This window comes from Phoxinus phoxinus, assembly GCF_949152265.1.
Source record: "Phoxinus phoxinus genome assembly, chromosome: 13".
Lineage (NCBI taxonomy): Eukaryota > Metazoa > Chordata > Actinopteri > Cypriniformes > Leuciscidae > Phoxinus > Phoxinus phoxinus.
The window spans coordinates 6,415,395-6,559,573 of record NC_136888.1 but is presented as its reverse complement, the minus strand read 5'-3'; the positions used below and the strand labels follow the sequence as shown (position 1 = coordinate 6,559,573).

Here is a 144,179-nt window from a genome sequence, read left to right as displayed (position 1 = left end):
GAAGTGAAAGTGCCCGTAGCCAGGCGCTAAAAGAACAATCTGATTTCCCTCCAGTGACATCATTAGCCAAACAGGTTTTCACGGCTATCAGCCAGCAGAACAGTTGGGTGTTTGAACTGCGGACTTGAAAGAGTCTAAACAGCACGTTCTCATTTCAGGTAACTTAACCTAGACCATCGGTTAGGACTCTGCTACAGGCCTCGCTTATACCTGTTGTAAGAGCTCTGTTACGGTCTGTTTGTCGTTAAGTAGTCTATGAATGCCCTATGGGTAAATGCATGTACTTCCTTCACACTTTTGTCATAGTTCATAATCTGCCATAGATTATGCGCTAAATAGATTTTGAAAGCTTTTCCAAATCACCCCCTACAAGGTTAGCTGGAGTTCCAACAATAAGACTCGGTTTGTGACCGATTCCTTTAAAGGACACGTGACTGGGTATCCATTGTCCGTTGCAATTTTTTATACATTCGTGTATTTATGTGATATTTATCATTAGCTTCGAAGCTTTTTATTGTTGTGTAAATGACCATTGTAATTCCAGTGGTTTAAGTATAAACAAACAGCAGCTTTAAATAACTCAATTACACAATTAAGTGCATAGCAATATTAAAACAATGTGTCCCACATGTTTGTACTAAAGTAAACTATACAAGTAACTGGCCAGTTCATGTAAACACAGTAAAAATACATCTGAAGGTCTCTGTAATGGCAAATCCCAAAGTTGGAGCCTGTGATCTTCAACCTTTGGAAATATAAACTGTCCACTTCATTGTCAAATCAGATGGAATATCCTGTTGTGCCAGGGGCTGCGCTGACCAAATCATACTTGGTTGGGTTGTTAGTGCGTGGATGAGGAGGAGGGAGGGTCTAGCTAGCCTCCGTTTTGTTTGGCAATAGTTTGAACGTCAACAAGAAGTGACGTCACCCAGGATCGCTTAGAGAACCTTTAATTCAATTAGGCTACATCCTTGATTTTCACCTAATGTTAATGTCTATGACGAGTCACGCAGGTATGGGCTTCTCCGCAGTGGTACGACCCATACCAGTCTAAAATAGTCAGAATATAAACACTCATTGGTGTACTGTAGTGATTCAGAATAAGACAAAAATACGGTTCGGAAAATGAATTCATAATGTACTCGCTTTTTATATAAATTTTGTAAATATTGAACACAAAAAAGTTACGGCAGCTTTAAATAAAAGTAATCTTACCGCACTACTTTATCTCTATGTCTGATTCAAAGCGGGCAGAATGCTAGATCTAAGGAGCCGTAACTGACGAAAATAACCGTAAATTGTTCCCTTTCGGTCAAATGTTGCTCTGCAAACATCAATAGCAGCTTTAAGTTGTCAATGCTGGCAAGTTACCATGGTATAAGCGGGATGATCCATTTCTAGCTATGCATTAAACCATTTTAATGCACTTCGTGTCGGGTGGTTCTTTGCCACCACGTCGTGCATTAAAATCGTTTAATGCACAGCTAGCAGAGGATTATCGCTAAACATCATGTCAACATCCCAATAGTGCTTTTTTTATTGCCCTTTGTCCATATCACATATTTTAGTCATCATCATTTGAAAGTTTGAAATTAAAACCACAACATTTCCAAATAATTTTGTAAAATATATATTTCGCTTTTTTTTTTTTTTTTAAGTCAAGTACATTTGCTTTACGGTAAACTTAAACTTCTATAAAAAAAAAAATTACACTTTCTTTTTTTTGAAGCTGCTTTCACTTCTGCAATAATAAAATAACAGCTACCCAAAAATGTAATTTATGTAATTTATTCACTCTTTTGCCATTGTAAACCAATATTATTTTCATATTACTTACTTTTCCTTAGGATCACAGTGGCAATGAACACTTTCAGACATTTATAGATCAGTTTTGCAGTATTACTGTCACGACACACACCATGGAGAGACAGCAGATCCAAGTGCAGTAAGATGTGTTTATTTGGGGTAATCCGTAAAGCGTAATCCAGTCCAGGCAAGGGTCATAATCCATAAAGGCAATCCGAAGAAACAAGACAAGAACAAGGTACAGGCAACAACAGGAACGGAAGTGTGGGGACATTAACAAGGACTCCGTGACAAACACTGAAACTGACAGGGTATATAAACACAAGGGCTAATTAAGGTGACAAGAAACAGCTGAACATAATGAACACTAAGTGACAGACAGGATCATGGGAAATGTAGTGAGAATGTGGATGACACCGTGGGGAAGAGGACATCTAGTGGACACCAGGAATACACAAACCAGACACTGTGACATAACCCCCCCTCTACGGAGCGGCTACCAGACGCTCCAAGACCCACAAAAAACAAACAAAACAAGAGTCCAGGCGGGAGGTAGAATGGTGGAGGATCAGGGGGAGGGATGGAGGGCCAGGACCATGAAGGGGAACAGGAACAGGGGATGACAATCTAACCGGCGGCCGTGGCGAAGCAGACAGTCCATCAGGCGGCCAGGGCGGAGACGACAGTCCATCTGGCGGCCAGGGCGGAGACGACAGTCCATCTGGCGGCCAGGGCGGAGACGACAGTCCATCAGGCGGCCAGGGCGGAGATGACAGTCCATCTGGCGGCCAGGGCGGAGATGACAGTCCATCTGGCGGCCAGGGCGGAGACGACAGTCCATCTGGCGGCCAGGGCGGAGAAGACCCCTCGGGCGGCCAGGGCGGTGAAGACCCCTCGGGTGGCCACGGCGGAGACGACCACTCGGGCGGCCATGGCGGTGAAGACCAAGGCGGAACAGAGACAGACCCTGGCTCAGGAACTGGAACAGACACCACCGGCTCAGGAACTGCAACAGACGCCACCGGCTCAGGAACTGCAACAGACACCACCGGCTCAGGAACTGCAACAGCAACAGACACCACCGGCTCAGGAACTGCAACAGCAACAGACACCACCGGCTCAGGAACTGCAACAGCAACAGACACCACCGGCTCAGGAACTGCAACAGACACCACCGGCTCAGGAACTGCAACAGACACCACCGGCTCAGGAACTGCAACAGACACCACCGGCTCAGGAACTGCAACAGACACCACCGGCTCAGGAACAACAACAGCAACCGGCTCAGGAACAGCAAAAGACACCGGCTCCACCGGCTCAGGAACCAGGGCGAGCAGCTCGGGCGGGGCCGGCAGGGCGAGCAGCTCGGGCGGGGCCGGCAGGGCGAGCAGCTCGGGCGGGGCCGGCAGGGCGAGCAGCTCGGGCGGGGCCGGCAGGGCGAGCAGCTCGGGCGGGACCGGCAGGGCGAGCAGCTCGGGCGGGACCGGCAGGGCGAGCAGCCCGGGCGGCGCGGCAGGGATGGCAGTTACCTCCGGGCTGGTCTCTGGGTTAGAACCCACCAGACGACCCGATGAAGAGGCTCCTCTCCTTCTCCTCCTCCGTCTCCGGACCACCGAAATCGGAACAGCAGACACTGGCTCCGACTCAGGAACAGCAGACACTGGCTCCGACTCAGGAACAGCAGACACTGGCTCCGACTCAGGAACAGCAGACACTGGCTCCGACTCAGGAACAGCAGACACTGGCTCCGACTCAGGAACAGCAGACACTGGCTCCGACTCAGGAACAGCAGACACTGGCTCCGACTCAGGAACAGCAGACACTGGCTCCGACTCAGGAACAGCAGACACTGGCTCCGACTCAGGAACAGCAGACACTGGCTCCGACTCAGGAACAGCAGACACTGGCTCCGGCTCTGGGACAGCAGACACTGGCTCCGGCTCTGGGACAGCAGACACTGGCTCCGGCTCTGGGACAGCAGACACTGGCTCCGGCTCTGGGACAGCAGACACTGGCTCCGGCTCTGGGACAGCAGACACTGGCTCCGGCTCTGGGACAGCAGACACTGGCATGTCCAGGATCCGAGCCAGACGCTCCAAATAGTCCAACATTGCCTTGGCGGCCCCACAAATGGGCATCTCTAGACCAGTCTCAAACTGGGCAGACGGGACGTGAACAGTCTCCGACTGGGCAGTCGTGACGTGAACAGTCTCTGACTGGGCAGACGTGACGTGAACAAACTCTGGCTGGGCAGACGTGCGTTTTCCCCTTCTCCGCCCGCGATGGCGAGATGGTGGCTCTAATCCGTCCCTCACCAGTCCAGGGACGAAGGGGGGCCAAGGTGGAGGGTGGTGTTGGCCTTGTTCTCGACCACCTCCTCCTCTGTGACCTCCCCGGGTCCCACGAAAAATGGCTAGGCGGGTCCCCTCAAAACAATCCCTCCTCTCCCGCTCGATGGCTGGGGAAGAGAAGTTGGAACACATACCGCTGGATCCTTGCATTGTGACGGAGTCCTTCTGTCACGACACACACCATGGAGAGACAGCAGATCCAAGTGCAGTAAGATGTGTTTATTTGGGGTAATCCGTAAAGCGTAATCCAGTCCAGGCAAGGGTCATAATCCATAAAGGCAATCCGAAGACACAAGACAAGAACAAGGTACAGGCAACAACAGGAACGGAAGTGTGGGGACATTAACAAGGACTCCGTGACAAACACTGAAACTGACAGGGTATATAAACACAAGGGCTAATTAAGGTGACAAGAAACAGCTGAACATAATGAACACTAAGTGACAGACAGGATCATGGGAAATGTAGTGAGAATGTGGATGACACCGTGGGGAAGAGGACATCTAGTGGACACCAGGAATACACAAACCAGACACTGTGACAATTACAGTGTAATACAGAAGTCTGAATGTGAATGTGATTTTGTATCTGAAGTAGCCGTGGTTTGACCTGAATATCTCCATCAGTCTGACTCCAGTCTCATTTCCTGCAGCTGCCCACCATCCAAGTCATAATTAGAGACTTAATAAATGGAGAGATAGGTTGTACTCTGCGTGCTGTAAGGAAATTGTTGTATTGTTTATTTGCTTCTGTAATTTCTCCCAACTGAAGAAATATCTATAGCCTTAGCAACAAAGCAGTTGAGGTTTACATCTCCGGGTACATCACACTGCTGGAAACAGATGTGGGACTAGGCTGATAGAGGCTAAGCATGTGTATAAAATAATTGTGTTTTCACAGCAGGACAATCTGCATGGACATTGTTTTTGTACTCATAAGAAAAAGTCGATTTGTACACTAAAGTGTAAAACTTGACAATGACACGCAAAAGGGCTACGCTAAGGATAAAAGTGGCAAAAAGAGCACAATGGTTGTGTGTTTGATGTGCCAAGTGTATTTCGGTGGTATGTGGATGGAGCCCCCGGCCGGTGTGGCGCCTACTGGGGCGACCCAAAACACCCTTACTGGCCGAGATGTATTCCCGAGATTTTGAGCAACAGCGACATCAAAAACGAGCCTTGATCGTTTCTAATTGTAGGATTATTTAATGCTTTAGTCTGCTTTTATTTGGGGAAAAAGATATTATCATTCAACCACACTTATTTAACTGCAGCAATTGAGGGCATTCTGAGAGCAGGCTCAGCTTTCATCTGCAGTGGTAATGATCATTAGATAGGGACTGGCCTGCCAGACTGATCAGGAGCAGTTCAAGAATGAAGATTTCTGCCTTCCTTTCCCTGTCCTCTGTGTTCTCTTGCTCTCTCTGAAATGTTACTGTGACTCATTGTGTGGAATATTAGGAATATAACAGTGGATTGAAAATAGGACTTGGACGTATTCGTATTGTGTATTTGTATAGTGGTTGATCCTAATTATCATTTGCCAATGGGACAACTTTATTATGATCTTACACTCTAAAAATGCTGGGTTGTTTTAACCCAAATTTGGGTCAAATATGGACAAACCCAACCGTCGGGTTAACATTTTTAATTAAACAATTTAACCCAACGGCTGGGTTTGTCCATATTTTACCCAAATTTGGGTTGAAACAACCCAGCATTTTTTAGAGTGTAACTCCTTCAGCATCGATAAATATTAAATGATTACATTTAGATTTAATCATTTAGCAGACACTTTTATCTAACTGTTATCACAAAGACTCTAAATACAATGATTGTAAGAAATGCTGGGTTGTTTCAACCCAATTCTGGGTAAAATATGGACAAACCCAGCCGTTAGGTTGAATTTTTACATTACATTTTTAACCCAACGTTTGAGTTTGTCCATATTTTACCCAAAATTGGGTTGAAACAACCCAGCATTTTTTAGAGTGAAACTATTAATAAATCCAAAGAGTACTAAAACTGACCTTTATAAGGGTGTGCTGTATGAAAAACCAACCCGATCTCACGGCAATTCGTACAAATTTTACGAGGTGGCTAATTCGTACCAATTCATACGACCTCACTCGTACGAATTTGTAAGTTTTTTGCTAAATCGTACATATTTTACGATTTGCCAAAATCGTATGAATTCATACGAATGACCTACCCCTGACCCCGCCCCTAAACCTACCCATCACGTGGGTTTAGACAAATCGTACAAATTCGTACGAGTGAGGTCGTACAAATTCGTACGAATTAGCCACCTTTTAATCACTCGTACAAATTCGTACGAATTGGTAGTGAGATAGCGTTGGAAAAACATCAGCTCTTGTTAAACCTGTGTAGATTTTCTGTCCACCTGCACACACAATTAGCTTCTCTTCTTTATAGAAACGTGTGAAAATAGATATTTATGCTATTTATAGACAAGGAAGATGTTACACTGATGGTCAAAATATAACTGTGGAGCAGTGGAGGTGACTTTGAGAAAATAACTAATCATTATTTAAAGGTCTTTTTATTGCAGTCTATTGATGAAGTTCCTTGTGCTTTGCACCAGAATTTTGGTGCTTCATAAAATGATTTATAATCCTTACACAGATCACTCTGTACAGTTGTCACAATGCTTCTAAAGATGTGTCACCACCATATTACTCTGTGAATTGAATGAATGCCAAACAGAACGTGTGTACTCACGTCTTAGCACAGGAAATTCCCAGAGTTAATGATGAGTTTGTGATAATTATAAATTCATCAGTTCTCATCGACATGTGTTTGACTAGATCTGTCTACATTGTTTCAGAACAATTTGGATATATATGAAAAATACCCTCAAAGCGTGACAGCATGTTTGTCCAACCGCCACAGTGCTTTAAAAAGCATTTTATCACGCTGATTTATGCAATTAAACATGAAGCTGCTCTCTGCGAACTCTGACTGACTGTATCTTCTTATCCTCAAAGGTTTTCTATGGACTGATAAAGTATTCTTATCACAGTCATTATGTGGTTAACTGTCTGGGCATGGAAAGAAAAAGCTCTATGTTTACATTGGGAGAACTATTTGACATGTACAAGCACTTGTGTTTATTTGTATGCACCTCGTTTTAGGGAGTCTAGCTTTAAACAGCAAAAGTTCAAAAAGAAAAGTTAGGATTTGTCTCCAAAATTATGAATATTTACATTCAGATTATTTGTGTGTCTCAGGACTAAAGGAGGTGTTCAATTAGTGTTATTTGGATATGTGTGTAAACATTAATATTAATCATCACTTACCCCAAAAAAGCTCTGCTGAGACGAAGTCTGTAATTCCATTTAGGGAAGCATTGGTAACTCAGTGGTTGTTTGTGCTACAGTATATCTCTCAAAATTTGATACTTTGTAGCCACATTTTTCTGCTACATATATAACTCACTTGGACATGATTATGTCACAGATTATGTGAGTTATTTTCTAACATAAAGAGTTCCGTTGTCACAAACTAACCGAGTACACAAAAAAATCTTATAAATTGAGGTGGATATTTTTTTTTTTTTTTTATCCGATAAGAACTTGTGCATAATATGGAAACATATGTACCACATTAATCCCCTAATGCACAACAAAAAGCTCACGTGATTTTGTCTTAACGGGGAATGTGATTGATAACTGGAATCATCATTCACGAGTTCACACTTACAAACAATTGGAGGGAGTAAAGTTTAATGCGTATTTGGCGTGCTGTCCGGGGGAGGGCTCCGAGCTCAGAGTTCGGCCCGAACCCAGAGTACTCCCCCCGTACTGTACACTGTAAAAAATGTCTAACCTCCCCAACTCAATATTATTATATCGGAGTTCGGCCCGAACCCAGAGTACTCCCCCCGTATGTAAGTGGTTAGGACTAGCTGAATCTATATATGCACCTCTTATCATTGATTGCTGAGTGCTCTCCACTCGTGTTACTTATCTGAATGTGCTCCTCCCGAACTTTGTTAATAAAACATCATTAAGGCCACATCCACACAAAGCCAGAGCTTTCCCTATCCAATGTTTTTTTGCCTCGTTCTAAAAAAGAATTCCGTAAACACGGCGTCGTCTCAAGAAATATCTGCGTACACACAAAACCACTGAACGATGTAGTATACATCCCAGACCAGTATGTGGCACTGTAATTCTGCCATAGATATACATTAAAAACAGAGAAGAAGACTTTGAGCATGCGCATAAACCTTGTGTGCTGTATACAATAATATTAGGCACAGTAGCTTCTTCTTTTCTTTTTTACCAAGAACTTTATTAAACAATATGAACAACCATAAATGGCCTGGTGCAAAATAGGGATGAGTCACGATATTCGATTAGTTAGCGGACTCATAAAACTTGCCACAAAGAACCAGCAAAAGTAATGAATGTGTCAAATATAGCAAGGAGACATTTTAATTGTTTAAGCATTCTATAGATATATTTCTGAGTTTCGGTTTATTTATGAGATGAATTCCAGTTCACGAGCAATGCATGTTATAATGCGCCGGCGCGTCCATGTCCTGATTATATTTTCTGCTATATTTGCTTCTTATTTATTAAATCCAGGCAATTGGTTGATGAAACATTGATAAAAATTAAGATATAATTTATACAAAACGAAATTCACTTTAAAGAAAGGCTTTATACAAATCAGCTTTATATAAAACAAAACTTAATGTGGTCACACTTCTGCATATGTTTAAAAAAATAGCGGTTTCAGTCTCTCAAAACGCCGGATTCATCTGGACGAAACGCCAATACGACACAAAATTTGTACGTGTACAGCTAAACGCGTCTCCATGTGGACAAGGTTGGTAGTAAAATGTTTAATGAACTGTTACAACTATCCCCACCCCTAACAGCCATACCTTAGCTAACTGTGTTAGCATGTGGGGTTGAAGTTAGCATGAATGCAAAGCATCAAATTAAACTAGAGAAATGGCTACTTTAGATTATACAATTCAAAAAAAGTATCTACACTACAATGATTGCTAGGCAAGATAATTATCTTGATAAATTTGGGGGTTTTTTGGCTATAAAATGTACAATGTTGATCACAGTAACATGCCACTTCTCATGTGAGCACAAAAAGGTGAGGCGAGTGTATGATATTGATGACATCACCACAGCTCTTTTCTTACAACACTCCCCGGTCTCCCATACACCACGTTTACATTTGACCAGTTCCTGTGGGCGGTGCTTCTTAACAAACTAATCAGGCAAATATTCAATATTTGTAAATAAATTCTCTGTCAGGTGAACCACATTCGGATTGTGATCTAATCGAAAGAGATCCCATAGAAAGCCAGGTAACTATCTTTTCTTGCCCTCAGTCAGCAAAGGGGTGTTTTGACACGGTTTATCTTCTTCATCGGCAGGTAATTTATATCAGCCCTTAGCTTCTCTATCCCGCTATCTCTCTCAAGAACTCAGCTTACAAGAAGGAGGCGAATGCTGGTGGCAGGTTCTCACACTTCTCTGTGGAGAAGGAGGAGGAGGGGGAAAGTGAGTAGACTATCAGAGAGCCCTCATTGCGGGTAGTCTCTTGATGGCTTCAGATGCCCTTTGAATGCTTGCATCATAGTTCAAGGTTTCCTTCAGTTCTCTCCTCTCGAGCACACAGAGATGAACTTTAAAACCGTATTATGGAGCTGGCAGTTTTCGATACTGGTGGACAATCTTTTCTATACTATCTGTCAAACAATATGGGACAATGCCATCTTGACTGTTTATGAATAACCTGAAATGGTTGGTGCCACTTTACCTGAATTCACCCTGTTGCTTAACTTTGTTAGTCATCTTTGTTACCTAAGCAGTGTGGTGCCAAATGAATTAAAGTGTTTTCAGGGAAAGGTGTTATCTAAACTGCATCTAATGGAGAGACTGTACTTCTGGTTCCTTAGAGTACTATTAGACAGCAATTGGAGTTTGGCGCCAAAACACTTATTTGCTGTAAACTTTTCTGTTTCAAGAAAGTATACCAAGTCCAATAGCATTCATGATGATTCAGAAACATGATTTGATATCTACAAAAGTTGAAAACGGCACGGAAAGTCAGCCAATTATGTTCTTTTCTTTTTAAATAGAATGGCCTTATTTTGGTTACAGCATTCAAGACTTGCTGTGCGCATAAGCCAAGTGATCCTGCATGTGTTTATGATAAACACAGTGGAAAAAATACTGAGAAAGAATTTGCAAAAAAAAATTGAGATCTGCACTTTAAAAATGAAAAGAAATCCAAAATGTAGCCGCATGAGGTTTTGTTCAAAGCTTTTTTGTGTTTGAGATGAGATGATGTTCCAAAAAGCCACCCACATTTTATCCATTTGTGAGCAGCCAAACAGCTACCAGCACCTATTTATGGATTATGCATCTGCCAACTCAGAATTCTTCTCCTGAAAAAGCCTCGAAAATGAGAGAAACATCTATCATACCACATTAGCTGGTTAATCATAAAAACAGGAGCATTATTTGACTGAGTGATGCTCTGGATTTATGTGACCGCTTATGCTCCACTGAATACAAGATGCTCTTATTTTTCCTCAATTTACATTGGTGATAGCGCACGTTTCCTGATTGATGCTGTTTTAATGTCAGTAATAGCTTTTTCCCACAAAGAAGAAGAAGAACGAAACAAAGAAATTGTGTCCATTTCAATTCTTTAAAATAATTATCATGGCCTTCCAATTTATTTGTAATGCAATTGTAATTATATGTATTAATAAAGTATGCAAGGTTAAATCATGTTAATGCTTGTGAGTTGTCTTTTTCATGTACCAGTATTGATGTATTGTCCAACTGGCGTTCAATACTTTTGTGCTGATGGCCTTGTGAAAGAAAACATGATTTTAGGGATTCACATGTTGTTAAAAGTTGTGGAAAACTTGTTAAATATGCATTGTGCCCGATGACCGTGAACTAGCAAGAAAACAACAACAACAACAACAACAAAAATGAAAACTGTGTTTGTGTGTTTGTTTTGGGTGGGCAAGTGTTTTTTGAATGGACTGTTGTACATTTTGAATGCTGTCATGGCGTGCACTGTGAAAGTTTTTTGTGAGTCTCGGCAGGAAGGGGATAAGAAAACACTGAATCGAAGTGTGGAATATTAGCATACTATAAAGAATGTGACGACAACCCAATTAAACTACATAGCAATGTGAAGAAATGGTTTCATTTTATTTTTCAGAAATACTGACATTAGTCCTTTTCATTGAATTCTGAGCTAAAACTTTTAAATATATATATATATATATGGATATTGGATAAGAATTCAACATAGCCTACACTTTTTTTGTATTTACTTAGAAATTAATCAGTAATTCCACAAATAATTACAAAGTAACTGCATGTAATACACTGATTTAACCATGAGATTTTAAAGTAGAAAACTGAAATAGCATTTTCTTGAATATCAATAATCTTTGTTTCGTTTATAACTTAAAAAATACATTTTGACCATGTATACGGTTGCTTGATCTCCCAGTAGTTCATTGTTAATTGCACACTGCACAGATTTCAACACTTTTTTCAACGTTTTTCAAGAAAATACTATTTTGTTTTTTCTACTTTGACATTTCACATTTAATTCCACGTGTTACTTGCTGTTTCTTTGTAATTGTTTGTGAAATTCACAAGAAGTTTCTAAGTGAATATTGTTTCAGAGTAAGTTCTGCTGTACTTCATTCTGGAATTACAAGAATTCCTTTCCAGGTAACCAAAGATCTAGATCCAGCATTCCTCTCACTTTCAGATCATCATTAAAACTTCCATGGAGGCTTGCTTCTCAAAGAGACAAACTTTGCTCACTGTTGCCATGCATGTAAAGCTTTTCCATAAGACATTTTGGAATATTTTTACATGCCATTTCCTTCCAGTGAGGCCATTTCCCTGAGCTGCCATAAGTCACCATGCTGTTCTACAGGCAGTAGATTTATGAGGCTTGTAGCTGACCACTAGATCGACTCGGCCCAGTCAAGCCAGCACCACACACCAGCATCAGCTCGCCCATAGACCCACTAACTCAAACAGGCAACCAGCCAACACAGAATACATGCTTAGAGCTGCTCTTGTGGAAATACTGTAGCATCTCAGAGTCAAAACACTCTAGGTAATGTATTCTGTTCTCATTCTGATTCTGCCTGCTTCCGTGAGGATGAGAACAATAACGTTACTCAGACAGCACGATGGTGTTTCGGGTAAAGGGGTGTGTGCGATTTTGGATGTGGTTTGGGTTCTACAGAACGTTGTCAAACCATGATGTCACACTTGCCCATATTACTAAGGAAATGCTTTATGCTCAACAGCCAACAATCACACACACACACACACACACACACACACACACACACACACACACACACACACACACACACACACACACACACTGAAAGACCAACCATAGCACACAGCTCTGGACGATCACAACACTGACGAGATGAGAGAATGATGAAGGAAGTGCTTTTGAGTCTTTGTGGGCTAGCCAAACAGAAAAAGAAATATTATCAATCAGGGCAAGACAGAGACATGCCTCTCTCTCTCTCTCTCTCTCTCTCTCTCTCTCTCTCTCTCTCAGCTTTAACAACGGTGATTTGAGTGACCTGGGGAAACAATTTAATGGCCGCCGCTAGACTCAATGGTAAAGGACTGGGTGGTCTGGTTGGCTCGTGGGGAACAGATTATCATGTACAGTGTGTGTAATGTGTGCCGCACATTGGCGTTATAACTGAACAACAAACAGTCCTCCCTCACCCTTCCAGTGAACTGACTGATGAGGTCGAGAGTGTATTTACATACGTCTGTATTACAGACCTCCTGGAGTATTTCCCAGGCTTACTGCTTTGTGTTTCCAGATCAGGAGCAACATCATTTAATGTAATTACCAATCAGGAGTACAATTAGATAATGGGGAAATGAGATTTAATTTTTAATACACAAGAAGAAAGATCAAATAACAAATTAAAGCATATTACATAAATAATGTGTTTCAAGCAACATTTTCACATATGGAAATTATAGTACGTTTTAATTTCATACAAATGAGTATACTGTACTATTATTAAATTGTTTGTGGTCAGTAAGACTTTTTAAGATCCGTTTGAAAGAAGTATCGTATGCTCACCATGGCTGCATTCAAAAATACACAGACAAGGCATAAATAGTCATATTTTGAAATACTATTAACATTTTAATTATTTCATTGTATTCTTATATATATATATATATATATATATAAGAATACAATGAAATCATAAAAATGTTAATATTATTTCAAAATATGACTATTTATACTATTTAGCCATAGATAGTGTAATTAGTAATAATTTAGTAATTAATAATAATTAGTAATTAATAATAATTAATAACTGCTAATCGCAATTAATCGCTTATCGTGGAATTAAGCATACACCATTTATCTTGTTTAACACATTCATTGTTACATAATTTGCAATATCCAACAAAGTAAACCTTCCGATTGAAGGGTGATCCTCATAAATTTTCTGTAAAAAAATTTCAAGGTACTCTTGAAGACTCCAAACGCCAAATAGTATAAATTCATGCACACAAATCACCCATGAAATATATTCAGAAGTGTATAGTATGTGTACAGTGCAGCAAATGCTTGTTTACATTTTAGCGATTAAGAGCTTATTTACATTTTAGACAAATATGTACATTGCAACAGCAAAAATCTTGTATACATTTAACACAGTCTCACCCCAAAACGTCATATACTGACGGGTCTTGACCATACGGCAACATACGACGAAAAGGGTACCCTTTAACGTCCATGTGTGACGATTCGGGTATGGTTGGGTTTAGATATGCGTTAGGGTACCGCTAGGAGGCGCTGCTGGTGCGCTTATGTCTGCGTCTCATATTGACGTTATAGGGGTACCCTTTTCGTCGTATGTTGACGTATGGTCAAGACCCGTCAGTATATGACGTTTTGGGGTGAGACCGGGCTGATACATTTTAGCGATTAAGAGCTTGTTTACATTTTAGACAAGTTACGATAACGAACTAGCCTGGTTCTACCAGACTCTCGTACATTTCATTTGTACAGAGAGTCTGGCCTCTCTCCATTGACAAGCGTTAACTTCCTTGAAGGCGGGTACTCTGTTGAAGTTTAAAACTATTGGATCTGCCCAGAGCCACTCTGGATCTGCCATAACCAATCCCTGCAAGTCCATTTAACGTTTGGTCGTGACTATGACGACTCAAACTAGCGCACAACCTCAACGTCATCGTTCTCAGCCACTCCCTCTGTTCGCTGATTGGACCGGTTAAAAATTGACCGGAGAAAACCCAAGAATAAAACACAATCCTAAACGTAGTTCTGAAAAAAAAAGAGAAAAAAAGCCACAAATACAACCGCCTTGACCTGACTGCATATACCTACTACAGTGCACGGATCCTTTCAGAATGACTAAACACATGAAAAATCTCAGCATTATCCTGCGCTCTTCGGGAACAATGACCGAATATGACAGAACTGTTTTTTTTAACACAGACTGGAATTAGTAATTAACTGAAAACGCTATATTCGCTCTGCCATCTTTTCATACTTTTGTTTTTCTTTACATTAGCGCTGTTTGGGATTGATTCGCTTACTGGATTGGTCTGAAAACTTTCCCAAAATTAATTACAGAAATTGGGTTAAAGGGTTAGAATAAAACATTCTGCCTACCAGGGTTACATGAGCTTGTGCCATTGTAGATGCACAGTAAAAAATAGTTGTTGTTTTTAACCCAACTATTAGGTTATGCATATTGGGTCATTATGTTGGGTTATTTAAAAAAAAAATGGTGGGTCAATGCATTGGGTTAAAATAATCCACAGGTGGGAAGGTGCTATTCCACCCCATACTCAGGTAACGCGTTGGGTTATTTTTAACCCAACATTATTAAGTGTGCAGTGTGATAAACTCCTGACTTCTAAAATCATCTAACAGTGTGGCGTAAATTATGTTATGACACAATTTTATGTGCTTTATTAATTTATTATTTGGTGAAATTATTTTAATCATGCGTTAATGCATTAACATTGACCCTGTCAAATCTTTGCACTGAAATGTTCTTTAGGGAACCCACAATGGTTCTTCTATTGCATCGCTGCCCTTTTGGTGCTCAGGAAAAATGTATTATAATTATAAATGTTGACAGCTGTGCTGCTTTGTATCTTTGTGGAATCTGTGATATTTTCCAGGATTTTTCAAAGTTAAGAAAACAGCATTTTTTGGAATCAGAAAGCTTTTGTAGAACTAAAAATGTTTTACTTACACTTTTGATCCAAAATCTTACTGACCCCAGACTATTGAATTATTCTATTTCAGGTTCTTTCATAAGTTGCTTTCATAAGTTGCAGATTCCTGATGCTCTCGATTGGTCGGGCCAGAAAAGTAATCCGATTTTTAAAGCAGCCATGACGCCAAGAACCAGAGAGTCCACCCTCCGTCACATCAGAATCCTCCTGTTAACCTTGCATAGAAGTGTCCATCTCATTCCTTTCATCTGCATATCAGCCATTTAACATTCAGCCACAAAACAGATCTTTTCACTATTACCACTCAATGTAGAATTATCTTATGTTGTTTTACTCCTACAATAAATGAAAATAATGTGCATTAGTAGGCTATGCTTATAAAATGCAATGTTTTTACTAGAGGATTCATGACGATTTACTCTTAACTTTTTGTTGTTGTTAGTGTCTCTATGTATAAGAGATATTAAGTTTATGAAGTGTGAATTTGGGCTTGATAATATTTTAAAACACTTTCTACTAACTATAATAAGTGCATTTGTCAACTATCAGTCATTATAGTATTAGTTGACTGTATGTTTAATATCTGCTAACACTTTATTTTAATGCTCCCCAACAGACATTCTACTGACTATAAGAAACTTTGCAAGTGCATGTTAACTTCTACTAACTCTAACCCTAACACTCAAGTTGTCATGTAGTTAAAAAGTTGCTGTAGTTTGAAAAAATCCTAAAGTGGACTATCAAAAATAAAGTAAATCAACTTGTAAAAGTTGTTTCAATATTTTTTTGTGTGTGTGTGTGTGTCTGCTTCTATTTCTTTTATTGAAAGAGATGTCTGTTTGCCCCGAAATTACACTGGAACAACCAAAATATTCCAAAATACAACATAGTCGAAAACGTTTTTTTTGAAAGGCTTCTGCATTTGTGTGGCATAAAAGTAGGGTTTCACAATTGCCATTCATTTATTTGTACAATACAAATACAATAATTATTTCCCTAATTATGGTAAACACTTTGTTGCTATTTCATGTGGAATCACTCATGTTTGATGCCTGTGCCGATAAGGCACTTTTGAAGTTGCTGTGTATATGCTGTAAATGGTTTCTTTTGAGTTCAATAAGAATCAAAATGACTCCTATTTCACAACTGGGAAAAGGGAACAGGCAATTCGGCAAATGGGTTCTGAGCCAAAAAGTCCTGAACATCTTTTCCGGAGACTAAAATTAGTCCCATAATGAGATGTAGTTGCTTCCTGTCCCCTAAACAAGCGCTCATGCCTTGTGGTAATATAATGACATGGATGACAATGAAAAATTAACAAAAATAGTATACTAAAGCTTCTAACTTGATGTTGTACCAACCATTTTTGTAATCTTTTGAAATGATCACAGCTTATCCAGATGCATTTTAAGTTTTTAACTTTCAACAGTCTAACGTTAAAAGATTTTTGAAATTTATGAAAATCAATATATATATATATTATTTTTATCTTTTAGTGTAAATTGAGAGCACAGAACAGTGGTCATTTTACCAATGGATCGCATTTAATTGCACATTAATCTCTTGTATTTCAACTAATGAGACTGCAGTAAATTTTACTGTAGAAGAGGAATTTTAAAGAGTCTCGACCATCTTTTGATCAGGCAATGAAGCTCTTCATGGGCTGGGCAGTTGACAAGTCTTTACAGTGTACAGTATAGTGTCCGGTTACCTTAAGGTTTGATTTTCTCCCCTCATTAGACATTCTCCATAGCGAGTAACGAGTCAAGTGATCCACTAAAGCAAAGGGTTGGTGAGAGACCGGCCCAAATGAAAACCAAATGAAATCACTCTGGTAGATGTGCTTTTTACTGGATGTAGCCTCTCACGATTATAGCCTGTCTTTAATGGTCGTTTCCCCTCAAAGAAAACCTTAAATGGACAGTTACCTTCTGCCATGAACTTTCTCACAGATTTATATGCACTGAAGTGCAAATGTCTTTGACATAAGTACATTTTATATTAAAATATCTAAATGTAATTACATAAAGTTGATCTACATAAAATGTTTAACGTTAAAGGCGTTGAAGTGTAGCCTATAACTTCTGGGCCACTAACCTCCATACAAATGTCTTCACCAACAAGAATGCCTGATTACAAAGGTTCAGTGTTGCTCTGTCAGGCCACACTGACAAAGACAAGTAATCGGCATAATGTCAAAGTGGCATATGGTGTTATCACCCAGCAAATTACTCAGTTATAGATGTCTCAGCATATTAACCCTATTTTAAATAATATTTTTGAAATTGAACAGTTTATTAAACCTTTGCGTGTGTTTTTTGTTGTGTATAATTTTTCATATAGCTTATATGGCCCTGGAAAAACATTTTTACTTTTAGTAAGATAAACTTAAATTGACCGTCTTTACTCATTTGATGTGTCCAATGTATTTGAATTGACAAAATGTAAAAAGTTGTGTATGATAGCGAGAATATGGAGCTCATACTTGAGAAGCAAACTGAGCAAAAATATACAACTTGATGCAGTACAGTATGAATGAATTACATTCTAATAGCTTGTAATGTATATCAATGAGATCTTTAAAACAGTATAAATGTATAAAATGCATATAAATATCAATTGTTCTATATCTTTCAATAACATCATGTCTTGGTAAAATTATATTTAAATGCTTAGTTTTATGATAAAAACTGTTATTTTAAAACATATAATGCAATGAAATACAATGAGGATTAAGAGATGAATAAATAAACATTCATCAAAAGCCTGATTAATCATATTTTGTACACACATTTTAATATAATTTAAAAAAAGAAAAGAAAAAAGGATGAGTGTATATAAGTAAACCTAAATTGCTTCAGTCCAGTAGGTGTTCATCTTGAAATGTTGCTGAAAAATATCAAAGTTATTCTTACGTTTACTTTATAAAAATCAGTGTAGATTTCATAGAAAAAAAACACGTGAAGCTCGAGCTGAAGCGGGATGTTTTTACAATTATACTAAAATACCCTTTACTTGCTAAAATATTATAAACTATCAATCAGGCATGGAGTAGATTGTGTGCAACAGGTTTTTCAGCAAATGTTTTGATCATGTTGACAATTTAGAGGCCTTAGAAATCCGCTTATCAAATATGATACAGAGAGGCTTATGGGGTTAATGGAGAAGTCAAGTGTATAGGACTTGCAGAAAGATAGGGAGTCTCTTCAACACGGTTCATCCTGTCCTGTCCATATGCTGCGTGAGCACAAGTATTCCTCCAGTCCATCGTCCGTGCCCGAATCACGCATGCTCTGCAAACAAACACGGCAAACCTGCAGAGGACTGTCCCGGGAATGGCCCGAGAGAACCACGCACACACCGGCCGCTTCTGACAGCTGCTTCCTGTTCACTAACTACACACAGCTGCCGTTTCCAGGAGAGGGCATCGGCATGTTGTAGACATCGCCAGGGGTCAAGGGGAAGAAAAATAATGTCATTTTAATAGTGACCAACAACGGGACCACCAAGGCGTCCATAGAGGGAATCTGGAAATATTGCGAGGGAAATATAAACTATGTCGAGGAAATTTTAATGACAGTGACATTGATAGACTTTACTTATATTCACATTACTTTGACATCATTAGACAACGATGTTCTTGCAAGAGTTTAAACAGATTTGCCTGCAGTTCTGGGAAAAAGAATGGATATTTGGCTACGGTTTCTCTGTAAATATTAGCTTAGGTTGTTATAACTTGCTCCGCAAAATAAACGTTGTACATACTGAGCAGATTACCAAACTTATCTGACCTGGATATTGTTTAATAGCATGTGAACAAGTCTTTAACTCGCTTCATTGGTCGATCTAAGGAGACCACCCTTACAAAAAGGCATGCCTGCTCGTCATTGGTTTGCTCAGTTTGTGTCTTTTGTTAATGCACCATTAATGATGACAATCAGCTTGTTCGTGAGATGACAGACCCCTGAAAAATGAACTCCAGAAGGGTTTATCTTCATTTTTTTTCTTTTATTTTGACAAAGTCTAGTCACCAGATTCCTTATTTCACATGAACAAACAAAATCTATTGGCATTTGATACTAATGTTAAAATGATAAGTCATTTTAAATCGTCGTTTCATTACACTAATGGCAACTCACTTGCCCCAAAAATATGGGTCACCGTATGACAACAACAACAACATTTATCCTTAAAGTATTTTGGTTACACTTTATTTTAAGGTGTCATTGTTACAGTGTAATTACTGTATATATTTAAGTACTGAGTAATCAACTACATGTACTTACTATAGGGTTAGGGTAGGAGTAGGTTTTGGTTGGGGGATAGTTGCATGTAATTATGCATAATTTACTGTTAGTACTATGGTAAGTACATGTAACATATGTACTGTAACACGCACATTGTAAAATAAAGTGTTACCAGTATTTTTAAACACAACATAAATTGATAGAAAGTGGTGTAAAATATGTCAAATATGTTTCTAATGGGTCTGATGAGCCAAATGTGTCATGTAACCCATTCGTAATTTCTTATGACCGTTTACAAGAAAACGTAACTCATACTTAAAAGCAGATAATGATCACTTATAATAAAAATCATGACTACATTGAAGCCTTTTTTTACTTAATAGTTAAATATTATAACTGTTGTTACGATTAGAAATTGATAGAAATATGGAAAAATAAGTCCAAACACATGCAAACACATTTTCAAAAGGTAATGAATAAAATTTTGATTTAAGGGTAGATGTACAAATGTCCAACGAAGAAGTGGATGTTACACTCTAAAAAAAAAATAACCTCCCCAACTTAAAATGTTGTAGTTACTGGTCACATCTATATTTTTTCATGCGCAAATTGATCAAATACAATTTTTAGAATTTCACTTGGGCCAATTAAAAATTTTAGACGTGACCAGTCACTAGAAAATATTGAGTTGGGGAGGTTAGAATTTTTTTACAGTGTACATAATAGGGAAGGCTATTCCAAAGTTTGTGCCAGGCCACAGAAAAGGCCCGATCACCCTTAAGGTGCATCACATTTACAGCTGCTTAACAAAATTTCACGGGCGGAATCCAGTCAATCCAATAAGTGGTGTGAGGGAGAAAAATTTTCAAGTTGGTCATAAGAATTTGGTGCACTGACCAACAGAAAGCTACTATCGATGGACCATGTCCCTTTTTTCATTTGAAATTTTTTATGAAATATGGCCACACCTTTAGATATATATAGTGACAATATAGAAGTAAATGATTGGAAGATCTGAGCACTCTAAAAATACAGTATATTATATCACTAATACTTTTTGGTGCACGGCCAGACAAAGCCTTGTATACAATCAAGAGAATTTTAAAATCAACCCGAATATAATGGGAAGCCATTGGAAGGACGCGTATATAGGATAAATATATGACAGGCTGTCAGGATGCTATATACCAAACTCTAAGCACATAAACGAAACCAAAGGGGAAAAATAAATAAAGACATTACATTATATATTAGAGTGGAGGGTCGGTTTTTATTTCTCCAGAGATTATAAGAGACAGTTGATAGGTCATTATGCGGCAGCAGAGCTTGTAACAGGAGGTGGGTTGTAACAGCTCACACACTGGTCTCTCGGGAGCCCCAAGTCTGTTGCTCTACCCAATTAGACGCTAAAATATTGCTGTTTCTGAAAGGCCTCTGGTCCCTGGGTGCACGGAGAGATGCTTTTACACCTCCTTATTGTAAACCTTGCAGTTTGATCAGGTGCTGACTGGCCCGGCTCTCCCCAGCACATCCCGTCCAGAACGTGGCCCCGGCTGCACGCTGAAGGGCCTCTGCGGATCAGTGCCATTTACTGTGGACATCTGTTCTGGGTTAGAAGGCCACTGGAAGTCCAAGTGCATATGGAAGTCCCTTTCCACAGCAGAGGGAATCGTTCCTATGGTTGCTTGGGATGTTCTTCGGTAACAGTCAAGTCACCTTCATTTATATAGCGCTTTTAACAATATAGATCAGCAGCTTTACAGTGATAATAGGAAATTAAAGCAACAGAGATTGTTTTGGCTTTACAGCAACTCTAGAATAAAGTTATTGTCCAGCTAAAGTTAGTTTTTGATTGATTCCCTTCCATTGCAAAGATCATTAGTTATTTGCTTAGGGGCCGCTTACACGACACCGTTTTAACTGAAGACAGAAAACATTTAATGTGTTCTGGCCGTTCATTTGTACGAGAACAGTGTTTGGTGGCTCCATAACGCAAACTTTGAAATAGGTTCCATACTGCAAGTTTAGAAGAAAAAAAAAAACTTTATCATGTCCGTGTAAACTTTAAAAAGAGGGGGCATCTTTGCTACCGCTCTGTCAAACACACACTCACACATGTCGAGAGGACAATGGTTTAACAGTGCGGCATTAACGCACACCCGGCAGGCAGTTCCCGGTCCCGTAGTGGTGCTCCTCGCCGCACGCTCTGTTTTCCTTACTGCACATTCCTGTTAGTTTAGTTTACTGCAGCAGCATGACTGGTGAGGTCATTTATGGCACAACATGGTGGGAATTCATTTATAATGGTAAAACCTCAGCACTTTAAATGAGATCACCAGCGTCTACATCTTCCTTCCCTCTCTTCTCCTTCCGTGTTCTCTTCCGTATGTCTCGCTCTCTCTCTCAGGTGTTCCGCAGATAATGAAACGACTTGTTTGAGTGTATATTTGTGTGAGGATACGAGGGAACAGGGAGTTGTGCAGTGGCTCTTTAGGGAGTGTGAGGTCAAAGGTCATTGCACACACTCCCCCGCCACTGACTTAAATATCCACAAGGACAGGTTAAATGAATTTGCTGTGGATACATTTTGTAAAAAATAAAAAATAAACATTTGTAGGCACTAACAAATCCATCTTTCTAAAAATAAAAATAAATAATTCATAATGCATATTTATAATGCATTACATTTATATTTATATGTAAACAATATATAATCCCTGAAGTTGACTATTGGAGTATGTTTTCCAAGGAAAAACCTTTCACCTTTCTTTTACACTTTCTTTAATTCAATGCGTTACTTGCATTTCTTTGCAATTATTTGAGACACTTACTACCAATTTGTGACTCCTTCACCATTTTTTTTCTTCAGCGCATTATAATGCATGCATAAAAAAGTTAATAATTCATCTTGTGAATAATCGTAGCAACACTTTGTCATGTCTGTTGTTGGTTTTGTTCATGGTTCGTGTCTTTTATTTTGTAGTCATAGTTCCTGCGTGTCATGTGATTCCCTTATGTCTTCATGTGATCTTGTCATGTGCTTCCCGAGTCTCATGTGTTATGTTGTCATTGGTTCATTGTGTTCACAGGTGTGTGTGTGTCTTGTTTAGTCATCAGTCTTTGTGTATATATAGCCCTCATGTTACCATTGTCTCTGGTCTAGCTTTGTTACCTGTAACTTCTGTTGGCGAGTTTCATGTTCATAGTCAAGTTTAGCTCCTATTCCTATTTGTGGTTATAACTTTTACGAGTATGATGATTTATAACACTTTTATAACAAATATTTTCTAAGTCTCATGTCGTGACATTGTTTAATTAAGATCTGCCCGGTATTTTACCAATTCTTTTTAGTGATTGTTCATATCGGAGTGTTCTAATGGGTCTGATGAGCTAAATGTGTCATCTAACCCATTCATAATTTCTTAAGACTGTTTAAAAGAAGACTTAAGTCATGTTACTTTACTTAAAGCAGACAAAGACCAATTATAATAAAAATCATGACCACATTATGAAGCCTTTTTAAATGTATAACTGTTGTTATGATTATTTATTAGATACAAAATATTTTTGTTCTGGATAAGGCATTATGTATAATGTCATAAATGCATGATATGGGATTCATAGATTGTGTTACCATAATTTTTTAGACAGATGTTGACAATTGAATTGTTAGTGTATACTTAAGTCTTGTTTTGTTGTATAAAGAATCATGCATGCATTATAATGGATTAAGAATACTCTTAATATGCATCATAAATACAGGTTTCATAGAAAGAGTTACCAAATTTAAATTTTTAACCAGCTAATTTATCATGATGGCGTTATTCGAAGTTAATCTATTTCACTGATGCTTTCAAAGATAACAGAAGCATAGACCGTGTTTCTGTCTTCTGGTGGCGTGTGTTTTGCAGGTTGCCCTGGCTTCTGTCTTGTCCGTCCCCCTGCTGCTGTTGAACTTGTGACCTCATTTCCATGGAGACATGTCAAGACAAAGATGGAGGGCAGCAGAGAGAGTTGGACGTCAGGCTGGAAACCTGTGTGGTCTTTAGAAATGTGTAGCCTAGTCCAACACACACATTCATTTCTGGCCCCAAAAACCTAGCTCTGATTCGTGAGGAGGATTCATCTGCTTTGGAAAACCAGCAGTGCCGTATGCAGCCGCAGCCGTTGAAGGAGCGCAGAATCCCTGGATAACAAATTCCTTTTCAGTAATGTCAAATGTGAAAGCTGTCTAGATGTGGGGAGGAAAAGCAAGGAGGAGGAGGTTCATAACTCATATATATATTTTGAAAAGTCGTGTCTAGTTTATAAAGGTGTGTATATTTAAGCTTTTCAAGATGAGTAATGGTAGCGTAGGTCATGGTGCATGCAGGATTGGACACCTCTCAAATAAAACAAAAACAAACACTGGCGCACTCCTTTTTTTCCCTTCAAAAAAAAAAAAAAGAAGCACAATAAAAAGATTATGAGATGTTTTAATGGCCTGAACTTACTAGATGCCTATTCAGTCTCACTCACAACTAATAATCATGTCACTTTAGACATTCTACTAACTATAAGTAACTTTGCAACAACATATTAACTAACTATCATTAGAACGCTAGGTTATGGGTTAGTATAGAATAAGTTGACATGTACTTGCAAAGTGTCTAATAGTCAGTAGAATGTCTGTTGGGGAGCATCAAAATAAAGTTTCAGCAGATAGTCTATTAATATGACTGCTAGTTGACATATTACAAAGTTACTTATAGTTAGTAGAACGTATAAAGTGGACTATAATGGATAAAGTGTAACCTTATACACAACATAATTCCCATTAAAAATGGAATCCGAGCTCTGATTCACTGAAGTTCCCTTTCTTGTGTGGCACGCAGAGTAAGGAAATGTTATAATCATAACAGAAGAGCCATCACACTTTGACTCATAGCAGATCTTCATGCCTTATGAAAAACCATCTGGGTTAGGGTGCAATGGCAGTTGATTTCAAGTCCTTGGTATATGCTACAATGGGAGTTAAAGCAGCTGAGATACATTAGAGGAAATGGCCTTGGAGTGAAAGACCAACCACAAGAGGAAAAAATCTCTACAGATCTCCTGCCACTCAGTGTAAGACAGAGGAAATGCATCCCCCAATCTTCCATACTCAATCACGAATAACTACATTTTTCTCGCAGGCTACATTATTCACAGTACAAGCTAGTGCACAATTTGAGGTAAATAGGAAATCCCAGGATGTGTTTTCTATTGAAACATGATCTAGATTTGAAATCCATGAAATCTTCCGTCCCTTTCCATTTCCCATTCAATGGCATCCCACGTGCATGCATCATGTCTTTTCTACACCATCAGCCTCATGAGGTAAAGAGATGAGGTCAGGAAAAATGGCCCATCCAGACCTTCGCAAGGCATCTGCTGGAAGCGGACACTTTCCATTATGGCAGGACGTGCTGCAGGGGTCAGTTGCTGCGAATAGGCTGCCTATTGTGCCGTCGCCAAAAGAGAGAAGTTCAGGTCAACAAACAGGCACAACTCAGAGAGGAAGTCAAACGCTGACTAACCATATTTCATCATGTATATAAATATACGGCACACTACGTCAATATACTGAAAATGATATTCGCCAAATCAAGTAAATCACAGAGCTGAGTAAATCAGAATCCAATGGGGGGTTGTTGCACTCAAGGAATGGTTAGTCCTCCAATGGTCTACAACTTTCCACAGATGGAGAAATCAGAACAGAAGTCCTTAAAATGGGCCCTTATTTATGACAATCACACATGATCAGATGACCAGGTCACAATGGATAGGGTACAATATACAGTAACATTAAATCAGTTGAAAAATCTGTAACACGGGTCCATTTCTCACTATCTCCTATCATGCATATTACTAGGATATTGCTGTTTATTAGCACTTATAAATCACATTTTAAAACCTTATTCTGCATGACCAGATTTTAATCCTTTCCAATACCTAAACTTAACAACTACTTTACAAACTATTAATAAGCAGTAATTAGCAGTTAATTGAGGCAAAAGTTGTAGTTAACAGTGAGAATTGGACCATAAACTAAAGTGTGACCAAAAACATCCAAAAAGGACTTAAGAATGTATTTAAATATATAGTTCGCTTCAAAATAAAATGTATTTTGTCATAATTTTCTTACCCTTAAGTTTTTTTTCAAACCTGTATGAATGTATTTATTCTGCTGAACACAAAGGTTGATATTTTTGAAGAATGGGGTACATCAACTGTTTGGTTACCGACATTCTTCAAAATATCTTATTTTGTGTTCAGCAGAAGAAAGAAATTCATACAAGTTTGAAACAACTTGACGGTGAGAAAATTATGACAGAATTTTCATTTTTAAGTGAACTATTCATTTAAGTTTGCAAACTATTGTAAAATTGATCAAAAATAATGTTGTTTAATATTGAATACCAATTATATATATATTTATGTATAACTGAGGATAACATTTTACAAAGAGTGATACAGAAATTGTATGAGGCACTGTTGTGTTTGAGTTTATCTGTTTATCTGTGTATGATCTATTTTTGTTCTTATAGAATACATTGCTTATCATTTATTCCACTCCTAAAGGAAATAATTTATTTAAGCTATACTACTATTCTTATTCACTGCAAAAAAAATAAAAAATAAAAACTTTAGTAAACTACACTTAATTTATTTTGTATGTCCTATTGATTTGCTTATTTTATTTGAATTGGGAAAAAAAAGTGTCTCAAGCTAAACCCAAAAATTGTGTAATGAGTTGATATTTTTCTGCCATTCTACAAGGTTGTCCAGTTTCAGTCAGTTAAACAGGTGAAACGTGTGAAAGCTTATCCTCAGTCTCTCCGAAGGAATGACTAGTGATGCGTTAATCCCTGGAATCTCAGGGTAAATAGCAGTGAGCTAGAATATCAAGAGGGTCTCTCTCAATATTTGGATAAAGGATTCAGGTAGGAAGCTTTTAGGTTGTCTCAGCTTTGAGAAAAAACAAGATTTGTGCTGGCAGGTCGAATTTTTTACTCAGAGGATTAGAAAAGTGGACCTGCTCAGTCCTCAATAGGGATTTACAACATCCATTCTATTAGGTACCAACATACAGCTATATTATATTACAGTCCTGTTTCTCACTAATTGTAGTAATGACACTAACTGTGTATTAACTAGTACTAACCCTGAACCTACCTCTAAACCTAACCTTATTACTCAGTTCTTTAATGGGTAAGTACACTGCAAGTACATTGAAAGTGCATGTGCATTTACAGTCAAATAAAGTGCAACCGCAAAAAATAATTATGTGTCAAAATTGTGTTTGAATTTATTATTTTAAAGACAGAAGGGATACACATATTTAACATTTCTGTTTAATATATTTAAGCCCTTGACCTCCCCTATCTGTCCTGTTAAAGCAAATAAAATTTACTCTAAAAAATGCTGGGTTGTTTCAACCCAAATTTGGGTCAAATATGGACAAACCCAGCCATCGGGTTAACTTTTTTAACTAGAAATTTTAACCCAACGGTTGGGTTCGTCCATATTTTACCCAGGTTTGGGTTAAAACAACCCAGCATTTTTTAGAGTACCACGGATTATTATTATGTTGTATAAAATTTTGCATAAGGGTATTTTCAATATTATAAAAATCCATTAAATTAATGAGGGCTCAAAGCAAAAATGCTCCAGATATTTAAATGTAAAGAAAGTTCTCTTACGTAGAGTTCTCTCCTACTGCGTCGAAAGACACTACGGGAAAGATATTTATTTTTCGAGATTGAAGCCTAAAAATTAATCCTTAATTTTGTAATAATATGTAAAACGCTTTTCTGTAGCATACAACCTTAGGCGGAGCAAATCACGCGCCCATTGGCTGCTCCGCCAGAAAAGCACAGCCTATGCGAGGCCAGTGACGCTGACCAATGAGGACTCTTCGCGCCCTCTGCGTCACCTCCCGCCGAAACGGGCGTGGTCTAGGCCTATAAATACGAGCATAGCTGTCTCCCACTCCGATTTTCTATTCTTCACGAAGCTACACGCATCGTAGAACTGGATTCGAGCCGCCACAGCCGTCTGAAACAAGCACCTCAGCAGGACGAGCCCTTACCTGAAGCCGCTGGTCTTCGCCGCCTTCAGCCACCGTTCCCTGCTACGCTTCTCCGGCGTGGAATATCCTTTCTATCTTTGTGTGTTTTGTGTGTGTGTTTGCCACCGCGTCACACATTTTTTCTCACAGAAAGAGCAACGAGTGTCTTTCTAAAGATGCCTCGTGATTCCTGCGGCTCCTGCCGAGCCGCGCTCATCGACGGGGACCAACACGTGCTGTGTGTTTCCTGCTTGGGCGAGGAACATGCAGCTATCGCTCTCGGTGATGGCGGCTGCCATCACTGTGACATGATGCCCATCGCGACTCTGCGGACTCGCCTTGCATCATTCACGGAAGCTGCTCTTCCACCCCCTGTAGCGCCGCGCCGTAAAAAGTGCCGCGCTCAGCGGGTCCCGGAACCTCCCTCCACAAGGAGCTCGCCGCCGCCGCCGCTAGCTCCTCTCACCGCGTCGTTAAAATCGCTCTCCGACGGACAACAACCGCAGCCCGCCGCCTTGTCCGTCATGGACGATGACCAGCAAGCCGTATCTGAGGGGGATGACGAATGCTGTTCGCTTCTCGCTTCGGGAAGTGAGGGATGGGCGAGCTCCGTGGACCTCCCCTCCCCCGCTGTTCCGGAACGCAGAGGAGGGAAGAAAAGCATCGAGGCAGAGCTGATGCGTCTGCTCTCACAGGCCGTGTCGAGCTTCGGCCTCGATTGGTCGACGCCCGAAGAGCCTGCTTTCAACCGGCTGGATGGCTGCTTCCTCTCTGGAGACCGTGCTTCGCCCCCCTCCAGGCACGCCCCGTTTCTTCCTGAGCTTCATGAAGAGGTGGCGAAATCATGGAAGGCGCCTTTTTCAGCCAGGGTACGTACCTCTGCCTCGCCAGCATTCTCCGTTGTGGACGGTGCTCGAGACAAAGGCTACCATGCTCTCCCTCCGGTCGAGGAGGCCATAGCGACTCATCTTTGCCCACCCTCTGCTGGACGGCGGCAGCCCTGCTAGGCGACAGCCCTGCTAGGAAATAGACGGTGTTCGGGTCCCGCTGCGGCCGGACTTCCACCAAAGATTCCCGCTTGTACAGCCCTAAGTTCCGTGTTTGTACCAGTGTATTCAGCAGCCAACAAACCGGCCGTAAAGCCCGTTTGCCTGCACACAAACGCCGTTTTCACGGCGACCCAGATAAATCTAAAAAAAAGTTTAATTTCTGGTGTTCCGGCCACGGCCGATGGTGTAATGTGTGTAACTGCAATGCCCACCCATTCATTCACACAAGCACAGCCCCGTACAACACAGGGTTTGCACACATAAAATCGACTCATGTCGATTGTGCTTTACATGTAGTGAGCGTGCCCACTGTCCAGTGCCCACAACCACTACACACTGCACGTTCCGCGGTTTCTGTAAAAACGAAAGACGGGGGTCTCAGACCCATTTTAGATCTGAGGCATCTGAACAAAGCGCTAACAAAGCGAAAGTTCAGAATGCTCACGACCAGAAAAATCCTCGCGCAGATTCGCCGAGGAGACTGGTTTATGGCAATAGATCTGAAAGACGCGTATTTTCACATACAAATTGCGTCACGTCACAGGCGATTTTTGAGATTTACCTTCGAGGGCCAGGCATATCAGTACACAGTCCTGCCATTCGGCCTGTCTCTAGCACCTCGTACATTTACAGTGTGCATGGACGCGGCGCTGGCACCCCTGAGACTCCGGGGCGTTCGAATTCTGAATTATTTGGACGATTGGCTGATTCTGGCTCAATCGCCTTCAGAACTCACTCGCCACAAGACCCTAATACTCAATCACCTCGAGTGTTTAGGTCTGAGAGTCAATTGGGAGAAAAGTACACTGTTTCCCAGTCAAAGGATCTCCTTTTTAGGACTGGATCTGAACTCACTGTCTATGACAGCGCGGCTGTCATCACAGCGCAGGCGAAACATCCTGCAAGTGGCGAAATCCTTCCGCAGCGGTCATATAGTGCCGCTCAGGAGATTTCAAAAAATGCTAGGCCTCATGGCCTCAGCCTCGGCGGTACTACAGTTGGGTCTGCTGCGCATGCGCCCACTGCAGTTCTGGCTGAGAGCGCGCGTACCGCGCCGAGCATGGGTTCACGGTCGTTATCGCCTCAAGGTCAATCAGGAATGCATTTCAGCCCTGACACCATGGAGAGCGTCAGACTGGTACCGGTCAGGTGTAAGCCTGGGGACTTCCTCGAGCCTGAAGGTGGTGTCCACGGACGCGTCCACCTCAGGCTGGGGAGCGCTGCTCGAGGGCAGACCGTTCTTTGGCCAGTGGGCAGAACGAGTCGAACTACCGCACATAAACTGCCTGGAAATGATGGCGGTGGACTTTGTGCTGAGGCGCTTTTGTCCTCGGATAAAAGGGCACCACGTCCTGGTCCGTTCGGACAACATGTCGGTAGTAGCCTATATAAACCGCCAGGGTGGCGTGAGATCCCGAAACCTCTTCAGGTTGACGGAACGCATCCTGGTATGGGGCCAGCACAACCTGCGCTCGCTGAGAGCAACGCATGTGCCAGGTCACCTGAACGTAGGCCCAGACAGACTCACACGGAACTACGTTCCGACAGGAGAGTGGTCTCTACACACACAGACAGTGCGTCTGTTGTGGAAAACGTTCGGCAGAGCGGAAATAGACCTGTTTGCAAACCAGGAAAACGCTCACTGCCCGGAACTCTTTTCGAAGAGCACGAACGCGCTGACCAGTGTCTGGCCCCGCCGTCCGCTCTATGCTTTTCCTCCTGTCTCACTCCTGGTTCCCAGTTTTGATGCGACTGAAGAGTACTGCTCCATGGCCGATCCCAGTGAGGAGGGACCTCCTCTCGCAGGCCAAGGGCTCGATTTTGCATCCTCGCCCGGATCTATGGTCCCTACATGTGTGGGCCATAAACGGGTACCCGCTAACCTCCCAAAGGGAGTATTAGACACGATCGACCAGACGGCTCTACGCTTCCAAATGGTCGGTGTTTTCTGGCTGGTGTTCAGACCGAGGTCTGTCACCCCTTCAGTGCGGGGAAACAGAGATTCTCTCCTTCCTGCAGGAGCTATTGGATAAGGGCAGGACCCCATCCACGCTCAAAGTCTATGTGGCAGCCATATCAGCGTTCGTTAATCCAACGCTTGGCCGTTCACTGGGCAGAAACGACCTGGTGGTACGTTTCCTTAGAGGAGCCAGGAGGTTAAATCCTCCAAGGCCTCCTTCAGTCCCTGTTTGGGACCTTTCTACGGTGTTAAACGCTATGAAAGTGGCCCCTTTCGAGCCTATTCACTCAGTTGACATGAAGCACCTGTCTTTCAAGACCGTGTTTCTTTTGGCTCTCGCTTCAGTGAAGCATGTGGGGGATTTGCAAGCGCTCTCAGTCAGAGCCTCTTGCATGGAATTCGGGCCTAACGACTCTGTAGTCGTGTTGAAACCGAAGCATGGGTACGTACCTAAGTCCCTCAACACACCGTTCAGGGCTCAGGTCATCTCCCTGTCAGCTCTGCCGGCCTCTGAGGACGGAAACAGCTCCCTTTGCCCGGTCAGGGCATTAAGAGCGTATGTGTCCCGCTCCGCTGTTTTTCGACAGACGGAGCAGCTCTTTGTTTCGTTCGGCGGGCGCTCTAAAAGGCGAGCTGCGACGAAACAAAGTCTGTCTCGATGGGTAGTGGACGCCATTGCGCTAGCCTACGCATCTAGAGGTTTGGAATGCCCTCTGGGCATCAGAGCATATTCTACGAGAGGCATGGCCTCTTCGTGGGCTTGGTACAGTGGGATCTCGTTACAAGATATCTGTATGGCGGCAGGCTGGGCCTCCCCGTCTACATTTATAAGGTTCTATAACCTAGAGGTTCCTGCGTTGCAGGCTAAACTGCTCTCGGTCTAGATGACTATGTATGGTGTTCCTGCCCCGCGCTGCGGCCCAGGTCACTCCAATGTTTTAAGCATCACTCACTGACAGTGTGTCCCATGAGCATGCTATGACCCCTCATATATATTTAATATTTATAATATATATGTTATTATGCCCTTAGGGGCACTATTATAAAGGGATGATGCTAATTCTAGCCGCTCTCCCTATACATTCTTGGTGTAGGCGCTTGTATGCCAGGGCGCGCGCGCCCTTGGGTGTCTGTGTCGGTCCAAGAGCACGCACGGCGTGTTACAGAGGTTCCCGTAGCGTCTTTCGGCGCAGTAGGAGATAACTCTACGTAAGAGAAAGTACTCGGTTACTAACGTAACCTCGGTTCTCTCTAGGAGAGGGAACGAGTACTGCGTCTCAGGCCGTGCGTGCCCACGCTGCGTCGCTTCAGTGACGCAAATCAGAGTGGGAGACAGCTATGCTCGTATTTATAGGCCTAGACCATGCCCGTTTCGGCGGGAGGTGACGCAGAGGGCGCGAAGCGTCCTCATTGGTCAGCATCACTGGCCTCGCATAGGCTGTGCTTTTCTGGCGGAGCAGCCAATGGGCGCGTGACTTGCTCCGCCTAAGGTTGTATGCTACAGAAAAATGTTTTACATATTATTACAAAATTAAGGATTAATTTTTAGGCTTCAATCTCGAAAAAGAAATATCTTTCCCGTAGCGTCTTTCGACGCAGTACTCTTCCCTCTCCTAGAGAGAACCGAGGTTACGTTAGTAACCGAGTACGTTTTTACATATTTACATTTAAATATTCTACTCTAGGCATAGAGAGCAGTACAATATTTTCCAAAGGTGTGTTATATATTGCTAATTATTATGTTTGTGTTTGATGTTTGAATTGTTCAGAATGAGAATTCAGTGTCATTCATTGACTGAAATATTGACATGAGTGGTCGACTCTACTTTCAGTTACAGGAGGTAAATATCTCCCCTTAATGAAAGTTCAGTAGTTCAAACCCTGCAAAACATGTTTTCAGTATAAGGAAGGTGTAACACATACAATTTGCCAAATTGTATTCTTTTCAATCAGATAGTAAAAGCAAGACTGTGACTGATTGCTGCAGAACAAGCCTCAGTCAAAGTAACAGAGACATCACCATCACAGAGATTTGTCATAATGTGACAGAAGTAATTATGCATTTGTGTGCTCTTGAAGATAAAACCAGCCACAAGTAGTTTCTGTTTGTGTGAATCACAAGTTTAGTTGACATAATAATTAATTCCATGGCACACCCTGACATAACAGCAGCCAGCACGTGATGGATTGCTGTTCGGCATCACGATACATCTCGACAGGCAGCGTTTTACATCAATTACTGACTTAGTCACCACAAAAAAAGTCTTAACCGCTATTAAACATCATTTGCCATAACACTGCTAATTACACCTCGTCTCTAGCCACGTTCACGATAAGCTTTCCCCTTGAAGACAGACTGTTGGTCGAAGGCCAGTTTTGACCAGAACAAGACTTTGCGAGCTACTTTCCCTGTTTTAATAATGTAATCTCAGCCAGATCTATATGCATGCATATACACATGCATATATTTATACATGCACAACCTCTCATGCACACAAGCGTGAGCGCGTCAACACTTTCCCCTATATACATGCAGTACACAAACAACAAACAACACAAGCAAAACTCACATGCACACACACTCCGTGTTCTATCTCCACCTGACATCAGAGCACAACACACACAATGAGCAGCACATTTGGTCCTGATATGGGCCACCTCACACGCAGAGCAACAGAGACGGGGCCAAGAATGCTTGCATGGGTGGTGCCAAGTTTGATTTTGGTGTAGGTCCATTACAAGCACAATCAGTGAGTGTGTGGCATTATGGAAGACATCCAGATGGTTAAGATGGAATGTTCTGATTTGTTTCTGAGACCTGAACCCTACCCTCTTTGACATGATCGCTATCATTCGGCTCTCCAACCACACACAGCTATTCATTAGAGATGATTATCAGAGAGAGGGAGGAGAGAAGGCGTTTCGGGGGTGACAACATGGAAAGATCAGCCGTCTCCAGTTTGAAATGAGAACTGAGGTGAGGTCACGTCACCGATGCACGCTGGAGGAACTGAGGAACGCACGCAAAATTATCAAAACGATTGAGGTAAAGTCTGGGAATTATAGCTTCTCAATGTATTTGGGGGGCCATTACTTACACCTATACCATTGCAGTATCTTTGACCAATCAGATTGTGACAGCCAATGACTGAATGCTGCAGCGCATAGAGATTTCATTCACGGTAACACGGATTTATCAAAAAAGTACTTAACATAAAATAGCTTTTAGATTTTAGAATGAACATTTTAGAACATTTACAATGAAGACAAACATGCAACACAGACACAGAGTATGTAAACACAAACATGAAACATTTCTACAAAATAAAGTTTATCATCCATGTAAACTTATCATTTCACAAAAGGTTCTTTATAGTGGAAAAGGTTTTGGTGACACTTTATTTTACATCAAAATATTGTTACATATGTTACATATGTTAAATTATGCATAATTACATGCAACAAACCCTAAACCAAACCCTAATCCTAACCCTATTGTAAGTACATGTAGTTAAAGGTTGTATCAGCGTTTTCAGGCCCAAAAAAGACCCAAAAATAAATGATCACATTCATCTAATCTTTCCTAACGATCCGGTAGCTGCCCGCCCCATAAGCAGGCCGTCAAAAAAACGCGTCTCTTTGTAGGCAGTCCCTTTAGGCTCTGAGATCTGCACACAAAAACAATTGGTTTCACCAACCACTCAAAACCAAAATAAATAGTGTTGCAACCAATCACCGACAGGGGGTGGGTGTTGTGAGGTTTTGCGCTCGTGCACGTGTAACCCGTCTTGTCTTTCTGCGTTGTGTTCTGGGTTGTTCTCAAGTAGACACGGGGGCACGGGCTGTCACAATGCAGTTTATTATCTGCGGTCATAAACAATATGGCAATGAGTGTTGCGTGACATCAGGTTAGCATCTCAGTCAAATCCAGTATTGCTCTCTTTGTATTCACATTAATCACATTTAACCTCTTTTCATAAAGAAAAACTACATACATTTGTAATCAAAACAAATACAAAAAAATATCACAGATATTCCCAATAGAAAAACACATTGTAAATTCCCCTTAGTCATACATTAATTCCATTATATAAACTACACATATATTGATTGTCATCTCGAACCAATATGCACAAACACACAAAAAAAACATACCTGCGGTCATAAACAATATGGCAATGAGTGTTGCGTGACATCAGGTTAGCATCTACAAAAAAATAGCATCACGTCAATACAATGTTAATGGCCTGCCGTACAGCTAGCTCACCACGTGCTGCAGCAGCTACCAAACTGCATTTAACATATAATAAACACAATATCGCGGCTCGTAGTTCATTAAGACTACTGCAAGATTCACTCATCATCATAGACACTCTTACACTGTGATAAGTCAACAAATAAGTGATAATAGGAACTTATATCTCCGTTTTATTATCGGAGAGACCTGACGTGAACTCACCTCAGTCAAATCCAGTATTGCTCTGACTGAGGTCAAACTTGCGTGGCGCAAGTCTCCGGTCTGATGACGTCACACGCACGCACTGCACTAACCCGACGCGCAGGCAGAATGAACCCAAAACGAAACTCCCAGTAATACAAAAAGTAATATTTCTGGTGGAATTCATAAGTATACAAATAAACCTCCTACACACGGCTGCACGCGAAGTCGGGGCTGAAGAAGAAGCGGTGTCTTGGAATAAACACGATGGTATTCCTTTGCCCTAATCCTCCTCCTCCTCTTGGGGATTTATTTCTCTTGTTCATTGATAGACGCTGGCTTCTTCTTCAGCTCCGACTTCGCGTGCAGCCGTGCACGAGCGCAAAACCTCACAACACCCACCCCCTGTCGGTGATTGGTTGGAACACTATTTATTTTGGTTTTGAGTGGTTGGTGAAACCAATTGTTTTTGTGTGCAGATCTCAGAGCCTAGGCTGCCTACTGAGATGTGTTTTTTTGACGGCCTGCTTATGAGACGGGCAGCTAGCGGATCGTTAGGAAAGATTAGATGAATGTGATCATTTATGTTTGGTCCTGAAATCGCAATACAACATTTAATATTACTCAGTACTAAAATTTATAGTTACAGTGTAACACCGACACCTTAACATAAAGTGTGACCGAGGGTTCTTTAGATTTTTTAAATGTTATTAACACTAAGGTTGTTAGAAGAACTGATCACAAAAATGGTTCTTCTCTGGCATCACTGCAATCGAAACCCCTTTTGGAAACTTCATTTTTTAACAGTGTAAAGAATCTTCTGTGCAATGGAAAGATTTCATGGATGCCAAATGTACCATATGCCAATAATGTGGTACACAAACTTGAATTAGCATAAACAATAGTAGCGAATTCTGTAGTACTTACAGTTGTTCTGCGTGTACATACTTGTTATAGTAATTACGATAACTGGGTTATAACTGGGTAATAACATTGAACTTATCTTACTCTAGTACTTACACTGAATGTGCAACAGTGAATGACCATAAAATATTAGTTGAACATATTGCATATCTTAGAGGAGAATGATAAGGAGAGAATGCTAAGATGAGAGTGAACTAGTTACTGACCAGAAAGCCTCAGTCCAGTAGACTTTGGTATCTTGGCTAATCCAAAAAATAATTGACAAATTAAACTTCATTTGTTCTGCCATCAGAGAGAAACGCAGGATGAAAAAAAAAAAGAAAGCTCAAGATTAATAAATTATCTTTATTGTTATGAGTCTTGAGATTTTTTTTTTTTTTTTTTTTTTTTTTCAAGCCTGATTTAAATCATAATTCACTTGAAACCTGCTCTACAACAAAGTGACAGTATTACAATTTATTCCCTTTTGTGTAGAAACTCCCTTTTGTGCAGAAAACACACAAAAAGGCAAGCAATGTTATAGTGTGAGATTTAATGATGTTTAAATAACATTCACTTTGGCATTTGAAACTGTTACATTCTTTTCTATGCGATTTCCAAAGACTAGTCAGAAATAGCCAGAACCATAAGAGACCTTTAACAGATAATTTATTAATAAAAATACATCCCAGATGGTGTGTGTGTGTGCATGCGTGCGTGCGTGTGTGCGTGCGTGCATGTGTGTGTGTGTGAAAGTATAATAATCTTATAATTATATTCAAAAGACAGATGTTTAATATCAATTTGTGGTTTCAATTTTATTGTTTTATTTATCAATTTTATAAATAATAATAACAATAATTCATTACATTTATATAGCGCTTTTCTGGACACTCAAAGCGCTTTACATAGAAGGGGGGAATCTACTAAATGCTGTTGTTATTTATTTAATCATTAATTTCATTCATTTTAATAACTGTGTTTTCACAAAAAAAGAAATGATTTGCTCTAGACAGAACTATTGTAGATGAAGATCAGTGTTATGATAGTTGTTTAAGCCCTTAATTAATGGTCAATAGGAGTTGACTGACCACTGCATGAATGATGCAGAACATCAAAGTGAATCACTGAACATCCTTGTTAGTCCATCCTTATTTTTGCTTTGACCTCAGAGCCAAGGTTTTCCATTTTAATTTTAATAGTAAGGCTGTAATTCTTTGCAGATGTTTTGAAAGGAACAGTGTATCAACCCAGACTGAGAACCTGGAGAGAAAATCCTTGCCCTTTGAGGCTGCTCAAAAGTTAAACGTGCTGTCTTTATTAGGCTGGCTGATGTAAGATGAACCACTGTGTAATAACCAATTTCACAAGCAGACCAGAAGACAATTCTGTAACAACTGGCATTCCTTGGTAAAATAGAGAGAAACAAAACCCTGTTACCTTGTATACAGTATGACTTCAAATGATCAGGTGATAATATGTGCTGTGTCTTCTCGTACTGATTGAAAGTCTGTGGCATAGTCAACATTTTCAGGAGAAATCATTTCCTCTTATTACTACAATATGCGTTGTTAGTAAAATCACATGGTCCAAACTTTGGGTCAACAGCTTTTATCTCCTTGAACTACTTACTTCTTGTGTTACAAGTCAAGTTACTAAAGTGAGCTCTTTTTCTAAAGTGGAAAGATTTGCAGAACACAAAAAAGGCAGAGTACTAAGCTCGGTCTGAAGTCTGACCACAGTGGTGAATCCCCATTTGACACAGATCTGCTTTGAATAAAATCAGATTTGCTTCCCCCTAAAATTAGTCTCTTAAATTACACAGTCCAAGGAACACTGTATGAGTGCACGAGTCTTGAAGGCTGTCCTGCTCCCCAGATTGTAATGAGAAACTGCTTGCAGACTATACTTGGTCATAAAAGCAAACACCTGCAATGTTGACACCAGGGACATCCATCTTCCTTTATCCCCACCATCAACACTCACGAGGAGGGGTATTTGCTTGACCTCTTTATTATTTCCATGTGATGAAAGTGGAGCCCACTGTCAGCAAGAAGAGAGGAAGGTGCAGATAGAGGGAGAAGTACAAATGCATGTTGAAAGCTAATCATCCAAAAATATTTGTATTTGCAATGAATTTCTTTCCAAATCACTCGGTAACACTTTACTTGGAGTCTTTATATATGATGCATTAAAACAATTGTGCGTTAATTACGCCGGTTACACTTTATTTCGATATTCCATTTTATACTACTAACTATAAGTAACTTTGCAACTCCCATGGAGGATTAGTATACTGTTAGGTTAGGGTTAGTAAGTTGACATGTACTTGCAAAGTTTCTTATAGTCAGAATGTCTGTTGGGGAGCATTAAAATAAAGTGTTAGCAGATATTAAGCAGACAGTCTACTAATACTCTGCTAGTTGACAATTTACAAAGTTACTTACAGTTAGTAGAATGTTTAAAGTGGACTTTTGAAATAAAGTGTCAGTTATCTTGTAATGCATGTACCCTCTGTTTACAATTTGATGAGATGCAATGCATTGCGACGTACATTATGAATACCTATTAGTGCATTATACAATATTGGTAAATATAAAGGCTTCACTTAAAGCGTTACCGGTCACTCTAAACATTCAATGGGATTCAACAGATGAGATTTTATGTATAATCAGAGAGAGAGATGTTGCATATAAAAATGTCCAATCAAATAAGACACCCTTTCAGCACTATGACTATAGAGAATTATATCTTCTAAATACACAAAAAGTATGGCATACCCCCAATAATAGTGTGTTTCTCTTAATAATCTCAACCCATTTGCACAGAAGAGTAAAATACTGCTGTGGGTGTGTGTGGACCCACTATGGACTAGTCACCTGTTGACACCGTAGACTAACTAACAGGGCTCGCTCAACTGTGTTTATTTGCTTTGCATTTCAGGGGTGACAAAAAGGTGCAAAGAAAGGCAGGCTTAGAATTCACTCAGAGGATCCCATACTTTTCTTCAGGAAATTGCTCTTCAAGACCAAAGCAGATACCCGAGCCACAGACCACGAGATGAGGCTAAAAGCACTTCTTCAAATCTTCTAACACAAACCTTTTGTTCTCTCCTACAAAAGAATGAGGAGACTCTGGGAGTCGTAGATAAAGAGTGAGTGGAGTGGCAGCTAAACACTTGTGCCCCCGTTTCCCACAAAGTTGAAGGTTTGAGGTGAATTCTTCCGGCCATGTATTATGGCTCAGATACCTCAATCGCAACATTTATTTGTCGATTTGTATTATATATAGTTAACTTTATGTTGTTAGAAGATCATTTTTGCTTACTTATATTCCCAGTGTAAATTATATTCAACAGACCCTCACTCTATCAAAACTACTCATCCAAGGAAGCAGATCAGCCTTCTCAGGTGATGCAATGTGTCATGTAATTACATTTAAGAAAACTTTATCAACCCGACAAACATCTAAGGTCCTCCTAAGTCCAGAAAGGTTGGGCAGAAAGGATGTTCTGGGCTCTGTTTGCATAGCGTGATCAGTTGATTGTTAGTACAAAGGCATGGTTTGGCCTCTGCATTGATGCGACTCTGCTCAAATAAAGGTATTTACTCTTGGATCATGTTGCATTCCCCATTACTGCCAAGAACCAACTAAAACTCAACAAATATAGCCTACTTTGAAGATGCTTATAATGACACCATTAATGCTCTACTGGAAAGCTTGCTTAGTGAACTGTGGATCAGCTGAACGTAACACACACAATTAAATGTAAAATTTTGAATTAGAAAGACTGAAATCGTGTTTTATTGTAAAACCTTCTCAAATAAACTTTAAAAATCATTTTTAAAATGTTTGATAAGTTATAATGTTCCATGTAGTTCAGAATTAACTGGAAAAAAGAAAAGAAAAAGAAGTTTGTCAGGTAACCAAAAAACTTTACTGGTTGTTGACTTCAAAAATTATGTTTCATATTTTCAAAAAAATGAATAGTTTGGATTTAAATAGGAAAATGCTATAGAGTCTATGATTGGATCATTATTGCAGTGCATATTGTGTTTCTATCATGTTATATGTTTGGAAACAGTTATTTTGACGGAGTGTGTAGCTTTTCATTTCTTAAACAACCATGTAGGAAGACACATAATGGCCATATTCCAGGACGACAATGTCAAGATTCATCAGGCTCAAACTGTAAAATAAAGGTTGGGAAGAGCATGAAGAAAAATCTTCATACCGGATATGGCACCTCTGACTCCAGACCTTAAATTCATTGAAAGTCTTTGGGATGTACTGGAGGAGACTTTACAGAGTGCTCAAATCTTGCATTGTCAATACAAGATCTTGAACAAACATTGCTGCACCTCTTAAAGGAAATAACATCATTTATTTCCATCAAGAGGTGCATGCATTTTTGGTCGGCAATGTAGTTATATCAACCTAATAAAAATATTCAGTATCTCTAAAGCTTCCGAATATTTTGATTGATTGATTGATTGATTGATTGATTGATTGATTGATTGATTGATTGATTGATTGATTGATTGATTGATTGATTGATCGATTGATCGATTGATTGATTGACTGGTTGACTGGTTGACTGGTTGAATTGATTGATTGATTGATTGATTGATTGATTGATTGATTGATTGATTGATTGATTGATTGATTGATTGATTGATTGATTGATTGATTGATTGATTGATTGATCTGCCTGTGTTAGATATATAAAATATTGGATGACCTGTAATTTTCTTCTTCCACCTCAGAAACATTGCAAAGCTACGGAAGATGTTATCTGTTTCTGATGCAGAAAATAATAATAATAATACATTTTATTAAAAAAAAGGCGCCTTTCTGACACTCAAGGTCACCGTACAGGCATACATAAAAGTTACAATAAACAAATAATAAAATTATACCAAAAAAAATTGATTAAAATCAATTTAAAATCAAGTAGAATTACAGATGAGTGGGTGCTAAAACGAATAGGCTTGTTTAAACAGAAATGTTTTGAGTCCAGTTTTGAAATGAGGGAAAGAATCTATGTTTTTGAGGACCAGGATGGCAGCAGTGTGGGGGGTGAGGGAAGGGCAAAGACGATTAATATTACGTAAGTGGAAGTAGGCTGACCGAGTGATGTTATTGATGTGTGGTTGAAATGATAGTGTGCTGTCAAGGATGACACCCAGACTCTTAACCTGAGGGGAAGGTGTGACGGAGGAATTATCAATTTTGATGGAGAAACTGTTAGTTTTGGCTAATGTGGATTTGGTACCAATGAGGAGAACCTCGGTTTTATCACTATTAAGTTTAATGAAGTTGAGGGTAAGCCAGGATTTTATTTCTGCAATGCAATCAGTGAGGGTAGTGAGTGGAAGAGTGGACGTGGGCTTTGTGGTGAGGTAGAGCTGGATGTCATCCGCGTAGCAGTGAAAATTAACATTGAATTTACGGAGAATATTTCCAAGGGGAAGAAGGTAGATAATAAAAAGAAGGGGCCCCAGGACAGAGCCCTGGGGCACACCTGTAGTGACGGGGAGAGGAAGTGGATTTGAATGACTTAAGCTGAATGAACTGAGTGCAGCCAGAGAGGTAGGATGTGAGCCAGTTTAGTGAAGTGTGGGTAATACCAATGGATGACAATCTTTTGAGGAGGGTGGTATGACAAATGGTGTCAAAGGCCGCACTCAGGTCAAGGAGGATGAGGATGGTGAGTAGTCCAGAGTCAGCTGCCATGAGAAGGTCATTGGTGATTTTTATTAGTGCTGTTTCTGTGCTGTGGAGTGGGCCGAAACTAGACTGGAACTGTTCATAGAGATTGTTGTGAGAAAGGTGTGAATGTATTTGAGTGGCAACTACTTTTTCAAGAATTTTGGAAATGTAGGGTAAGTTGGATATAGGACGGAAGTTGTTGAAAATGGAAGGGTCAGCACCAGGCTTTTTCAGGATAGGTGTAATGACAGCAGTTTTTAAGGATGTGGGGACAGTTCCAGTGGTAAGAGATGAGTGAATGATGGCAGAGATGATAGGAAGCAGAGAAGGGAGGCAGGATTTGACAAGATGTGTAGGTAGAGGGTCTAGTTGACATGTGGACGATTTGGATTTCTGGATGAGTTCGGTGAGTTCTGAGAGAGAGGGCAGGTGAAAAGAAGAGAGTGTGTGTATGGGTGGATAGGGGTCAGAAAAGCTGTGGAGATGGTGTGGAGTGTAGTCAAGGTGTTGGTGAATATTGTAAATTTTAGCATTAAAGAATGACATGATGGAATTACAGAAGTATGTTGTATACAAATGAGGAGGCAAAGAATCCTGTGGTTGGGTGTTTTTGTTTAAAATATTGAAAAGTGACTTTGAGTTTCCATGATTAGCAGTAATTAAACTGGAATAGTACTGAGTTTTAGTGGTGGCTATGGAATCCTTATAATGCAAAATGTGGTTATTGTATAGTTCTTTATGTATGGTGAGACCAGATTTCCTATACAGTCTTTCCAGTTGTCGTCCTTCTGCTTTCATAAGGCGAAGATCAGCGGTGAACCAGGGGGCGGAAACAGTGAATGAAACAGGACGAGTTTTCAACGGAGCGAGGGAATTGAGAATGTTTAAAAGTCCAGTATTGTAATGAGAAACAAAATCATCAGGGGTGAAGAGATTGTGGATGTTTGGGATTGGAGACGAGTCAATAGTTGTAGTTAGAGTAGCTGGGTTAATGTTTTTTATATTGCGAAAAGTGATATGACGTGATGTCTTGGTGGTTGAGAGGGTAAGTTCAGCTGTAAATGTGATGAGAAAATGATCCGTTATGGGAAGATCATCAACTGTAATGTTGATGGGAGTGACTCCAGAGCAACAAATCAGGTCTAAAGTGTGGCCTTTGGAGTGTGTAGGACAAGTTATATGCTGAAGGAAACCAAAACTGTCCAGGCAGGAGGTGAAGTCTTTGGTGAGAGGCAAATTGGGTTTGTCCATATGGATATTGAAATCGCCCATCAGTATTATATTTGATGATAAAGTGGATAAATAAGTAAGAAAAACAGCAAAGTCGTCTACAAAGTTACAGTTAGGTTTAGGTGGGCGGTAAACAGTGGCGATAATGGTTGGAATTTGACCAGAAAGTACACAGACCATATATGCTCAAACGAGCTAGAGACAGGTGTGGATACTGGTGAGACTTTCCACTTCTCGCGGTAAAACATCGCGAGACCACCTCCCCGACCGGTACCACGGGGTTGCGATTTGTAAACAAATCCGGATGGTGCAGTTTCATTGAGCAGTGGAAAGTCATTAGGTTGTTGCCAGGTCTCAGTTAAACAAATAAAATCTTACTCACGGTCAGTGATAAGGTCCCGGATGATATGTCCCTTATTTGACAGAGAGCGAACATTAAGAAGAGCGCACTTGTGTGGAGTTTTGTCAGAGCTGAAAATGTTAGCCGACCGACTTAGGCGGGCTAACACGTTGTGGTTGACAGCGCGGCTGACATAGCGCGGCTGACAGCGCGGTGGACGTCGAGAGCTGGACCAGATGGTCTTTATGGCTGTAGAGCTGTTAGAATTAAGATTCCGACGGGAACCTCTGTGGTTGTATCTCCGCCGAGGATGGTAGATGATATCCGGGTGGAAATGGAGTACAGCTGGCGGGGTGCCAAGCGAGTGACGTCGGAGCTGAATCAGGTCAGTAACTGTGTACTGGTATAAACCCATCACTGGCAGGTGAACGGATAACAAGAGGAGCCAGACACAAACGAACCATAAAAACAGTTGTAGCAGCATCTTAGGTTCAAAATCCGTACAAAATTGGATAATAGTTCAAAGTTTTCCGAAACGAGCAGCGGCAGTAGGGAGTCTTGCCAGCGTTCGCTCGAGCGGAAGTTGTGACTAACACTTCCTGTACTACAAGCTTCCCACAGGCCGTCAGATCAAAAGAAAATACCAAAGACAAACCAAAGAAGGCAAATACAATAAAAGATAATATAAATGTATTGTGATTCTCAAAAGTAAATAACAATAAATCAGTTATAATTCGTTAGAAGGACCCATGGCCCAAACGAAAATGATATAACAATAAAGTATAATTCATTAACAAAAGAAAAGAATGAATAAAAAATTAAATCAATAGAGTGGTATTCTCGTCAGAGAGATCCAATGCCCAAAATAACAAACAAAAACCCAATCTAACGAAATTAAACAGCAACGTAATTAACCTAACACAAAGAAAAGAAAACGGACTACAATAAAGCTTACCTAACTACGCTCATCAAACACATAGAATAAATAAGCTCCAAACAAAAGAGCAGGTCTCTCCTACATTACCACATTCTAAATAAAACACACAACCGAAAGAAACATGAAAATAATATTTTGATCTGGCGACTGGCAGGAAGTCTGAGCCATTGCGACTGACCCGAAGCCGCAACAGTTCCCTCTGTCAAACGGAAGAGGAGTTTTTAAAAGGACCGCCAGCTGATCATCCAATTACAGCTGGCAGGCTGTTATTAACATAAAGACAAATACACATAACACGTAACAACCAGATTACTGTAATCTGATACTGGTTGTCTTCAATTAACAAGCTAGAGCTAGCTAGCTTGCTAGAGTTCTTACCAGGCCAAGAAAATATGATCACATAACACCAATTTTATCGTCTCTTCACTGGTTACCTATTAAGTTAAGTCAAATTAAGTATTGCTACTGACCTATGAGGCCCTAAATGATTTAGCTCCTGTGCATTTAAATGATCTTCCATCGCCGCCTTACAATCCATCACGCTCTTTAATGTCAAAACTCAGGGCTTCTGATAGAGGAAAGAATATCTCTGTCCACTAAAGGAGGGAGGGCATTTTCACATTGGGCTCCTAAACTCTGGAATAGCCTTCATGATAATGTTCGAGGCTTAGACTCGGAAATCTAGATTAAAGATGCATCTCTTTTGCCTGGCATTTATATAATGCATCTCCTAATGCTGGGTACACACTAAAATATTTGTATAATCTTTAAGAATGTGAGAGACCACAAACATCCTAGATTTAACCGTTTTACTCCTATAGTGTGTGGTGTGCCATGGCGTGACAGACAGCACACACACAAACAGATTTTCAACCAAGAGTCATCTTGTTAAAAAAAAAAAAAAAAAAAAAACTATAGTATTTCTTTGGTTTTACAAATCTGCAATACGCAAAACCATGCTTAATTTTCGGTCTCTCTCTCTCTCTGTCACACACATACACATGTGTACTGGTACACCTGTCCTTATGTGGACATCCCATATTAGGTGTAATGGTTTTTAAACTGAGCTAATTACATTGTCTAGCTCCTTTCCCTAACCTACCCAACACAGAACACTTTCTGCATTTTTACATTTGAATAAATATGAGTCATCATATAGGTCAAACCAGACATTTTATTAATACACTGAATATAAACTAGAGAACACACACACACACACACACAAACACACACACAAATCTATTCTGTTGCTAATTGGTTAGCTGCCTGTTACATTCATTGCAAGATAGAAGATATTTCTGACCAACTCCTCTCCTTGTAAAGTCTAGTGTGGTATGTTTTTTATGACACTCGTGTATAAACACTAATGCTGTTGTCACAAATCGACAAGCTGATCCTCCATATATACTGTCCAAATCCATTTAAATTTGTGCTTCTGTCTTCTCTAAGCTTGCTTTCTGATTGGAAATTGTTTCGTTTCATGTAAAGACGACTCCAAACTCTGAATCATCATGCACCAATGCTAACATTTTTCTAGATGTCATAATCATTTGTAAACAAACAAGTATGCGTTACTTCAATAAACTCATTGTTTCTGCCTTAAATTACAGTTTTTTACAATCACCTAGTTCCTATTTTCAGAACCTTGATGTCATTTTTCACAACTCTAGACACAAAACTCAAAACGGTTATTACTTGTAACACAGGCTGTCTAATGTTCAAAACATTGCATTGTGCATTCACATCTTTAAAGAAATCTTGCACTTGCACAATCATTGGTTCAAAAAACAAATTTACTGTGAAATACCATTGAAACATAACTATAGATCACCCACACACAAGCAACCGATAGTTTCATTGTGTCATTGTTCGTACAATCATTAAATATTGTAGAACAAAATAGGTGATACAGGTTTCATTATGGTACATGTACAGTAAATTCATTTCTGTAAAAGTACTGCAGTAGTAGATATAATATGTTTAATGCTGATGATTGGCGAATTCCTGTAAGGCGAATATCATTTCTGGCCCGAACCAAATCGACCACAGCCTGCTCTGCTCTTGTTGCCCGAATTTCATTGGACACTCTATGCTGTTGCTGCCGCTGTCTTGGTCCGTGGCCTTGTCCTCTACCACGTTCCCCCACACCTCTCAAACAAGGCCCACGACCACCTCTCAGAAGGGGTGCCTGTCCCCTGCAACTCCTTTGACCAACACGTCTCCCTCGTCTTCCTCCCACCACTGCTTGACCTCCATTGTGACCTGGATCACCTTCTGGCTCCATGTTACGTATCACTATGCTCTTGCAATTGGATCTTTACAGTATATACTCCTTCCACAATGTGCCCTCAATCATCAGTAACAAGTTGGCAGAATTGGACAAGCAATTACAAGGGCCTGCATCTATACAGTGCAGTACTGTCAATACTGTAAATAGTCTGAAAAGGTGGTACAGTATTTGGGACCATAGACTGATGAAGTATTATGTTAAAATATTAGGCTACATCCATGGATATTGTAGTCTAATTGGTTCATGCTCCACGCTAATTGGTGACAATGAATTTCGTTATCTTGAAACTTTCATGATTTACTGTAAACATGGAAGATTGTTTGTCTGTAACTATGCATTAAGAGTAATGCAACAGTTACTTATCATTTTGTGCAGTTGTATCAATTGATAGTTAGATAATTGTAAGGAAATGAATAGACACTCATTTGAAATGTAATGTGTGAATTGCCTTTTGAAATAGTAGTACTTTGATGTTAAGTTGTGTCATATTGAACAGGTGATTTTTGTTGAATGAACAAATGATCTAAGTTTTATATGTATTGTATCCAAGCAATTGAGAAAAGGGTTAGAGTTTTGAAAAATGTGCATTTTGATCATTGGTTGTGAGTTTTGTGTCTAGAGTTGTGAAAAATTACATCAAGGTTCTGAAAATAGTAACAAAGTGATTGTAAAAACTGTATTACATTGTTTAAATTAATAAATGTTTAGCTAACTGTGATTTTGTATATGTACATTTCTGAAATACATAACTTAGACAGTTACCTCTGATAACAGATCACTCTAAATTGTAATGTGTATTGTGAAAAGTGCTATTGATTGATTGATTGATTGATTGATTGATTGATTGATTGATTGATTGATTGATTGATTGATTGATTGATTGATTGATTGATTGATTGATTTTTTTTGTACAGTGTAGTGTAGTTTATATAATTGAGAATCTGTTAATTATGAATTATACATAACTATATACTTTAGTGGCCTATCCAAATTTGGGAAAGATACTTTGACTAGCGTCCGGCTCACTGCACTTCTCTGCACATGCAGGTGTGTCCTTTGTCTGACCTTGACACTTGCATCCGACTGAATTAGTCAGTCTACAGGCTGAAGCTGAATGGAAATGTTGAGGTGGAGATTGAACTGGGGTAGCTCTAGTAATAAGAGGACATGACCGCTTCTCCATGGCTGGCCACGCTTCATGCTCTTCAAAGACCTGCGGAACCATCTGTGTGGAACTGCTGTGGGCGGTTCAGAGGACTACCGCATGTACTCGTCTGTGTAAAACACCATTGCAAGTGACGACGCAATGCTTCAAAACCACAACACTAAAAAATATTTTTGGATGTGAGAGGGGATCATATTTTGAAATCATACTGGAAATCATACTAGTTTCATTGTATCACAATTAACCAATTTAATCAATTTTTTCCACTGATGAGTGAGCAGACACTAGGGTACAGTTGCTCAGTACTATAGTAACATACTTTTATATTTGTACAACTCAAACTGGTGGTGAAAAGGACATGGTTAACCAAGAACAAATTTTACTTTGATTAATTTAACTTAAAGTCCCCCTGTAGTCAATAATTGTATCCCTTAAAACTTATCTTTGAAAACCAAAAGTACATATTTGAAAGTTTTTTCCTTGTGTTTCTTTATATTCATGCATTAAAGCTTGAATGTAACTCTAAACCCTTGCCGCATTTAGTTCTATGAATATGCAAATTAGCCCCGGCTCCACTCACTCACACAGCGATCAGAGATCCACTCGTTGACGATCACACATTGACTTGATTGGTTACAAGGTAGTTTGTGACGTCAGAAACACCGGCTTTTTTAAACCGCATTTTTGAGACTGTCTTCGGTTCACTGCAGTTTTAAGGAGAAAATACTCAGCAATGGTGTTAACTTATGAATTTGCACATGGTTTGTCTTAAATCATATTAGAACACCACATAAACATATAAATAACATTATAAGCTTGATTTTCACCACAGGGGGACTTTAACAATGTATCATGTAACAACATGTCCTGTGATCGTGATTAGTACAGTAGGTACATGTGAACAAGGCCACTCTTGTAAATTAATAATACACATCTAAACATTATCTGTATCAAATTTGACAGTTGTATGGCATTTTGACATGGCTCTGGTTATGTGAGTGTTTACACCAAATGTTCACATGAAATCAAGCATTATCATGAATATGCTTTAGACACTTCAAACCCCAAACAAAATGTCGGTCTCTAATGCAACCAGTGGGATTAAGTGGACAAAGGGGTGAATTTTAAAAACATTTAGCTACTTTACGTTTCTAGACATTTAGCCATGTCCCTAAGTGCTATGTATTCATTTCAGTTTTTTATAGACTCATTACATGCAAATTGAGATATTTCAAGCCTTTATTTGTTATAATTTTGATGATTATGGCTTACAGCTTATGAAACCCATGAAATTAAAATCCCAGAAAATTTGAATATTACATGAAATCACACAGTAATTACCCCTGTAATACCATGGTCATTGAACCAGGTTTTGGTTCTTTTGGCAGTGTGGGCAGGTGCAAATCCTGCTGGAAAATGAAGGAAGCATGAAGTGCTCTGGAAAGGTCCTGGTAGACGGCTGTGTTGACTCTGGATTTAATAACGCACAGTGGACCAAAGTCCTCTTTTCTGATGAGAGCAAATTTTGCATCTCATTTGGAAATCGCGGTCCCAGAGTCTGGAGGAAGAGAGGAGAGGCACACAATCCACGTTGCTTGAAGTCCAGTGTAAAGTTTCCGCAGTCAGTGATGGTTTGGGGGGCCATGTCATCTGCTGGTGTTAGTTCACTGTGTTTTCTGAGGTCCAAGGTCAACGCAGCCGTCTACCAGGAAGTTTTAGAGCACTTCATGCTTCCTGATGCTGACCAACTTTATGGAGATGCAGATTTCATTTTCCAACAGGACTTGGCACCTGCACACAGTGTCAAAGCCACCAGTACCTGGTTTAAGGACCATGGTATCCCTGTTCTTAATTGGCCAGCAAACTCGCCTGACCTTAACCCTATAGAAAATCTATGGAGTATTGTGAAGAGAAAGATGTGATACGCCAGACCCAACAATGCAGAAGAGCTGAAGGCCACTATCAGAGAAACCTGAGCTCTCATAACACCCGAGCAGTGCCACAGACTGACCGACTCCATCACGCCGCATTGCTGCAGTAATTCAGGCAAAATGAGCCGCAACTAAGTATTGAGTGCTGTACATGCACATACTTTTCATGTTCATACTTTTCAGTTGGCCAGCATTTCTAAAAATATTTTTTTTGTATTGGTCTTAAGTAATATTCAAATTTTCTGAGATACTGAATTTGGGATTTTCATTAGTTGTCAGTTATAATCATCAAAATTAAAAGAAATAAACATTTAAAATATATCAGTCTGTGTGTAATGAATGAATATAATATACAAGTTTCACTTTTTGAATGGAATTACTGAAATAAATCAACTTCCCTGTAGCTCAAACAGTAGAGCATTGATGCTTGCAATGCCAAGGTCATGGGTTTGATTCCCAGGGAAAGCAAGAACTGATAAGAATGTAAATGTGTACCTTGAAATGCAATGTAAATTGCTTTGGATTAAAGCATCTGCCAAATGTATAATTTATAGTAATTACAATGTGTAACAAGGACACTGTTAAACAAAGTGATAGCATAATTTCATTGTTTTTTGGGGGGAGAGTTTTGTGTAGATCTCTGTTTTGGAAAATGTCTTTACCAGAGCAAGTCGCTCATGTTAGCATTGCCCTAGCAGAATTTTGTGGTGAATTTGTCTGAATTTGTATAATTTAATTTGTACATTTTCATATGATCTGCTTATGCCCCACTGAGGGTTAGGGTTAGAGGTAGACCTTCATGCTTTGGTCTTCTAAAAGTTGGAAATACCCTTTTCATTGGCAAACAGTGCCAGGCTGCAGGTTGGATTTGAATAGAAATATTCCATTACTGTTTTACAAAGTAAGAATTCCACCCTTAACAATTCAGTGAACTCACAAACCAACTGTGTTGCTGACCTGTTTGACCAAGTATTTGACTCCGAAGAGTGATTCACTCATGAAGCTTCATTCTGATCTTCAGATATCATTCTGTATGTTTAAAAGAGTCTAAGCATGTGTCCACAGTTTTACCTAGTGTGTAATACAATTCATCTTTTTATTCTGTTTCTGCCCTTTCACCACAGATATTTTTTTTTCTTGTTACTTTTGTTGCTGAATCTGTATAGGATACGTTATGTTAGCTGACCATTAAAAATTAAGTTCCCTAAAAATGAAAACTATATATGGGAAAAAATATGTACAATTACATATAACTTCATTGTCTTGTTCAATATATTTTACGTATTTATATGTACATACACTCTAAAAAATGCTGGGTTGCTTCAACCCAATTTTGGGTCAAATATGGACAAACCCAGCCATTGGGTTACATTTTTAAATTACATTTTTAACCCAACGTTTGGGTTTGTCCATATTTGACCCAAAATTGGGTTGAAACAACCCAGCATTTTTTAGAGTGTATCTACATATGTACTCATTTTACACAAAGATCAAATTTGTAGCTAATAGCATGAGAGGAATTTGTAGCTAAATGCATGTGAGAAAGGTGACGGTGAAGTTGTCTGAGGATCAAGTAAAAAGTAAGGAGGAACTGGATATATGAACAAATGTATGCACACTCTGATATGCGCTGTCATCATGTCAGACTTTATAGGAGTGGCATGCTGTCAAAAACATGATTAATGTGTCCCATCCTTTGTTGTTGTCTGTTGCAGACAGGATGGTGGCAGTGTTCATTCCGAGCTCTATTGTGTACGTGGTGTATATGGCTGCTTGTCAGGTCCCGTTGGAAACTTTTCCGCATGCCTCACTTGAGTCAGACACTGACTCTCCACCAGCACAGCAAAAAAAAAAAAAAGAATTCATTTGTCTTTGTGCGTGTCTTGTATTTACATCACACATTAATCTCTTGCTAGCTTACCTACTTTATCTGTCGTCACTAGTGCTGAGCTGTGCACCAGTACAGTTAACAGTCTCAATGTCTCTCACATAACCAGACACTCCAGCTGAAAAAAAAAAAACTTTTGCCTCTGAATTACATGCATGCAATTGTACACGTTGTCGATTTTAAGTATTCACTCAACGTGAACAGCTGATTTGCAAAAAAAGCAATTCCTTTCATTTCTCGCAGTCCCCTTTTCAAATGTTATGGTGCAAGTCATATCAGAAATGATTGTATTTACTGTAGTTCAATGCACACGAACATGACCACAAAGTAGTAATTACAAGTGGAAAACATGCAACTTTGATGTTCATTTACTTTGATGGTACAATAGCACCGTACAATTGCGGCAGAATATCGGCTCAATTTTACAGCACCTTCATAAATTGATTTAAAACATTAAAAAGCAACAACACAAATGATGCTCAATCTTTATTTTTGTTGAAATGGTACATCGTATTCTAACCAAAGTGACTTGAACACATCTGATGTCGTAATTTCAACTTCCCGACTTGTAACTTCCCAGGAGGACTTGAACGCACCATTAGAGGACTTCACAGTGTGCATCAGAAAGTCTTGTGTCCGGTTACTAAAGCAAAACTGTGTTGTATTTCTCTGTGAATTGTGCAGTGACCTCGTAGTACATGGCTCCTCGTACATTTTCAACCATACCGGCATCATTTTTAAGCACAAATATGAAAGTTACATTTTCAGACAACAGAACTGTTACAGAAGTCAAAGTCCTGCTCTATGACTATTATGTAAATGATGGCAGTTTGCATATCACAACCAAACAGCAAATATACTACTAGTTTACCAACCTGCAGGAAAATGACAACATTTCTTCTGTTTTTCCCATTGCAGTTCTGCTCACGCTATTTAGATTTGAATAAAACATACACAAAACCAAGACAGAACAGTGGCTAACCACAAAAACATATTTCTGAGGAAAGTCATCATCTTCTTTTCACCTCATAAGAACCAGTGCCAAAAAATTAGTTCAGAGACAGTTAAATCCTTTGCCACACAGCCTGATGGTAATTGCAGAAATATATGAGATGGCATGAAGCACACATAACATATTTCAGCTCTTGAAATAAATCACAGATGGGCATCTTAGCGGATGATTAATTCTCTAGTCCCTGAAAATGAGGGGGAATCATGCTCATCTCCTTCCATTCCCAGAGATCTGTTCACCACAGATATAGAGTCATTGCATCAGAAGCCACGGACACAAAAGCATTTTTCCTACTCAAGTACTGCACAAATATTTTCAATCAAAGATGTCCGTCTCAGCTGGATGCATGAAACATGACAATTTGTACTAGCTGCAGTATTTACATAACAACTGTTAATGCAATGCAGAAACTGACCATATCATTTAGAACAATTCAGTTTACAGAATCTCAATTGAATGTCCAAATTTAATTTGATGCTGCTGTAGTTTTTGTTTATGCAATTATGTGAGTTTAGAATAAAAGATAAACTGTTGTTATTGCACATATAAAACTGCAGAGTTCATCCAAGAATCATGTCTGTGCTGGGGCCTCTGGGGGGACATGAACATGTTATGTTTTAATTAGAGAAAATGAATGCAATTGCCCCATCTGTGTGTCTCAACGTTTAAACTGGTTGATGTGGTGAGCAACGAGTTGAAACATAGTAGAGAGTCATCTATTATATTGAATTGTGCTGAAGACAGTTTGCCTATATGTTGAGTAGGACAACAAGCAGCATTTACGTTGACTTAGTTCCTGATTATTATTTTTTTTATATATATATATAAAATTGCATGCTGCATGAAATTGGCTACAGATTTCACTGATCAACTGATCCTTGACCTCAGATAGCACAGAATTCATCTAAATGCAAAGTGCTGAGTCAGTGAGTCAGATTTAAACATTAAATAACATTGTAATGTGAAGCCGCTGCATCACTTCCAGTGGCTTGTTAGAACCAGAAGATGAGCACTTGTTTAAGAGTCATTCCTATCTTTCCTTTAAACGCCGGAGACAATGACAGATCACTCACTCTCAGGATAGGAGTACTGATGTCCCACTCTGACTCGGTAAAGGCATGCCTCTCACTATTGTGTGGCTTAACAGATGAGATTTGTTTCGCCACTGTGAGTATCTGTTTAAGCTTGTTACTCCAAGACTGCCTTTAGGAGAGAGAAAACTTTCTTCACTTTTGAGTATATTTTTGGGGGTATTTTCATTAAAAAACTTCTACTACAGTTCAAATTCTTAAAAAAGGCCAGAAGACAGAAAGATTGATTGATAATTAACAGATAGCACATAATTTGTCTTGAACAGAGTTGCTAAAACTTTTTAAAGTCAAGGAGAATCTTTGCAGACTTTGCTTTTTCTATCTGACATTGACTATTTGAAGGGTAGCAGCTAAAAAGTACCAATGGCAACGAAAAAGTTAGAATGTGTATGAATTTCTTTCTCCTTTCACAGCTTTCTCTTTTCACAGACTAAATGCTTAAAGTGCCTAAATGCTATGATCTTCATATTGTGCGTATAATAGAATGACTCTCTGCAAGCATTAGAAAAGCAATTGGACATTTAAGTGTTACATATTTCACATATTTAAATGTCATTTTTGAGATTCTCATTGCATGTCTATCAGATATAGTCTTAATATTCACATCTTATTTAGCTTGATAAGTGTGTTCAACGACATTTGCCTTGGCTTTGGCTTGCTTGGTTAGAGACATTTCATATTCAACAATATTATTGATCGATATATTTGATTATTGTATATAATTAGATTATTGATCGATACTTAAGGTGGACGATGACGCAATTTTCTTCTAGAAACAAACTTTGTTGTATTATGTTCATGTTATCACTGTGAAGCTGCTTTGAATCTGTATTGTAAAAAGCGCTAAATAAAGGTGACTTGACTTGACGTGACATGACATTTCTCAGTCAGACTCTCTTTAGCTTTCAGCCAGTATGCCAGTGTTTCAACAGACCCTGGAGAACATTTTTAACAGAGAAATAAATCAACAATGTGTGACAATTAATTGTTATCCATTATTTATGTATGGATTCTAGCTCAAATAAACTGTAAACATTTCATTTTACAGTAAAATGCTGTTATATGTTTGGCATTCCCAGAATTCACATTAGAATTAAATGCATTTCATTTAAATAATTGTTCCTTATTAGTTTTTGTTATCAGCTATGTACATTTATGTTTCATGTTCCACCTTAAGTTTATTGCACTAATTTAATGTGATGTTGTGAATATGGTGTTTTGAGTGTGTGTGCATGACACTGCATGTACATATATTAGTATTTTCCTCAGCTTGTGAAAAACAATAAAAATAAAAAATCCTGCTCTTTCACCATTGTTAACATTGGAATTGGCATAATTTATCCAACGATGCATCGTACTATGGTAGTCATATAATTGTATGGAAAGACACCTCTAAAAGGCAAGCAACTAAGAAAGAAAGAAAGAAAGAAAGAAAGAAAGAAAGAAAGAAAGAAAGAAAGAAAGAAAGAAAGAAAGAAAGAAAGAAAGAAAGAAAGAAAGAAAGAAAGAAAGAAAGAAAGAAAGAAAGAAAGAAAGAAAGAAACAAACAAACAAACAAACAAACAAAGAAACAAACAAACAAACAAACAAGGGTCTTAAAGGTGCAGTAAGCAATTTCTGATAAATGCTGTTGATTTTTGAAATCACCAAAACATGCAACCCAGGCACCTCCCCCCAATGAGTGTACACGCCCCTAACTGCTGATTGGCTACAAGTGTGTAGGTAATATATTTCCTTGTAATTATGTATGGTTTGCAAAAATGTGAACTGCTGCGTCTTTGTAGATGAGAGAAGCAAACTGTATGCGCTACATTATGGCCAAGCAAAAAATAGCATCTGAATAACGCGCCACTGTCTTTAGACTAGGTTTTGTTCTGGTCTGTGGCGGAATTGTTTTCTCAAACTGCAAAATAGCACCAGGGAACGTTTGCGCCGGAGCACGCCTCCTCTTTTCGTTGAACCGCCCCATCCCCTTCTGGTGGTATATAATAGTTTTGTATGAGGTACAGACCAGAATTTAAGTTATTAATTGCTGAAAATCTTATCCCGATGGACACGATCCACTCCATAAGCTAAAGGCGCACACTTCACTAGTTCTGTAGATCATTAAACCGTTATGCTGCCTCAGAAGTCTGTCCGAAATCAGTTTCGTTACGTAGGCAACCATCATGCGGAAATGCTTCCAGCAAAGTCGACTCAGCGGCTCAGCGAGGCTATTTTAACGATCTGAACATCAAACGCGAAACGCAAGTACTAACTTTGTGGGCTGTTGCTATTATACGGGCGGGATAAATTACTCTTGCGCCCAACGCAAATCTAAAATGGGTTGGTCTGAAGTAGCTTCATTATTCATAGGTGTGGTTTGGGCGTAACGTGAAATAAACCAATCAGAGCGCTCACATTCCCTTTAAGAGCAGACGTGCCTGTTTCATGGTGGATTTCTATTATAATGGCGGATTTGCCAGCGCACGCCAGGAGCGGTTCACAGCCGAGGAGACCGACGTTCTCGTCTGGGCCGTAAAAGACAGAGAAGTGACATTGTATGTCTTGAAGATCGCTGAATGAAGGCTCAAGTTTGGGTCCTTTCTTCACAAACGTAGGCCTAATCCAAATATTTAGAATCCATATGTCTGTGAAGAACAACGACACAAATGTTCAACAATCATGTCAGTCACAGAGACAGAGACACCCTGGGCAAATAAAATAACATGTTCTCACGTAAATGCGTCTCTATAGCACAGAGTCTGTTTATCGTGCAATTTATACGCGAAAATTAGTTTTTACGTGAATATGATACGCATTTGATACGCACTTCATTGTCACTTCATTGATACACACCACTAATCAGTCATAGATGCTAGCCATTTTGGTGCCCTAAGCATAATTGCATAATTCCTTAATGAAAGCGGAAACTTTGGCGCGGAACTTACATGCGCTTCATGAGGCACACGCGAGCGGTCTCTTGCTCTCTCATCCCTCTCTGCCGTGCACGTGCTTAGCGGTTTGGAGCACAGTCTCTGTCTCGCGGGCGCGCTCGCTCTAGATTCCGGGAGATTTTAACTAATTCGCGGGCATCAGTGAGCAATATGCGGGAGACTCCCGGAACTTCCGGGAGACTTGGGATGTCTGTATTTCTATACTGAAATAAAATCGGCATTATAATTATTGATTTTTATTAGGCAATTTTTTTGGTGCCCCTTCAGCTCTTGGTGCCCTACCCACAGTGCGTGATGCGCGTGGTGGGAGCGGCGGCGCTGCCACTAATTCTACCCAAACGTATAATACACACGCACCCCACACCACCACTAAACCCTAACCAACCCATACGTATCCTATGCACGTAAAAAAAAAAAAAAAAAAAAAAAAATGTTCGTGTATTAATTACACGATAAACGTGTAATTGAGACGCATTTAGTATGATCGGGTTGATGATAGGTTGAACGATTACAGAAATTACAGAAAACAATTTTAAGGATATAAAGTGTAGTCTTGTTTAACCAAATCTTTAAAACGAATTTGCAGCAAAAGTCTCAGAGCGAAATTGTATCATTTCAAGGTATGAGTAAATTGCGTTTAATAAATGTGACTGAAAGCATAACGTCATATGACAACTGAATACAACAGAATCAAGATATGAATGCCACGATTTTATTAATCATAAATGAGGATTCGTTCACATTTGTACGTCTGTAAAGTTGTTCAAACGTAAATAATTTAAGTTTTAGTGCCGTCAACTGACAGTAAAACCGAATACTCGTGTCATGAGATCACGCTACATTGCATTCAAGGAATACATGTTTACCAGTTCGTGTATTCCCTGAAGAACCCATGACCTTGCTGTTGCTGTTGTTGTTACAACAGCAATACTGACAAGATGACAGCACTCTCAAAGTTTACAGCAGCATCACTATCCACTATAGGCTACCAACTGTAAACGTGTTGAAATGTCTGCGAGTGTTGATGTGACCGTTTCATTTCAGGACAGGTGCATTAAAAGGAGATATCAGACAGTTATTAGCAGGCTAAAATTGTTCAGTGTGCAATGTGTTTATAAATTAAGAAAAGGAAGTACAAATAATTGAATGTAAGGAAGTCATTAAGACGTTTCAGAACTCGACCAATTGGTGCTAAAACAGTTCATTTTTAATTGCCGGCACAGGGCAATTGCTATTTGTTGCTTGCAAGTATTTCTGGCACAACAAGATATGAAGCTCTTTACTTTTGATTTGTAAAAAGCGATTCTGCTCCTTCAGTCTATGAAATAATAATTTGGATTTCTATTAAGGTCATGAATTTGGAGAGTGTAATAGCCTACGTTATAAAATGCAATATGTGCATAACTCACATTGCATCATAAAATATTAAAATGTATTTATTCATAAGGGTTAGTTTTTTACCTTTCTGCTTTGGCTATAACTAAATTTTTCGAAAAACAATAATGTAATTAAAAAATACACCCTTAATGGCCAAATCATATAGATGCGTGTTTAAAAAAAAAAAAAAAAGCTACAATGTTTGCTTGTTACCAAAAGCAAAGAGTTTTGCTTAGAGGTTGCACAGTAAAAGTATATGACTATGATGTCATTGACAACTTTAAGTGCCAAAATGGCAGGAAAGTATACAGTGCATGCATTGATAGGCTCTCTCTAAGGGACATGTCACAGAGATCTTTCCGTGGTGAAATCAGTCGGAGTCTCTACTATATTACCTGCCAAATTACGTTAATTACCTTCAAATGTATAAGTTACAGAAAGCCCAGAAATGAACCCAACAGAACTTGAATTATAACTAAAATGTCAGCTGTTATTTTGAAGATGAAAAATCTCTCTTTATGAATTTCACCTTTTACGAAAAGCATCCATTCTTGACACCGTCACCGATCCTTAACTTAGGCTATACCTTCATACCTTATCCACTTTTTTTTTTTTTTCGTTTTATACTAGGCTACAGAGCAGAACTAGAAAATCCACATTTCACAAGCTTGCGTGAGTATGTTCCACATTGACCAACAGTAGACACCATCAAACATTAACATGTATCAATATTTACATTGCACGCCTACTACTGGCTCCTCCATTTTAAATTAAACATTTCGATCATTTGTCATTTTTAAATAATAAATGTATAGGCTAGGTCAGCCAATTTGATTTATTATTATTATTATTATTATTATTATCATTATTATGCTAATGTTATTACCAGTGAATGTAATGAAGTCGTGTATTGTTGTTGACTTTCATTTCGTTGTGATTGACTTTTCCACAGCAGAATATTCGATGTTTTAAGAAATATTACATGGTCGTGGTCCTGAATATTTTTGAACCAACATTAGCTATCCAATTATTAATATTGATAGATTTTGGCTATTTGTTATCAAATATCATATTCATGTTCGCCTGTCAGATTTTGCTATAGGCTATCGCTTAACAAGACGGCTATTATTTAATCAATTAAATTTAAAACAACCAACATTCCAAAAAAAAATAAGTCTCACTAGCCTATGTGTTGGGTCAGACAAGTGCAGACTATTGCTTTTCTCACAGGACATGTTTTTGACACGGCTGTGTTAATTATTATTTTATTTTTTAAAGACAAAGTTAATATATGTTTTTGTCTCCAGTAATTTTAACATCATATTTAGAAATCGTATTGCTGTATAAATGAATAAGCTTCAAACGAACGAATATCACACCGGCCAGCGCAGCGTTTCCCGATAATAATGTATCTTAGTTCCTAATGGGTTCTATATACGTGCCAGGATGCAGCGTTCGTTCCTTTTCTATGAATTATCCATGCAGGAAAAAATGTCAGTTGCTTTTCATTGTGTAACTTTATGATCTATTTATGGTTTGCTTGTTGAAATATTAATAATTTTTCTGTCGAGAAAAATGTCGAGATGATCATACAGTGCCCGTTTTTCGTGTTTTATTTTCACAAATTAATTTGTGGTTCGATGTGCACGTTTCCAGCTATTTGGAGTAGTAAGGTGTAATCTGCACTTTAGGGACATTCGCCGATTTATTGCCCAGTGATGGAGGCAGAAATTCGGTGCAATGTGGGCGCGAGCGCCTTTGGGTGTCAGAGAAAATGAAAAAATGACCACGTGCAATAGGCTATATGGCCGTTGTTTAAGTCACTGAAAATATCTGCTCCCACAGTCCTACTGAATTGTATTTGTCCGAAACAATATTTGTTCGTTACAAATCAGGATTATTTAGTTCTTTATCTATTCATTCATTTTCCTGTTTTGTGCATTTATTCCAAATCCTTTTAAATAATTGACAATTAAAATATTAACAATTAAGTAGCCAAAAAGTATAAAATAAAGCATCATAATGCATCACAATTGTGACATAGCCTAATGTCACAATGTCTACTTGAAGTGTAATTCAATTATGTAAGTTTAGGTGTAATTTTACAATTGTCCTACAGGTGACTGCAATAAATTATATAATGTATAGCCTAATGTAGTAGCTAATAACAACAACAATCATCATCATCATCATCTTCATCATACTGTCGAACATTATTCAAACGGTTTTTACTTGTGCACGTTACTGGAAGATCCGTATCTGTCTTTTATGCTGAGCTGGCATATCGTCCAAGATTGCAAACAAAGAACGCATCAACAATGTCATCAGAAACGCTCTAAACAAAATGGAGGTAAAGCCGTTTTAGGGAACCTGTCCAATCGAGGGTCATATGCTAAGCCGAATTATTTATATGCTTATTACTTAAATAAGATAGCTATATATTTGCACTGTGTGGCAGTGATCCAGCATCAACACAGATAGCATCACTGGAGGCGCCAAATGCGGACAAGCATCATTACGCCCAGTAGCGCACATGAGAAAACAGCAGAATGCCTTATCACTCCCTGCGTGCAGAGCCTATTGCATGAAACATTCTCTTGATAAAAAAAAAAATGCAATAAAAAAATAGCTGCTAGCTTTAATGAACGTAAATGTGCTGAAAATAAATGCAGAATGAGCAGAGAAAAACATTTCGTTAAAGTTCCACATACCTTGGCGAGAATTGGAAGTGAGATCAGGTTTTCATGAAAGACAACGATTGTGACTTCGTTTTATGCAATACCTTTATTTAGCATATTTACACGTGAATTTATAAAAAATATATAACTAAAGCTTTCTTCATATTTACATTAACAATTTATTACTTTGTTCACATAGGGGTTATTTAATGTACACGTTTAAGTAATGCATTTTCATTCTTTTAAAATGCACTGATGCTTATGACAAATCGTGTTTTGCATCTGCTATGCAGTCGTTGTCAAAAATGGCATAGACAAAACCAGTATGATCATTGGTTACACGACCAACCACCAAAAACCGCAACCTGGAGACAGTTATAATTACAGTAAAGAACAAAGTCGTATACATTCATTCGGCTTTACAAAGATCGTATTCCCAGAGCGCGCAGAACATGGACATCGCCGTCGAGAGATGTGCAGTGGTTGAACTTACAGTTTGCCTTCTTGAAATGGGAATGATTTCTAAGCTGCTGTGTCAGCGCTGTTACGAGGATGAGGTAGAAAGACTGAGTCCGTGTATACTGCTCAAGTGCTGCTGCTGCTTACTTAGGGGACTCGGTGGTTTTCTGTCTCCTGTGGAGGACAAGCATGGGACATATTTAGAGAGAAAACAAGTCGTAACTCTCCTCACATCCAATCAAGTCATTGTCTTTTTGTTTTTAAAACGTTTAACGTCATGTATGGGATCGGGCCACTGACCCGGGACATGCATGTTCTAAATTATCCGATTTTATAAAATAGGCCACTGTTCAAATTTCTCTAAAATTTATATTAAAAAACACAATTCTGAAATGAAAGTTTCTGAAATGTACATTTTTTTTTTTTTTTACAAATGCTGCCCCAAAACTGACCATTTAGAATGTATTAAAATATTTGTATAAAACATATAGGCTACGATCAAAATTTGCCTGTAATCCTATGTTAAAGTAAACTAATGCGCAATGTCTACAATGAGTAAACAGCATTAATCAATACTAGAAATGCATATGGGCCTATTAATGTGCCCAATAATGTATTAATGCTGGTGAGCATAGGCCCCAACTGAGATCATACTGCAGTGCTTATACCAGTTTACACTGCATGACCTCATTCTCATACGAAATTTTTATGTGCATGCCTAATGATTTGGTTGAGAACATATTGCCTTAGTGGGCTTCTATATGAGAGCTGAATCAAAATGTTATTTTTCTTTTCCTCCAAGTTTTGTTTCTTGTAATTGCTGTGTAATAACATAGTAATGCTAATAGTAGATCCACGGATGTTAAAGAGGTGTATCGATATCTTAAAGTTGGCAACAGCTATAATTGTCAAAATATTGTGTTTAAAGGCATGCCCATGAAAACTTCGATCTATTATTCCGAAAGTGCCGTTAAAATATGACTGATATCAAAGTATGATCGTGCATACCATCTCGCACCGCATGTTTGAACGCCATAGAAGAATGGATGTCACTCGGGTGCATCGCTACGCCACCGCCAGGGTGTGAGAGACTGGTGCCCTGGGCCTGCCAGTGATGCCCTGGGCTCACGTAACTGCCTGCTGGACCACTGTACACGCCGTACTGGTTGGAGGGAGAGTAGGCGCACGCTGGGACATAGCTAGACAAAGTCGACGAAGGCTGAAGTAACAGGAGAAAAACACGCACGTTAACAGAGCAAGCAGACAAAGAGAGGAGGAAAGCAGAAAACACTATATGCAAAGTAATACATAACAAGGTAACGCGTATTGTTATGCTGTGTTTTACATATAAATACGTGCGATATAAATATTACTAACAAAGTGTGTAAGCAGCTGTATACAAATAATTAGCCTACAATTTAGGAACGCTTTAATGTATTAATGTAATTGCACAATAACATGAAAGGTAACTTCCAAAGTCATCCAAATGATTTTCGAACAGAGCTTACATCTCAAACAATAAAATACAAGTTTATAATTGCTACGGTACCTGGGGGTATTTTATGTCTGCATCAATAGCTGATTTGTCTATTCCATTGACTCCATGAGCAGAGGCAAATGTCGCTCTGTTGACACTACTCCAGTCCTCCATTTTTGGTGCGTATCCTTCAGCGCTAGCAATGGCTAGAAAAAAATATTTAAATGAATGTAACTTTCTGTTTTTGCTTTGCAACAAACCAAATCAGAATTACACGAAGCAGAATAAAGAATTACTAATGGAATTAACGGTAACACTTAATTTGACAGTGTCCTTGTTACATATGTGTACTTACAATAACAGTACATTATGCATAATTACATGCAACTAACCCTCAAACAAATCCTAATCCTACCCTAACCATATAGTAAGCACATGTAGTTGCTTAATATTACTCAGTACTTACATAAATAATTACACTGTAACAATGACACCTTAAAATAAAGTGTTACCGAATTAACTGACAGCGTTAGTCTGTTTTCTTTGCCTTGCAATTTAATGATTTGAAACGATCGTTTGAATACATTCGACACAAATGTGCAACTTATGTTTACATGAATATGTTCTGCATATACATTTGCTTAAATGCATTTTTAATAAATATATTATTATCAATATTCAATGTGGTGACAACATTTAACGTATTATAATATAATAACATATAACATGTCTTCTAATACAGTATTTTCAACAACATGTTTTAGTATAATATTGCATTTTATAACAAAATACTATGGGCGGCTTAATGCGTAATAAGCATTTATTCGTTATATTGGACAAATAAGGAATTTAACGAATAAATGATTATCACGCATTAAGCCGCCCATAGCATTTTTAATTATATATAGTAAATATAAAGTAAATATATATATATATATAAGCACTTATAAGCAGGTCACAACCTTTTACAGTACCGAGAACCTGAAGGCCTACTCCGTGTTGTACGGATTTGTGTAAAAATATGCCTTAATGACTCTGTTTTCTAAGGTATTTCAGGTATGTCAACACATTTATAAACTTTATCTTAAGTTTTAAAATTCTAATTATTTAAAGCAGATGATTACATAGGCCTCCTCGGTTTGCTTTGAGAATATGCACCACATATCAAGTAGAGGCTGAGGCCTGTAACCGTGTGATGTACAAGTAAGATTAGTTGTCTAATCCAAATAAGTCTCACCTGTAGGATCCATGAAAGCACGAATACCCAATATATTGCTGACCGTGTGAGCTGAAGGCCAACCACGGGGAATGCTTACATGCCCACCCGTTACAGGGACACCGGGATTGCTCATTTTGGTCCCGGAAGGCGACATTGCATTTGGGTATGAATACGGGTATATATGGTTATAGGAGAGGCCGGACTGCGGAGGTCCTTGTTTGCCATTTTCATATTGGTTAGGTTGGGAGAGGTTTCCAATCTTGTTCCTTAATATCCGACTGATAGAGCTGACCGAAGGAACGTTGTACTTATCACATACTCCGTCGGCGAGAAGACGGTCCCGGATCTCCCATGCAAAAATTCCCGGGTCTCCCTGTTTGTAGTCCCGTATGTTTTTTACTACATTAGGCGTTGTTACTCGTGGTTTGCTGCCACCGATTGCGCCGGGCAAAATGGACCCAGTTTCGTTGTATCTCGCAAGTATTTTACTCACACACCCATGGGACACCCGAAGCTGTCTGCTTATGTCACAGGGTCGGATGCCAAGCTGGGCTAACTCCACTATTCGTAATCGTATTGCATTGGGCAAAGGACGTCCATTGACAAAAACTCCCCCCAGCTGGTTCACCTCCCCGTAGTTTTGATCTGTAAGAAACAAAAGACATTGAAACTTCGGTTAAGTAAAATGAATGTCGTAAAACAGCGGCACATCATATTCAGTGAGCTGAGCACATCAAAGATTTGTACATGAAAACGGCGATCTTCTTTTTCTTTCTGCATTCTCTTAAATACCAACATTTTTTCACTCTTAAAATTGTCAGTAGAGATAATTAACATTATTATTGGGCTAATGAGACTGGTGATAGCGCATAGTGGCATTGTTTTAATAATATACATGCTCATAACTAAAGCAAACATTGTACCATTCCCCATTCAAAGTCACGGTTATTTTCTGGTCTAAATAAAGCATCTCATGAAGCATGCAGATGTGAACGAGATCTCACCCATTTGATCTTGCGATGCGTGTCTTTAAAGCAGTTTTCCTTCAATGGCTGAACGCTCCTGCATGCGGTTGCTGCTGTGTGGAGATGTTCGGAAGACTTCGACAAAACTTTTGTCTATTCCGGCTGCAAAACTTCTACATGCCAAACTTGTCTATGGCAGAATGGGATACGAGTGATCCTCTCCCGTTAAAGAGGGATTTGTCTGATCCCGCAGGGTGAAGTTTGCTGGAGTTCATTTGACGCGTCCTCCACGTCAATCTAACTGGTTACGCGGAGAGCGATGGGTTGATTTCATTGGTCCAGAAGTCTGCGGAAAGGCTGCGCGTGTGCGCGTAAGTACCATCCAGTATGCAGTTTAACCATTTCAATATATTATTTCAGATTACAAGGAAAGAGAAACGCTTCGTTTAAACTTGACACATTTCCAACATTAATAAGTTGAGCAGTTGAAAAAGTAAAGGAGTGCTCTAAGAGGTGTAGCTACAACAGAAAAGCTGTTTACGCGCCCGCGTTCCGAGACGTGAGAGTAGTCATGTATTCTGTAGAGCACATATCCTACACTTTCAATCAGCTATGTGATAGAAAATTATTTGAATGCGCCTTTGCCAATCCGTGCCAACCCGTGCATCAGTGAAAGCTTGATGACTTATCCATGTGTCGCTAAAACAACGAACTTTAAATCCACGCTCTATATCAGTTGTTTCATTCAATGTCTAAACCAACTAGCCATTATACATAGGACCCACAGTTTGCTGTTCTGTCACTTCTCCATTATTTTTAAGCAAAAAAGCTTATATGGATAGCAGTGGCGGCTGGTGATAATTATTTTTTGGGGGGGCGCATTTTTTATTGGGGGGGGGGGGGATACAAAGCAGAAACAAAAAAGCTATTTTGATCTCTTTTTATTATTTTATTATTTCAGACCAACAAAGTAGTAACAAAAAGCATGTTTCCTACTTGAACATAATGTTGCTCTCCTTTATATACAGACCCTTTCCAAAAATTAGAATATCATGGAAAAGTTAAATTATTTTAGGAATTCAACTTAAAATGTGAAACTAATTTTATTAAAAAAAAGGCTCATTGCTTGCAAAGTGAGATATTTTAAGCCTTGATTTGTTATAATTTTGATGATTATGGCTTACATAATGACTTACAGCTTATGGAACCCACGAAATAATTTTTTTAAAATTAGAATATTACATGAAATCACACTGTAGTAGTGACACAGTAATCCCGTGGTCATTGAACCAGGTTTTGGTTATTTTGGCAGTGTGGGCAGGTGAAAATCCTGCTGAAAATCATCTTCATCTTGATAAAGCTTTTCTGCTGAAGGAAGCATGAAGTGCTCTAAATGTCCTGGTAGACGGCTGCATTGACACTGGACTTCCAGGACATTAGAGCACTTCATGCTTCCTTCAGCAGAAAAGCTTTATGACATTTAGATTTTGTGGGTTTCATAAGCTGTAAGCCACAATCACACTTTGAAAAAGAAGACAGGGAAAACAAAACAGGGCATTGCTAACATCACATCCAGTCAGCCAGCTCCGTTTCTCGTAACAAGCGCGCGTAAAGCTCCGTTTGTAATGATATTGTCGTCCTCTGTCACTTGCCTGCTGCTGGATGTGTACATCTGGTTGTTCCGGTCCGAGATCCTTAATCTTTTTTTTTTTTTTCTTCAAGCGAAAGTCTTGAGAAAGGGGTTTTTTTGTAAATAAATAACAGAATTTGGATTAACTGCTGCCATTGCGTAATAAAAAGTGATCAGCCTAGTAGCAAGCAAGGTTATTTCTCGCCGCGTACAGTTGAATGGCAGGTGACGAGAACCAATCAGATTGGATAAAATAACATGTATCCAATTATGATTGGCCAGGGACGCAACGACTTGCGCCCCGAGGAGGATCTTTAAGAAACCAATCAGAGACCAGCTTCAGGTCACATGCTGCCCGAGAATTTGTGTACTCACATAGACACCCATGTGTCCGGCGTCCCTCGCTCATGAAACGTATTGAAAATAGTAAATAGTTAATCGATTAAAGACAGTTTTTATTAAATTCTGAGGCTCTTACTACCAGCCGGCACATGAGTAAACTATTTTTTTATTTTTTATTATTACATTTTAATATAATGTTTTTACACATGTTAATTTCTGAAATGTTGATGGGGGCGGCGCCCCAGCGCCCCCTATGGACAAGCCGCCACTGATGGATAGCCTAAAAAATAATTATAGCCTACTTTGACGCGTAGGCTAAACAAATAGGCCTATCGGCCTAAAATAATGTGCTGGACAAATAATGGAAATGCTACATTAGCGTGAGGCAGAAATGAGAGAGGAATTGGAATAACAAGAGTAAATAAATGCATACATAAAAAATACTTATCATACATTTTGTACATGGAAAGCCAGTCTAATTCATTTCTCAGCACATGCGCCAAATATATATGCAATCGATATCTTTGTCAAATGAATACTGGAGTTATAGGGTATTGACTGAATTCCAAAGGCCAACACTATCACAGCATGCTCACGGAGTTTCCTGTGGAAGTAAAGATGGTATAGTTTATTAGCTCACAAAATGTCACTTGTAAAAGTTTACAGAGGACCCAATAGAACAAGAAGCGGTGTCACTATCCGTACATATGTGTAGGTCACAAAGTCTCTAACTTCAACACATGGAGAACATCATTCCAGATCATCTCACAAAATCTGTAGCAAGACGCTCAGTGTGTAACGAAATCAAAGAGGAAAAGTCTGCTGTGTTTTGTGAGAACACACTGCACGAGAGAACGGGGAATATAGAGTCACAACAAAGTGCTATTAGAAAATAGACATCAGCATCACAGATGTATTGTGACCATGTGTAAAATGAGCTGTTATCACCGAGATGTGTGTCAAAACTGAAACCATTCAAAAGAGTCCGACGGGTTTAAGTCGTGGTCAGAACCCATTGGGGACATGTTGAGAGCAGAGAGCCAAAAGTCTCCCTCCTCTGGATAAATTAGGCAATTACACTTAGTAGTCACATTTTGTGGATGCACAATGAGGTTAGCAGGGAGAAACGGCTATCGAAACATTTGTGAAACATGCAGACGACGAACTCACTTCATGGGTGTCTTGCACAGGATTCTCAGGTATGCAGGCTCATCGCACGGAGCTTCACCGACTTTATTTAAATGGAAACATTTTACGTAAAAAAAAAAAAGATAGGCTAAGTGTAGAGGATTGTAGCGCATTGCTTTATGACTGCTGCTGTGATTTAGTTTGAAATGTTATTATATGCGACAATTCTTGAATAGGTTTAATGATATGAACTGAAATTGTGATTCCTTCCAAAGGCATGATACATTCAGAAAGTTCGATTTAAGACTCGAAACTCAGGGACTTAAGAAAGAGAGATAGAAAAAAACACAAACAAAAAAACAACAACGCATTTCTAAATAATTCACATTGCACTTTTCTTTCTTTCTTTCTTTCTTTCTTTCTTTCTTTCTTTCTTTCTTTCTTTCTTTCTTTCTTTCTTTCTTTCTTTCTTTCTTTCTTAATCATAACTTGCGATGTATTTTAGGGGCAGATAAAAGTTATCATGACAGTTTAAATGCGGCATGCACACAATATAGCAAATTCAATCAAAACATAAAAACATAAAACAACTAACAGATTTACATGCTGAAAATGTTATGTTATTATAATAGCAAAATAGCCACATTCTTCTTTGGTTTTATGTTTTATAGGCTACATATTATCTTATATCACTTATGCCTTGATGGTATCTGTAGGCTATATCTCAGTATGTCAAAACTGAAATAATATTATTTTTGACAAAATGGTATATTATTTGGAAAATCAAAAGTATATTTTAGAAATAATTTAATATTAGTAGGCCTAACGCTTTTGTTGAACACTGATATCATTTTGACCACATCGTTTCACTCATTCATTTAGAATGACAAGGCTTGTCACGCCTATGATTTGTTGGTTATATTTACAGTCATATACACACTTTCATGGTATCGTGTTGGATAACTAATCTAGGATTTACTTAATTCTGCTGCATTATATAGCTAGCTAACTGATCAAGATTAAATAAACGCATCAAGCTGGAGACTTTCAAATTAAATACGTCGTTAGTTGTGTTCATATGTTTTGTTGATTATAATTTCACGGTACACCCATTATCTTCAAATATATCAAATTAACTGGAAATATCAGCTATCATTTAGTGCCGGTCATTGGTCATTCTCTCTCTTCCTATTAGATAACAGATAAAGACCGATGCTTCAAGATATGATTAAGATAGGATAGGAGAGGTGATATCTCTCCCAAATGGACACTGTCCAATTTAAAATAGAACTAAAGTCTGGTTTGACACTGATCTCTCGGGTCTAGCGCTTCTCAAATGAGTAGCCTATATTTGTGTGGGATGACGAAATATCGCAAACTTTATTTTATGATAGTATTCTAATTGTATATTATTATTTTTTAAGTAACCCACACAACGTGTAAATTTCAATTAGGCTACATGGATTTATTTAAGTCAAAAATATTATTTAATAACACTGAATCAATATACATTAATGTTTATAGGCAAAACTATGTTTTATTGGTTAAATCAGGTAGAATTGGCTCTTTAAATGGGTTACCACATTTTACAATGAATTGCAAATATTTATTCAGAGTGTACACAATAAAACATTTATGCAGAAATAGCATCAACTTGATGAATGCTTTTTAACAAACCTCAGACACCTAAAGTATATAATTCCCAGTTATGATTAATAAAGCTATAAAAATGTGTGGCTATTGCAATGATAAATATGACTGTCGTTTTAAAACGTTTAAATCGTGAATGTGCACGAAATATATTTTATCCTATTTTTTTATGGTCTCAGTTTTCTTTTATCCCTGGACGGTCTATACGGGCGGTTTTATTACAGAGTCAGACCCGTTGTGGCTCGGGTCTTGATTTAGTGTTTGTGAGTTTTGTGATCTCATTGCTATGTATGGAAATTATTAGCCTAGGCCTGGCCTGCTTGTTTTCAGCAGATGACAACGGGGTGAAGAACACAAAGCCAGTGTACGAAATACAATCTATAATTCATGGCGTAAAATCTGCTGGGTCACACTCTGAGCTAGATACATCGCTTCAATAACATTCAACAAAACAGACTGTCGTTGTCATCTTAGTTTGAAACGTTTAAATAAAATGTATTGTACAGTTCAATTATCTTAATTGGTTGATAGGCTATGCTTTCTCTGTACAATGAAACCATATAATCCTGTTGATTTATCATTTTAGTTGCGTAAAAGAGAAAATGCTGGTACAACATATGGGCTATATCTTCTAGATAAGTGATCTGAAAATGTCCATAAAAAGGCAAAGTTGTGTTAGCCACACACTGGACATAACTCAGTTCTAGCATCCATTCATAACCTATTCGATAAAAGACAAAAGGTTTCCATTAAGAGTTCATTGAAATTGTGAAGTGCGAGGTGGAGAGCAGAGGCAGCCGGTTTTATGGTTTGAAGGCTCCACCCCAAGTTCAGCAAAGTGAGTGCCAGTGTAAAGCCTGGTTAATTGTTTATGACCTTTACAGAATTGTTTCACATGTGGAAAAAAATAACTAATTGCTTCAAAGAGTAAGGCAGCATTAGCCAGCATCGAACTCATGGAAGAACATAGCAAGCGTCAAAATTATTGGCGAAACATTTTGGAGGCGAAAAAACACCTTCTGCTGAATACCCTGGTGAAAACAAAATGCTACTTGCAGTCAGACTAAGTATCAGTAGCCTAGGCCTATATACTTCACGTTTGTTAATGATTAGTTAACTTGAAGTGTACTATTTTGAAACAACCAATTTTGTACTAAGTATATTTTAGATGTAATTAAATTGTGGTAAAGCATAACTTTAAGTGTATTTAGTGTAGGCCTACTTTGTGTACTAAATTGGAACAACTTCAAGTATAGGCCTATTTAGTATACATTAAGTATATGCCATGTGTATGGACTAATTTCATGCTTGATTAGTGACATTAAAGTGTACTTTATTTGTGTAAAAAGTACATTACAAATTCATTATGAGTGTCTTCGGAACATATAAGCAACCATAAGTGTATTTTTTTTTTTTGGGGGGGGGGGGGGGCGTTTTCACCTTTTATTAGGATAGCACAGTAGCTAGACAGGTGGGAGAGAGAGAGAGAGAGAGAGAGAGAGAGAGAGAGAGAGAGAGAGAGAGAGAGAGAGAGAGAGAGAGAGAGAGAGAGAGAGAGAGAGAGAGAGAGAGGAACAGGATCCCATTTGTATGAATTAGCCACATTTTAATCACTCATAGAAATTCGTACAAATTGGTCGTGAGATAGCGTTGTGTGATATATTTGGGTAAAACTATAGGCTTATTAATACCTTTGGCTTATTCCAAATAGTACTACAAATTGCATACTTTGTCTTCAATAACAAATCTGCATTATTAGATAGATGAAATTTAGCTATATCTTTGTACAAAATACTATTGTATACTATAATGTATTTTGAAAGTATACTTTCAATGCATTGTTACAATGATCATTTCCAGCACACAGTTAAAATATACCTAAAATATATGTTTAATAATGTGCCAATAAATACACTTTAAAAAAATAAACAGAATTTTCACTTCAAGTATATTTTTAAAAATATACTTTTAGAAAATATACTCAAGTACAATTATTTTAAAGTGTGTTAAATGTTGTATTGTGAAAATAGATAAAAGCATGATGCTAATATACTTTTAATATATTTAAAGATAGTAACATTTTTGTCAGTATATTTCCAATGTACTATTGAAAAGGGTAATATATTTAAAATACAATAAAGTATACTTTTTTTCACTAGGGTAGTCAATGTGCTTAAAGGGGTGGTTCAGGATTTTGGACATCGGACCTCATTTTCAAGTTAGCCTAGTTGTTATTCATCAGTGGAGACAGTTTTCAAAAATGTTCATCCAGTCCTTCCAGTTGCTTAGTTCGCCGATGCTAGGCTAGCGCGAGTCAACGGTATAAGCTAGCCTGCCATTAAAAACTGTTTTACCCACTCCACAGTACACCAAAATCAAATAAATTATAACGCCAGACTGTCGATGTAAATGTCTATTGAGAGAATAATGTTAGAAATCAAACTACCGGTTCTCTTAGTTACATCTCAATGATCGCATTACATTTACAGGAACTAGTTTCTCAGCAGCGGCGGAATTTTACTTTGCTCCGGTTAGTAGTACTGCGCCGAAAAGTAAACACAGAACAGAAGCGCGCACTACAGACGGGACATCTAGCTAGCTAGTAGTAGCCATGAACAACGATATTGAAAAACATTCGATTGTAAATGGAATTGGCAACATGGTGATTCGTTGTGCATTTCGAAATTGTAAAAATAAACCAAATAGACGGTCATGCAAAAAGTTTCCACAAATTTCCATTGAGAGATCCAGAAAGGAACCAACTGTGACTTCTTTCTGCTGGCTTGGACAACGAGACACCGGCAGAGACTATTAAAGTTGCGAATTTGTAGTGATGATTTTAGACCAGACGACTTTGAAAACCCCCATCATCGAAACGTTCATAAGTCACTGACAAGGAATGCAGTTCCAGCCGTCTTTATACACCAACAGCAGATGAACAGGTACTTTTGTTAGGCTACTATAGCTATCTATGAAGCTAGTCCCTTTCATAACTGATAGAATGACAATGACAACGTTAGTGGAGATAACGTTACAGTTCAATTTATGCCCTTTTAGCATCCATCTCGATTAGTTCTTCGTCTGTGTATTCCGGCTCATACATGTACGGTTCGTTGAATAAAACACATTCCTCGTCTCCAAAGTCTGAAACATTCGCATGGCTTTCAAACGTGGACATAGTCCTATGTTGATTTCTTAGTGAAATATCCTCTGCTTCTGTAGTGATGAGTGTCAGCGGCAGGTAAACACACTTGCGTCATGAGGAGACTCTCTCGGTTGCCTAGGTAACTTAATATTACTCCGCCGCTGCTGTAGACTGTGTTAATAAATACAGGGAACAAAGTATAACTCTTGCAATGCAATGAAAGGGTAGTTTGATTTCTAACATTATTCTCTCAATAGACATTTACATCGACAGTCTGGCGTTATAATTTATTTGATTTTGGTGTACTGTGGAGTGGGTAAAACAGTTTTTAATGGCAGGCTAGCTTATACCGTTGACTCGCGCTAGCCTAGCATCGGCGAACTAAGCAACTGGAAGGACTGGATGAACATTTTTGAAAACTGTATCCACTGATGAATAACAACTAGGCTAACTTGAAAATGAGGTCCGATGTCCAAAATCCTGAACCACCCCTTTAATGCTTTACTTTATTGACTTTGCATTGGATTGTGATTTGGATTTGATATGACTTGGATAAATTGTTACCATAAAAAAATTAAATAAAAAAGATAGGACATCTATCTTTCGAACATCGTCGAAATTGATGTGAACCTAGAGCCTTTAAAGTGTGAATGCATGTGGGTGTGCGTGAAAGTCTGTACGAGTGGGGGTGAGTAAAAGGTTTGCTCCAAAAAATTACATATGCAGAAACTTTATCAGTGACATTATTCAATGTTCCGTCAAAGCAATTAGAAACTCTATTAGACTAGAAATGGCAAAAGACCAAGCCTGGACTGACGGCATGAGCTCGTGAAAGGCCATGGAAGTTAATATTGTGACCTACAAGGGAAAAAGTGGTATTTTCCCAAGTTTTTGTTTTTTGTATTTCACAGCTGAGATATAAATATAGGCATATATATTTTTCAGGAGTATAGATACAAATGCTTTACAAAGAAGAAACACTGACCTTCCACTTAACTTTTCCATTGCTACTTTCTCTAGTTCTGAACGCGGTGTCTGAAGCACTCACGCGCTAAAGTTTTGTTCGGAATAGGCCAACATGCACCACTAAACATTGGACGTTGGATAAATGTGCAGATCATGTCTATATTGGGTCCGTCGGTCCATGACCAATTCTGGACATCTATTCGATGTCCAAACTAGGTCCACTATTTGGACGTCCAACCATGACACAACTTGGACATCAAATTGAAGTTCAACATTTGACCTTTGATCTGGGTAATTTTTGAGAACATCATTTGGACGTCTATGACAGGTGCAGGAAATTTACATGATTAATATGTAATATTTTTTTATTTACAAATATCAACATTGTTGTTATCAACATGATTAATACATATGAATACAGGTTATTTATAATTATTTAAGATAATTTTCCATAACACTTTGAAAACATTTGAATGTCTCAGCAGCAGGTGATAACTGGAGACAAAGGTGTAATGCATTTCCTGTTGAGAACTAGCTGCTGAGCCAAACAAAGCTACAGGAAAATTAATAGTTTAATACAACTTTACCTCATAGCGATGATTTAGATAGCTTCACAAAGCCAATGGGACTGAGGAACAAGGTGGAGCTGGAGGAAAGGCAGTTCCGGCAGAGCCGAAGGAGTGGAGGGTAGTGTGCCCAAGGCAGGGCCAAAGGGACGAAAGAGCCCTTTCATGGTATACCATTATCATGATAATGGTCTCAGGTGGAGCAGAGGGAGAGACGAGCCAATGAAGAGCCGACTGGTCGATGGGCCAAGGTGGAGTGATGGGATTGGTGGCTGGAGGCAGAGCCAGGTGATTATCTTGCCATGGCAAAGCTGGAGAGGAGGAGGAGCCGAGGTACTGAAGAAAACCAGCGGATGTGGGGCAGAGGAACTGGTTGTATTTGGTAGAGGAAGTGGGAGAGGGAGGTTGGGTGGGATCACTGGGGACAAAGGAGACTTGGAGCTGGGCGGGACTAGCGGAGACACAGGAGACTTGGAGCTGGGCAGGACCAGCGGAGACACAGGAGACTTGGAGCTGGGTGGTACCAGTGGAGACACTGGAGACTTGGAGCTGGGTGGTACCAGCGGAGACAGGAAACTTGGAGCTGGGTGGGACCAGCGGAGACACAGGAGACTTGGAGCTGGGTGGGACCAGCGGAGACACAGGAGACTTGGAGCTGGGTGGGACCAGCGGAGACACAGGAGACTTGGAGCTGGGTGGGACCAGCGGAGACACAGGAGACTTGGAGCTGGGTGGGACCAGCGGAGACACAGGAGACTTGGAGCTGGGTGGGACCAGCGGAGACACTGGAGACTTGGAGCTGGGTGGGACCAGCGGAGACACAGGAGACTTGGAGCTGGGTGGGACCAGCAGAGACACAGGAGACTTGGAGCTGGGTGGGACCAGTGGAGACACAGGAGACTTGGAGCTGGGTGGGACCAGCGGAGACACAGGAGACTTGGAGCTGGGTGGGACCAGCGGAGACACAGGAGACTTGGAGCTGGGTGGTACCAGCGGAGACACAGGAGACTTGGAGCTGGGTGGTACCAGCGGAGACACAGGAGACTTGGAGCTGGGTGGGACCAGCGGAGACACAGGAAACTTGGAGCTGGGCAGGACCAGCGGAGACACAGGAGACTTGGAGCTGGGCAGGACCACGGAGACACAGGAGGCTTGGAGCTGGGTGGGACCAGCGGATACACAGGAGACTTGGAGCTGGCTGGTACCAGCGGAGACACAGGAGACTTGGAGCTGGGTGGGACCAGCGGAGACACATGAGACTTGGAGCTGGGTGGGACCAGCGGAGACACAGGAGACTTGGAGCTGGGTGGGACCAGCGGAGACACAGGATACTTGGAGCTGGGTGGGACCAGCGGAGACACAGGAGACTTGGAGCTGGGTGGTACCAGCGGAGACACAGGAGACTTGGAGCTGGGTGGGACCAGCGGATACACAGGAGACTTGGAGCTGGCTGGTACCAGCGGGGACACAGGAGACTTGGAGCTGGGTCGGACCAGCGGAGACACTGGAGACTTGGAGCTGGCTGGTACCAGCGGAGACACAGGAGACTTGGAGCTGGGTGGGACCAGCGGAGACACAGGAGACTTGGAGCTGGCTGGTACCAGCGGAGACACAGGATACTTGGAACTGGGTGGCACCAGCGGAGACACAGGATACTTGGAACTGGGTGGGACCAGTGGAGACACAGGAGATTTGGAGCTGGATGGGACCAGAGGCGACAGGAGACATTTAAAAATAGGAGACATAAATATCCTCTTCCAATTGCCCATGGTATTCTGCAGAGGGAGTGTGGGCGTAGCTCCACTCCATGCCCTCAAACTCCACAGACAAGCCCACTGTACGGCACATTGTTGCCGACCCATGCACCTGGTCAGACTCTTGGGCTCGGGCTCCGGGGCGATGGTGGGCTCTCTGTCTGCGGTAGGCTCTGGTGTTTGCTCAGTGCTTTTGTGTGGGTCTGTGTTCTGTCACGTTCTGGTGGCTGTAGTGAGCGCACAACATTCAGAGAATATAACAAACACAGTCTTTAATAAATAAATCCAAGAGGAACACTTAGGAGTAAGACAGGGGAAAAGGAAATGCAAAACACCATGATAATAAAACAGAACCAAACAGAACATAACCATTACACATATAATGGCTGCATCTTTTTAAATTTTGATTCAGTTTAATATGTAAACACAAATGCTTAAAATGATTTCACATCTATCAGTGATTCTTTTAGATTCTTCTATTTTGAATGAGTGGACTGCTCGATGAGTGGACTGTACTGCAAATATTTAGCAATGCGGAAGTAAACTATTTTCTTTGAATGTGTGAAACTTCGGATTAATTGGCCCCTATAGGCAAATAACTAGAAGAATAACAAAAGTACAGTAAACAGTAAGACTATTTGCGCTACAAACCAGTGTGTTTATTGTCACAATTACATTGTTTAGTTCTTCTTAGTTTCACTTTCTTGGACTTTTAGTTTATTTATCACCAGTTTTCGGTTTCCTTTGTTCCTAGTTTGTTATCGTCCTTGGTGCGAACAGGCCTTAATTTAGTAACTCTCAGACTTAACTCAGTAACTCATGTCAGAGGACCATCAATTTCAGCTCATTACAGCTTTGTACAGAAGTTTTTCTTTTTTCCTTTTTGGTCCATTAGTACAGAAAATCCACCTAACTATGTTAATAGCTCAATGCCTACTGTATAGAAAGGCTGTGTGATATCCTTTTTTCCACAAAACCAAAATCAAGGCCACAAATATGCCTTTTTTATGTCAGGCATAGGGGCAGTGTATGGTTTTGACAGTTATTCCTTTCAAGATTAATGAGCTTATGAGAACCTTGTGTCTTCATCTGAAGGCCACACTGGATATCTGTCAGTGTGACCAGTATACAATAACATAGCTGTGACTTTGGAATTCCAAAGAAAAAGTGAGTATTGATGTCACAGTTAAACAAGCTCAGATTCTCCTCACTTTCTCTGTGTGTGAGAGAAAGAATTGGTAGCTTAATTTCAGAGGTGGGAAATTCTAAAATAGTCTTTTAGTTTAATTTCAGACAATCTACTGTATAAACAACCCTGGTTTAGAGTTCACACGTAGACAGAACTTGGGTTTAAACTTAAATGGTTTGGTAAATGGCATCATGGAAGCAAAATGTTTTTAGGTACTAACTACAATGACAATATTTGAGATGAAAATCCCAGCTCTCTTGGAATGGCGCGATAGACATCAGCAACAAAATGATTCACACTCATGAAAGTTTAATTGAAGATTTTTCTAATATTATAATGATTGGCTCTACCCAAGGCTTAAATGCTAATTTACAAGAATAATCCACCATGAGCAACTGCACACCTTATTAAATGCTTTAGAGTTGTACAGAATACTAAAAAACAGGAGAACACTATAAGTATTATACAGTATGTTTCTCAGTTATACGGAGCTAAAAATTGGCCTGATTTTGACATATTGTGTGTGCAGAAATTCCGCGTTTACATTCTCAAGCTTCTGCCAGACATATATAAATACCATCCCTTATTTCTGCCCTTGTGTGGGTGCCAGCCGGCCCAAGCCATGGGTTTGTTTTGGGTGTTCAGCATGGTTCTTGCTTCCACATTTCACATAAAAGGGCTACTGACTTCCTGAAATACCCACAAACCTGTGCTGCAAGTCGTCTGTCATTTGGACAATTTGTTGAAAGCTGCATATGTTAAGCCCCATGTTCACATAATGCCAGCTTGTTTGTGCAGTCACACATGGATTCATCAAACTTTACTCTTGTGGAGGGAAATGCTGAATAAATGTAATATCATTTTTTGGAAAAATTATATACCTAATTTGCCAATAAAAATATACATTTGTGCAGTCTCTGTTTGACTCAGTTAAGCTCAACATTTTGAATGAAAGTGGTGCAGTTAAACCACTTTCATTCGACACATGATTTATATTTAAAATGTTAAATCTCTCGTTGAATGAATGCTGTCTTCTAGCGTGTAGTATTCATTTTGTTAGAATTAATCACTTGCTGTGAATATTTATTTTTTAGATTAATATCTCACGGCATAGACTTCTTTCGTGTTTAATTTAAGGACAGAATTCACTAACAAATTCTCTTCTTTTGTTCACAGTTCTTTTATGCTTTCGGAGGTAAAACAACAGCTGACAGTTAAAGAGGATGTATGTGACAAGACTTTCCACATATGGCAAAACCTGCTGGTTTTCAACATGTTCCTTTTGACTTTCTCTGTGAATTCATAAGTCAAAGATCTTGTTGAGAAAATAAATGATACAAATTCATCCACACAAGGGGATTTCCACCATTTGCGAGACAAATGACAAGGAACTATTCTTCAGAGGGCGGAGTGGGCGGGAACCGGGAAACTCTCTGCTGCAGGTAGCAGAACACACTTCTTTTGAGTGAAAACAGAAAGAGCCAGAAGCCAGCCTGGGCTTGTCAGTTTGAACCCGATCTTTTGGTACAGTACCCCCTCTCATATATGCATGCATTTGCACTCACATTCATGTTTTTGTCCGCACTGAATCCAGTGAATTACAAAGTCTATGACATGGATGCCAAGACTGAGCCAGCATCTACTTCCCCATGTCACGGTCTTATTTTAGTGATAAAGGATATTTAAAATGTGATAGTCTCCAAAAGCTCACAGAGCTTACACCACACATCATCCCCTTTCTTTAAGGAGAAGTGTAAGGTGAGCTTTGATGGAAGATGACAGCACACTGCTGGTAATCTGGGCATGAGTGACTTATAACAGCAGCCTCCAGTTACTCAGCAGAGCTGTGTGTATTATATCCTGGATATTATGCACACACCATCAGTCATCATTACAATAATATAGCCTATATATATATATGTATATATATATATATATATATATATATATATTTTTTATCTTAAGTTAGTTAGATAAGTGAACTTGACTTAACTTGATACATTTTGTATATAGGCCAGTAGTTCTCTTCTTTTTTTTCTTTTTTTTTGATTCAAAGGCCCCCGTTGTCCAACACAATATTCAAGTATTCCGATGTTTTTTTTGCTGTAATTATGACAAAACTTTTTTTTTTTTGATATATTGCATTATTTAATGTGGTTACTTAATTTTATTCATTACGGTCATCAGCTGGAGTGCCCTTGAGAGCCACCAGAGGGCACTCCACATCAGACTGTCATGATTCCCTCACAACTACATTTCCCATAACTCACTGCCCGGACTCTTCATTCATTATCACATAAACCTGTGTCTCATTATATTGTTTAGCTCACCCCATATAAGCCTGGTTCACCCTGGTTCTCACATCACTCACTGCGAAGTTTTGTATGTTGTTACACTGCATTTCTGAGCATTTCCACTGTTAGATGTTCCTGGTTCTTGATATCTGCCTGTGTCCTGTTTTTCCCGTTCCTGTCTCACCCTCTGAATTTGTTTGTTTGTATGGACTGCCTACCTGTGTATGACCCTTGCCTGGATTTTGGATTACTCCATTAAACTGCATTTGGATCCTCAACATTTGTGTCTGGGAGCCGTTCGTAACACAGAGTGCACACTGTGCGATTTATAATAGTCCTTTACGATTGTTGCTTGTCAGATTGTACAAACCATATCATTGCTGTAAGCCATGTCACACTGTAAGATCTCAGTTGTCATTGATGTCAGACTGAACATCATTCAAGACACGTTAAAAACGGACGCACGCAAGAAAACTTGCCCAGAGTTTTACATCATCAATCAATGACACATTCAGTGATGTGAGCTCCATTACATGCAAGATTTTAATGGTGGCTACAAAGAAATCTCTAATGTTAATTTTGGTCATGGCTTGTCTTGAAAAACGAAGACAATTTGACGGTCCTCGTAGGGAGAAGTCACACTGCAGGACTGTTAAATCTTCTGACACTGACAGAATTTCATAGCAGGTATTTGATTGCAACTGTCATGAATCGGCTGTTGGTGAACATGTCAAACTAACGATCAAAAACTTACGATTTTAGCCAAGGATCAGAGGAATCTTTTAGGATTTGCAAAATTTGTCTCAGACGGCCAAATCGTGGCCAAAATCGCACACTGTGCACCTGGCTTTAAACAAGGCTCAAGTCTAGTCCCAGACTAAACATTATTGAGCTATTTTAAGTGAAAGCAACTTACACTGGAAAATCTTAAAATATGTCAGTGCCATTGTTTTGTCTCAAGATGCACACCAGTAAATTTTTTTCTAAGGCATGTTTATAAAAGCTACTTGAATGTCCTAATTGAACTAAGGCCTAATTCTGGCTTATTCTAAGCCTTGTCTGTAAAATGAGGCCTATTATTTTGTGATTCCAGAAGATATGCTCTGTATAAAATAATATTTTAATTAGGTTAGAGTTATGTTATATTATTACTTTTGGCTATATTGCCAAAAGTATTGTGACACTCCTCCAAATCATTGAATTCAGTGTTCCAATCACTTCCATGGCCACAGCTGTATAAAATCAAGCACCTAGGCATGCAGACTGCTTCTACAAACATTTGTGAAAGAATGGGTCGCTCTCAGGAGCTCAGTGAATTCAAGCATGGTACCATGATAGGTTGCCACCTGTGCAATAAAGCCCCTTTCACACAGCGCGTTGATCCCGGGAAATTGCCGCGAAATTGCCAGAGTGCCTTCTGTGTGAACGCAAACACGTCCCGGGATTGATCCCGGGTTGGGAACCAAGTAACATCGCCGGGATCAGTCCCAGAACACGCCATGTGTGAACAAAAGCCAGGATCAATGTCGTAAGGGGTGTGTCGTAGTGATGACGCACGTGCCATCACACAACTCTGTTGCTCTTAGAAGAAAGTTTGTGTTCGTCATCAACAGAGAAAGAACGAAAAAATTTCTGCAAACTGGAACGAAGCAGAGACCAGGGAGCTCCTTACTATCCGTGCTGAAGCTGCACTCTTAGAAGAAAAGGTTCTATATAGAACCTTAAAAGGTTCTATAGGCGCTTCGTATTTGGAACCCCTAAAAGGTTCTATACAGAACCCAAGAAAGGGTTCTTTCTTGTCATTATAGAACCTTTTTAGCATAAAAGGTTCTTTGGAGTTGAGTAAAGAACCCTATGGTTCTATATACAGTAGAACCCCAATGAACCCTTTTTTTCTAAGAGTGTAGAACCTTTTAGGGGTTCCAAATACGAAGCGCCTATAGAACCTTTTAAGGTTCTATATAGAACCTTTTCTTCTAAGAGTGTGAGATCGTTCGCCAGCTTTGTGGAACGGTACATGATGCATTAGTGTACATGTTTTTGACGCGTACGTTACACGTCTCATCCTGACGTCATATGTCTTTACGGGATCTTACCAGGATGCGTCTGAACGCACTTACAGATCCCGGAAAATCACTGGCAGTGTGAATGAACCAAAATCAAACGATCCCGGGACAAATACTGGGACACATTATCCGTGTATTTTCTGGAATCTCTGTGTGAAAGGGGCTTAAGTCAAGTCCTTTTGTGAAATTTCCTCACTACTAAATATTCCACGGTCAACTGTTAGTGGTATTATAACAAAGTGGAAGCAATTGGGAACAACAGCAACTCAGCCACGAAGTGGTAGGGCACGCAAAATCACAGAGCGGGGTCAGCGCATGATGAGGTGCACAGTGCGCAGAAGTCGCCAACTTTCTGGAGAGTCAATAGCTACAGACCTCCAAACTTTATGTGATTGGCTTCAGATTGGCTCAAGAACAGTGCGTAGAGAACTACATTGAATGGGCTTCCATGACCGAGCAGCTGCATCCAAGCATTACATCACAAAGTGCAATCCAAAGCAGTGAAGACGTGTTCTCTGGAGTGACGAATCACGGTTCTCTGTCTGGTGATCTGATGGACGAGTCTGTGTTTGGTGGTTGCCAGGAGAACGGAACTTGCCTAACTGCATAGTGCCAAGTGTAAATTATGGTGGAGGGGGGATTAGGGTGTGGGGTTGGGCTTGGCCCCTTAGCTCCAGTTAAAGGAACTCTTAATGATTCAGCATACCCAGACATTTTAGACAATTTCATCCTCCCAACTTTCGGGATGGCACCTCCCTGTTCAAAGTGCACAAAGCAAGGTCCATATAGACATGGATGAGCGAGTTTGGTGTGGAGGAACTTGACTGGCCTGCACAGAGTCCTGACCTCAACCCGATAGAACACCTTTGGGATGAATAAGAGCGGAGACTGCTCTAGAAGAATGGTCAAAAATTCCCATAAACACACTCCTAAACCTTGTGGAAAGCCTTCCCAAAAGAGTTGAAGCTGATATAACTGCAACGAGTGGGCCAACTCCATATTAAACCCTACGGATTAAGAATGGGATGTCATTAAAGTTCATGCGCATGTAAAGGCAGACGTCCCAAAACTTTTGGCAATATACTTTTTAGTCATCTTGAGGCCCCTTGGATGTTTGATAAAGTTCTCACTGGTGGAGAACAACTAAATTTCATCATAACAATCTCTCAAGTTAATGACCATGAGTTAAGTGAATAAACATCTTGCCAGCATCTGTCTTCATAATAATAATGACAGTGACAAAACATCATCAGTGATGTGTGGTAGCTATTGGAGACTATGCTACACTACAGTTTCAATTCTAACATCATCACCATGAGTGGAAAGTTCATTATTACTAAAATAGATACTCAAAAATAATGATAAAGTCAAATACCCATTTTACTCGCCTCGCAGCGCGGGTATATAACGAGCAGCTGGTGATTGCACTGTAGTTTTTTGCTGAGGAGCCAAGCCGATAAGCTGGCTGCCCCGGCGGGCGGCAGCAGATGTGGCGACGGGACCTACGTCTCCGTTCCCTCCTTCAGGGAACGAGGGTTACATACGTAACCGAGACGTTCCCTATCAGTCGGTCACTACTACGTAGGTCGTGACCGACCAATAGGAATCCCTACCAAAGCGCCACAGCTGCTGCACCCCATCCAGCGCCCTGTGCAAGCTTCTACACCTTCTTGCCTGGAAGGACGATAGGAGGCGGCTTACACAGAGTGAACCTGTCACTGTTGTTCCGTGATAACCCATACAGTGAGATTAACACTGGGAAGCGTGCCCGAACTGAAGGAGGGGAACGCTGCGGAACCCACATTCTCAAGGAGTTAAGTGGAGATAACATATGGACTAACCCGAGGGTTGTAAAGCATATGAGAATGGGTGACTTAGCCCAAGGGAAGACACGGGCTTCCGTTTAGGAGCAGCCGTGGAGAATATACACATATGGGATCCCCGTAGGGTCACACATATGGGACCCAGCCTATATCCAGTTCTCAAGGATTCAGCGGATACAGGCCTGGCACCGGACGCTCCGCCATGTCCGGCCCGAGGGTGTTTGGAGGACTCACAGGTTTTACACACTGGAGAATAAGGGTGCACAGTAGGGTGCAGCAAGCCGACAGAGCCGGGCCTCTCAGTGCTTCTACCCATCTAGAGTGAGAACACGGGAGGAGACCGGCTCTACACGTAGGCTATAGTATCTAGCGAACGTGTTAGGTGTCGCCCAGCCCGCAGCTCTACAGATATCTGTTAGCGAGGAGCTACGTGCCAGCGCCCAGGAGGATGCCATGCCTCTCGTGGAGTGTGCATGCAACCTAAGCGGGCAGGGCACGCCTTGAGCTTGGTAAGCCAAGGCGATGGCATCCACTATCCAGTGGGCCATCCTCTGCTTGGAGACAGCCTTCCCTTCTGCTGGCCTCCGTAACAGACAAAGAGCTGGTCTGAGGTCCCGACGCTTTGAGTTCTGTCCACGTACATACGGGACAGAGCAAAGCCAGGGCTGGGTCTGCCTCCTCCAGGGGCAGCGCTTGCAGGTTCACTACCTGGTCCCTGAAGGGACTGGAAGGAACCTTGGGCACATAGCCAGGCCGGGGTCTCAGTACAACATGGTTGTCACCCGGCCCGAACTCTAGGCACGATTCGTCGACCAAAAATGCCTGCAGGTCCCCTACCCTCTTGACAGAGGCCAGTGCAACCAGCAGCAAAGTCTTCATGGAGAGAAGCTTGAAGTCTGCTGATTGCAATGGCTCAAAGGGAGCATCCTGAAGTGCTCGAAGCACCAGGGAAAGGTCCCAAGAGGGTACGGAGGGGGGTCGAGGAGGATTTAATCATCTCGCCCCCCTAAGGAACCTGACGACCAGGTCGTGCTCCCCAACTGTTTTGCCATCCATGTGGTCGTGATAAGCTGAAATAGAGGCAGCATGTACTTTGAGGGTGGAGGGAGACAGCCTTCGCTCCAACCCTTGCTGCAAGAAGGAAAGCACGGACCCTATCGAACATCTTTGGGGGTCTTCTCGGCGAGAAGAGCACCACTCGACAAACAGGTTCCACTTCAAGGCGTACACACGTCTCGTGGACGGTGCCCTTGCAGAAGTGATGGTGTTAAGTACCTCTGGGAGTAAGTCACCTAGAACCTCCGCATCCCGTCCAGGGACCAGACATGGAGTTTCCAGAGGTCTGGACGCGGGTGCCACAGTGTGCCCCGTCTCTGAGTCAGAAGATCCTTCCTCAGAGGAATGGTCCAGGGAGGGACTGTCACGAGAAGCATGAGTTCTGGGAACCAAGTCCGGGTGGGCCAATAGGGAGCCACCAGAAGGACCTGCTCCTCGTCCTCCCTGACTTTGCACAAGGTCTGTGCAAGTAGGCTCACTGGGGGAACGCATATTTGCGGAGGCCCCGGGGCCAGCTGTGTGCCAGTGCACCCGTGCCGAGTGTTCCCTCGGTCAGGGAGTAAAACAGCTGGCAGTGGGTGGTTTCTGAGGAGGCAAACAGGTCTACCTGAGCCTCCCCGAACTCTCTCCAAATCAGCTGAACCACCTGGGGGTGGAGTCGCCATTCTCCCGGGAGCACAGCTCGTGATAGCTCGTCGGCCACACGGTTGAGCACACCGGGGACATACATGGCTCGAAGCGACCTCAGATGCTTCTGACTCCAGAGGAGGAGATGGCGGGCAAGTTGCGACATGCGACGGGAGCGTAGACCACCTTGTCGGTTGATGTACGCAACGGTCGCTGTGTTGTCCGTACGGACCAGCACGTCTCTGTCCTGTAGCGGCCTCTTTAGGCGGCTCAGAGTGAGATGTACTGCTAGCAACTCGAGGCAGTTGATATGCCAATGCAGTTGGGGAGCCGTCCACACCCCTGACACTGCATGCCCGTTGTACGTGGCGCCCCAGCCGGTGGCAGAGGCATCTGTGAATACCACAGCATGCCTGGACACCTGTTCCAAGGGCACTCCTGCCCGTAGGAACGAGGGATCTGACCACGGGCTGAAGGTCTGGCGGCATGCCGGTTTGATTGCCACCCGGTGAGTGCCGTGATGCCACGCCCATCTCGGGACTCGGCCGTGAAGCCAGTGCTGAAGCGGTCTCATACTGTCGGGACTGTAGTGTCCTGACCTCATATCGGCTGGAGGGACCGGCTCTATCGCGTCCTTCGCCAGTAGGACTGCGATCTCCGCACGCAAGACATGGGCATCGGCTGCTCTCACTGTAGTGGAGTGGATGGCCCGAAACTTGGGGGGATGCCGGGCGAACTGAATCGCATAGCCGAGCCTGATGGTTCGAATGAGCCAGCGAGACGGACTGGGGAGCGCTAACCAGGCTCGCAGAGACCGTACAAGGAGGACCAAAGGGACCGTAGGCATACCCGGAGTGGGGCAGCGAGGTGGAACACAGGGACGCGGCCCGGGAGGCTCTCTTGGGGAGGCGGTCCGTAGCGTGGTCTAAGTGTGCTGTGCAGCACTTACCTGGTTCCACGAGGCAGGAGGTGCAGGAGGCAGCTTGGTTGCGTTCTCGAACCACACATTGCGCTGCCCGCTGGCGACAGAAGAGGCGGATGAGGGTGGTGAGGATTTTCTCCTCCCACTACTCTCCAGACCCTCTTCAGACCCAGAGATAGAGGATCTGCTTTTTTTTTTTTTTTTTGAGAACTTGGTAACCACTGTGACTCCAGTGGTGGAAGAGAATTTTGACTCAAAATATTAGTTTCCCAGCCCTCTACTGGGAGAGAGCAGCTCCACCCATCTCCGGGTCACCCGTCTCCAGTGATTGTTTCACCGACCACTTAAACAGTGGTTGAGACGGGTGGTGTCATCCTCCTGCAACAGGCACAGTAGAGCAGGCTGTGCCGGAGTTTTCTCTTTTTTGCAGGGGATGACACCCTTGGCGACGAGTAGACTGAGGGGCAGCCCACGAGGTACTCTGGTGGTATGTCAGGGGAAGCGCTTCAGTCTGCTGCTGACTGTGGAGAACTGCTGGGCCAGTTCTCAACAGTGTCGCTGAAAAGGCCACCTTATGAGATGGAGCATCGAGAAAGCGTACTTTGACGAGCTCTCACACCTCTACAAGGACAGCCAGGGGGGCTTCTGGACCACCAAGGTGGACATCGTCTGATCGAGGGCCAGCACTGTGACTTGAACACGGTCAGTCGACAAGCGCAGCTCAACCCCGGCTCAGAACTACCCTCGTGCAATAAGAGTGCCTTGGCCTCGCATGCAGGGTAGAGGTGGCCTGCCAGAGGCACGGCCACCCCACTATCGAGGGTAGTGAGAGAGGTGAAAACTTTATGCAGAATTTGGCACTTTTGGCGTTCCATATTTTTGGCACCAATATAGCTCCATACTGTTAAGTTTTCAATGCACGTCCGAGAAAGATCCGGGAAAGCATGGCTGTCCGCTCTGAATCTGATTCAGCATAAGCACACACACTATTACAGTGGGAACTTAACATCATCCTCATTTCCAGAACGAAACAGCCCCTCTCTCCGATGTAGCAATCGACATCTGCCCTCAGCTGGAGCCTTGAATGAAACGCTAGGTTCCTCCATTTATTTTTATTTTTTTTGAAGGACCAGCAATCTCATCCAGAAGCTGCACAGCTTGTGATGCGCTAGAGAGGGAGGGGCCCTAGGGGGTTGGTTCCCCGAAGGAGAAGCCCTCAGCTCTCAGGATCACCCAAGCTATTCTACTGAAGTAGACCTCTCCTGGTGGCCACCAGGGAGGGCGCTACAACGGAGAATAGACATGGGGACCGCGCACCTAGAGCGCCGAGCGAGCGCTGGGTCGCCGTGACAACCCGCGCTGCAGCCTGGCAGCTCGACGGCACACGACACGCTGGAGTCCCAGAGTGTCGAGCAGACCTGCAGCTGTGCTTTCACACACAAGCAGCGGCTGGCCAACAACAGAGGGGACTCAAGCTTTCCGGAGAAAGCAGAGTCAACCGGCGTGCCGACGTGGTCATGTTCCCGTGTGAAAACATGAACCACCCACGAACACAGTCTCACATGTTTCCCAGGCATGCGAGACAGTGATCGTGGCCGTCAGTGAGGACAGGAAACGACCGCATCCAGAAACACACGGGTGGAATGTCATCTTTAGAAAGACGCAACTCACACCCATCTAAGCTCTTTCAGGTGAATGCTCTTCTTGGTACTGAAGCACGCAGGGGAACGGTCGCAGCGGACACAGACAGAAATGTGCAACCTGTCGTGCGTTGTCTCTCTTCACGGCGGTCTTACCAGCCGTAAGAACGGCTATTTAACGCTCTTGGCGCACCGTTACCAGCTGTGAAAACAGCTTTTTTGTTTTGCTCAGAAACACAAAAACAAAAGAGAAAAGAAAGTCGACCCCACTATCGCGCTGTATCGCCCGCACCAGACACGAGAGATCTTCCTGAAGAGCTTGCTCGTTGTTTGATCACTCAATATTAGATAGATTAAACAGCATCGGTTGGCTCCGAAGCAAAAAGCTACAGTGCAGTCACCAGCTGCTCGTTATATACCCGCGCTGCGAGGCTGCGCAGCTGATGCAAATGATTGCACGCCAATGTGTATTGGCTCGTTTAGTTTCACTCGAAGTAGATCGGCTCTCTAGCGAGATTCCTATTGGTCGGTCACGACCTACGTAGTAGTGACCGACTGATAGGGAACAGTTTAGCCTATAACGCTAGTATAACGCTAGTATATAGGGCATAGAGTAATGACAAATAAAAATCGCTTGTTAATACCACTAACAAGGCTCAAAATAGCCCCACACTAACACATAATGAGGGTCCCTACATGCAAACCGAAGCATTGAGAACTTTGACAGTGTCCAGAAAGTTTAATAAGAAGATATTTTATACATACAGTCAACTACGCGAATACAGGCAGAAGCCATCTTTGAAAAACAGACTCTATCAATCGATCTACGAACCGCCGATCCAAATGCGCTGGACCATATGAGATTCTACACAGTTCAGCGCATTTGGATCGGCGGTTCGTAGATCGATTGATAGAGACTGTTTTTTAAAGATGGCTTCTGCCTGTCTTCATCTTTAAAACTATATTCTTGCCTTTGCTCGATTCAAAATGGTAAGCTTGTAATAATGTTTTTAATTCCAGTGGTACTGGTGGATTTCCGTGGGAAATTCGAGCATGTCTTTGCGTCATTACGTCACATCTGTAAACATACTGTAAAGAAGGAGTTTCAGCTAGTAGGCTATGTTTCGTAGGCTGTGTTACAACTTGAGAACAAAGTATAATTTGCACGGTTTGATGTGACGATAAGCGATCGTTAGATTTAATCATTAATTTACTGCAATGCTTTTTCCCCCTTAGTTGGTCAGAACAAAAGTGAATGTTACTTGTAACTTGTACAACCCATGTAACCCATAAAGTTGATAATTCCCCCGAATAACTGTAATTGCAGATTTCGAACAGAGATGTCGACGAAGAGGAAAAACTGCAGACTGCAGCTTTAAAGCAGGGCTATGCAGCTTCGGGAATTTATTCGCTGTATTCTCGCTTTTTGCTTGCAGGTTTCTCTATAGAGCTCCCCCTAAAGCTTCGGAATAGATATTTGACAACACTGTCGAAAAACTCATTGGCGACTAGTAGATCAACGACATCAAAGCAGACGGGACATTCTTTACAACGTTTTCTTCATTCGGGTTTGAACAGAGTGAGGGAGCGCAATAATGACATAATTTTAGCAGATTTTTTTTGCCGTAAAGTAATTCGTTACATCGCGAGACCTGATATCACCCGATACTTCCTGACGCAAGTTGCAAGGGTGGTTTTTCCGCTCACAGGCGATAGGGGGGTGCGAGACGACCACCATTCAACCCGAAAAAAGTAATATAACCATTCCAATGACTCCGAAGCTGTTCAGTTAAGGTAAAAAACCTGCATAGTTCACCTTTAAACAAGTTTACATTATTTCACATATTTAATTATTGCCGGTTTGCGTAATATTCTAAGTGAGATAGTAAGTAAATACACAGTCAAATTTAGTCTAAAAATAACACCATGTTCACACAGAACACACAACGCCTCTGTACTTACTCCTGATTTCTCTCAACGTGGGGACAGGGGAGCTGTCAGTCAATAAATTGGAAAACAAAGTAACTTGCATTAATTTTTTGATTTATCAGATATTTTGTTGGAAATTTTAAAAGTAATGCGTTACTTTAGTAGTTCCTTAAAAGTAATCTGATTGGATAACTCGCATTACTTTTAATGTTTTAAGAGGGAGAAAGGTTTCCAAGAAGAAGCAGCGAAATGGAGCAAAATTACTGACTGGATCCGGGTTTCATAGGTAGGTCAGTTTCATCTGTAAATAGGCTATACTGTAGTTTTGTCTTAATTTACTTGGCTAAGTATTAAACTGCTAGCAAATGTTAGTAGCACCCCATTAAATCCTATAAACCTCAACACCCTACTGTATGCTAAAGATTGTAAAGATAGGCTACATTATAGTAATTTAGCAGACAGATATTCACTTCAATTTATAGTATAGGTAGGGAGTGAGGGAGCTAGGACAGACAATGACAAAAATATGACTCATGATAATGCAATAACATGTTCAGTATTAGAATTTTCTATAAATATATTGTCATGAAGTAGTTATTATTGTTCTAATTTTGACATTTAGGCAATTTAGAAAATGAGTTTAAATATATTTGGATGAAAAATAGTATTGATAAATATTGGGTATAATTTTAAGACATTTTAGATAAAACAATAATACATTGCCCTAATGTAATACTTTGAACCAAACAGTTAACTGGTCCCATTGACTGCCATAGTATTTTTACTCCTTGTATTCCTACTATGGCAGTCAATGGGACCAGTTAACTGTTTGGTTACTGACATTCTTCAAAATATCTTCCTTTGTGTTCAGCAGAGGAAAGAAATTCATACAGGTTTGAAACAACTTGAGGGTGAGTACATGATGACATAATTTTCATTTTAAAGTGAACTATTCCTTTAAGTCAAATACATGTATATTATGTGCAAACCAATCACAATGAGGTGGTTGTTTTGAAACAAGGCATAGAGACAGTTTGGTTCATTACAGTAGACCTGCTGGTGAAGAAGTTACAGGTACAAGAAAAATAGCAACAACAAAAAAGTACAAACACACACACCCACACACACAAGGGAGAGACAGACAGATATCAGGAAAAATGAAAAGGGAATCGCAATGATTTCTGGGATTTCTAACGGTTTGACTCTCTCAAGTCTGCACTTGATGCATCCTCAATATCAAGAACACGAATGCGTTATTGAGTACTGTAACCTGACTTTGACGGATGATGTATCCGTCAAATACTATCCAAATACTCTCGTACTATGTCTATCCACATAGTACGAGAACACAAGGATCGCTTAAGAATGCATATTGAGAAACGGTCATTGTTTCCTAGATGCCCCACATTGCAAATTATGGATGTCTCTGATGTAGGATGTGCGGTAGTTCTGTTATCATTAACCCTCCCTTATGCCTTTCAAAACCCAAAGATTTTTGTTAATCTTTGAATAAAAATGAAGATATTTTTAACGAAACCTGAGAGATTTCTGTTCCTCCACTGAAATTACATTCCACCAAAATTTTCAAGCTTCAAAAAGTTCATAAAGACGTCCTAAAAGTAATCTGTATTATTTGAGCAGTCCAATTATTAATCATATAAAGCTAGTATGTCTCTTCAGAAGAAACCGCTTGTTTCATATGCATGGTACATGGATATACATATTCAATGTCTTGATGAGCATTTAAGTGCATTTAAATTAACCCCACCAGACATTGAGAGCAACAGATGAAGTGAGTATATTTGAAGCACCTGGGCAAACACACAATGCAAAAAAAAAGAATTTAAAACACTGTTCACAAACAGATTTTCACCAAACCCTTCGACCTTTTTACCATTGGTCAGTCAGGCAGTCCCACCTCAAACTCACGCTATTGATTGAGCCAATGTTGGTGTCAGGCCACTCAAACAAGCCGAGCAATGCTGAACGTTTCACAGAGCCCTGCACAGTGTTTACACGTTTTGGGGAAATAAACCAAATGCATGAATGGCTGTACTTATATTTGTTTCTGCACATTATAAGAGGAAGTATTTTAACATCCAGAAAATGACACATAAGAGTTTACAGTATGTTTACACTATTTTCATGTCTAGGAAAATACTCCTTGGGACATTGACCCAAAGTTTTGGACTTTATTCAGCCAGAGACAGTTAAAGGAGGAAGATATAGTATCTGCAATGCTTAAAATGTAATGCTCAATATGGCAGCTGTATGAAAGGACATCCTGCCTTCCAGTTGCTTATGTAAGCAATAAGGTACGAGAGGCTGTGCTGTATCGTGAATAAGTCACGGCTGAAGGGCGTTGTTAGGCACGACGCAAAGCGTTTTTTTTTATTATTTTTTTTATGTTAGTGTCACGGTGGGTTGCAGGATGGCATACGAGGATATATTTCCAGAACGATGGTTTAATGGTAATTAAACACAGAGTAGGTAGCAACACACACTAAATATAATGGAGATCGGACAAACCCTGACTGACCAGATGGAACTTAGGCTACGTTTACACGTGGACAGCTATTTGAATAAACGGACATTTCACCCCTCTTCGTTTTAAAAAATAACATTATGCACACGAACCCGTGTATATGCAGTCAAGAGCATGCCAAACCTGTAGGTGGCAGTGTAACGAGAAGCTCAAGCCAACGTTAGCCAACCAGAATCCCGAAAATAGTCACATACTGTGACTCTGATTCATTCTGAACTTCATACACTGTTCACTCATTGGCCAGAGGAGAACTGGCCCCCGACTGAGCCTGGGTTCTCCCAAGGTTTTTTTCTCCATTCTGTCACCTGATGGAGTTTTGGTTCCTTGCCGCTGTTGCCTTACCTTCTGGCTTGCTTAGTTGGGGACATTTAATATTCAACAATATTATAGATCTGCCTTAAAGGTGGACGATGATGAAATTGTTTTTTGTATTATTTTCATGTTATCACTGTGAAGCTGATTTGATACAATCTGTATTGTAAAAAGCACTATATAAATAAAGGTGACTTGACTTGACGTCGCTGCCTAAAACTCTGTGTTTCTCAGTTTACATGCAAACGAAGTTTTCCAAAATCTCCACTCTGGCCGGAGTTTTTAGAAAGAATCGTTTTCAGAGGTTCAAACGAAGTGTTTTGCGTGTAAACGAAGGGAAATGTCTCAGTTTTTCAAAATAACCATGTACGTGTAAACGGGGCCTTAAATACAAACACAGATGACACTGATTGAACGAACACAGGTGATACAGATGATGATGATGATGATTAACTGAACACAAGTAAAACAGATGTACTGATAATGACAGTGAAGATGACACGTGATGACAGACAGACAAGTCCAATGAAAATAAACTAAACAGAACACAGTGACAGTTAGCACTGCTTACCAGATGCAGAAAACCATATTGCATACCAGAATGTTACCATTCATTTCATATTTAATTTGGTGATTTAAAATCGGCTGAATTCAGAGCTAGTGGGACACTTTTTGCCATTGAGATGATTTGTAAAAAGCGTGCCAATAAACCTGAATTCATCCTATGTCATTGAAGCATATATGCTTAATCTATACTTAATCAGTGTTATTTTACATATGACAGTTTATCTATCTGAATACAGTTGTTTAGTCAATGTTAGCTCAGTTCCATTCAATAATATTAACAGCTAATGTATTTTTCATGGTTTTGTATTGTTTAGGTGTGTTTTTTTTCACGTGTCTTGATTTCATGTCTACCCTTTCAAGTCTTCTTTGTGCCCTATACATCTCCTTGCTCACTGATTACTGAAAGACATCATCTCCGACTCCCTGGCACCTTCACCATCTCCAGGGGGCATCTCTCTGCCAGCTCCAGACAGGACTCGTCATCCCAGGCATGCGTGATCTTCCTCTGCAGATGCCTGAGCCTGCCACAGACCACAGACCCTGCCACAGACCACAGACCCTGCCACAGACCCAGAGAGCTAGAGCCTAATGCCCCTTCCGTCCCGAGGCCAGAGCCCATCACCAGGTCCAGCCCAGAGTACACGCTGTGGAATGAATCCACTCAAGAGCAAGCTGTGGTCTGCTGGCTCATTGACATTTGAACGAAACCAGCTCCCACCGTTATTCCCACCCTTGAAATCACTCAAAGTAATTTTCTAGACAATCCGGTCCCTCCCAGTCACCTGCCCAGCAACCCCATTATCTCAGTCCTCCCTGCTGGTTACTTATAAACTCAAGACTCACCTGCCCCACTGGTGTCGTTCCATCTAGCTCTTTGGCTCCTCCTCGGATCTCCTATCTAACCAGCTAAGCTCTGCGAGACGGATCACCTGGCTTCACCGCAGGACAAGGACCATGACTCCACCTCAGCCTGTAAGCATGTTAGCTCCACCTTGACACTGCGCTCCCTCAGCTTCGCCGTGGTCTGTCATCACCAAGGCTCCACCGGTCTCCCTCTTCCCACTGGCTCTACCTTGGTCCATCGTCACCCTGGTTTCGCCACGGACTTCTGGGCATCTGGCTGCGCCTCAGCCCTCCACCCCTTTTGGCTTCACCGGGATCCTCCTTCCCTCCAATTCAGCCGTGGTGCTGCCGTCACCTCGTTCTGCCAGTCCCCTGTGGTTTCCTTGGACTTCCAGGCCTACAATGTCATCTTGGGCCATCATACTTGCACTTTCGCTGAGGTCTCCACCTCACCTGGCTCCACCTCCATCGATAGGATCCAAGGCTTTGTCCAGGAACGCAATCTCTACCTAGGCTCCTCTCTCTGTCGACTCCTTCGTGGTGTTCCCTTTCTTCTGTTCCTAGTCCTTCGGATACTTCACACCTTCTTCGCTCGCCTCCAAAGCCCCCTCCTGCTCTTCACCATTTAACTGTTATTAATGGTGTGAGGACATGCCTTGTGGGAGGTGTACTGTCAGGGATTTTTCTTGTTTAGTTGCGTTTTTGTTTACATATCTTGGTTTCATGTTTATCCTTTCAGTTTAGTCTTTTTGTGCCCTGCTTAGTCTCCTTTGTTACTGTGGCAAGCAGGATGAGAATGGGCCGAGGCCAGTAGCGTGATTGATTACGAGCGTCACCTGGGCACCACACTGGTCTCTAGTTTCTCACGGAGGAGCTTCGGAAGCATAAAAGGAGGTCCGACGACAGTGAAGGACGAAAGAGGACTAGGCCTGGACATTTGCGTTATATTTTGTTTACATGTGTGCCGCAATCTTTCGTGAGAGGTTGCCACTTTTACTTTCATTTTGTGTTTGTTTATTTTATTATTAAAGTGTCTTGAACTTTCACCGGTTCCCGCCTCCTTCTTCCTCTGAACAACTAACCTTGTTACAGTTACTGATTACGTTCACCTGTGTTCCCTCGTTATATATTCTCCCTGTTCTGTTCAGCCCCTTGTCTGTTTGCATCTATATGTGATGTGGGAATTATTTTTCGTGCACTCTTCTAGTGTTTATTAAAGTATCAGTGTTTGTAATTACTTGTGTCTTAAAACTACAATGTATGTGACAGTATTGTCAAATGTTGAAATTAACAAATATTAAAACTAAAATTAAAAATCAGAAGTGTTTTTCATTGTTACTTTGAACTAATGTAGTTGACTAATGTTAACAAATGGAATCATATTGTAAAGTGTTACAGTTCAGGGTTATTAGTCACCTGGTATTTATGGCTCATGATTTGCTTTAAATTGGTGTGCCCAGAACTTAGTGTCAACGAGCAAAGATGGCAGCATCAGGTCACAATTTGAAATTATCAGCAAATAAATGAATGGATACAGTATCTCTCTCAAGCTAGAATAAGTAGGTTTAGCTTTAAAAGTTGACACGTCTTGTAACAATGCACTTTATTGAGCTATCTGCTTGTTTGTTTTGGGAAATAGACAAATCAATGTAGTCTTAAAATGTAAGTTATGATTATCTGTAGCTGGGAAACCTGGTCATTATCGGTTGTCTATGACAATATAATCACCACCCCCCACAAAATGAGGAACATTTTGCAATGTGTGATGTGTAAAATGTAACTTGATTTTAGTCTTGTTACATGACTTGTTTTAGTATTTGCTGGTAGTAGGCTACAATCTCAATTCAAATTATTGTATAAAAATAAATTGAATGCTGGAGCCATTTTCCCCTCATCAAAAGTCATTTAAGTACCGTATTTCCCTATTGATGTCTTTAAAAAAATCTTTAAAGTGTGTGTTAAATCTTCCAGGATTCATCAATTTGGTAATATTTTACAATAAGGTTCCATTTGTTAATATTAGTTAACTTCATTAGTTATTATGAACTAACATTAAAAAATACTTCTAAATAATTCATTCATTTGAGTTCATTTCAACCTTTATTAGACCATTATTAAAATCAAAAGTTGTATCTATTAATATTATTTAAAAGAATTGAGCTAACATGAACTAACAATAAATAGTTACATCGACAAATACATCAACAAATGTATTTTTATTTATTTTTTATGTTAGTTTATACGTTATAATTTATGCACAATTATCTAGTTGGCCATAATAACGATTGGTAATCCTGCAGCCGATGAGTTTGTTTGCTCAACATTTAAATAGCCTGGTAATGCGCGCTATCAGAGCTGGTCTTAAACCCTCCACCTCCCCCAGCTCCACCTGCCTAGATCTGTTATGCTGAGCAGCAGCAGCAGCATGAGCGTCTTGGTAAGTCTTGGTAAGTCTCTAGATGCCATTCTTGTCGCCATCTTTTGAGACAAAAATGTAAATGCAGTTTAATATTATTATCTCAGGATACAATGCTTGGATTATGGTTGTACACATTGATTTGCCACTGTCTCTATATATGGGGATAAGTCATGGATTAAGTCACCTTTATTTTGTTCTTGACCAGGAGCCAAAACAACCGCAAGCAAGTCCATGACTAATGACTCACCTTAGGTGTTTTCTTTGTACCTTTCAATGAAAATGAAAATCAATTATTTTGAGACAATTCAAGCAGCATAAAGTCTCCAACCACAACTTCTTTGTGTGCATTGTTTATTGTGCAAATCTCAGTCAAATGATATTAGTGGCAAAGGGCTGACTCTGAGAAAAAAGGTGGAAGTAATAGAAAGAAGATGTATGGGTTCTCAATATTTGCACAGTGGTGGGAAAATAATACTCTGCTCCCTTTTCTGCGGTCATATCAATTTCTCAGGTAAGAATCTAGATAAGACAGTATGAGTGATGACATGACAGGAGTCAGGTTTTAACAGAGGCACAGTATTAGGTGTACAGCATTAATGCATTATGAGTATACGGTACATAATATACATACACAAAACGTCATCTAGTTTAATTTCATTGTTTGTCTTTCATTATTTGTTTACATTTATTATATTATAACTCACCTGCAGACCTTAATTTAGTTTTCATTAAATATACAGTATATAACAATATAAGAAATTATATAATTATTTGAAAATTATTTCAAATTATATTAGGCCTATATAATACAATTAAATATCTGTTCCAACAGCATAGAAACCTAATTTGTCGTATTGTTATATGCTTCTTTTTTTTTTTTTCAAACCCACAACTAACTAAACATTTTATTAATAATGTCAGTAAGTTCCTGTTTGTAGGCTATGTGAGGAATATCGTTAACAGCTTGACTTTCATTGCTGAAACTTTCCAAGGAAGAAACTACAAACTAGTCAGTAGAGGGCAGCGTTGCCCTGGTGGATGTCCAACATTTCTCAATCTCAGTGTGTTTACCCATAAACACATTAAACCTGCTGGTGGAAACATGAGCCTGTACGGGTGAATAAATAATAAAGAGCGATACAATAATAGTGGAATGTTTGGGACAAGTTTGGACTTCAATAGAACTGAACAACCAATGTCAAACCCTTCTCACCACAGCAAAAAAATCAAATCAAATTCAACTGTACATTTTCTTTACTGCAGGTCATTTAAGAGAATAATTTACATCTTGAGATTGGTAAACACTTAAAGACAATAGAACAGCAAATTATTGCCCATATATACTTATGAATAAAAATCTCACATAAATACTGATTATTAATGTTTATCAAAACCTGAACATGAAATGGGTCCAATTGTCACTATTAACTGCTTATTAGTATGCATATTACTAGGCTGTTTATTATAAAGCACATTAATGCCTTATTCTGCATGAACATGTTCTATATCTCTCTACACTCAACAGCTACATTACTAACTATTAATGAACAGTAATTAGGAGTTTATAGTTAATAGTAGGAATTGTATAAAAAGTGTGAATATATGTATTGGTGATGCCTTGTACCAATAATGCACTGATTTTTATTGATAACAAGAAGTATTGATTTGAACGACCAGCAGATGGCAGTGAAGGATAGAGAGTGGAAGAAGGTGCTGTTAGACTGTCGCTTTGAGAGCCAGACAGAAATAAACTAAGGTGAAATGTAAGTGGCTGACCCTCACATGCTGCTCTACACCTGTAATTGAGTTCTTCACTTTCAAGTTGTTGGTGCGATGACCAAAGGAACAGGCTTTCTCTCATTGAGTGTTTACAAGGCCAAGGGTTTCCATATGCTTCTGGGCTAAAATTCGCCTCTGTCCTCATTACCGTGCCATGAAAGAGAAGAGGCGAGTAAAGAGGACAGAAAAGCATCTACTAAAGACTTTCTCAGCTTTACTGATTTATTTGTTAATTACGAATAGTTATCTTTGATTAGTTAATAAAAAAAAATGAATAAATGATAAAATGTTAAATAAAACACCAGCCCAGAGGGTGGCAGTCTTCTCCCAATATTGTAATATTTAACATTATTTTGAAACATTTCACAATGCAAGGGATGACACATCCCATAGTAGCCTACAGCTAAACAATATAACTTTTTTATGTCATGCACATTGTAATTCTGTGGTATCAATTAGTGGAATTAATATTTTCTCATTTGATTTGCCTTATTATTTTACTCTATATAATGAGTTAAGATTTTTATTTTCATTGTTGTTGTTAGGATGATAAATGTTTTTAAAGTTGCTGTGCCTCAGCAGTCTAAAACCTATAACCAACCCGTATCCTATGCACGTAGAAACTCATTTTCGCGTATAGGCTACATTGCACGATAAACACACTGCGTGCTATAGAGACGCATTTAGTGTGATGGGTTGTAACAGAAGACAAGTGCGCAAGATTGCGGTGGTAAAGCTAAACATTTAAAATTTGACAACTGTTTTATGATAGCAATGTTCAACGACCGACAGTTAGCCATATCCAGAAATGCAAACTACTCAACTTTTTATGAAATGTCGCTGTTTTTGAAGACATGATTTATAATTCATAACTGATGTGGCAAAACATTTTTCTTTTATGACATAGGCCTATACTTAGAGTGAATGTGTGCATATTTTAAAATAAAATATGATTTGCAATAATTAAATTGATTAGGCCCTACCTAATAACTGCTAGACCTAGATACCCCACAATTGCAACCCATTGCATTCAAAAAGTCTTTATTAGCCTAATCCAGTGAGGCGCTAGATCACGGTATTTCTTGCATTTTCTTGCAAGAATTTTCTATAGTCTATCTATTATCTAACATTAGTACACGGCTCTGGAATACTTGATTCTGATTGGTCAATTGGTCAATCCACCCATATAACAACCGCTCAAAGTGGATAACGCAGGCTCATCCGGGTTACTGAAGCGCTATACGCATGCTAGGAACGGTTTTTATTCGTGAAAGTTTGGTGAGCTAATAACATATAAAAACTCTCGTTTCATACAAACGCAGCTGCTGCCATTTTGTGACTATTGTTTTGTAGGCTACACTGTTGGATTATGAGATACAAACAGGTATGATTTTAAGACCGTTTACTCTGAAATAAATTATCCCCATAATTATTTATGTGGCGAAATGCTGTGTAATAAGTGATATGAATGACTGCCGTATCTCTTAAATGTCCAGTTTGAAATTGCCGCGCTGCAACTGCTCTCTCATTCTCCGCAAAGCATTTAAAGACCTAATCAAATATTTCAACACAGATCAATATTTCGTGTCTAATTATTTACTTATGTGGCAAGTAGCCGTGTAACAAGCGGGATAATATCAAGCCGGTGGTTCGCTTCGCGTCGGGGTCCTCCTCGTCCTGTCGAGGTTGAGAGAACCCACTGGCTGGATGTACATTGCCCAAATTATACTTCTGCGTCGAGCTCACGCCGTAGCTACTTCATAGGCTTTGTGTAGCGCGCGTACCCTTCGGCGCACCCTTTACGCGCACCTCTCCAAAAATGTAACAACACGTCAATTCTACTTGGACGCAAGCGCTGTGATTGGTCTGCTTGACCTCTTTTTTCCCCACAATTGTATTACTTTTGGAAGTGCAACACGTTGCCAGAGCATAAATGCAACTGCCACAGACATTGCGTAAATGTGTTTGCTGGGCAAATACTTTACAGACTAATCAAAAAGGCTCACTCTTATTATCTCATGAAAATGTGTATCTATAGCACGAATTGTACCATTTATCATGCAATTTATGCGCAAAACGTCCCACCTTCTAAGTAAAATAGCCAATCATTGATCACTGCAGCTGTCTTAACTCCAGTTCCCATTAAAAAACCTCACACTTAGGACACATGCGCATTGGTTGGTCTAGCCTGAAAAATAAGCTCTTAACGCTATTTGAACATAATAAACCAGATTTATGGTACAATTTATGTCAAAAAATGTTTGCTGCCTTGACATATGTTATTTAATTGTAAAAGTTCGGTTTTTGAGATTTCAGGATTCCCCCCATTCTAATAGCCTTAGCCTACATAAGACTTGGTCTTGGATGCCCGAAATAACTACCCGGAGGAGACTGTTATAGTTTTTTGTATTGCTATCATTTTCGTTTGTGTATTTTTTATATTCTCCAGCAGAGCATACAAAGGCTACCTGGTGCATAAAACAAATTAATTGGGGGAATAAGGTAGGCTACTGTAAATAATAAATCTGTTCCATTGCAGAATTGTGGGGCTAGTGAAGTGTGGGGCTAGTGCGCTCAATTTAAACACATTGCAAGGGTTGTCTGCCAGTAGTGGGCACTAGTGCAAGGTAAGCAATGATGACGTACATTCGCGTGAAGGAAACGGAGGGAAGTTATAGGGAATGGCAAATTTTGTTTACAAACTCAGCCCTGTTTATGTTTGCTGATCAATGTTTGTGAATAAAAGCATAAATTCATTCTGTTCATCCAACCCGATCACACTAAATGCGTCTCTATAGCACGTAGTGTTTATCGTGTAATTTATATGCGAAAATGAGTTTTTACGTGCGTAGGATACGCATGGGTTGATTAGGGTAGGTTTAGTAGTGGTGTGGGGTGCGTGTGTATTATACGTTTGGGTAGAATTAATGGTGTGGGGTGCGTGTGTATTACACGCAATGAAGTGTGTATAAAATGCACATGAAAACTGCATATCATATGCACGTAAAAACTAATTTTCGTATATACATTGCACGATAAACACACTGCGTGCTATATAGACGCATTTACGTGAGAACAGGCTGTTTCATCATCTAAAACTATCCAATGTCTTCAGAAAATTTGGACTAAACCACTCAATTCATTCCCAGATAGCACACGTACGTCTGCAAGATGTCTGTTAAAGATCACTTGATCTGGAAAGCATCTGCGGTTTACTAACATCTGATAGACATCTTTAAGATGCCAGTTTAACATACATTCTAAATCATTACATCTTAAAGACATCTTCTAAACGTCTATTTGACATCTGACAGGAAACGTCCTAGAGGTATTGCAGATGAGCAAACTCTCTAAAAAATACGTCTTCCAGATGTAAACACGCACTTCAAATAGACGTCTCCGTGATGTAGGCCTACTATCTGGGTTGAGTTTTTTGAAGCGAGAAAGTTGCATGGACTGTCATTGGAGGGACAGAACTCTCTCAATTGAATTTAAAATATCTTCATTTGTGTTTCGAAGATAAACGGGTTTGACATAAGGGTGAGTGAGGCATTAAATCAGTGCTGGCACTTATTTTCTACAGTGCATTTCTTCCACATCCCTTTATTCTGTCCTTCCTTTCACTACAGACGTCCATTCATTTTTCAGAAATGCTTGCTGTCCTTTACCCTTTCAAAGTAGTGAGCTTCTTTATTTAGCTTTAAAATATGTTACTCTGTATGTTTACATGTTTTGTTTACTTCACCTTGACATTTCGCTCCACTCTGGTTTGTTTTCATACACTGTTAAAAAATGTAGTGATATATACTGTCATTGTCTGCAAATAAAAACAGATTTTCTCAACATAAGCCCCATCAAAATATAATGTTAATCTACAGTATACAGTGGTTCTCAAAGTGTGCAATGGGTTGATGGGCCCCATTGACTTGAAAAAATACTATGAAAAAATATCTTATTTATTTTTCTATTCTTCAAAATATCTTATTTTGTGTTCAGCAGAAGAAAGAAATTCATACTGTTTGGAACAACATGAGGGTGAGTCAATGATGACAGATTTTTCGTTTTTAGGTGAACTATCCCTTTAAAGCTAAAAAGAAAGTGTTGAAATGTTACTAGCTAAAAAGTTAATGAAACTTTTCATGGTGCTTTTATTTCTATGTCTTGACGCACTTCATATCATGAATCAATGTGGGTCAAATAGGTGCAACTTACTGAAAGATGTTGTTAAAAATGGATTTTACAAATAGATATGACCAACACTCTTTACATTTACCTGGTGTTTGACAGGTCGTTGCACTCTGGTTAAACGCAAGCAGGTTATGGCTTGTGAAATATGATTGAGTTCACAGAGGTCAGGCATTATGCGGTTCTTGCTGTGTATCATTGTGCACCGCATTCATATCTCAAACTATACAGACAAGCCTTTTGGACCGACTTTCTTCCTAGAGAGGAAAAAACTTCAAAGATTTTAATTTGTGAATTTGTTATGGAGTTCAGTGGAGTGTCGTGGTGCTTCTCCCAATTTCATGTTTCGATCTCAGCCCGGTTCTTTCAACAACCCCCACGACACCGATCCTACCTCGTTGCTCAGCCTAATTTCATTTCAACACCAAATGCCCGGGAGAGCCAGGATCTCGCCACTATCTCGGCTCATCTTGACAGACAATTGTATTTACTGTTTTCTTTTCACAAGCCAATAAAAGCGAGGCAGTTATTGCATCAGATTAAATGAAAAACTGTTTAATGATTCCAATTTATAACTCTACACCGAATAAAGCTGCGTTTAAGAGCTGACAGGCGATGATAAATGGGGGCTCATATAAAACATATTCAGAGTGAAGAATGGCTTTAGATGAATTGCACGCTGATACAAACCCCTGATAAAACACCCTAAGAGCCACTAGAAGACTTAATAATGTGCTATTCATTTTGAAGTGATAATTCCTGGCTAATAAAAGCACACAAGTTAAAAATATATAAATATATTTTTGAAAGAAAAGTTTTGTGTTCTTCTCACTTAAAGAGAAGGCTGTTACATCGTGTTCACTCATTGTCTTAGTTCGTGTGACTTAATGAGATGCTGATATCCAGCAGACCATCCATCAACATCTTATCTTCTCTGGACTGACTGTCACAAACTGCAGCGAAGGGAATGAGCCCATTGTGACACGCGTTACCAGCTCACTTCTATATATGTGACGCATGACAGAAGAAAAAAACTTTCAACGGAACAGCATTGTTTTGAGGGTGCAACATTTGTTTTTATCACATTTCTGTCTTGTATTCATATGTACCTACTGGGGAATTTAATCTAAAACCTGTTATGTTAGATACAGCTGGATGAAACAGAGAATTTTCACAATAAGGATTATCATTTATTATTTATTCAAATGTTAGGGATTATGTGACCTGATGTACAGACAATTACATGTATTGCAAAATGTGTTTCCCTGTTTGTCATGCATCCTTCTTAAATATAATTGCAATTAAGTTTTATATTTTATCAAAATATTTGAATATTTGCCATTTGACCATACCCAACACAAGGACATAAAATGTTTTTTTTTGATTATTCTACACAATTTTTGACATCCTTCCTCCAAAACACTGAAACCCACAAGCTCACTGAAACTCAGCCGCACGCATAAAAAGCTCTTGCTTTTGCTATTCTCACAATGTAATTATATTATAAAACTCTTTGTGTTTTTAACTATGTAGCCAACTATGAAAATATGTTCTGCCACCTATTGTATATTATACTGCATTGCTTTTAGCACACAAAATGTTTTCTGTAATAAAATAACTGTTAATTTGAATGTAGTTAATATTCTAAGTACAATCAAATCTGTTGCAATGTAGGTAAAAGGTTCTCTCAGAAATTTCACATAGCTTGTGTTTAGCTGTCCAGAGAAGAAAGCTGCTAAACTCTTACAAATAAAGGTTCCAAGGGGAGTTTCTGCAGCAGTGCCATAGAAGCAGCCATTTGGTTCCCCAAAGAACCTTACATCCTTTCATTTCATTTTTCATTTTTTATCTTAGAGTGAAGAACATTTTAAAAATCTGAAAAACCCTTCTCCACTTTGAGGAACCTTTTATGGACAATTTTCATGGATGTCAAAGGTTCTTCATGGAACAATCAAAGCCAATAAAGACCCATTTAGGAATGTAGGTTAGATGACATACTAATGTTCATCAGTATGTGCAACATTTACTGTTTCTTAATAAACTATATGGTGACTGTGGTGGTTAAACGTCTGTACCCTTTATCTGCCAGACAGCTCCGCTTACACCACCTCCTCTTTGTTGTCAAGGGCAACCTGTGTTGCTAGGACAAGTGATAATCTACAATTTGAATGATAAGAGTATCTTGTTAATGAAAAAATGCTAATGTAGAACTGTTTGATGAAGAAACAAAGTGTGTGGGGTGTGTTTGGTGTGACACCTGGGTTGCAGATGAAGCAGACAACATTGTGAGTTCAAACCAGTGGTTTGGGACATGCAGTTAAATGTGTCATCACGGGCAAATGATCCTGAACTGACTCTTTGCTCTTTGTTTCACAGAGGTGGTGGAAGATTACATTGAAGGCTAAATGTTAGATGTTTTAAAAAATATTGTTGTATTTACTGAGCATGTTTTGTCCATTGGTGGACCAAATCTTAGAGATGTGGAGATGCTTGTTAACTCATTTTGTTTTTATGATTCACTAAAGTCACAAAGACTTTCAAGGATATCTAATATCTTTTTTTTTTTGTTGCATCTGGCTCTTAAACTCTGGAATGGCATTCCTGATAATCAGGACTCTGATTATCAGGAATCAGGACTCCTTTGCTTTTTCTGCAGTTTTAGTGTCCTCCAGGTTTTGAAAATATATATTTTATATAATTTTTTTACATTGTACATTTTCATAAACTCAAACTTCTATAACTTTTTTTCTGTTTAACTTTCTTAATTTATTTCACTTCTACAAAAATCTACCAAATGTCTTCTTAACAACAAGACCAATCTTACATCTATATCCCAAAGCATTCTTGAATTACAACCATTTAAGTTCGAAATGTGCATTTTCATGTCTATTAAAAAAAAAAGGGGTGCACTTGATAAGGGGTTATTCTCCTTTTCCTTCCCTTGGGATGCCCATCCAGGAGTAACTATATGTGCCAGCTCCACTTTGAATTCAGACTTTGCGAAGATTTCAGATGACTCCAACACTTGCCGACTTTGGATCGAACTACAAAACTGTCACATATTATCCTTACATTGTAATCGAGGGTTTCCGCCAAGTGTTAACACATGCTGTAAAAAATCAACTGTGGCGGATAACGCTGTCAAATCACTAGCCAATTTGGCGGGTTACTTATTATTACTCAATTTGCTGAGGAAGTTTGTGTAAGCCAAATCTGCGTTGGTTTATTGCAAATACTCCACTCGTAAGACATCATGATATAAATATAGTGTATTGCACAAAATCTGGTTTACTTGAACACACACGTCTCTACGCAACAAATAATGGTGCACTTGTTCATTTGCATCGAAGCAATAGCGAAGATCAAAAAGCATCTGTTAACAGAAAAGACATTGTTATTTTCCAACATCCTAAATTTGTTTTATGTTCTTTGTACTGGTTTGATCTGTCCACCTAAAATACATTTTTGGTAAAAAAAGATGAAAGAGGAAGGGGGGAGATGGCTGGATGACAGGATTTAATTTGAATAAGAAAAGAATTAATGAAATCTACATTTTATACATTTTCTGCCATTTGCTAATTGTAACACTGAAACAAGCTTTTTCTGTAAAGCTGCTTTGAAACAAAATGTATTGCGCTAAAACACAAATAAAAAAACAACAACTTAAAACTATTCAATGTAGTGGATCAAATGTGGGGAATGTTGTCTTGAATGTTGTTAAGGAGTGAAAAGAAATGTTCACACAATGCATTATTTACAATGTGTATCTCAAATAGCTTGCAATTAGCATTGTGCAATCCATCCCAACTTGTGCCTTTTAGTAAATGTGTGTACATTTCGATAATAAGAGCAAATCTCTGCCTACCCCCAATGGCCATCTTTTGAGATGTCATTGTGCAAATCGACGTGTCAGGCAATTATGCTGAAACAACAAGAGTTGGGCCCTTCAGAGCCACTTCGCAACATCCTAGCAACACCCTCTGTCCACCTCCCTGGTCACACACTTACATCCCAACATAAACTATGCTCTTTCCACCCAAGCACCCCTCTCAAAAGCCCTTCTCTGTGCTTGGGGACGACCCCAGGCCAGTGCTTGAGAAACGGGGGCCTGAATAGGGCTTGCCCTGCACATTGTCCTAAGTCTCTCTCTATGTACACAGCCTTTGCTCTGGGTGTTTTCATCCTCTTAATTGCATCGCCTCAGGTAGTCAGTGCGCCCTACCAGTGACATCATTTTCACAGGGGTCTGGGCCAAGTAAAGGAACGCTTACCGTGGGAGAGGCAGACATGGCGGGAAATATTATCTCATGCCGACTTCTGAACCCCTCGTGAGTTCTGAGCGTCCCACTTTTATTTCATTGTCATGAATAAAGATGCAAAAATATGAAATCTCCTCATATAACAGCACTTAGAGAAAGGTGTAAAAATGATACCTTTAGGGGTACGGCAGCTTGTCACAGGGGAAGTACCCAGTTAAAAGGACATCTTTGTACCTTTTTACCACAAAAAGGTTCATAGTAGTACCTACCTTAAGGTATGTATTTGAGGTATGCATTTGATACTAATATGTACCTTTTAAAAAATGTACGAAGGTGTCCTTTTAAAGGTACTGCCCCAGTGACAAGCTGCTGTACCCCTAATAGTACAATTTTTACAAGTTTTTTCTCTGTGGTATGCTACTTTTTTTTATTGATTAAAGATTTGTGCTTATCCTGTAGGATTTGAATTCAAATTATTGTTCATTTGGATGATGAATTATGTTTGTGCTTTCGTTTTTGATTAATGGGTATTTTAATGTTACAAATCCATTTGGAGGTTTGGTGTTTGGCAGTATTATTAGCTGTAAATGCTGTTAATAAATTGTTTTTAAATTTGATGATACGTTTGTATGATTTATGTGTTTGAGTTGTGTGTAAGTTGGAGTAGTGTGTGGGATGTATACATGTTTTTCATATTAGACAGGGTCAATTTTCACGAAATCAGAACCCCGAAGGCATTTTGTGATTATTTATATTGTACAACATTTCTAGGTGTATTAAGGGGTGTTGAATCCAAATCTGCTGTATATGAAGCTCAAAAATGTCCCAAAATGCCTCAAAATTGAGAAATTCAAAATGGCCGAAATCTATTTTTCAGTATCTTTTTGACTAAACAAGGTACAAATATGAAATAAATGTGCTTTTGTAAGTTTTCCTAGATGGGCAATTCAATGGCATATTCCGATTTGAGATGTAATGTGAAGAAACTGCTTAGATATTGAAAAAAAAAATAGTTGTTTTTAACTATGAGTAATTACTCAGTTATTATTATAGTTATTGTTGATATTATCAGGCTACATTTACTTACTTTGAATTTTGTTTTGAGGTCAAATGTACAAACAAATACAAAAAGTTACAAACTTTAATTAAATGTTCACAGGTTTTCACACATGGGGAATTTAACATCCTGTCCTGATTTAGATCAAGTGTCAATAATCAGCTTGAAAATCACACAAGTATAGAGAAAATGGTGGTCATTAGTGATAAATGAAGTTTTATGTAACAAAGTTCGGGAGGAGCATGTTCAGGTAATCATCCAATCAGCACAAGAAGAAGCCAGTATAAATAAAGCCTTCCCTTACCTCCTGTCTCATGACTAACACCCCTTCAGCCCACATTCGGCTGGGTCCGTTCATAGATACCTATGATCTCTAAAGTTACGGGGGGAGTACTCTGGGGTCGGGCCGAATTCTCCCGAGCCCTCCCCCTGGACAGCAAGCCAAATACGCATTATAATATTACATCAGATTTCATTAACATGTAAACTCATGAAAGAAGTTGTCAATCAAATAAGATCCAAAAGCAGGAAGATCCATGGGTCATGGTGATATTCATTGAACTATACCCAGTAGAAGTTACAGTGTCAGCTTATTCGCAGCCCTCTTCAATGTTCAGGCAAGTTTCCTGCAGTTGCATGCATCTATACATTCCATGCGACTCTTTCTGAATAATAGAATAGAATAGAATAGAATAGAATAGAATAGAATAGAAAGATTACAACCAGTACAGGTACATTGGAATAATTGGATACCAACATCCCTCAGAAGTGGACACTGTCGTATAATCTGAGAACAGTCATAGCTTCTCAGACAACAGCGATGCTGAGACTGACAACAGATGATGAAGACGATCATTTGACTTGACTTGACGATGAGTACACACACACACACAGAGTGCACAAAGAGTAGAATGGGAAGAGATGATGTGGATGAAAGCAGTGTATGTCTATCATTAAAAGAGCACAGTGTGTTTCAAGATGGTGGGGACACACTCAAGAACATAATCAACAAGGACGTGGTCACACGCCAGATTCAACAATCTCTGCTTGGTGCAGAACACCTTGGACAGGCACAAAGGAAAGTGTTTGTGGACAAACGTTTGTGTGAACCTCACATAGTGACCAGCACTTGGATCTGAAGTCACCCTTTCGAAAGAACAAAGCCAAAACATTTGCCTCTTTGTATGAAGTCGTGCAACTTTCCAAGAACAAGCAAAACAATCAAAGTGGACAGGCAGATTCTACACAAGCGCATCACAGCTTACAGAGCAGGTCGCAAGGTAGACCTGGACAATATTCTCCAACATGAACTCTGGCCCGCCATCTCTGGCCGCAACTAACGGCAGTCTACATTCCACCAACAGATCTGTTTTAGCAAATATACTGACAAAAACATATCCTGCCCCTTCAGGAACACAGCTGCTTTCTTATTGATGGCCAAGCACTTGTAATGGTGCTTGGGAAGCCGCCTGACATCACAACATTCGGCAACTATGCCAACAAGTTTGCTGACACAGTGTTGAAGATGGCAGAGAAGTACCAGAGGGTTGATGTAGTCTTCGACAGGTACCATGACGAATCCATCAAAACAGGCACAAGAAAGAAGCGTAAACAGCGCCACCGACCAGTACGCAGAGAGATCGTGAATGACTTCCAGCAGACTGGGCGAGCTTCATGGCACTGGAAGAGAACAAAGCAGATCTCGCTCGACTACTCTCAAACCATCTGATAGAACACAGCCCAGAATATCAGAAATATTCAAACTTATAATAATAAATATAAATGTTGTACAATATAAATAATCACAAAATGCCTCCAGCACTTTAAATAAGCACATTTTCAGAAATTCTGCCCTAGACTATATTATACGCTTTAAAACAATCTGTGGAAAAACAGAAAACATACTACTGGTCTTTTTTTTATACTGGTTTATACTTTTTTTATTCACCTTTATCCATTCAATTTACAGGTAAATTTACTACTGTAAAAAATTCCAAGATGTATTTTTTATTTTATTTTTTCAAAAATGTATCTATTTATTTATTTATTTTCTTTGGATGTTCTGTTTACTCATTCAGGAGATTCATCCTGTCTAGTTGTGGGCGAAACAGCCCCGTGTGGGTTGAGAAAGTTTGCTCTGGCCCAAACAGAGTCACTGGCTCACTGTGAGTCACAATGTGGCAGATGTGATTGGTTATAATAAGTGCCATCAAAACATATTCCTCACCCTTGACCTTTACACCACTGAAAAAAAGAGGAACAGACACGGTGTACACTAAGAGCCATTTCCTCTCCAGTTAACCATTTCCACCGTGAATTTTGTAAGCGCCCGTCACACTACCATTTATCGAGGAGAATACATAATTATCTTTTTGTTTACTTTAATAAAGAGGCATCCAAGTGCTCCAGCCTCAAGCACACACGTACACTCTCAAACACTAGAAAAAATGGCCAAAAACAGGAATAATGATATTATCCCATTCACACCGTATAATTAAAACAGTAATAAGTATTCTTTTAACTAACCTAACTGCTATGCAAATGCAAGTTATTGTTTGAGTTGCAGAACACGGAGATTGTACCCCCTTTCAGCTTACGGGCCATTGAAAGTTCACCTCTGAAAATGCTATTTTGAATGTGATGTGATGGTTCCGTCTAATTTCAAGAGGTACTTATCTCAAAGTCAACATCTTACCTCTGTTTTCCATGATGCCACGCTTCGCCACCTTTATTAGTTGGTAGCCAGGCAACCAGAAGAGCGTGGCTTTATAGCAAATGGATGGATTCGGGATGCGGTGAGCCCAAGCTGGACCTGGAGCCCTGACCTTGACAGCCACATTGGCTCTCTTTTCTCTTCCTGCTTTGGAAGGTGTCACCGATAAACGTTACCTTGTCTCGGCAGGTGTGCCAGTATGGAGAGGCTCATGGCACTGACGGGGGTCACCAGCCCCACCCTGTTACCCCCATTTATTTAAATAATGGCCCATTAGGTGTTGGCCAATGAGAATGTGGCAGCCTGTGACCTGTAGATAAAAGAAATAATTGCCTCATGGCGAGACATGGTGGTGCATACAGCACTTCTGCTATACTTTTGCAGAACAGCAGGCCTGGAGCATATGGCGATCTTGCCACTAGATGGCAGCAGTATGGCCGCTCCTGCAGGGCACTGGTGGCATCACTCCAGTGTCTTCTCATTGGCCAGTTTTTCCATCCTTAGCTTCCCAACAGCATATGATACATTTGTACCAGCTTCTCATACACTGTACATAGGAGAGACCTTAACGTAGCAGAATATTCTGTGTACAGCATAGTTAAGAAGTTGTTCAGTTGTTCTCCGGCACTACGCAAGCTTACGGCCTCTACAGACTTTCTCCCAGAGGTGGAAAGTATAGATAATACTGGTCAAATATTACTCAGATACAAGTGAAAGTTGTAAAGACAGATTTTGTTTTTAAGTAAAAGTACAGAAAGTATTGCTTTTAAAAGGTCTTAAGTATCAAATGTAAAATTCCTTTTGAACGCATTGTTTTATTATTGTTGTATAAATGCACGCTGTGCCATCATGGTAGTTTAAGCCAGTCAGTGATTCTCTATCCGACATGCTAGCATATACCTTTGAACTACTTAAATACTTGTTTAAAAGTTACAAAGCCCTTTTCTAAATTGAAAAAGGTTTCTACATTGTGTTTATTTGACAAGATTATGCTATAAAATATATTTATGAAAGGACTTTATTTAACGTTATTAGCCCAACTACGTTTTTGCATGCTAACTCACGCAATTGTCGAACCTTACCTTAGCGTTAATGGTGTATCCAAGGCTGTGGCTACTTGGCGGGCAAATCCTATAAAATCATTTGACCGATCATACTTCATACTGAAACTTTAGCTCTAAAAGCACAGACAATTTCTATTTCAAGCTTTCACCAGAAATCAGAAGTGTACATACCTTAATGTGCTTCCGAAGGTTGGACGGCGAGTTTCTGAAGGCTGTGATATGGTTCTTTTTAAGCAAAGAAAGCAAACAATAAAAACAAAACTTGAATCTTTTCAGAATACTGAAACATGCTTTCAAAGTTACGAAGAACTGTCTTCCATTCTGCCATCTACTGTTCAAAAAATGCTGGGAAATATTCAACTTCACATGACCTTACAAAAAGTTATTACTGATAGGCTGTCTGCAAAAAAGAAAAGAAAAAGAAAATCATGTTTTAGAGAATAAAAAATCATCCACTGATTTTTAAAGCTGCTACATAGGAACGACTAGTTTTGAGGACCTTGACCTTTTGAGGACTTTTTCTAATGAAGTTAAAGTAATAAGTTTCCAGAAAAAAAAAGAAAAAAAAAGTAAAGTAAAGTACAGATACTCAAAAAGATACTGTCCACCTCTGCATTTTCCCATATGTACTCTAATGCTCTTTATTGCTATGAGAAAAACCTGTGCAACAATAGGCACTGCTTGACGTCATTAATGCTATTTGCAAATGTCAGATGCATAAAGTCACCTTTATGTATTAAGCACTTTATAAAATACTTATGTGTCCATCACAGCATTCCTTTTTTTTGGCTAAAACTAATTATATATGCACCTGTTACCTCAAACTATGTTTATTCAAACATAGCAAATGCCTGATTAGAAGCCCTGGAATATATTTCATTCCACTCTAGGTATATATTTTTTTTATTTTTATTTTTTATTAAACTATTTAATAAAATGCTATTTTGCCATTTGAAAAGTGCAAAATTATGTATTTTAAAAAAACCTTGATCATTTGTTTTAAATCATCTCAAGTGCCGAGATAAACACGGAGAGCTTTAAGTAGAACACGAACTGGAAGTTATCCGTTTATGAAATCTTATTCTAATAAGCACGTCCCCATTCAAAGAAGCTTTTTACATTTAACATTTGGTAACAAACATAGATTGGTTGGATTGCGCAGTACAAAAAGTTATATTGTAGAAATTGACAAATGCCCTATTAAGGGTTTTATAACCATTATTTTCCGTCCTACAAATCAATGCTTAAGAGTGTTTTGCATTATTGAACACCAAATGTGGTTGGGACATCAGCGAGTACTCGAATTTATACGCAACAAAAAAAGAGATGGGCAATTAAGGTTGCTTGAGTTTCTTTGTGCCCTTGACATTTTATTTTTCAATAGATATCATCTTATAAAAGCACCTTTTCAGTTGTTACAGAATGGGGACCCAAATTTTATTCCCTTTCTAAATGGATTTCCATCTTTCATTTCAAATTGTCATCTTGACCGCTTTTGAGGAAAGTTTCACCTCCTCACAAAAAAAGCTAATTGCCTTCAAAAGCAGAGTAGAAAGAGTATATTTACAGAATAATTATCCTGAAATTTGGCTGCCCATCTGTGGAGAGGACATTGAATTTTTTGCTTCTCCTTTCTTTTTTGGGATGTGTTAATTAAAGGCTTCAGAAAACACAGATGGGTAACGTGTCTCTCTAGGGTGATGTATGGTTCAAGGAGAGCCTTACAACCTCCTTAAAACCATGGTCATCTGGGTTTTTTTTTTTTTTTTTTTTTTGTACCACCGTTCTACCTGGAGAAGAGCTGGAGCGTATCCTAGCCTCAAAAGAGAAGAACCTTTAACTGCCTTACATACAGACAGAGTGTGAGAAAGAAAGGGAGTGTTAATAATGATTACCATGTGCACATGATGAGTCTTGTACAGAATCTAAGGTAGAAGCTTTTTATGACCACAATATACCATATTATGCCAATCTTCTACAAAAACAATTTCAAGATTGTGCAAGAATAAGATGAATCAGCATCAGTCCTTAAAGGGGTCTTTGATAATGATTAACTTTCTTTTATTTTTAGTTAGTGTGTAATGTTGCTGTTTGAGTATAACGACACCTGCAAAGTTACGTTTGACACTCAAAGTTCAATGCAAAGGGAGATTTTTTATTTTATTTTACAGAAATAGTTAAGGTATAATGTTCTATAAAGTTTAAATAAACGGCTGGAAGGGACTACAACAAGCTTCTTCCCGGGTTATCACGAACCCTAAAATGTACATAAACTTGCCCCAGGAAACACGCAACAAAGGGGGTGAGGCCATGTTGGGCTGCTTTAGAGAAGAGGGAGAGTTGTTGTCGCTGTTTTTTACACTCCGGAAAAAGTTTGTCCTAAGGCTGACGAACTTAGAGAGGTTAAAATTAATTTTTAACACTGTTCCTGAACATTATAACCTCAACGTTTGTCTGTGCACTGGACATTTTACAGAAAACAGCTTCCAGAAGAGAAGAGAGCACAATTCAGCCTATAGAAGAAAAACAAAAGCTTCTCATGAAAGATGTAGCCACACGCATTTTGTTGGGACAACCTCTTGTCCAATCACAACACAATTTGTAGTTGTGCTTTCAATTAACAGTTCCAATTATAAGCTTTATGTAGTTGCTAAGATAGATGTCGGCCTAAACGAAGGGCAAAGCTTTGCCTCCGCTTACTTTAGCTTTTGTAAGCTCTTGCTTTTGTAAGACTGTTCACGACCCCTTAGGAAAATTATCCATCGATTACTGTTTGTATTGCAATAGTTTTTTGACAAAAATGTTTCAATGGTGGATAACATCGCATCTATAAGAAAATTGCACACAAAAAATATCACTCTAAAAAGCGTTCTTTGAAATCCGTGCTTGAAATCCGTTCAGCACAATCCTCTTGTTTGTTAACATGTTCAGGGTCTGAATCTGGATCGAAATGGTTTGAAATTGGCCATTGTTAATATGTACATCTGAGTAGAGCTAGCGGTTATGAAGGGATGGGACATTTCCCAAACACGCGCTAAAGTGCTGCCAATCACAACACTCTGCCAGCTAACCAATCACAACACATTTTGTATTTCTGAAGAAGGGGCTTCATAGAAAACACATTCAACCAGGCGTGCGTTTTCCCGTACAACTACGTAACTCGCTGCTTCACTAATAACTACCTTAGTACGATGCGTCGTTGGAGAAATCAACTAGCTAGTCACAGCTGTTTCCCGAAACCATGTTGTGGCATAGTGGCTGTTCAACCACCTTGGTTTATGACGTTTATGACCTATTCTAAATAAAAGATACAGATTGTACTGAATGTCAGCTTACTTATTTGGCTCAAGATAAGGATTTATTAAGTCCACGTCATGTAAACTAGAATCTATGCTTCTAACGACAGGTCGAGAGCTGTCGTACTTCCAACCACACAAGTTTTTGATGCTGTTTGCGAATGTTCGTTTGGAACGATGGTTTCGGGAAACACGGACTAGTTGAACTGCTGATAACGACGGAACTTGCATTTTTGAATAATCAAGCATGAAAACAAATTCGATCTAGTACACCCCAAAAACAAAATCAAGACTTCGTAAAAGGGTATAAAAGAACCCCTTTAAAACTTAAATACTGCAAGAGAAAAGTTGCAGAAAATTTTCTCAAAATAAATTCGAATTTCTTAGCCACCACTTTCAACCAAACTCAACATAACTCTGCAAACGAATTAAGTACCATAGAGGATTAATGTCGATCTTCGATTCAATGAAAAAAAAAAAAAAATCCACCTGTTGAACTGGTGTATTATTGTTTTCCCTGTTCTCCAAATCTAGGACTGTGTTCAGCTCTTAGATGGTATAGTGAAAGGAAATGTTGATCTTTATTTTTTATAGCACTTTATACAATACTGTTTTAAAGCAGTTTTACATTGATAAACAGGAAAATAAGGATCAATGGTGCAAACAATTCAATTCTGCTCTAAAGCAGCTCTAAAGAGTGTAAAGAGTGTAAAGTTCAGAGTGTAAAGTTCATCAATAATGAAACGAGTTTGTGCAGTGTGTTATCCTACTGATGAATTGAAGTGTGCATTTTGCCAGTGATGCTTCCCAAAATTTGGGGAATGAGACAAGAAAACTGTTGTGAGCAATAAGAGCAATTCAATTTGGATGATCTGGTAATACATTGTGGTGTGGAGCAAAGGTTAGCATACAGGTTATGTGTCTGTGTCTTAGCTGGTGGTTGGGTGGATACAGTTTTGCTATGATTCCTAGAACATCTGATGATTTTAAGACCTTTTGATTACTTTTTAAATTGTATATTACATGCCATGATTTTTTCTGTCTTTTATGCATTTCCATTTTGATAAGGGCTTTTAGACTGATTTAGTAATTTCAAAACATGGTAAGTGGCTAAAATAAGGGTACGTTTACACTACAACGATGGAAACATTATTCACGTACAGACAACAATGTTGTCAAAACGATCCCGTTCACACATCCGCGAAAACTATTAAAAGCGATGTATCATTCATGCCAGCCCAGTAGTTGGCGATGTCACTTTGTAAAGAAACACTACGTGTCTATAGACTGAACACGTAATATGCAAGCACATGACATCACAGTTTTAAAAAATGTGCAATTTGTTGTTTAAACAAAGACAATAATGGTATTGTTTTCAAAAACTTGCACTTTGAAACCCATTTTCAAAAATGTTTTTTACTTTTTTAGTTGAAAACGGTGTTGTGTAAACGGCCCCCAAATCAGCTTGGTCTTAACAGGAGTTGTGCATTACCGTGAGCATCTCTACACTCTGAAAAAATATTTAAAAAAATGTACATTTAGGGATACAACAGCTTATGACTGGAGCAGTGCCCTTAAAGTGACAACTTTGTACCCATTCACCCCTGCCTAAAAGGTTCAAAGTAGTACTTTAAGGGTACATATTACTTCTCGAAGGTAGTAATATGCACCTTTAGGGGTATATCAAGTATAAATAGTCATTTTAAGGGCACTACCCTTGGCTGTTGTACCCATAAAGGTAAATAATTTTATTTATTTTATTGAAATTAGCTTAAGTTCTATTCATTTGTGAGCTATTTGACCATTAAATACAACATCAAAACTATAAAAATACAGAAATTTTGAAGTGCAGAACAGTCTGGTCTGATCAAAGCAAATACAATGTCTCTCAAATTATGTGCAATCTGAAGTCTCCTTTTTTTTTACACACCAATTTCAAGTCTTTGAGTCTCTACTGATGCGTTTGACATACAAAATGTGCACTATTGGGCAGCTCCAGGAACATGGTTGAGAACCACTGCATTATATCAATAATCAATTCTTCCAACAATTGTCTTACTTGACCCTTTTTTGTGTGTAGCTCCCAGCTGGATGAATTCAGCTGTTATAAATGAAAGCTTTAAAATACAAGCAAAAGAACTATATCAGATGTCACTGCACATTTCTCTTTGTTTTACATAACGTTTTATACTTTCTCTTCTGCGCCACGACATGAAGGCCTCAACATTGCTCATAACTGCATTGTTGCTTCATTCAAAAGCCTATTTCCATTCTGCTCTAAGGTCTATAAGATGTTCCAACGCTATCTCGTGACCAATGCGTACGAATTTGTACGAGTGGCTAATTCGAATTCGTACGACCTCACTTGTACGAATTCGTACGATTTGTCTAAACCCACGTGATGGGTAGGTTTAGGGGCGGGGTCAGAGGTAGGTTATTCGTACGAATTCATACGAATTTGGCAACTCGTAAAATATGTACGATTTAGAAAAACTCGTACAAATTTGTACGAATTGCTGTGAGATCGGGTTGGATGTTCAGTATTGATCTAGCTAGAGTAATTCCAGGTTACGACTACACAATATTCTTGTCTGTTACGAGTCAATGTCAGATTATGCTTGTCATGGAAAAAAAAACATGTCAGACTACACGTTGCTTCCAGAAGAATCATCAATTGCCGTCTTTAACAACGTGCATGATGTCATTGAGAGGGCAGAACTAGCGACTGACTTCCAGAAACAAGAAGGTAAACAAACAGGCTACCGAAGTGGTGTGTTAGCTAATGCAAATTCCAGTACTAACTGGGTTGCTGAAGCACTTCCACTATTACGCGCTAGCATTTAACTTTTTTCGTGTCATTGTAGTCCCTCAAGGAAACACAATAAAAGCAGGTGTATTGTCATAGTTTCACGAACCTTCCCAGCAAACACAGGACGTCAATGTGACGTCAGTAAGACGTTGGACTCCAACTAATCCAACGTCAGTCAGACGTCATATTTTGGTTGAAAATGAAAGTCAGGTTGACGTCTAAACCCAACGTTTGTTTGACGTCAAGCTCCAACGTCAGACAGATGTTGAATTGTGGTTGGAATAAGCATCGCAAAAAAATGTGACATGCATGGCAGCACATTAAATCTCTGAAGATCTCAGCAGAGGAGGAGTCAACAGCTCAAACAGCATTACCAGCTTCACTTATTACTAACCAGATGTACTTTATTTAATTCCCTGTTTAATGAAATCAATAGTTGTATTTTAAAGTCACCATGATGGTGGTTAGCGTTTGCTTTAGTTGGACTCTTAATCCTTGACTTTTTAATATTTAAATTTCTTGGGCTGCAAAAACTGTGTTTATACAGCACATTTGTTGTGGCAAAAAATCTTAGAGAAAATAAAATCATGAGATGTAGGATGTTTATTGATAATGATGAAATCCTCAACATGTAATTGCCTGAATTACACTCATTCTCATTTGTAAGTTTTTTTTTTTTTTTTACCATAGAAGCCATCTAATTTTACAGCATAAGTGCAATATTGTTAATCAAATAACAAAGGATTTTTAAAACATTTAGTACACTAATCTTTTTTCTCTACATTATTACTTAGCCTTCAAAAATCAGTGTATGACAATCAATGAAATGCTTCATGCTGCAGTGCATTCTGGGTACCACCAATCAAAACTCACCCATATCTCCCAGCATGCATTGCGGCATTAATACATTATGCAGCTGGATTTTTTGTAGCTTGTTTTATGCTCAGAGTTGATCTGATTATCAGGATATTTTGTTTGATTTTCCCCATTGTTGAGATTCATACACTGTTTCTTGATGTCTGTGTGCGTCTAAGTAATGCCAAGATTAAAAGTTTTTGTGCACTAAAACAGTTTTTAACAAGCAATTATATTATTTGATAAACAACAATGCTATATATGCTGTAGAATCAAATAAATTATATTATGAATAAAACTAAATTAAAACCGCAAGTCCTATATAAACTAAGCATTAGACACTTAAAAAGATCAGGGATTCAGGCAATTACATGATGATATCAACGTAATCATCATCAAGAATCAGCCAATATCACCTGATCTCATGGCTTTTTTATCTACAACAATTATGTTTTACAAACACACAGTTATAGCAGCCACACAAATTGTTATATCATAGAATCAAGGGTCAAGAGCACAACTAAAGCAAACGCTAACCACCATCATGGTTACTTTAAAATACAAAATAATGATTTAATTAAAACGGAAATTAAATCAAGTAAATCTGGTTAGTTTTAAGTGAAGCTGGTAATAAGTGTACGGCCATGTATTTCACCTTTTGGTTTGGTTTATTCCAACCAAAATTCAACAACTGTCCAACGTTGGAGCTTGACGTCAAACAAACATTAGATTTAGACGTCAACCCAACTTTCATTTTCAACCAAAATCCAACGTCTGACCAACGTTGGAGTCTATATCCTGTGCCTGCTGGGTTTCCTCTATAGCATATAATTCCACCTAGTGGCACCAATACCTAACCTGGCTCCGCCCTCCTACGTGCTTCCGCTCAATTTTCATTATCCTTCAGAACTTCGTCTGGGATAGTGTTGTATTCTTGGATTTTCTCCAGTCAATTTTTTACCGGTCCAATCAGCGAATAGAGGGAGTGGTTGAGAACGATGACGTTGAGGTTGTGCGCTAGTTTGAGTCGTCATACGTCACGACCAAATGTTAGCGATTGGTTATTGCAGATCCAGAGTGGCTCTGGGAAGATCCAATAGTTTTAAACTTCAACAGAGTACCCGCTTTCAAGGAAGTTAACCCTTGTCAATGGAGAGAGGCCAGACTCTCTGTACAAATGAAATGTACGAGAGTCTGATAGAACCAGGCTAACCAATACCATCATCTCGCTTTAGTTTCTCCATGTCTAAAAGCTGTGTACAGAAGAGATTGTGCTCCTATTGGTCAACGCCACAGATGTGATGGAACCCGTCGAGGAGGAACGAAAAAATAAAACACGTGATAAAACATCACGTTGTGAAATGCCGCAGATGTGGCTTCCTTTGTCACCTACTGACACACCATACGAGATAAAACAATTTATTCATGCATCCAATTGATTCATCCACTCTGAACCCGGCATAACCATTACAACACTCTCTTTGCAATAATAACATTCAATACCACAGGACATATTTTACAGAAATGTGACAACCGACTGCTAAACTAAACCTTGAAGTTCTATACACTCTAAACTTGAGAGTGGATATTTTTAAGGAACCACTCATACCACAAGGCAACAGGCAACATCTTAAGTAACAGATTCTTGGAGAAGGTAGTCACAAAGAATTTAATTGCATAATACAGCAACAATCAGAAACCAAAAATATTATGGCTATTGGCTAACCTTTTTTTTAATACTGTACATAATGTATTAATTTCCGCTCTCATACTTTTCTAAATATCCATCCATCCGGTCTGTATTTTCACAGCGATCTTGCGTATTTATGAATGAACAGCTTGTTTTGAAATCTTCCCGGTCTTCTGACCTTTGTTAAGACATCCGCTTTAAACATTACAATCCTCATGATAACTTTCATTAACTTTACATTAAGTAAATCTACTTCTAAAGCGAATTACTCATGGACAGCAATTCCATAGAAATTTACAAAACGACCGCAAAAACGGAAGTTCAAAGACAATATTTTCTAAAGATGGCTGCGCCCTTGTTTCTCTGGCACATAAGGTAGAGTCACAGGGCGTACTGGAGCCTATCCCAGGATTTATTTGGTTGAAGACAGGGAAATACCCCAGACAGGTTCAATTCTAAACAAGCAAGCCATTTTTAAAAACCAATGAAGAAAAAAAAAACCATTTGAACATCTAATCACTCTCAGTTTCAAACATTTCATACATGTTCAAGAGGTTCAAGGATATTACATATTGAATTTTCTCAGACTAATATCTGATGTTGACAAGAACCATGCTTTTTGTAACTATTACAATGTGGTGCAACATACTTCAGACGGTACATATTATATATCCTGTATTAACTGCACATCTTTGTCAGGAGCAACAGGAGTGAACGTTGGTAAGCAGCTCTAGTTTTAAAATATTTTCTTGATCGCACCTCCTGTTTCTAAAGCTCAATCTATGACCCTTCGTGCTCATCTCCGATACTCGAAACGCCAGTGTGTCAGGCAGCATCACTTAAATCACTTTCTTTTTGAACACTTACTTCCATGAATCTCTTCACCACAGAAACCCTATTCATCTGACCTGGAATCTTCAGAAACTATTAATGGGATGGTGTTTTAGAGAACCAAATAAAAAGGCACCTTTTTAGTGAAGAGCACTAGCCATTACAACCAGGCAAAAGTAAAGAGTGGACAACTCCCAGGCAGAGGATCTTCGTTTGTAGTGAAAATGCACAGGCTGCCCCGGTGTTAATTAAACATTTTTCCCAAAAGTGCATCCTTGGCTGAGAACGAATGAAGCATTTATGTTTGGAGAAGCATTCTCTCTGTATGAGCGACCCTCCTCAAGTGGTTGATATCTCAAAACTTGAACTGATAGATACAAGAATAGCATGCCATTGGTGTCTTTATGTGCCCCGTCCAGCTCATTTGAAGTGTTTCAGTCATCAGGCTTTGGCAAGGGATATATCTTAATAGCTTGACCACAAGGGTCTATCATCTCCATTCTTGCTCTGAAGGTCTTTGAGGGAGCCCTCTGAGTGGTCATAATAGGGATCCCACTGCACAAAGATTCACAACAGGATGAGAGAAAAGGATTTTTGTACCAGCAAAGAGCTTCATGAATACATTGCTAGTCAAACCAGCTACTTTAGATTAATATGGAATCTGAAAGGAGTGATGAGTCCAATTTATTTATGTGTATTCGTCACACTGTGGCATTGCTCTCAAGAGCAAGGATAACATGAGGCTAATCTCACTCTTTTACCCGTAAAGTGGTGGCCAACAAAAACCTGGTAATGTATTCCTCCACTGGTTGATAGTCACTCTGTATTTAACAAAACCATCATTGTGATGGAAGGATTCTAGGCTGCCACAATGAAATCGTAAAGACTCTTTTCAGTTGTTTGTAAGAATACAGAGGTTAGTTTCGGAAGATGCTTCACAATCATCCCTGCATGAAACACTACAGAACAAATTAAATATTTTCGAATTGTGCAGGCCTACATATTGTGAGAGATAAACAACATTACATATATATACATTTTGTATTTTAAATGCAAATTAGATCCTGTGATAAAATTGATTTTTATAATAAGAACGGTTTAATTAAGGCAACAACAAAAAAGTTAATTAGCAAAACTTGCCTTTGCTTCCAACATATTGGCATCCGTTATTGCCGTTTTTTCGCTAAATTTCAGCTTTTTCGAAATTTAGCGAATTATAAAGTATTATCCGGCTCTACTGTAACACTTATAAAGCTATTTCTTCATTGCAAGCAAATAAAATATAGGCTAACGTTCATGAATTGCATTGCTGTTGTATTTATCATCACAAATATTGAGGCGTGTAATTTAAATGGCCATTTTCTATTTCACCAGACAAAGTATTACTCTTAGCATTGGCCATCTGTGGAATCTACATAGGCCTACTTTAATTACTACTGAGGCTTAACTTATTTATTACTTCTGCCAAATAATTATTAATTAACCATATTCGGAATGACTTTATAAACGCACATGTGTTGTGTCTGACTTGACGAGAAGCTTTAAATTAAGCCATTTGTACTGATCCAAAATGTATGCCATGGGTTCACACCTTAGGCCCTGTTTACACTTAGTATTAAGATGCGTTTTGATCAATCGGATCACAAGTTAATGAGGGAGACACAATCCCTCTGGCTATTGCGCTTCCCGTAATGTTTATGCTTTAGGTCAGTATGCGGAGATTAGGTGGTCTTTTGTGGCTGTTCGAGCGCATTCAACCATACGAGAGTCTACACTACCAAATAAATGCCTCTGGAAGTGGTCGAAACATGTTAGACCCTGTTTACAACTGTAGCCTATTTAGTGTCGTACACTTGGGATCCGATATACCAAAACGCATCTTAATAGGTGTAAACAGAAATGTAAACAAAATGTGTTGAGCTTGTGCACTTTCGACCACTTCCAGAGGTAGTCGAAAACGCATTTGAACAGATTGCTTTTATAGCAGTGTGAAAACGCTCATGTGGTCGAAAGTCTTCATGAGATCAGGTTGTATCTTCAGGGCAGAAATGAAAGTTGCTGCTCTCCGTGTACTTTTCTGTCATCTCGGGTGGCGTTTGAATTGCATGAGCTTATTTCGCCCCTTAGATTGAAATATATGAAAAAGCCCACATTAACCTCATATAGGCTACCATAGAGAAATCAGGACAAAAGTGGACAAAAGAGACGGATTTAAATACCAGGTGTAAACAGGAATGTGTCTGATCCAATCGACCAAACCGCATCTTAATACCAGGTGTAAACAGGGCCTTGAGTAGACCACGAATGAGACAGAGTCCTCTGACCTCGGATATCAACAATTGCAAAAGGGTATCTTAAGTAAACGGGATTTCCACCAACAGAACATGCCACATCTGCTCTTTTGGCCGCGCAACATCATGGCAACCAAGAGATTTATTATAGAGATTTCGGGCAGAGACATTTTTAGCCACAGGTTTACAAAACCCACGTGAATACACTTTTTTTTGTTGGCTATTTGATATAATAAACAGCTTAGAACAATTCACAGCCTAAGTGTATCAAAACGACACAGAAGGTAGTAATAGCACTTCGGTCAATAGTGTAGCATGAATCGGTGAATACGGATCAGCTAAAAGCGCTCTTATGAGGCAACCATGTTTGCTCTCATGACCAATTTATTGCCGACGAACATATGGCCAATATTTTGTCTCACGTCATTGCAGGGGGAAAACAAACATCGTGCAATGTTAGTAGCAAATCTAAGGCAGAGCCACTTCGCCAGCTATGCAAACGTACTTGGACAATATCAGAAGAGGAGTGCTTGCTCCCCGAGTATATAAAGCACATCAGGCTTATCGGTGCGTGCACTCCTTTCTTTCATTTGGGGATGTTTCATTAACTGTGCGGTGTCTTAACGCTAGCTGCACCACTTACCCTCTTCCGTCAGCCGCCAGGTGAGCCTTTATTACTATCACTCGACCTCTCCACGTACAGTGCGTTAGGTAGGTTGTGCAAAGATTAAATGTGTGTGTGTGCTGCTTGTGTTTGAGCTCGTGCTTGCGCACGCGCACTTATGCGAATTCTATTAAAAGCAAGTAACTTGCTTGTAATGTTTCATGCGGTGCAGGCCTATATTTCTTATATGAAAAATAGCTTTGTATAAGAAAACTTGCATAACTACATATTGCATTAGCTATATGATAAGCCTGTGCACTCTTGCCATTTATTAAATAAAATAAACAATTAATTATTCATTATTATTAGTCGTTTATTATCATTATTATCATTATTGTTATTATTTGTATTATATTTTGTTGTTGTTATTTATTTGCTTCTATTTTTTTATAGTTTGTTTCTGTCGTTTATGATCTGTTAATATTAGATAATTTAGGTTGAACGTTTTTTTCTTCTTCTTCAGGCTATTCGCATTTGTACCGGTAGAGTTCGCCCGAGTATCAAAAATGTCTCTTCGGTGCACATCTCCACCATCACCCTCTGTGGAAATCATATGAATGGATGCAAGTATAATTTGTTGGTGTGAACGAAAGAAATCTCGCTCTGAAACATGCACTATGTCTAACTTCACTACGCGTAAAGCATGGACAGTTTATTTCAATTAATCTATAATTAATTTCAAACGGATTGCAAAAATAGAAGAAACAGTCCCAGTGGACTTGGAGATACAGAGAAAAGACGTGATTAAAATGATAATCCTTAAACCAATTTGTTTTGGGTACGCTGATAAAGGTGCCAGGGTGGAGAATTTAACACTATGCGCCATGAAATTCGCCGTTACAAATAAACTGGTAGTTAAACAAATGAAGGCATGTCCCTGGGCCATGGGCACCATGTTAATCTCCTTGTGACATGTTTAATCATTAGAGGCTCTGAGACGAATAAAGGCGCAGCGTTTGCCCTGCAGTGAGGAGAATCAGACCAGCTCCAAACGATCTGTGCTGCGGGGCATTTTCTCGGGGCAGCAGCTCTAAGTCGCACAAACCACCAGACTTATTTTTATACCAACATTTCCCTTTTATGGCCTTTTAATCGCAGGGGAAAAGCAGAAAATCGCTCGTGTCAGTTTATACATTTATCATGAGCACCTAGGGGGAAACAGGGTTACATTTATCAAAGCTTAACTGCTCGCCCAAGGCATCGGAATACGCTGAAATTCGTCGATTAAAGCAAGAAATGATCAACGTTATTATACTCGCCTAGCCTTCTGGCAGCATTAGGATTTTCTTTTTAATCAAGCGTATAAAGGTCTTTTTTCTTGTCTTCCCCCCCAGTTATTAACAATAGCTTCCATGAACTGACAGATTCAGACATTTTAACATTCTCTTTTGTTAAAAGGAATTAATTAAAGGATGTTTAGCATTTGCTGTTTTATCGTCGCATTATGAAACATTGTATTTCTAAATAAATATTAAGGATGATAAATAGAATACCAGATTGCAGTTAACGTCGTTTCCTCAAATTCAACAAACCGATTAGTGTATATGCTGCTTTTTTATTTTAACAGCTTGTACACACACATATATATATATCAGATTTAATAATTATTATTTAAATAATATTGTGATGCAGTGCCGATTTTATTTTCTTGTTTTGTCCTTTTTTTGTATTGTTTGTAAAGCGAATAGGTCTATAATGGCTACACCGAAATACCTTGTAAATTGTGCGCTACTTGCTCAACAAAAATATTTATTATTAAAATATGAAAATGTATTATTATTATTATTGGTTTTGTTGTTGATATGTCTATTTTTACCTGAAATTTATGACAGCATTTTATTCCCCCTATAACCAATCTGACACTAATGTTCACAACTCAAAAAGGGACGTCGAGAAGTGAAACATTTGGATAGTGTCGCTCCTCTTTTCAGTCTACGCGTAAAGACCAACAGTGTTTGAGCTACCTGCAAAAGTAAACAGGTAAACAGAAGGAAATGGCTCTTGAAGTGAAGTATAGCCACTCAGCTTGTGCACATTTACTTCTCCTTACCGAACTCCTCGGTTCAATTGTTCAAACACATTCCCAAATCACTGGCCAAAGACTAACCACGAGCCCTGCCATCGATTGCGGAGTGTGTTGTTCTGGTTACATGGGAACAGAATAGAGACTGGCTCGTTAATTAGTACCTTGTTTACAAATTCTGTCAGCAGCCTATAACATGCTGGAAATAAAATTCTCAATTGCATCAATGCCAATAAAAGAGATCAGCGTAACAGTTTATATAGGTGTTTAGAGTAAATCGGTGTATTTGAGAGGCTCTCGTCATTTATCATTTCATGGTTACAGTGATGTGTTCAGTAACCTGTCTCTGCTGCATGGGAAGGGAAGGCTGGGAGAATGACCTTGTGAAAAGCGTTCACTGTTCGACTTTGCTCCTGGCCCGTCCAGTTCAATGCTTCCATTGTCCGATTTTTCTGTCGCTGCATGATTAATTCTACGTGAAACTCTGGTTAAGTATTTACCTATCAGGTAACTGATTATAGAAAATATCACAATTCATGAACAATTCTTCGATGCAATTGCTGATATTGTAAATAAATATTGTTGTTCATTTATATTAGCCTAACATATATTCTATCAAAAAAAAAAAAAACGTCGAAAGATATTATAACAGCAGTTTTTAGTGACTTACAGTGTTAAAACATAAACATCAATAATCTATTGTTTCAACACATAATAATAAAAAAAATGAAATAGATCTCATAAATAAATACTTTTATCTAATTTGTACCCTACTTATCACCAATCTTCCAGTCAGTGTGTAGGCAATATGCTTGCATGCGCGCGTGCGAAAGAGAATTGCGCGTAGAATGTGCTTGCTTTTGCGCGCTTGTGTGTGTGTGTGTGTGTGTGTGTGTGTGTGTGTGTGTGTGTGTGTGTGTGTGTGTGTGTGTGAGAGAGAGAGAGAGAGAGAGAGAGAGAGAGAGAGAGAGAGAGAGAGAGAGAGAGAGAGAGAGAGATGAAGGACTTTCCTTGATATTGTGAAGGGGTACAGAAATGAATGAAGAGATAGTCCATTGAAAGCAGTGAATGCCATGACAACTAGGAACAACCTCAGATTTATTCCAAACAGTTAGAACGTATTGTACAGGGGCGTCAATCATCTATTATTTTGGCCCTTAAATAAATGCAAAAACTACGGCCGGACAAAGGCTTCCAACAGGAGCCGGACATTTGTCTACATTTCCCCTATTGTCTGCAGCTTAGCAATCGGTTTGTATTTGTGTTTGCCCGGGTTCGACCACCCAGGATGAGCAGAGGACTGGCTAGAAACGTGCAACATTGTCACCCACATCACATACTAGATAGGAGGCAAAGAGGCAAAAAAGAAAAGATAGGACAGAGGGTTGAAAAGGAGAGGCAAAATACACAACAATAATGCTTCACTTTTTGTATAGCCTATGCTGCGGACAACCGAAAGAAGCAATACAAAACAGAAAACAAATCAGAAATTTGTTTAAAAGTAAAATGTCGTTTATGTGATTTAAACAGTTTTGTTTACCCTCATAATCTTTTCGGTTGTCTTTGGAAAACGATGATAACATATTACAAGAAATATTTTACTTCTTTAATTATACTTAAAAATGCGCTATAAATTAGTTTACAAATTATGAAAAATTGTAACGCCATGAGTTCTGGAATATTAATAAGAAACTAATAATAATCATCATCCACACACACACAAAATATATATATATATTTTTCCGTTTCGTCCTTTTTTTTTGATGGCTTAATCATGTCCAGTGAACGACCCTTCTCGTTAATCCCGAACCAAAATATTGACCTACATAAATTAGTCTGTACCACTTGAGGAGATTTCGTTGCCCTTTTTAAAATAAACATTTGTTTATAACAACAGGTATTATCGTTCTAAATTTAGGATCCAAACATAATTTTCACTAGGTAATTCGTTTATATCTGCGTTATAAGTTCCTACAATTTGAATATTTTATGCATAGTTTTTGTCCATTTCCAGTTCAAGAAGGCCTGCATAAAGCTACTCGGAGGTTCTTTGTATGTAAATAGGGTGTAAAAAGGCCCTCCCCATCTTTGTAATTAATTGACACGTTATACCACTCATCATGTTCTGAAGCACCAATGGTATAGGCTAGGATCTCCCCAAAACCCACAATTTCACATCGGCAAACACTGTCTTCATCCACTTGACTCCCAAGACCCGCCCACACGTGGCCAACCTTTTTCGTTTTTAATGCTTTTTCACTGCAGGTTCATGTGTTGAGACCAACCTTATATGGACTGATCAGTCTGGTAATGGCTTATTTCCCCCTAACACCCAGCAGTAGCGCAATATCCATGAGCTAGATATACCACTTCAGTCACTTTGGCATTCTTCCTGGACTTACAGAACTGATTTCTCCGCTACTTTTTCCCCCCCAAGCAACGGTTAACGACCGAGCCTCATGCGTCGACTTCAGTTTACTTCGCGCTGAAACGGCACCGATATCCTATATTCAATAAATCGTCTGTGTTTTTTTGTGTTTTTAAACAGAGGATTGCCAAACTGGTGCAGCAACTTTACTGCATCAAATGCCCCAGACCATGTCGTTGACCAACACAAAGACGGGCTTTTCAGTAAAGGACATTTTGGACCTCCCTGATACTAACGATGAAGAAGGATCTATCACCGGGAATGAGGAAGATACGGAGGTTTCTGAGGCGACTAAAACGCCTGGAGTGCGAGTGCAAAGTCCTTTAGAGAATGTTCCAAACCTGCCTTTAAAGAATCCATTTTATGATAATAGCGACAATCCTTATACCAGATGGCTCGCAACTACGGACAGCATCCAATACTCATGTAAGTAAAGCAACCTCACAATAATTCACATGAGTTGAAACTCTCTTCGATTATAAATCATCGCTATTTTTATACTGGTCATCTATTACAAATAGCCTATTTGATTTAAATCTTTCTGGAAACCGCTGAGTTTGATATTGTAGATGTAGATTTCCACTGTTGCGCTTCTCTAAAGCCGTGTGCATCTGGATCGTGGTCATATCTGCGGTTATATTAGCTACGTTTTCTTTTTTTTTCTTTTTTTATAAATGCAGTTGAAATTATCCAGATAGTTTTTGGAATAGTTTATTTAGGCTACTGACTCTTAGTTTTCGCTTACATTTTCCTCTTTGTAAACTGTTGAATATATAGGCTACGGCAAGCCATCGGTTCGGATGGGTCACATACCCCATGATAATGTTGATTGAGTCTAATGTTAATTCTGTAACATCATATTGTAATAACAAAAATAGATATGATTGCTGAACCGGCTGTATTTATTAGTCCGTCTGCCCTAACTTAATGTTCTCCGAGAAATGTGCTAGTTTGTAAATTTGACAATAAGAAATGTCACCAACAAACACAATTCACAATGCAATGTATTTTTTATTTGATGTGGTATTGAATCTGTTTTTTTTCCCCTCTCTTTTTCTCTTTCTCTTTTTTTTTATTAATTTTTTTTTTTCTTGACCAGTACACGGCCTATCCGCAAACTCTCAAGACTCGTCTGCAAAATCTCCGGAACCTTCAGCTGACGAATCGCCGGACAACGATAAGGAAACTTCGAGCAACGGCAGCGACTCTGGTAAGAAGCGCAAAAGGAGGGTGCTCTTTTCCAAGGCACAAACTTACGAACTCGAGCGCCGGTTTAGGCAACAGAGATATCTGTCAGCCCCGGAGAGGGAGCATCTCGCCAGTTTGATCCGCCTGACTCCAACCCAAGTGAAAATCTGGTTCCAGAACCATCGATACAAAATGAAGAGAGCCCGGGCGGAGAAAGGTATGGAAGTGACCCATCTCCCTTCTCCTAGGCGGGTGGCCGTGCCTGTGTTAGTCAGAGATGGCAAACCCTGCCATACGCTAAAAGCTCAGGACTTGGCAGCTACTTTTCAGGCTGGAATTCCGTTCTCCGCATATAGCGCCCAGTCTCTCCAGCACATGCAATATAACGCGCATTACAGCGCCGCCACCACACCACAGTTCCCAGCACATCACTTGGTGCAAACGCAACAGTGGACTTGGTGAACAAACACTGACTTGCAAATGCAGGGCTGCATTTTAAAGACCGTGGTAAGGAGCTTTCCAAACAAAAATACAAGACTTGCAGCTTGACCCTTTCTCACCAATTTATTTTGGGGATTGACGTGTGTGCGCCATGTTTACATGTTTTCGTTAAGAAAACCGGGTCAAGCCTCTCCCCAAATTTAAGAATGTTAAAGCTCTTGTGAAATTTTGTAAAGTATGTTTGTGTGTTGTAGAAATGTTTTCCTTTTGTCCTTCGTGTTATAAGCACGTGCAAAAACCACTTTATGATTATAGAAAATTTTATTTCTTTCTTTTACAATGGACCGAATATATTTATGGCCATGAATAAACATTGGCAATCTTTAGCTTATTTCATTGGTTTGTTTTCTATGTAAATATTTTGTGATAATTGTTTGCAATATTATGTTTGACCGTTTAGCCTAAATATATCCGATATTTAGGGGAAATGGAACCTCAATTGTCGATAAACACCCCTCATGTTAATTTCAGAAAGAACGCGCGCTGGCGAGGGAGGTCTATAATTCTTTTTATTAAGACTTTTAATAAAAAATGATGTGGTTCAGAAATTCCGAAATGCTTTGCGTTTGGTCTCAATGATTTCGGCCTCATTTGCAAAATATGAGTCGTTTCTTCGCTATTTCCCATTAACATAAATACTTTATTATAAGCTAACAGAACGAATAAATACAAGTAATATAATTATGCTAATTTATAAAGCCTTTATATTTGCACAAACGTTGCTTTGGACAGCCTGTCGCTCTCATTGTCACTTCATCAGCAACACAATTGGCTTCAGTTTTCCGAATTTATCTGTACGAACACTTCAGCAATAAGAAGGCTAAAGTCACTTGTGAAATGGGGGTAAAAATCCACTCACTTAATATAAGAGGGCTTCTTCAGCTAAGCAGCTTTTCATTCAAACGCTCTCTTCCTTTTCAGGCTCCGCGGCTGACATTTCGGGTGTTAAAGCGGCACATTTAAGAGAGAAAACACGCGTGACAAAGTTGTGTTACCCTAATATTACTGATTTTAGTAGTTATAGTTATTTTTGGCTGTTGTTACGCGTGTGTGTATCAAAAAATAATTGCTTGAAATGATAAACACAGCGGCCGTGCAGGTCAAAGCAGTTTTTTTTTAAAACAAAATTTGTCTATTAAGGAAAGTGTCAAAATTAGTCGAGGCATTTTGGGTTACGCTTTATTTTCAGGTGTCCGTGTTACAGTGTAATTATACATTTAAATAGCGAGTAATAATAATGAATTGCATGCAGCCTAGGGTTTGGTGTAGGGTTGGTTGCATGCAATTAAGCATAATTAATAATAAGGATAAATAATAATTATTGCAGTAGGCTATGTAACATGTGTAACGGACACTGTAAAATAGTGTTACCGGGTTTTGTGTGTTTTCAAACGGGCTTTTGGTTCCTTTCCCAATGAGGATTATCTTATATATCATTGTCTTGTGTAAATACCACGGTTCAGTGCAAAATCCGAAATGGTTTGTTTTTCAAATATGATATGAGGGCAAGCCTGGCCTTCATTAAACAAACGGCTGTGCTAATTATTTACAGAATTAGTCTTAAGCGACTCGATCTTTTCCCCGTTGTGCTTATATTCTACACTAGATTTAATTCAACTAAGAAGAACTTCTAGATATTTTTATTGATTTATTTTGTTTATTCAATATAATTATGTCTAATATTTTGATAGTTGCATTCCCGTTTTTGTTCAGTAGCCTAGCCAAGGAGAAGGCGGCGTTAAAATGGCAGAATTGTCATTGCACCTGTTGTCGACTGTAAGACCTCATTTGTGGAGTTAAACTAAACGTTTCTTCACTTCACTGTGCTATTTCAAAGGAACACATAACATGTCTATCAGAACACATTTTTAAAGCTTTTTACCACTTTCTTTACAAATAACTTTCAGTCTGATATTGTGTTGCCAAGAGAGAAAAAAAGAAAGAAAAAAAAACCCTGGCCACACTGGCGGTGGACTGATGGTCAATAATGTGGCGAAGCACTTTTGGGCAGTCTATAGTTGCACAATATACTGTACGTGGCACAAAAACTAACAAAGCTTAGGGTCGGTGGTTGTGAATGTTAGAGGCGTGCATATTAACAGGGGGAGTGTATCTCCGGGTGGAGAAAAAGAGAAAGACAGTCCGGGTTTCTTGGTGCTATTCAGGTCCTTTATCTGGACCAGTGCATCCCTGAGTCAGGGAGATATATCCTATCCTTGTTTTTTTTTTGTGGCGCCTGTCAGTTGGTGCCATTGTGGTGCTTGTTGTACACGTTCTGCTCCATATGGACAGCTGGGCCCGCAAGAGGAGAAAGGAATCCCTCACAAAACCCAAATTGTGTCCTGCTTTCAAACGCAGCATTGTTGTCTCTCAAAGAAAAACGAATTAAAAATTCGTGCTATATCTATTCTGGAAAAGAAGGCAAACCCATTCACAGATAACAGGGAGTCCTTCTTCCTTGATATAGCAGTGCTAACAACAGTTCTCTCATTCCTTTAACCCTCTCATACACTCCCCCTTTTCTTGACGTTGAAAGGGAATGATTATTGTCTGTTCTGCAAAGTCTGTAGCGTTAGAACTTCTATTTAATAGATACTTTCTTATTTCCTGTCCTGCCCAAGTGAAAGGCTATGTGTTGATCTTTTTATTATTATTATGCGAATAGAGAAATGTCCAATTATTGAATAAATGCTAAGCAAAACATGCATTTAACTATGCGAACTTGTATTTAACCAAGGCTATCTATCTATCTATCTATCTATCTATCTATCTATCTATCTATCTATCTATCTATCTATCTATCTATCTATCTATCTATCTATCTATCTATCTATCTATCTATCTATCTATCTCAAAATAGGCAAAACGCGGCAACTGCAAAATGTTTGTAGGCTATAGCTTAGCCTATATAATGTGTAATAACCCTAAGTCTGCATTTCGAAATTGGGTCACTTTTTTAACTAAAAAAAGAGTGGATGAAAAGTGAATACCGTTCACCTAATATTCCATGGCCTAAATTTAAGCAATCAATGACCGATTTCATGAAATTTCCTGAGGACACGATATATGCCGTAGCTGAAAAGAAAACTCTAATGTGTAAAAAAAAAAAAAGTATATATAGCCTATATATATATATATATATATATATATATATACATATACATATATATTGAAGTGTGGTATATCTGGAATTAGTCTCGGTTACGGAGCATTTAATCTAAAATATAAAAAGTAAGGGAGTCACAAACCCTCATAAAACGATTTTGAATGTATGCTGAAGTTAACGCGTGGATAATAACCCTTTCACGCCTCCAAATGGGATATTTCAGGAAGTGTGCACTTGGATGTCCATGGATCCAGATAACTGTTACCATTTTTTGAACTTCAACATGAATCATTTCTTATCATCCACATCTCCAAATGAGGGTTCTCAACGCCTTAATAAGCAGGACTAACATTTGAAGGAAGTAATTTGGTATTTTATTGCCAATAGAAGATAAAGATTAGATTCCCCCGCCATCTCGAACCTGTTACAAAAAGAGTGCATTTTCAGTGTGATATGGACCAAATCACAAATCACCATTAAATGTACCACAAGATGGCGACAGAGCCCGTAGAAAGGAACATTAACGCCGCTCACTCCGTTCGACCAGTTTAAGGTTAATTTCAGGCTGCAAATATCGATGGCAATTATCAACGACATCAATACAATAAGAACATAAATAAAATAAAAATAAATAACACCCGAAATTGTAGGTAGATAGCCAATTGTTTGAGTTTACTAATACAGGTAAAACTGAATCCTGTATTTAAGCGAGGTGTTTGGATGCTATGATCAATCTTGCGGGTTCATGAGATGATCCGCAGAGAGGCGCAATTGGTCCACAAATAAAATAAATCTTTAGCATCACTTTAAGGATAATACGGGACATATATCAGCGTCTTTGATTTTAGTTTGTCAGCAAATGTTCTTTGGACATTTCAACCAATAAATGAAAGTCCATTTTTACATACAATTTGCTGATTTCCACACTTGAATAATAATAATAAAAATAATTAATAATAATTAATAATAATAGTAATAATAACAATACAAAGCTGAATATATCAAAACCTTCTATGAAAACTTCTAGTAATGGCAAACTTGAAATGCACAATTGAAATTGATAAATTATAGAAAAAAAATGCATTTTCTTTATTCTTTAATGTATGCATTTGTTTATTGCAATTATTATGTAATATAGGCTATACTTGATAGCATATATATTTTTTCTCTTCAAATTTACTAATATGTTTATGCTATTCCTTAGTAAAAAAAAGTTCCTTTCAGTAAATAGACAGCCAGTCTGGTACAAAAAAGTGAAAAATTCAAGAGTTGCTTCAGATCCTGAGTTTGGAGATTTTTGTCTCTGTCATTAACAACGGTTCATGACAGAGATAATGTGCATAGGCATATGTTAAGTGGACACAGTATCTTAATACTTAATACACAAATCTTAATACTGTTCGAAAAACTGGCAGCATAACCTCGATGCATAATAATTTTCTGAAATGGTTTTCAGTGTATTTCAGACAGAAAAAAAAATTAGTCAATCAATCATGCAATTTGTATTTATATGTAAACAGAATAACTAAAAAGAACTGGAAATGTGTTAAATGAAATGAACAGCTGTTTTTTTATTTATTTAATGTCATATTATATAAATTAGACTGTAGGAAAATGAAGAACAGCAAAAATGTAAAAAAAAAATGTTTTTGCATCATTGCCTGATAGCTATAAAATGCTGTCAAATATTTAAAAGTCAATGTATCCCACAGAGTAGTTCTGAAACTTTTCATAATGTGTGTATGAGTGCATTAGTTCAAAACATTACATAATTATCAAACTATACTCTTATGAATTACTTACTCTGCTACTCTGCAGTTTTGCTTGAGGTGATGGAGAATATGAAGAAGGTCATATGAATGCAACACATAAGCAATGTTATTTTTCATATGTCAACATAAAGATGTGTTATCACTATGAAAACGAAGCAAAAACCTGTAAACTTGTTCACCCTGAGAAAGTTACAGTATAATGTTGAATAAGCTCAACCTTAACAACAAATACAAAAAAGCCTCATTCCACAGTCTTGAAAGCAATAGAAGTTAACAAAGATTCGGGGGCTGACCTTCCTCTGGATGAAAGTCACACCACCATGTATGAAATATAAAAAGGCTGAATTAAATCAAATTGTTAAATAGTTGACACGACCCCTCTCGGTATTTGACCTGTACAGCATTTCTTCCAAAGGACAATCCAGACATGAATGCTCCTTGACACAAGTCTGCAACCAAACTGTCAGTTTGGGTGATGGGTCAACAGCACCTTTGTGTGTGTGCTTTGTGAATATGAGTTCATATTCATAGCTTGTTTAAATAAGTCTATTGCAACATTTGGAACTGACTCAGGCCTGCATCCTGTGATCGCGTGGAAGACATCAGGACATAATGTGACACTATAACTGCAGTGTTTGATGTTGATGATGAACTATAGCATTCAAGAGTCTTCTGAACCAAATGTAGGCCTATCTCTCTTCAGAAACTCACATAAGGATGCATTGCAAGGTGAGCTATATAAGTTAAAAGTTAATATACAATTTTTTTTAATATTATGTACAGATAACATGATGACAGTCACACATGCCTTGCATGTTGAATAAGTGTTTATCTTGATAAACGTTGATATTATTACTATAGGTATTTGTATTTGTATTTGTATTTGTATTAATAGTATACCCCTTCGCCATTTGATTCTTTACATTTATTATCTATGCTTTCCTGAAAAGTTGTTTAAGATGTGTGACCAGATAAGCCTTCTGCCCTATAACCTTTAAACAAGTCTTGGTTACGATAGCTTGGATATACTGAGAAGCCCATCTCTAATGCAAACCTCCATCAAATATGTTCAATTTATTTGTACATCATTTGTTTAATAATACATATTGTTTCAAAGAGAAAAGTGGCTGAATACAGCATGACAAAGAACAACTCTTGTGAAGAACCCTTGAGGAGAACCGAAACACCAGGGGGAGTCCATCCTCCGTGGCTGAGTGTGGACAACAAACCAAAGATGAATAAGCAGTAGAGTTTTCATAATATTACTACTACTACTAATAATAATATTTAATAGGGAATACTCTAGCTTACAAGTGTGAATAGTAGTACTTTTCATATGTTTCTGAAGAAAAACGAATCTGGTTAACAACATATGGACTAGAAGAGACCTGAAAAACGCTGAACACATTTGTAATTGCATTTTTTATGATAATTATGGTTGGGTAAATTACCAATTCTTGTTCTGACCATGGTGACTCAGGTTCTTTAATCATTAAGAACATCTTTGTAAAGGAAAATTAAATGGACAGTTTTTTGTAAAACAAGTCTGATTGTTTTTTAATTGCCTTTTTTAGCAGCCTGTCAAATTGGAAGATATATTTCAGATTATCTTAATTGCAATTACACAATTGTAACATATCATTAATAAATGCTATTATGCAAGACTTGTATTAAGTCTTGTACCACAAGTTTAATTTAATTGTTTGAAATCTGTTGTGTGAGTAAATTGTAAATAGAGTGTGATTCTTAGAAGCATTTAATGAATTTGGGTGAGCAGATTGTTCACAAATATCAGAATGAGACTTTCACTAAGACTTTAACAAAGAATTCACTAAGTTGTGAAATATTATCATGAAACTGTGCTGGATGAATTTCCTTCCTTGGAATGGATGTTTTCTTATAGACATTCATATACAGTGCATATTTCAGGTTGATGCCATTCTGCAGTAAATGTTTGTTCATGGTAATCATACAACTTCTTCTACGAAAATAACCTGTATGCTATCTCTCCTAGTACATACATATACATTTTATTCAGTCTGCCACATTTGCAAAAAAATAATAAAAAAATTTGAAACAAAATTGAAACAAAATCATTACATGTCCTTGATGCACTTTTTAAAAATATTTTGCTTTCATGAAAATGAATTGGCTTATATTAGTGGATTAAATGCAATGCAGGCATTCTGAACTTAAGGAACATAAATGTTGTTCTCGGTATTGTCTCAGTATATTTTTAATTGTTATTTGTGTGTTTGTTTGGCTATTGCTAGTGTCTCAACAAGATGTCAAAGTTGGTTGCGTAAGGCTGTTACTACGGTGGCCGAGAAAGCTCAACTGCTGCATCTGAAGAAAACACATGCAAATAATAGCCTGATAAAAAAAACACCAGAAATTAAGAAAACGTCGTGCTGCAACTAATCAAAAGGGCTGAATACTGAAATGCGCTGCAAATACTCACAACAAGTGATGAACCAGGGGTGCGTTTCCCGTACAACGATGTAACTCGCTGCTTATGATAGTACAATGCATTGTTGAAAAAATCAAGCTAGTCACGACTGTTTCACAAATCCATAGTCTCGCAAATTTGTCTTTCAACACCTTTGGTTAATGATGTCATGCATGTGGTGAAGTAATAACTTATTTTAATGAATCTGTTTGAGATTTAATTAATGCTAGATGTTTTTCAAAATACGGACATGGTATCTATTTCTTAGTTATTTTACTTTATTTTCAAATTCAATCATAAACTGGTTCTTACGTAGGGGCCTATTAGAGCATGTTCGCAAATGCGCACTCTTCAAAAACAGTGCTTTAAATCAGAACTCGGCAACTCTAGTCATTTCTTCGCTGATCTTCACTTTTGTTTTGAGCTCCCCCTACAGCTATGGGCCCTTATATTTCACAACACTGTCGTAAAAAACTCACTTGCGGCACCCCTCCTCCCCCTTTCTACTGCTGCTCATGTGCATTTGTTATTATCAGAACCGGCCAACTTTATCGTGCGGAGCTATGTCTACCGAGGTGGGTAATACATCATACACATTATCATATCATAGAAGATTGACATGTACATTTTTTTATTCTGTTATCAACCATATACCGTAACAGGGGTTGTGTGGATAAAGCTAGCAAATATTACTGCTTATTATTATCTTAATTATAGCCTAACCTACCTCCAATGGTACTGTGATTGCAAAGTTTAGCTTATCATCGTGCAGACAATGCTCAAGTTGCATTCTTTTATAAAGTAGAATAAATAAATTATAGGTTACAATGACTGTGTTTTACCTGTTATTATTCAACAATTGTAGATCGTAAGTTGGTCGACCTAAGTATAAAAAATGTAAGCACAATTTTCCTTGACTACAACATCACATGTTAGCGTAATAAATTAGCTTTTTACGGTACACTACACTATTTTTCATCGAATGATAATATTACAGGATTCAACTTCGAATTCGGCCTCATCCGAATTCACCCCTCAGGCTATAGGAAACAAAAGTCTTTTAGCTCTCACCACTCAGTGAACACACGACAAATGTTTACTCTTGTGCGGTCCCTTGCACGGTCAAAAAGTTTATTTCTCTCTTTCACCTCCTCCGCCGATAACCGTCTCTTTTGTCGTTTCGCTGGATGATGTGTATGATCCATCGTCGGTTGTATTAGTTATAGCTAGTATTGAGGGGGGCGTGTGTGTTTATGTTGAATTGCCGTAAAGCAGTTCGTGTTTCTCGCTCGTTCTCGTTCTCGCTTCTCACGAGACTTCCAATTTCAATCTTGCCGGGACAGTAGTCTCCATGTTGCAAGGTTGGTTTTTCGCCTGGGAACGCTGGGGGTAGCGGGGAAAGTCGCCAATTTCACCAGATCAGGTTGTTTAACCATCCAAATGATTTCTAGACAGTTTTATTAAGTTAAAAAAGTTGCCAAGTTCCCCTTTAAATCTCTTGTCAAACTAAAAGACGTATATTAAATTTGTATGTATTCGCTTAAAATAAGGACAAATTAAGCCCCATTGTCATGCAAACAAGAAACTATGCTTCTAACCACAGGTTGAGAGCTGTCGTTCCAATCACACAACTTTGCGATGCTGTGTTTTCCGAAACCAGTGTTTCAACGAACATTCACAAACAACATTGCAAAGTTGTGTGGTTGGAACGGGAGCTCTCCCTTGATGCTGGAGATGCATCAGCACTGAAACTTCCAAGCCACTCAAGATGACATCTCGCTTGAATGGCAGGGTATACACGGCTGGGGCTCCTTTAAACACAATGTCTGGGTTACAAGCATACCAAGCCAACCTGCTGAAGGATTTGGACCAGTGTCACGGTCTCTCCCCTGACGCAGTGGACGAGCTGTGCCGCACCACAGATCTGGCTCTTTGGGCCACCAAACAAATCGCTGCCTCGATTGGAAGGTCAATGCCACCTTAATAGCCACCTTGTATTTATTTAGCAGGTCTCCTCTCACTTAAGAGAGGTGTTTTAATGAGACTATAGCTTTGAACTTCAGACATATGATATTCAGGTCTCGGCCCTCGCAGGGGCTGCCTCAATATCTGGCTTAGGCATGTGTACTAGGAGTATTTGGAAGCGATCTGCTAGAAGCATCCTCGCCCCGGGCCCCTCAGTATCTGAGCGTAGGCTTTTTAGAGGTAGAGCCCTTCAGTTTATCTTCTGTAAGGTCTAGTTTCCCTGGTGCTGGCCTCCTCTTACTAGTAGAGTCGTCTAGCCTAGGCCTGTCTTTGCATTAGGCGATAAATGCTAATGGTTGTTAAAAAGGGCAAGGATATATAGCATCATAGGTAGCAGGCTATCTCCTTAGCCACCCATGCAGGTATCTTATGGGCGTTGTCAGGCATTTCTCTCACTCTGAAAGGAGAGAGTAGGAACCAGTGTGCTGAGGCCTCCACTCTTTAGAGCTGAATAAGTAGCTAGAACTATCCAGCTAGGCCTTAAGTTGGTTTCTCTCTAGGCTTCTTGAATTAAATTTCAAGTCACAAGGTAAATGTCATTGGCCTCATATCTGAGACCTCCATTTCCCTTGGGCTTAGCAGAGAAACAATGAAACTGTGATAAATAGGCCTAGAACCAGAGATAATTTTAATGCTTGTAGTACTACCCTTGTTAGGGTCATTGTTAGTTAGAGTGCTTTTGCTTTTTAGTTTACTCACCCTGCAGCACTAGTTCTCAGTAGTACACACTAGTACTCCCTCCCATGTGGGTCAGTTTGAGTACACTCCCTTAGACCATAAGCACTGCCATGGGCTGACGCTCTTGACAATTGAAGCTGTAGGCCTTTTTATAGGCCTCCTCGATAGTCAGGTAGTGTAAGATTGTACTCCCCTTGTTTAAAGGGTCGATAGCACTTCTGCTGAGTACACTGTCAATGTAGACTAGGAAAACCAGGCCTACAGAATTTCTATGAGAACACCTAAGCTAAGCTAAGTTCTGCTAACAAGTATCGCTATCAAGTAGTCAGGCTTTCACAGGCCTCCTTGAAGGTGGCTCCACCAACGAGTTGGATGTTTTACAATATATATATAGCTTATATATATATATATATATATATATAGCTAGCTAACCCTAAGTCTGGTCAGAAGGTCGAAGGACTCTCACAAGGCCTCCCTGTTAGATCAGCCCTAGAGCTGAAGGCGCTCCCCTTATTAGGGTCCCTTGTTTAGAGTGCCCAGCCTCCACAATGCTTCAAAGCACTGTGTATTTCTAGGATTGATTAGAGTTATTCCCCTCGTTTGCAAGGGTTATAAAAGCGCTATGCTGAGTTCTACTCTCCAGGATGCCCATCTCTATGATCCGGTTTGTGAGTGACTACTGCCACTATATGCAGTTCTCCCTATCGGATGCCAGGTAGAGGCAGATGATGTGAGAGACTCTGTTTATGAAACAGACAGGTTGTTGGCAAGATAGTTCAGTAAATTAGACCAGATCAGCCTCCCTGGTGGCATATGGGGTTGACTTTAGTCCCCTTCAGAAAGTGACAGTTTGTGACTCCTTTCGGACCCCTTGGCCATATTAAAGTAACCCCTTTCATGGAAGCTGTTGGTCACAAGCCTTTGAGTGGCCTTGGTTGTTTTCGAAGGCCTCTTAAGGCTTATAGCGTGGACAGTGGCCATAGGGAATAATGTCACTGACAGCCTGTATGTGACCTGAAGGGGGAGTGTTTTCTGCCATTTCAATGAAACTGCCATTTCTGACGTTTCTGTCACAGCCATAATTGTCATGCACTCCCCTCAGCATGGTGGGTTTGTATATATCCTTCCCCATAGCGTCATCGACGCAGCGCAAGTTCCCTTTCGAAAGGTAATGTCTCAGGTTACGACTGTAACCTATGTTTCCTGAGAACAGGGAATGAGACACTGTGTCGCTAGACATGCCTCGGGGATGCCTGCTGAACAGTGATTGGATAAGCTTTCAGACACCGGTTCACGTGGAGGGCGTACCCATAGCATCAGACGCAGTGTCTCGTTCCCTATTCTCAGGGAACATAGCTTACAGTCTTAACCTGAAACGTTTCCTTCCCTTGTATTCTAAGGATAAGGAGCAAAGATATGAGGACAGGAACTAGGATACACAAATAAAAAAAGAGAAGCATCCAGGGTTGGCTTGCACTTTCTTCTTTTGCAGTGTCTGGGAGTTTGTGAGAACAGTGAGTCCACTGCCTTCCAAACTGCTCTTTCATACCTGGATAGGTGAGGAACATATGTGAGGATGTTATTTGTGGTTCCAAAGATCATCCCGAGGACTAGGGAATGAAAACCTCCCTTTGCAGTTGGGTCCTAGAAAGGATGCCCCCTACCCTTAAACTTTTTAATAAATATGTGACCCGCCACGGAAACCAGGGACACAAGTCGGCAGCACAACTTACGAGCAAAATGAGAAAGAAGGGTTTTTTTTTTCAAAACTGGTGATTTTCGCTTTTTTGCAGAATCTGTTAATTGAGATCACGAAGAAGCCTCTCCATGTTTTAGATATCAATATTGGTATATTTAAAATCGTACATTTTTAGGTTGAAATCGGCTTGTTTTGTGAGATTCTAGCTCGCAGTAGGGGCGTGTCATTGTCTGTGTGTATTTCCATACTGGATAAGCCGGCTTTTGTTTCTTTTGTTATTGCCCCCGCCCTCCAAGGGAACAGCGTGTTAGGACTGGGCGATATATTGATATATTTTTTAAATGGGATATGGAATTAGACCATATCGCATCGATATAGTTCAAAGTTGCGCTGTGATTCTTGCTGCAAGCAGTCTGCTGCGTGCTTTTGTAGCAGTCTGCGTCTCAACAGCCCAGTGTACAACGCGACAAATACTCACATTAAATGTTTACGCAGAGGAACAGGACACTGCAGTTCTCAAAAGTTCTTTATTTGCATGTGCTTTAAAGCCTTGCCGGTTAAACATGTCATTCGCTGCTGAAGCGCTGTTCTAATGCGCTTTTCTGAGCACAAACAGCCGACGCGCGCGTGCACTAAAAGCCTGTCTAACAGCGCCTGGATACTGGACTAAGTTATCTTTCGAGTCTTTTTGAGCTAATACTGTCAAATACACTCAAGGTTTACATAAAGAAAGTTGGTTATGTCTAAACTGAAAGCAAACCGAGAAAATTGAGAGAAATCTGCGTGTCATATTATGCGTACATATTAGACGCGTTGCTTTCAGGTCTTAAAGAGACAGTAGCCCTAATAGTAACACGCTGCCGCTTGTCCTTAAAGGGATTGTTCACCCAAAAATAAACATTTTGTCATTCTTTACTCACTCTAATGTTGTTCCAAACCTGTATTTATTTATTTATTGTGCTGAACACAAAAGAAGATATTTGGAAGAATGTGGGTAACCAGACAGTTGCTGGTCCCCATTGACTACCATAGGAAATAAATATAGAAGTCACTGGGGAACATCAACTGTTTGGTTACCCACATTCTTCCAAATAACTTCAACAGAAGAAAGAAACTTATTCAGGTTTAAAACAACTTGAGAGAGTAAATGATGACAATTAAACATTTGGGGAGAACTATCCATTTAATGTTAATAAAACAACATCACACACTGCTCTTGACTGAGAACTTTAATAGTAACTTTAATAAGAATCAATGTATAATTTATACAGTGAAGTCCATATTTGGCTTTGACTTTCACTGTACATTTGCTCTCACTTTGAGTAAAAAATATCGGTATATATATATATCATATATCGATTATTCAGCCTAAATATATCGGGATAAGACTTTTGGTCCATATCGCCCAGCCCTACAGCGTGGTTACTTATTATGCAGCGCTCTAGCGGCTCTGTCTGATATCAAAAGAGTTGCCTATACAGTTTTATCGGTAGATGCTAAGAGACATTTATTTATATATTACCTGTTTGCAAACTTTTTTTTTTCTTTGATGGCACATTTTCCTGACCTTTTTGCTCCCCCATGTGCTTTACAGGGGGTATGGCTTATCTAAATGAGATGTAAATGAGCCCTATTGTCACTCCCAGCAGCAGAGAGGTGAGAACTGCTCAATCTTTAGAGGCAGATTTCTCCACTTTTAATTTTTTTGAGTGCCTACCTTCAAATGGCCACAACTTCTCCAAATATTATCAGATTTCCATGTGTTACACATCGTTGGAAAGCTTGGAGACTACACTTTCAGAATCTGTGAATAACTCAAAATGCCCCAGAACCGACATGTGTCCCTACTTTCCGTGACCGGTCACATATGCGGTCATGCAGTAGTGAAAAATAGCATTATTTATACTTGATTTTACAGTTTATTGTATTAAATATCAACAATCTAAAATGTGCATCATGCCTGACACCAACATTAACACTTTACAGTTGTTTTTATGACTGCTAGTAATTATCTTCAAATGCTATTGAAGTTAGAAGTGTGTATACCAATGTTTTTTGTAACATTAGAGATGGTCCCTAAATTTGCAAATTTGTGTCCAATGTCAAGCCAACTTAATGCCAGTATTTCACTGTGAAACGCTTAGCGTCAAACCTTACACATTACGTTCATATTCTGCTTCAGTCCATCTACTTGCCTGTGTCACGGTTGGAGCGAGGACTTAAATGCAGATCAGGGTTTAATTTCTTTATTAAATAATAAAATAAAACACACAACAAAAACTACCCCGAGGGGGGAAAACAGAACCGACTTGACTTGACTTGACTTGACGTACAAGTCAATGATTTGACGACATACCATGACCAACAATGACGATCCAGCACAGGACAGCAAACACAGGGAGACTAAATAGGGAGCAAACAAAAGAGGGTAACGAACAAAGCAGGTGGGGAAGATTAATCAATTATCAGGTAACGAGATGGGAGGGGCTAGACAATTGACACATGGCACATGGCAAAAGGAATACAAGAGTAGCCATGTG

The 144,179-nt window shown here is 39.4% G+C and overlaps 2 protein-coding genes across 6 annotated transcripts; one reads left to right on the top strand and one right to left on the bottom strand.

The window, feature by feature from the left end:
* Positions 1–58,695: 58,695 nt before the first annotated feature.
* Positions 58,696–123,862, bottom strand: pax1a (paired box 1a). 2 transcript variants are annotated; one of them, XM_079632546.1, is made up of 6 exons: positions 123,750–123,862; positions 64,904–65,221; positions 63,918–64,544; positions 62,753–62,886; positions 62,212–62,422; positions 58,696–61,377 (listed from the first exon to the last, which is right to left on the bottom strand). In XM_079632546.1, exons 2-6 carry the CDS (start codon positions 64,905–64,907, stop codon positions 61,289–61,291), a joined length of 1,065 nt encoding a protein of 354 aa, XP_079488672.1. In that variant the 5' UTR covers positions 64,908–65,221; positions 123,750–123,862; the 3' UTR covers positions 58,696–61,288. The 2 variants fall into 2 exon arrangements, with proteins under 2 accessions (XP_079488672.1, XP_079488673.1); XM_079632547.1 differs by lacking the exon at positions 123,750–123,862 and having other exon boundaries at positions 62,222–62,422; positions 64,904–65,136.
* nkx2.2a (NK2 homeobox 2a) lies at positions 123,109–130,463 on the top strand. Of its 4 annotated transcripts, none has more exons than XM_079632548.1 (3): positions 123,109–123,673; positions 128,342–128,647; positions 129,321–130,463. In XM_079632548.1, exons 1-3 carry the CDS (start codon positions 123,508–123,510, stop codon positions 129,869–129,871), a joined length of 1,023 nt encoding a protein of 340 aa, XP_079488674.1. In that variant the 5' UTR covers positions 123,109–123,507; the 3' UTR covers positions 129,872–130,463. The 4 variants fall into 4 exon arrangements, with proteins under 4 accessions (XP_079488674.1, XP_079488675.1, XP_079488676.1 ...); XM_079632549.1 differs by having other exon boundaries at positions 123,113–123,164; XM_079632550.1 differs by having other exon boundaries at positions 123,602–123,769.
* Positions 130,464–144,179: the final 13,716 nt, after the last annotated feature.

Bases quoted from the DNA above. Each gene is read 5' to 3' on its own strand.
- pax1a (XM_079632546.1), bottom strand. The intron at 62,423-62,752 runs GTACCGTAGCAA...CTGTTACTTCAG, and splicing joins CAGACATAAAATACCCCCAG to CCTTCGTCGACTTTGTCTAG. The intron at 61,378-62,211 runs GTATGCACGATC...TGTCCTCCACAG, and splicing joins CAAACATGCGGTGCGAGATG to GAGACAGAAAACCACCGAGT.
- nkx2.2a (XM_079632548.1), top strand. From the start codon at position 123,508: ATGGCCAATATTTTGTCTCACGTCATTGCAGGGGGAAAACAAACATCG. The intron at 123,674-128,341 runs GTGCGTGCACTC...GTTTTTAAACAG, and splicing joins AAAGCACATCAGGCTTATCG to AGGATTGCCAAACTGGTGCA. The intron at 128,648-129,320 runs GTAAGTAAAGCA...TTTCTTGACCAG, and splicing joins GGACAGCATCCAATACTCAT to TACACGGCCTATCCGCAAAC.